The sequence below is a fragment of the Schistocerca nitens genome, chromosome 9 (genome assembly GCF_023898315.1).
Source record: "Schistocerca nitens isolate TAMUIC-IGC-003100 chromosome 9, iqSchNite1.1, whole genome shotgun sequence".
Taxonomy (NCBI): Eukaryota; Metazoa; Arthropoda; class Insecta; order Orthoptera; family Acrididae; genus Schistocerca; species Schistocerca nitens.
The window spans coordinates 232,425,857-232,570,035 of record NC_064622.1 but is presented as its reverse complement, the minus strand read 5'-3'; the positions used below and the strand labels follow the sequence as shown (position 1 = coordinate 232,570,035).

At 42.2% G+C, this 144,179-nt stretch overlaps 1 protein-coding gene and 1 long non-coding RNA gene across 2 annotated transcripts in view; both read left to right on the top strand.

The window, feature by feature from the left end:
* The first annotated feature begins 39,782 nt into the window (after window positions 1-39,782).
* Window positions 39,783-110,926, top strand: LOC126204150 (uncharacterized). Its single transcript, XM_049938559.1, has 8 exons — window positions 39,783-39,852; window positions 44,932-44,960; window positions 68,691-68,727; window positions 89,019-89,164; window positions 92,814-92,877; window positions 98,664-98,677; window positions 105,218-105,269; window positions 110,877-110,926. The coding sequence occupies exons 1-8, from the start codon at window positions 39,807-39,809 to the stop codon at window positions 110,924-110,926; spliced, it is 438 nt and encodes a 145-aa protein (XP_049794516.1). The 5' UTR covers window positions 39,783-39,806.
* A 27,322-nt stretch (window positions 110,927-138,248) lies between these two features.
* The window catches only part of LOC126203144 (uncharacterized), an 11,033-nt gene continuing 5,102 nt past the window's right edge, over window positions 138,249-144,179 (top strand). The window contains exons 1-2 of the long non-coding RNA XR_007540228.1: window positions 138,249-138,298; window positions 140,670-140,683. This is a non-coding gene — a long non-coding RNA (uncharacterized LOC126203144). The remainder of the gene's footprint in view (window positions 138,299-140,669; window positions 140,684-144,179) is intronic.

Below are 144,179 nucleotides of genomic sequence, written 5' to 3'. Positions count from 1 at the left end.
TCTCTGAGACTCAAAACATTCCATCGCCAATCCGCATGGTACTTGCTGAAGTATAGCCAGAGTTTAGAATGACAGAGGACTGGGGGTGCTTACGAGCCTCCACTTCAAGATTCCCAGGTTCGCCAAGCCCATATCTAACAAACGAATGGTGGACACCCTGAAGTGGTCACCATTTAGAACGACCCAGAAAGCATGTGTGGCTTCATCTGAAATAAAAATACCATAGATGTGGCGGGGATTAACCAAATACGCTGTTTATATCTTAATAGATTTCACTTCTGAATTTAGCTGCCTTCACTGTCATTTTTATACAGTGCCTGACAAAAGAAGTGAAGCACACAGAGAGGGAGAAGAAAATAAAATTAAAATGCACGATTTAAGAGAATATCTTATGTTATTTCAGTGATTACAAGACTGAGTCAAATTGACAGAGAACTGATCAACAAGAACCCACTTAGCACTGTGGAATTATGCTCGCTTTGCAATGGATCAAATCACTGATTCAGTTCGGAATTGTGTCATAAAGCCGTTGTAACCTCAGCTGAGGCAAGAAGGCACACAGCCATGTCATGTGTACTGGCGCCGGGACGGGGTTGAAGACCGAGTTCGTCGCAGAGATCTGCTGTTGGGGAGAGATGTGGCGATCTCACCTGCCACAGGAGTACCTCAGCATGACAAAGACACTTCATAGAGACGTGTGCCGTGTGTGGACGATGAGAGTCTTGTTGAAACATGGCACCACAATACTGCCACATGAGAGGATACGTATGGAGATGCAGGATATCCATGATGTATGACGTACCATTGTGCCATAAGACTTCACTCAATTACTACCAGACGTGAGCTGAATTAATATCCTATGGCCCTTTACAATGCCCCCTGTGGCAATGTTGCGAGAAGGAAGCGACTCTGCCTTACTTCTTTGGTTTCTGTATCACTAACCTGGTGTCTTGCTGCTTCGGCTGTCTCTCGTCGCACAGTAGTAGCGCTCAGGTGCCAGGTTCAATGTAGGTTTGTAATCCTGCTGAAGTGGGGTGGGTCGGAATGCCAGTTGTTAAATGCTAACAACGTTTTTTACTATATCCGTTTTTATAAAGAATACTTTGAAACACACTTCACAGAATTTCCAATATTGCGGCTCTTGGCTACGCCATTCTTCAACCCTTTACAACACATTAACACATTTCTCACTTTCCATACTCGTGATATACATTGCCCACGACACGTGGCGTTCACTAATAACTAAACTTCACTTTACATCTTGTTTAATAGCTAGAATATTTACTCGCGACCGTTCTTTTTGAGCCGCCCCCGGTTACTCGACCGTGCATTTTGAGTGATGCCTCGCTACTAACTCGCCCTGTCTTCCCGAAGGACAAGAGAGACCCCACCTTTCTCCCTCAGCCAATAAGGACACTTCAGTCGTCTCCTACATATATTTTTCTATCCAAACTTTCAGCCAATGGGCGTTAAGATTGTTGTTGCTAGGCGTATCTGACGTCATGTTTGTGAACATTGTGACGGAAGTTTGTCTCGGAACACTGTCTCAGATTGTAAGATCCTACTCCCGAGTAGTCGGACCTTGTCCCTTAGTAGGGACAACATTGCCTCGTATGATATTACCATTAATTCTCCTTGCTGACGTATAATTGTCAGATGTACGTGTAGCGTCGTTGCTACTGAGCATTCCTGATCGCATAAATGTGCGTAATACTTAGCGTAAACACGCGAAGGGAATACATGTACACATTACACAAATGAGGCCACAATACTGTCACGTGAGAGGTTACGTATGGAGACGCAGGATACCCATGATGTATGACGTACCACTGTGCCATAAGACTCCACTCAATTACTACCAGACATAGCCGGCCGGGGTGGCCGAGCTGTTCTAGGCGCTACAGTCTGGAACCGCGCGACCACTATGGTGCCGGCCGAAGTGGCCGTGCGGTTAAAGGCGCTGCAGTCTGGAACCGCAAGACCGCTACGGTCGCAGGTTCGAATCCTGCCTCGGGCATGGATGTTTGTGATGTCCTTAGGTTAGTTAGGTTTAACTAGTTCTAAGTTATATGGGACTAATGACCTCAGCAGTTGAGTCCCATAGTGCTCAGATCCATTTGAACCATTTGAACCACTATGGTCGGGGGTTCGAATCCTGCCTCGGGCATGGATGTGTGTGATGCCCTTAGGTTAGTTAGGTTTAATTAGTTCTAAGTTCTAGGGGACTGACGACCTCAGAAGTTAAGTCCCATAGTACTCAGAGCCATTTGAACCATTTGAACTACCAGACATGAGCTGGAGTCGTATCCTGTGGCCCCTCTCACCATGATGCCAGCAGTATCACCATAGTATATCTCCAAAATATTCAAAAAATGGGACCTCTCCAGACCGCAGCCGTACACGCCCACGAAAGTCATCCAGAGTAGGCCCTAATGCGGAACCACGATTCATCGCTTAATACATTTGACGTTATTGATCCATAGTTCATGCTTCCTGGTCATGAAACTACTCCGAACGAAGCTGTTGGTTTTAATGGAAGTGGACAGAATAAACAATCGAACACTTTTTCTCGTATGGTAGGTACGTACGTGACGGGGTTACAATGTGTTTAGTGCACAATACCGCGACCCCCCGTGCGGTGGTTAGAAACTTGGTATTACGTTTACATGCAGACCAGCATCAGGCCATTGTCACATCGGAATGCCCCAAAAATGGGTATTCCTCGATTCTACCAGCCGGCTAAATGTAAACCCACAATCTGGCTCCTTTCAAAGTCTGTCAGGAGGCAACAACGCTAGTCTGACACGAGTACATGAGGCCCTCGTGTCCTTCTCGGTGATCACTCAAAATTTTGTGCTGTTCACTCTTCTTATATTCCCTACGAGATCTTGTGACAACAATAAACGTAAACAACACTAATGCACACCGGTGCTCTTTCTACTTGTCACAGAGATTTGCAACTCCAATCATTTACATACCGACCGCTGGTGCACGTGTGTAGAAAGTTACTGCTGTGTCTAGGAATCATGCATACTCGGTCGCTAGACAAACAATGAAACAACTCGTATTAAAGAGTTTTATTACAACAAGGCAGGTACACATACTTTACTTTGATCTGAGAATTCTTGCAGTCCTTTATACATGGTCATCCAGAAGTGCAATCACACAGGTGTGTCGCAAGCAAAGGGCAACATACAAAATAATCTGTCTTCATCAGGACAGACAAACACAACTAATACTTCTGGTCCCAGCTATCGCTACTAACAAACGTTTGTCAACTGAACTGCAGCGACTCCTGATCTCTTAGTTGTGCTACGTAGAGATTGCTAATCAAGAGGCAACGAAGTGTCGGCTAACGAAGTGGCTAACGTTGAAGCTGCTATCGAAGTGGCTAAAACCAATCGGACGCAGTGCTTACGTTGTCTTCACCTAGGAACCGCTGATGTCGCACTGGAGGGAGCTCGGTCAGCGTGTGATTGGCTGGCCATTTCTCACTGCCTTTACTTCTTTGTCGTTCCCGACTGACGTCCCGGCGCTGACATTACGCCGTAACAGTTACAGTCGACCATGTCTTCTGGACGCCCAGCATATTTGGTCTGGTAATGTATTATTTACGTTAGGATTCTGAGAGATGATATTTCTCTTTCTCTCCACTTAGTATTGAGCTAACAGATGGCAAGAATCATCAAGGAAAAGATATATTCCATTGGAGATTGTTTTTAATTTTATTTATTTTTTTAAATTTTGTCAGAGCTTACCTTGCTCGAGTGATTCGTCCATTGGGACAGTGGATGCTACCGGGAACTAGGGTCTTCGATGTGATGGTTGGGGGACGTTCGTTCGCGAATGAACGGGTCCAAAGGAACAGTTCACTAAAGTGAACGGAAAGACTGACGAACGATTTCTGCAGAATGTTCATTCGCCATTCATTTCGGACGCTCCCGGAATGGTCGTTATGACTGCCGCCAGTCCTGGTTCATGGAACGGTAACTGCTTGTTCTCGTTCCAGCAACAGATAGTCCTCGTTCCAGGAACCGTCGCTCTCCCTTGTCCCCGCCTCCGTCTCGATTACTTTCGGCTAGTCACTCGTTCCACGTTCCATTCCCACTTTTTTAAAATTTTATAACTTATACAAAAATTAAGTTGTAAGTGAGATATACATTTTCTCACCCTTCAAACAAAGAGCTCTACTCGCCGCTTTTGATCAACTGTAGAATATATATGTCACTAAGCAAGTTGTCTTTTTTCTGTTATTTGTCTATTTTCTACGTTTCATCGGTTTGATTTAACGTCTAATTTATAAGATAACATTTAACAGTTTTTTACTGTAGTGTAAGAAAGTTTACGCGAAATGTACGATTTTCGCGTTTCTACCAAAAATAAAAAACGACGCTTAGGTAACATTTAGTTTTTTAGGTTTGGTTGTTTCCTTATGGTGCCACATAGTTTGACTTCTTTGCACAAATAAATGATTTTTTCGTAATTTCGGCGCCGCAGGAACAGCAACCTGTGTTTGAAGAACTTGATGTCTGTTTCAGTCCGATACCTTACAGCGCTTAGTGTGGTAACCAGGTGTAGTGCGTTGACATACTCATTTACATGTCGCTGTAATTAATCTGTATTGAGGAACATAACACTCAGATCAAACTGTTTAAATATAATCTTATTTCATTAGAAACGAGAGCTTCAGTCCCATTAGACATAATTTTTTTCATCAATAAACACTTCCGGGCTAAGTTGCCGTGGTCGATCTGTAAAAGTTCTTCTCCCTAACGTTTCGTTGTCAACTACGGAGAACATCTTCGGAGGTGAGTCACCTCCGAAGATGTTCTCCGTAGTTGAGAACGAAACGTTAGGGAGAAGAAATTTTACAGATCGACCACGGCAACTTAGCCCGGAAGTGTTTATTGATGAAGACGCCGGCCGTGAAAGCCTACATGGAATGATAATTTTTTTTAATTTTTTTATTTTGGGATTTGATCGATTTCTGCTTGACTCCTTATGTCTCTTCGTCTGTTGGTTCTGCTTCACCACTGAGTGTAGTGACTGTTGCAATTTTTGGTTCAGAGGATTAAGATGACAGACGAAGGGACAGGAACCATAGTTGAAATTCACATCTTTGTAAAGCCACAAGAAGGGTATGAATATCGACCACCCGATATACACATTTGAAGTTTTGAAAGAATTTTAAATCCAAATACGGAGTTCTGACTTCTGAAGCGGCACAAGATCATGCTTTCACATACATAGCGGTAAGGAAAATACAAACAGTAGAAGCCTATTGTAGTGGTCCCAAGTCAGTATATAAAAATTTTCCGCCATCTGCCTTGCATGATGGGTCCCTTTGAGGCACGCAGTGCTACTCCATGAGCTGGTTCATCGAGGAGAGTACTCACAATTAATTCAGAAACTATCAATGCAATCCTCTCACACATCTTATGCCTATAAGATAAATATTAGAGATCTCTTTCAAAAATGATTCGATCAAAACATGCACATCTTTAAAACGGGTCGTATATTATATTCCGTTGTGATAGAGGATAAAGATTTGACAGAAAAGCCATTCATCGTGAGTTTCATGAACAATTTATTCCTGTCCATTCCGAAATAAGTTAAACGAACGAAGTACACGTAAAATTAGCAGCACTGAACTGTTGTTGTTGTCTTCAGTCCTGAGACTGGTTTGATGCAGCTCTCCATGCTACTCTATCCTGTGCAAGCTTCTTCATCTCCCAGTACTTACTGCAACCTACATCCTTCTGAATCTGTTTAGTGTATTCATCTCTTGGTCTCCCTCTACGATTTTTACCCTCCACGCTACCCTTCAATGCTAAATTTGTGATCCCTTGATGCCTCAGAACATTTCGTACAAACCGGTCCCTTCTTCTTGTCAAGTTGTGCCACAAACTCCTCTTCTCCCCAGTCCTATTCAATACTTCCTCATTAGTTATATGACCTACCCATCTAATCTTCAGCATTCTTCTGTAGCACCACATTTCGAAAGCTTCTATTCTCTTCTTGTCCACACTATTTATCGTCCATGTTTCACTTCAATACATGGCTACACTCCATACAAATACTTTCAGAAACGACTTCCTGACACTTAAATCTAGTAGTGGATATTTCTTTTAATTTACTTTCAGTTACATTAACGAGGAAAATTGGTCTTTCAGTACATCAAAACGAAATTTACTGATGTGTTGCTTTTAATATTTGTTTCACTCTCGTCTGTTAATGGTTGCCTGTGCTCTCTCAAAAGTTCTCTTTTTTAAATAACTGATGATTAATTCCATGTATGGACCTTGGGCACTTTTCAACGGCGCACTGCTAAAATACGGGTACTTTGTTTCTTTATCGATTGTTAACACCTTCGAAGCTATGACGTGAGCTAATGCTCCAAGGTTTGAAAAAAAAAGTCTTGTTTCTTTTCACTTGTTAAGTTTGAGTGATCTTCCAGCATATCAATGAAGTTGCTGCCATTGGCCGATACAAACCTTTCAATTTTAGTATGCAGTTCCTCAGCTGCTGTGTCGGAAGTCATTAATTTTCCAAATAAATCTTCACTTCCCACATAGTATAGCACGTCGATGCATTGTTAATTTACACAGCCGCAAATTATAAAAGAAAACTATTAATGTAGCTTTGACAGAGGAACTCAAAACCAAGAAATTGTCCTTGCTATGGCTACAAGCTGCTCTAGAATGTGAATGACGATTGGGGTTGTCCGGGCTGGGTTGAAGACAGGTTTCATTATTCGTACTCCCTTTTAATCTGTCCTGGATCATCTCTAGCTGGCTTGCGGTCACTGGTTCGTCGTGTCAACTGGCTGATGTGATGCGTTCTGAGAGCACATTCAGCTATGATTAAGGAAATCGAATTGAACAATCTGTTTGCATTAGATAATCAATTAATTTATCATGCAGAAGTAATGTATTTGTGTACTTTTTTTGGGAAATTTAGGTAAAATTCATCTAGAACAGAATTAGATTAAAAAAGGAACGGCAGACGAGTAAAACTTAACAGTTCCAAAACGGGGAGCGATCTCTAGTGTACTAGTTCCCAAATATCACATAAATGTAGTTCCCTGTTCCCTTCTTCATCGCACATTGTAGACCTAAAAGATCTATTTGGTTTCAAAATAGCTGCTCCTTCCAGTGTAAGAGGTTGACCGACTTCGTCCGTCACTATCCTAAGAGGATGTTGCCACTTGAATCGAATGGGGCTGCTTTACCCAGGTCGATTTTCTGTCGCTGTTTGATTACACTTTTGCACATCCACAAAAATGTTTTCCCCTCGAACATGGGCAAATGACTTAAGAATATTTCATCACAGAACTGTAAGTCTATAACAGCACTAATGAAGTATCAGAAATTATACACAGATATTATACCTAGATATTTAAAATCTCTGAAAGTCTCAGTAACTTTTATCCTTTGATAGTGTAAGCTGGTAAATACATCGTTCCTTCTCTGCTGTACATATATTTTTCTGTACTCGTCCAAATTTAAGGAGCCATCATTCATTAACGGAAATATTATATTTTCTTGACATCAAATTAAAACGTTTCAAGAATGAGATACAATAGTTAGTATGGTATCAGGTTCATGACGTGCTAATGTATTTGAATTGAATTAAATCGACTGAAATGAAATGATGGATCGACAGGTATGAAAGCAGTGAAGATGCAGTTACTTGAAATGATACAAGTGGAAACTTTTCGCCGGCCGGTGTGGCCGAGCGGTTCTAGGCGCTTCTGTCTGGAACCGCGCGACCGCTACGGTCACAGGTTCGAATCCTGCCTCAGACATGGATGTGTGTAATGTCCTTAGGTTAGTTGGGTTTAAGTAGTTCTAAGTTCTAGAGGATTGATGACGTCAGATATTAAGTCCCATAGTGCTCAGAGCCATTTTTTGGCAACTTTTCATTTTAATAAATGTGTTGCGACAGTTGAAAATCTAGATCCGGCACAAATTTTCAGTTTCCAGAATGAAATTTGCACTCTGCAGCGCAGAGTACGCTGATATGGAACTTCCTGGCAAATTAAAACTGTGTGCCAGAGAGAGACTCGAACTTGCGACCTTTGTTTTTTGCAGGTGAGCTGATCAAGCACGACTCAGAACTGCTTCTCACAGCTTTACTTCCGCCAGTACCTCGTCTCCTACATTCCGCACTTAACAGAAACTCTCCTGCGAACTTTACAGAACTATCTCTCCTAGAAGAAAGGATATTGCTGAGACATGGCTTAGCCACAGGTTGGGGGATGTTTCCAGAGTGAAATTTTCACTCTGCGCCGGAGAGTGCGCTGATTTGAAGCTTCCTGGCAGGTTAAAACTGTGAGCCAGACCGAGACTCGAACTCGGGTCCTTGGTCTCTAGTAGGCAAGTGCTCTCCCGACTGAGCATATCAGAGCACACTCCGCCGCAGATTGAAAATTTCACCTGGAAACATCCCCTAGGCTGTAGCTAGGCCACATCTTGGCAATATCCTTTCTTCCAGGAGTGCTAGATCTGCAAGGTTCGCAGGAGAGTTCCAGCGAAGTTTGGAAGGTAGGAGACAAGTTACAGCTCTGAGGAGCGATAGTGAGTCGTGGTTGGGTAGCTCAGTGGATAGAGCACTTCTCCGCGAAAAGCAGAGGCCCCGAGTTCGAGTAGCGGTCTGGCATACTGTCTTAATCTGCCAAGAAGTTTCAAGCTTTCAGTTGTCAGGACACATTAATTTAACTTTACTAATTATAACTTGATTTCAATGATCTAAGGCAGCTTTTCTGAAATCTTTCCCATAAGTCCTTTTAAAAATAGAAAATTCCGTAGAAAACTAAACAATTAAAATGCAAAAAGTAAATTCAAGTTACTGTGACCCTAAATTCAATTGAAAATACTGTGAGACGACAAAACAAGCCAGCCTCTGCACATGTGGAGACGGATAACTCAGTCCGAACAGGCCTGGAAGGCCCAACGGCACCGTCCAGCCGCCGTTTCATCCTCAGACCACAGGCGTCCCTGGATGCTGATATAGAGAGGTATCTGGTCTCTCGACCGTTTGTCAGTTTACGAGACCGGAGCCGCTACTTCTCAATCAAGTAGCTCCTCAGTTTGCCTCACAGCTCGACAGCGCTTAACTTCGGTGATCTGGCGGGAACTGGTGTTACCACTGCGGCAAGGCCATTGGCCGTAGACTAATATGTGAGCCAATATTAATGACTAATGAAAAGTGCCACTATTATTGAGTTGAGTAACAGATGAAATGAAATGTCGTGTGACGATGGCCTCCCGTCGGGTAGACCGTTCGCCTGGTGCAAGTCTTTCTATTTGACGTCACTTCGGCGACTTGCGCGTCGATGGGGATGAAATGATGATTAGGACAACACAACACCCAGTCCCTGAGTGGAGAAAATCTCCGACCCAGCCGGGGATCGAACTCGAGCCCTTTGGAGTGACAGTCTGTCGCGCTGACCACTCAGCTACCGGGGGCGGACGAGTAACAGATGACACAGTTAGTATTGATGTGGTTGTGTAAAGGACTTCAGTAACTGTAAAATCTTGGAAAATGCGCCGTAGACTTACCGGATTAACTTATTCCCCCACCACCCACCCCACCCCCATCTGGGTTCACTGGATCCGGAAAACCGGGAACAAAACCGTGCAAGGGGCTTCAAGAGAAAACAGTTACCTACTCTTTTGGGTCAAGCTTGACATGATTATAACAGAAAATATTTAGAACACAAGTATTTATGTTGTTGTATCAGAGCTAAAAAAAAATTCTTTCAACAAGGTTGAACATGAAAATTAAAAGTTCATGTAGTCCAAATTAACAAAAGTTCATATGACGATTCCCCATCGACGTCGTGTAGCCGACCCCGCGCCGAGCAGCTGGGTCGCAGGCAGGCAGAGACCGCTGCTGGAACGAACACCGACCGACCGCGTGAATGGAGCGTCGGCTGCCGTCGGCCGCACTCCGGTCTGGATCTGTTGCTGTCTGCAAGTACTACTGCAACAGGTCTTGCCTCCTTCGTTCCTCGTCCTTCTCGTACATGGAGAGTGCATGAAATGTCTAGAAGGGATGTCAGTAACAAGGTAATCATTAAATTCATCCTATGGAAGAAATGTTAGTTTAAATTTCACTTTCATTCACATGGATTCATATTGCTTATTTTCGGATGATGTTCTGCATCTCAACGCTGTTCATTTGAATGTAGCTATTCACTGTCAACTTTAATCAGCTATGCACATATACGACGCTGAACCGTTTTTCAGTCTGGTGTCCATCGTGTGCTATGTTCATTCTCTGCGGTATGCAAACGTTTGCGTTAGGGGCTGCGGAGCCAGCCTTGCACTATATTGTTACCACGCGGCTGGCTTTACAGTCTGTTTCATAACATTTGACAGGCGAAGATGACTCAGCTTTATTTAAGGTCTGGAATTTCATATCAATTTTTACACTGTTAACAGTTTTTCAACTTCCATGTCGTTGCTGCTAACATTAACACTCCATGAGAGCTCATATATTCACTGATCACAGCTATAATCACTGTTCACCACTTTCCTTAAAAGAAACCACAGTTTTTCACGCGTCCTCTAGACTTTCATTATTCTTGTGAGACACTGACCTGATTACTGGTAGAGTTTCATAAACCGCACAACAAACAAACTTCTATACAATTGACAAAGTAATGACTTTTTTTCATGTTCACATTGTTTCATATTGTAATAACATGATAACAAAGATCATATACTGTCAAAAATACTATGAAAAGATTACTCTTGAAATCCTCTACATTGTTCTTACCATAGGATAATCGATGAACTGTGTAGACATCAGTACATTTTATTTAAGGTCCTCTACACTCATTCATTCATATTCTTGTTAGAATTATTACCGGATTATGTGACAGATGTCCATGGATAGTTCAGCTAATAAGAGAAAAGTTCACGAGAGCAAACGGAAAAGACAGCCGGGTATGTAAATGTACCCAAAATGGTACACAAGAAAGAAAATACTCCAAATATAACGAATGCGAATATAGACAAACACGCTAACTAACACGCAACTAACTGTGTGTGTTTACGTAGGTGAGGCCCATAGAAACATTCATGACTCATTTACCCTCTACATGGATAAGTACAGTATATATTGGCAATTTCTGTAACCTACATAGGAAAGACAGGCAAATTATGTTTTCTGAGATAGCATTTACACTAACTTCTGTCAAGTAAATGACTTTTTCAGAATAATCATAAATTTTATCATAAAAACATTATTCACCCAATATGGGATTTACACTTCATGAATTCTACAGTGTAACTAATGACATGTAAGCTTACAGACTAGTACATATAAATTCATGACATCACTTATGATAACATTTTCACTATAACTACTATTTACATATTTACATTTTTGCAGTTGTGCGTTTGCTCTGGATACATTATTCTTTTCCCAGAGACACAAAAGTGGTTTTCTGCTGCAGATATTTCAAAAATGGTTCAAATGGCTCTGAGCATTATGGGACTTAACATCTATTGTCATCAGTCCCCTAGAACTTAGAACTACTTAAACCTAACTAACCTAAGGACATCACACACATCCATGCCCGAGGCAGGATTCGAACCTGCGACCGTAGTGGTCACGCGCTTCCAGACTGAGATGCCTAGAACCGCACGGCCAGACCGGCCGGCTGCAAATATTTCATAATGCCTATGACAATACAGTTCCTTTATGTTCCTTGTACTGACATCTAGTACATAACATCCGTCATGTGGGATTGAGATTATTTTAAATGGTCCTTCGTACAATAATTGCCATTTTCTATTCTTCCTCTTGATTAGCGATGCCTTGGGATGCGTTCTTAGCAATACCAACTCATCGACACAGTATTCCTGTTTGTTAGTAAGTTTTGTTATCAAATTTCGCCTTGCGGAGTTCTGCTTGGTGACTTATATTCTCTAATGACATATCTAAATTCTCATGTTGTGTTATTTTTTCTTATTGGACCTTTGGTATGACATTAGCAAAATCATTTACTTCGTTCATCTGCTCGTTCATTAGTTCACACAGTGTAAAACCGGTTCGTATGTGCTGTAAATTATTGTAGATTTCTATAAAACTGTTTAGACAGTCAACCCGTTGAGTGTGCTTATTAAGGGCGTCAGTTCGGACGAACCGTTTTAGCTCTCTAAAAGTTATCTCAATCAGATTACTTCTGGGAGAAAACAGTGAAATCAAGACATGTATGGTGTTATGTTCTTTCATAAGATCTTTCCAGTTTTCTCCAGTCAAATACGTAGCATTATCAGTTAACACATTAGATGGGCATCCGACAAGCTTGATATAATCGTTTGTTAACCTTTTCCCAATACTGCTGGCAGTTGACGTTCGGAGTGGATACAGTTTTATATACTTAGCAAACAAATCATACACTGCTAGGATATATTTCAGCTCCCCTCTATCAGTTGGCAGGGGTCCTGCAACGTCGATAGCTGCGATCTGTCCCAGGAATCGTGCAATAATGGGATGTTATTCAGTGTCGCTGCATACATCGCTCGTTTTCACTTTCTGGCAAATCTTACAGGTTCTTATAAGTTCTTGTGTTTTGTTCTTCAAATTGAGATAGTAGCAATACTGATTAATCTTCATTGTGCATTTGATAATGCAGAAATGCCCCCACGCTCGATGTGTCAGCCAAATTAGGTATTCAAGCTGGTCTGATGAAATACACTCTCACCAGTTACTGTTAGGATTGTCTGATTTGTAAAACACAATATCGTTACTTAACCGATAATGTTGGTGAAAAGCACTGTCATTTTGCTGACGCAATATCTCTTATACGTTCTGCCACATCGGATCACTTTCTTGGTATTGATTCAGATTTTTGCACAACGTTACATACTTTTTCTATACGTTTTGTCCTTTACCAGAAAGATGTTATATTCTGTGGAGTTTTTAACGAAGGCTGCAAACTCTGTTAAACCTTGCGGTTGCGTGGATAATGATTCGGCAACTATATTATCAGGTCCATGGATGTACCTGATTTCAAAGTCATATTCTTGTAGAGCTAAGGTCCATCGAGCTAAACGTCCGTGAATTAACTTGAAAGTTAACATAAAACTCGACGCCTGATAATCACATGGGATGTTAACATGTTTCCCGTATACATAGTAACGGAATTCTTTAAAAGCAAATACCACAGGGAGTGCCTCAAGTTCTGTTACTGGTAGGAGTGTCCACATTTGGTTAATATCCTACTGGCAAACCCGGTCATTTTGACTTCCAGTGTATCATCTAGCCGGCCGGAGTGGCCGTGCGGTTCTAGGCGCTACAGTCTGGAGCCGAGCGACCACTACTCTCGCAAGGTCGAATCCTGCCTCGGGCATGGATGTGTGTGATGGCCTTAGGTTAGTTAGGTTTAAGTTTAAGTAGTTCTAACCTACATAGGTTATTGTAAAAGGGAAGGTTAACATTAACAAAAGAGGTATAGAGGAGACAGGAAGGTTTCACTTGGCGACATCCAATCGGTAAGACTCTTTAGTGAATCTACTGTGAAAATGAATATACTGACTCTGACAATTGTATGAATAAGCTAGTATTAATGTCAGAACATTTATGACTACAGATAGCCTGTGATGAATCTCTAAATGACGACACTATGGATAAGGACAGAGAAAAGATAACGATAGAGAATGCGATTACATTCGACGACGTGCGAGACACATTGTTACACGAAAAACCGATCATGCATAAAACTATATGCCACCCAATAATCCAGATAAATTTAAAGTCACAAAATATTTTAGCAATAATTGATTCAGGCTCACCAATGTGCGTAATTAACGAAGACACGTTTAACAGATGCAATAGCAATAATGATTACTCAGTATTCCCATTACACAAAACTAAAGTTAAGGGAGCATTATAGGAAAAAGCATTGAAGTCAAAAGGCAGACGCAATTAACGTTTGTTTTTGCAGGGCAAACTTTCCACAGCAATTGTTGGATAGTTCCACATTTAACAACTGATATAATATTAGGAATGGATTTTCTCGTACAGTACGACGGAAAGATTGACTTTAAATCGTCATACCAAACATTACAGAAGGAAGACAGTGAAATGGTAGTGAGATTTCAAAACACAGTATCCTCAGAAGAACAAAATTTGCACAGAATCGAGATTATTGCAGATTCTAAGGACAACGATTGTTATCTCACACTGTACACGAATACACATAATAACGACATGGCAGAGGAACAGGAGTATAATGTGTTAGAGACAATTACACGCAGGGTTGGAGACAGTATAGCAAAACACGACACAGAGCGCACAGAACTAGAAAATATTCTTGTGCAACATAAAACAGTTTTTAACAATGTTCCAGGAACGATGACAGGATTTATGTACGAATTTCAGGTGAAACCACACGAGACTTTCAAAGCAAAACACTATCCAATCCCACATAGATACACAAAAGCAGTTAAGAAAGAGTCACCAGCAATGACTGATCAGGGTATAATTGAACCAGCAGCAAGCCAATATATAAATCCATTACACATCCTTGAAAAGAAGGATGGATCACTCCGTTTAGTTTTAGATTCACGTGAGGTTAATAAAATAATCATTACAGAAACTAACCGACCACAGACGTTAGAAGAGTTACTGCAAAAGTTTCATGGCACCTCTATATATACCACCCTCGATCTCAAATCTGGATTTTGGCAAATCCAGTTGCATCCACATTTCCGAAAGTATGCGGCATTCCTTTGCTTTGGTGAATGTTACCAATTTTGTAAACTTCCGTTTAGACTAACGATTCCGTCTGCAGCCTTTATACGAGACATGAATACAATTCTCCCACAGGATCTTAAAAACAAAATTACTACATATGTACATGACATTCTAATCGCAGCAGAAAACTGGGAACAGCACAACCACACACTTCAACAATTACTGAATACATTCGAGGAGAACGGTGTAACTATAAACCTCCGTAAATCTGAATTTGGAAAAGTCTTAATAAAATTTCTAGGTCGTATCATTTCACAAACAGGTATTGCACCAGATATCGACAAATTGCAAGCATTGAAAGATAGTATCGTGCCAACAAATAAGAAGGAACTTCGGAGATTTTTAGGCCTTATTAATTATTTTAGAAAATTCATCCATTATAAAGCATTAGACACACCCTTGCTATACCAGCTCACAAGTAAAAACACAATTTGGTCAGGGAATGAAGACGCTGAAGCTGAATTCGAGAATTTGAAAGAAGCATTACTAAGGGCACCTTTGTTATCGCATCCTGACCCAACACAAAACTCTTCCATTGCAACAGATAGTTCAACTATAGCACTAGGAGTACGTATTTTCCAGGAAGTAGAGAAGGACGGTAAGACAATCGTCAAACATATTGCGTTTGCAAACCGGATACTTCCTCCAGCAGAGCGCAATTACTCTGTAACAGAATTAGAGACGCTATGCGTAGTATGGTAATTTAAGAGATTCCGTCATTATCTATATGGAAGACACACCACAGTATATAACGATCACCGAGCAATCCAGTTTTTATTATCAGCAAAACTTACGCATGATAGATTAAGCCAATGGAAATTATATCTACAAGAGTTCGACTTTACTGTTGTATACATTCGAGGCACGCAGAATATTGTTGCCGACGTACTAACGAGATCTATTCAGCATAAACGACTAGAGAAAGAAAATACCTTCTGCCACAACAACCATAGTATTATGTATATCAAACAAGTAGCTTACGAAAACTTTATATCATCAGCATTACAGGACATAGAGAGAAAACAGCAGAAAGATGAAACACTAAAAGAGATTGTAACGCTTTGGCGACACAAGATCAACGCAAAAATCAGACATAATTACACTATACATCAAAATATTCTGTTTATTCGCTCGTACCCAGACGGCAACGGGTTTTATGCATTCCAGAAGGGATCAGAAACAAATTGATATGGTATACGCACCTAAGCTATGCACATTACGGAGCTAGGAAATCCTTTCTAATTCTTCGACAAAACTGTCACTTCAACAATATGGAAAAACACGTTCGCAAAGATGTAGCATCCTACAAGATATGTCAGAAAGCTAAATCATCAACAGTATCACATATTCCACCACTGTATCCCATCATACCGGTTAAGTTAAGACACATGGCAGCAGTAGATCTTTTCGGTCAAATCCCCAGAACAAGTAAAGGTTATAGTTATATTCTAGTAGCCGTAGAACTGACATCCAAATTTGTAACATTTTCTCCACTAAGCAAAGCAACAGCTAGATCAGTATCAAGAGCATTTGTAAGAGATTTTCTATCAATAGTAGGACATGTACAGAAGGCTATTTCAGATAACGGACCGCAGTTTCGATAAGACATATGGAAACAAACGTTAGAGAGTAAGAACATAACACCAATTTACATATTAAGGTATCACAGTTCTTCTAACCCGTCAGAAAGAATAATGAAAGAGATCGGGAGACATTGTACAATTTATTGCCACAGAAAGCATACAACATGGGACGAATGCATTTCACAGTTTCAGGAAGTAGTAAATGCAATACCTAATGGGTCAACGACGCTCTCACCAACTGTAATACTGACGAATAAAGACCCACCGAATAAACTTACTGAAATGATCACTTTTCCAAAGAAGCGTAGACTTCGTCATTGTGAGATAATAGACACAGCACTAGCGAACATTAAACGAGGTGCAGATCGTCGGAAGAGACAGCAGAAGCAGGTAAGTAGATTACGCAAGTACGAGATTGGCGATAAGGTACTAGTCCGCACCCATTATCTGTCACATAAAGGGAAGAAACGATGCAAAAAATTTGAACTTCTATACGCAGGACCGTACAGAATTCGAAATATTCCGCACGCTAATGTAGTACACATTGAGACACTCAGAACAAAGAAAAAATGAGGGGAAACCATCATATGTCAAATATAAAGAAATTTTTAAAATAGAATAAACCTTCTTACTGGGATACACATTGGCAGAGTATAACAATGAGCTTTTTGACACATTCCAGCAAGCCCGAATACAGTGAGCTACTAATGGGTTATTTACGTGCACAACAGGTCACATCGATTCGACCGCAGATAAACACACTGAACATTAATTGCAGTTTTAGAAGCGTTCTCGCAGGACATTTATTTCACATTATGTAAGGTGAGTGAAGCAATTAACAGGACTACTTTAAATGTAAATGTATAACACGTACAAATAATTTTCCTACAGTAGTAGCAATTAGATGTATTCTTTAACCCGTGCATGCAGCATTGTTGTCATAGTTCACCAAAATAAACGTAGTTTTAACTATAATATAAATATTGAATATGGAGAAATGAGGATAAATGCTTTACAGGTCATGCCGAGAGCTAACGCGATTTTCCAGATGCAGAGACATTAACCATATATATTTTGTTATAGGTAATACAGAGAGATATTGAAGTCATGCCGTGCGCTGATGATTATTAACAATGAATATTTTATTATAGGCTATGCAGAGAGATGACACGAGAGAGGAGAATGAAGATTTTAGTATGTAAGGAATATAATTTAATAATGGTTTATTTTGATAACAGGTGACACAGCGCAGCGCAGCACTACGGATGGAGAAACCACATTAAATTGCTTACTATATGTACTTTGCTATACTCTCTTTCAAATTCTGAAGGTGGCAGGGGTAAAATACAGGGAGCGAAAGTCTATTTACAATTTGTACAGAAACCAGATGGCAGTTATAAGAGTCGAGGGGCATGAAAGGGAAGCAGTGGTTGGGAAAGGAGTGAGACAGGGTTGTAGCCTGTCCCAGATGTTATTCAATCTGTATATTGATCAAGCAGTAAAGGAAACAAAAGAAAACTTTGGAGTAGGTATTAAAATTCATGGAGAAGAAGTAAAATCTTTGAGGTTCGCCGATGACATTGTAATTCTGTCAGAGACAGCAAAGGACTTGGAAGAGCAGTTGAATGGAATGGACAGTGTCTTGAAAGGAGGATATAAGATGAACATCAACAAAAGCAAAACAAGGATAATGGAATGTAGTCAAATTAAATCGGGTGATGCAGAGGGAATTAGATTAGGAAATGAGACACTTAAAGTAGTAAAGGAATTTTGCTATTTAGGGAGTAAAATAACTGATGATGGTCGAAGTAGAGAGGATATAAAATGTAGACTGGCAATGGCAAGGAAATCGTTTCTGAAGAAGAGAAATTTGTTAACATCGAGTATAGATTTAAGTGTCAGGAAGTCGTTTCTGAAAATATTTGTATGGAGTGTAGCCATGTATGGAAGTGAAACATGGACGATAACTAGTTTGGACAAGAAGAGACACTCCGGCAAGCTAAGTTTATGCCAATGAAGAAATTATTTTCGGTGATGAGATGAATGAATTCTATGTACGAAACCGAAACATCTTGTCAGACGCTTACGTGAAATGTACACTTGGGCAGTATTCCAATTTGTGTCAGTGAGAAACCTTAGTTCGAAGCTGAGTACACGCGATCTATGGGCCCGCGCGACCTCGCGCTTGTGGACGTATTTTGTATTTGCGGTCGCACTCCGGTGCGTCTGCACCGTGCATCCTGCGTCATGTGTGGGAATTTGTATTCTTTCATCGCCGACAGTGCGATACTGTCGTGAGGATTTTGTATTTTGGTCGCCGACATGCAGTTGTTTTGATGGACACAATGTTGTATGAGGTTTTAAAGACGGATAAATGGTTCAAATGGCTCTGAGCACTATGGGACTTAACTTCTGACGCCATCAGTCCCCTAGAACTTAGAACTACTTAAAGTAACTAACCTAAGGACAATACACACATCCATGCCCGAGGCAGGATTCGAACCTGCTACCGTAGCGGAAAGAAGGATACTCGGTATATATGAGCACCGTTATATGTGGGAAGATATGGATTGCAAGCGAATTACTCGACATACACTATGTCATCCAAAGTATGTGGACACCTGGTTGAAAATGACTTACAAGTTCGTGGCACCCTCCATCGGTAATGCTGGGATTCAACATGGTATTGGCCTTGATGACAGTTTCCACTATCGCAGGCATACGTTCAATCACCCCCCCCCCCCACCACCACCACCAAGAACCATGGACCTTGCCGTTGGCGTGGAGGCTTGCGTGCCTCAGCAATACAGATAGCCGTACCGTAGATGCAACCACAACAGAGGGGTATGAGAGGCCAGACAAACGTGTGATTCCTGAAGAGCGGCAGCAGCCTTTTCAGTAGTTGCAAGGGCAACAGTCTGGATGATTGATCTGGCCTTGTAACACTAACCAAAACGGCCTTGCTGTGCTGGTACTGTGCTGGTACGGCTGAAAGCAAGGGGAAACTACAACCGTAATTTTTCCCGAGGGCATGATGCTTTACTGTATGGTTAAATGATGATGGCGTCCTCTTGGGTAAAATATTCCGGAGGTAAATTAGTCCCCCATTGGGTTCTCCGGGCTGGGACTAATATGGAGGACGTCGTTATCAGGAGAAAGAAAACTGGCATTCTACGGATCGGAGCGTGAAATGTCAGATCCCTTAGTCGAGCAGGTAGGTTAGAAAATTTGAAAAGGCAAGTGGGTAGGTTAAAGTTAGATATAGTAGGAATTAGTGAAGTTCGCTGGCAGGAGGACCAAGACTTTTGGTCAGGCAAATACAGGGTTATAAATACAAAATGAAATAGGGGTAATGCAGGAGTCGGTTTAATAATGAATAATATAATGGGAGTGCGGGTAAGCTACTGCAAACAGCATAGTGAACTCATTATTGTGGCCAAGATAGACACGAAGCCCACGCCTACTACAGTAGTACGAGTTTATATGCCAACTAGCTCTGCAGATGACGAAGAAATTGAAGAAACGTATGATGAAATAAAAGAAATTATTACGATAGTGAAGGGAGACGAAAATTTAATAGTCATGGGTGACTGGAATTCGGTAGTAGGAAAAGGGAGAGAAGGAAACGTAGCAGGTGAATATGGATTGGGGCTAAGAAATGAAAGAGGAAGCCGCCCGGTAGAATTTTGCACAGAGCATAACTTAATCACAGCTAACACCTGGTTCAAGAATGATAAAAGAAGGTTGTATACATGGAAGAAGCCTGGAGATACTGACAAGTTTCAGATAGATTATATAATGGTAAGACAGAGATTTAGGAACCAGGTTTTAAATTGTAAGACATTTCCAGGGGCAGATGTGGACTCTGACCACAATATATTGGTTACGAACTGTAGATTAAAACTGAAGAAACTGCAAAACGGTGGAAATTTAAGGAGATGGGACCTGGTTAAACTGACTAAAACAGAGGTTGTACAGAGTTTCAGGTAGAGCATAAGGGAACAATTGACAGGAATGGGGGGAAGAAATACAGCAGGAGAAGAATGGGTAGCTTTGAGAGATAAAGTAGTAAAGGCAGCAGAGGATCAAGTATTTAAAAAGACGAGGGCTAGTAGAAATCCTTGGGTAACAGAAGAAGTATTGAACTTAATTGATGAAAGGAGAAATTATAAAAATGCAGTAGATGAAGCAGGCAAAAAGGAATACAAACGTCTCAAAAATGAGATCGACAGGAAGTGAGAAATGGCTAAGCAGGGATAGCTAGAGGACAAATGTAAGGATGTAGAGGCTTATCTCATGAGGGGTATGATACATACTGCCTACAGGAAAATTAAAGAGACCTTTGGAGAAAAGAGAACCACTTGTATGAATATCAAGAGTTCAGATGGAAACCCAGTTCTAAGCAAAGAAGGGAAAGCAGAAAGGTGGAAGGAGTATATAGAGGGTCTATACAAGGGCGACGTACTTGAGGACAATATTATGGAAATGGAAGAGGATGTAGATGAAGATGAAATGGGAGATACGATACTGCGTGAAGAGTTTGACAGATCACTGAAAGACCTGAGTCGAAACACGGCCCCGGGAGTAGACAACAGTCCATCAGAACTACTGACAGCCTTGGGACAGCCAGTCCTGACAAAACTCTGCCATCTGGTGAGCAAGATGTATGAGACAGGCGAAAATCCCTCAGACTTCAACAAGAATAGAATACTTCCAATCCCAAAGAAAGCAGTTGCTGACAGATGTGAAAATTACCGAACTATCAGTTTAATAAGTCACGAATGCAAAATACTAACGCGAATTCTTTACAGACGAAAGGAAAAACTGGTAGAAGCCGACCTCAGGGAAGATCAGTTTGGATCCCGTAGAAATATTGGAACACGTGAGGCACTACTGACCCTACGACTTATCTTAGAAGCTAGATTGAGAAAAGGCAAACCTACGTTTCTAGCATTTGTAGACTTAGAGAAAGCTTTTGACAATGTTGACTGGAATACTCTCTTTCAAATTCTAAAGGTGGCAGGGGTAAAATACAGGGAGCGAAAGGCTATTTACAATTTGTACAGAAACCAGATGGCATTTATGAGTCGAGGGACATGAAAGGGAAGCATTGGTTGTGAATGGAGTGAGACAGGATTGTAGCCTCTCCCCAATGTTATTCAATCTGTTTATTGAGCAAGCAATGAAGAAACAAAAGAAAAGTTCGGAGTATGTATTAAAATCCATGGAGAAGAAATAAAACCTTTGAGGTTGCCGAAATTTTTACAAAGGTACAGACGGTGTTTAGAAAGGATAGATTGCATGCAACCGGTGGTGGAGTGTTCGTCGCTGTTAGTAGTAGTTTATCCTGTAGTGAAGTAGAAGTGGATAGTTCCTGTGAATTATTATGGGTGGAGGTTACACTCAACAACCGAGCTAGGTTAATAATTGGCTCCTTTTACCGACCTCCCGACTAAGCAGCATTAGTGGCAGAACAACTGAGAGAAAATTTGGAATACATTTCACATAAATTTTCTCAGCATGTTATAGTCTTAGGGGGAGATTTCAATTTACCAGATATAGACTGGGACACTCAGATGTTTAGGACAGGTGGTAGGGACAGAGCATCGAGTGACATTATACTGAGTGCACTATCCGAAAATTACCTCGAGCAATTAAACAGAGAACCGACTCGTGGAGATAACATCTTGGACCTACTGATAACAAACAGACCCGAACGTTTCGACTCTGTATGTGCAGAACAGGGAATCAGTGATCATAAGGCCGTTGCAGCATCCCTGAATATGGAGGTTAATAGGAATATAATAAAAGGTAGGAAGGTTTATCTGTTTAGCAAGAGTAATAGAAGGCAGATTTCAGACTACCTAACAGATCAAAACGAAAATTTCTGTTCCGACACTGACAACGTTGAGTGTTTATGGAAAAAGTTCAAGGCAATCGTAAAATGCGTTTTAGACAGGTACATGCCGAGTAAAACTGTGAGGGACAGGAAAAACCCACCGTGGTACAACAACAAAGTTAGGAAACTACTGCGAAAGCAAAGAGAGCTTCACTCCAAGTTTAAACGCAGCCAAAACCTCTCAGACAAACAGAAGCTAAACGATGTCAAAGTTAGCGTAAGGAGGGCTATGCGTGAAGCGTTCAGTGAATTCGAAAGTAAAATTCTATGTACCGACTTGACAGAAAATCCTAGGAAGTTCTGGTCTTACGTTAAATCAGTAAGTGGCTCAAAGCAGCATATCCAGACACTCCGGGATGATGATGGCATTGAAACAGAGGATGACACGCGTAAAGCTGAAATACCAAACACCTTTTTCCAAAGCTGTTTCACAGAGAAAGACCGAACTGCAGTTCCTTCTCTAAATCCTCGCACAGACGAAAAAATGGCTGACATATAAATAAGTGTCCAAGGAATAGAAAAGCAACTGGAATCACTCAACAGAGGAAAGTCCACTGGACCTGACCGGATACCAATTCGATTCTACACAGAGTACGCGAAAGAACTTGCCCCCCTTCTAACAACCGTGTACCGCAAGTCTCTAGAGGAACGGAAGGTTCCAAATTATTGGAAAACAACACAGGTAGTCCCAGTCTTCAAGGAGGGTTGTCGAGCAGATGCGCAAAACTATAGACCTATATCTCTGACGTCGATCTGTTGTAGAATTTTAGAAAATTTTTTTTGCTCGAGTATCATGTCGTTTTTGGAAACCCAGAACCTACTATGTAGGAATCAACATGGATTCCGGAAACAGCGATCGTGTGAGACCCAAATCGCTTTATTTGTTCATGAGACCCAGAAAATATTAGATACAGGCTCCCAGGTAGATGCTATTTTTCTTGACTTCTGGAAGGCGTTCGATACAGTTCCGCACTGTCGCCTGATAAACAAAGTAAGAGCCTACGGAATATCAGACCAGCTGTGTGGCTGGATTGAAGAGTTTTTAACAAACAGAACACAGCATGTTGTTATCAATGGAGAGGCGTCTACAGACGTTAAAGTAACCTCTGGCGTGCCACAGGGGAGTGTTATGGGACCATTGCTTTTCACAATATATATAAATGACCTAGTAGATAGTGTCGGAAGCTCCATGCGGCTTTTCGCGGATGATGCTGTAGTATACAGAGAAGTTGCAGCATTAGAAAATTGTAGCGAAATGCAGGAAGATCTGCAGCGGATAGGCACTTAGTGCAGGGAGTAGCAACTGACCCTTAACATAGACAAATGTAATGTATTGCGAATACATAGAAAGAAGGATCCTTTATTGTATGATTATACGATAGCGGAACAAACACTGGTAGCAGTTACTTCTGTAAAATATCTGGGAGTATGCGTGCGGAACGATTTGAAGTGGAATGATCATATAAAATTAATTGTTGGTAAGGCGGGTACCAGGTTGAGATTCATTGGGAGAGTGCTTAGAAAATGAAGTCCATCAACAAAGGAGGTGGCTTACAAAACACTCGTTCGACCTATACTTGAGTATTGCTCATCAGTGTGGGATCCGTACCAGATCGGGTTGACGGAGGAGATAGAGAAGATCCAAAGAAGAGCGGCGCGTTTCGTCACAGGGTTATTTGGTAACCGTGATAGCGTTACGGAGATGTTTAACAAACTCAAGTGGCAGACTCTGCAAGAGAAGCGCTCTGCATCGCGGTGTAGCTTGCTCGCCAGGTTTCGAGAGGGTGCCTTTCTGGATGAGGTATCGAATATATTGCTTCCCCCTACTTATACCTCCCGAGGAGATCACGAATGTAAAATTAGAGAGATTAGAGGGCGCACGGAGGCTTTCAGACAGTCGTTCTTCCCGCGAACCATACGCGACTGGAACAGGAAAGGGAGGTAATGACAGTGGTACGTAAAGTGCCCTCCGCCACACACCGTTGGTGGCTTGCGGAGTATAAATGTAGATGTAGATGTAGATGACATTGTAATTCTGTCAGAGATAGCAAAGGATTTGGAAGAGCAGTTGAACGGAGTGGATAGTGTCTTGAAAGGAGGATATAAGGTGAACATTAACAAAAGCAAAACGATGGTAATGGAATGTAGTTATTAAGTAGTAATTAAGTCGGGTGATGCTGAGGGAATTAAACTAGAAAATGAGACACTTAAAGTAGTAAAGGAGTTCTGCTATTTGGGAAGCAAAATAACTGATGATGGTCGAAGTAGAGAGGATATAAAATGTAGACTGGCAATGGTAAGGAAAGCGTTTCTGAAGAAGAGAAATTTGTTAACATCGAGTTTAGATGAAAGTGTCAGGAAGTCGTTTCTGAAAGTACTTGTATGGAGCGTAGCCATGTATGGAAGTGAAACATGGACAATAACTAGTTTGGACAAGAAGAGAATAGAAGCTTTCGAAATGTGTTGCTACAGAAGAATGCTGAAGATTAGATGGGTAGATCATATAACTAATGAGGAGGTATTGAATAGGATTGGGGATAAGGGAAGTTTGTGGCACAACTTGACTAGAAGAAGGGATCGGTTGGTAGTACATGTTCTGCGGCATCAAGGGATCACCAATTTAGTATTGGAGGGAAGCGTAGAGGGTAAAAATCGTAGAGGGAGACCAAGAGATGAATACACTAAACAGATTCAGAAGGATGTAGGTTGCAGTGGTTACTGGGAGATGAAGAAGCTTGCACAGAATAGAGTAGCATGGAGAGCTGCATCAAATCAGTCTCAGGACTGAAGACCACAACAACAACAACGTTCAATCTGGTGCTAGAAGGTTTCTTGTGGAATGGCAGCCCATTCTTCACGGATTGCTGCACTGAGGAGAGGTATTGATGTCGGTCGGTGAGAGCTGGCACGAAGTCGGTGTAACAAAACATCCCAAAGGTGTTCTGTAGAATTCAGGCCAGGACTCTGTGCAGTTCAGTCCATTACAGGGATGTTATTGTCGTGTAACCACTCCGCAACAGGCCGTGAATTATGAACAGGTGCTCGATCGTGTTGAAAGGTGCAGTCACCATCCCAGAATTGTTCTTTGACAGTGGGAAGAAAGAAGGTGCTTAAAGCATCAATGTAGGCCTGTGCTTTTATAGTGCGACGTAAAACAGCAAGGGGTGCAAACCTCCTTCATGAGAAACACGACCACACCATAATACCACCGCCACGGAATTTTACTGTTGGCACTGAACTCGCTGGCAGATGACTTTCACCGGGCATTCGCCATACCCACACCATGCCATTGGATTCCCACACTGCTTTGATTCGTCACTCCACACAATTTTTTTACACTGTTCAATGGTTCAGTGTCTCCGCTCCGCCGGCCGATGTGGCCGTGCGGTTCTAGGCGCGTCAGTCTGGAACCGCGTGACCGCTACGGTCGCACGTTCGAATCCTGCCTCGGGCGTGGATGTGTGTGATGTCCTTAGGTTAGTTAGGTTTAAGTAGTTCTAGGGGACTCATTACCTCAGAAGTTGACTCCCATAGTGCTCAGAGCCATTTGAACCATTTTCTATGCTCCTTACACAAAGCGAGGCGTCGTTTGTCATATACCGGGCTGATGTGTGGCTTATGAGCAGCCGCTCGACCATGAAATCCAAGGTCTCTCTCCTCCGGCCTAACTGTAATAGTACTTGCACTGTATCCTGAAGCAGTTTGGAATTCCAGTGTGATGGACTGGATAGCGGTCTGCCCATTACACATTACGACCCTCATCAACTGTCGACGGTTTCTGTCAGTCAACAGATGAGGTCGGCCTGTACACTTTTTTGCTGTACGTGTCCCTTCATGTTTCCACTACACTATCACATCGAAAAGAGTGGACCTAGGGATGTTCGAGAGTGTTGAACTCTCGCGTACAGACGTATGACACATGTTACACGCAATCACCTGACCTCTTTCGAAGTCCGTAAGTTCTGCGGAGCGTCCCATTGTGCTCTCTCATTGTGTCTAGTGATTAGTGAGATTGCTGATTTGGAGTGCCTGGCAGTAAGTCAGAGCACAATGCACTTAATGAGAAAAACTTATGATTTTGGTGGTGTCCGGATACTTTTGATCACTTAGTATAAAGGGAAACACATTTCGACGACCATCAGTCTATAATTCGAGGGTGTTTCAGGTAAGATATTAGGCAAAGCAGATATGGCAATTATAATTTATTTGTTTCTCTGTGAACTGTTACACAAATACAGAGGTATTTTTGTTCACGAAGGAAACACCTTTTTTGGAGAGAGATATCATATAATATGGGGTGATATAGAAAAGGAAACCTTTGGAAGAGTACACTACGAATGACTGCACACAAAACCGTATGGAACGAAGAGGAAAATGAAGCATAAATCACAGTCACACAAAACCGTATGGAACGAAGAGGAAAATGAAGCATAAATCACAAAGTTGTAAATATCTCCAGCTTATGTGTACGTCACAATGAATTTAAGATTTGTTTGGTCAATTGGTTTTCATATTAACTTCGAGAAATATACGTGTTTTGTATAGTCAAGGCCGGCCGCTGTGTCCGAGCGGTTCTAGGCGCTTCAATCCGGAACCACTCAGCTGCTACGGTCACAAGTTCGAATCCTGCGTCGTGAATGGATGTGTGTGATGTCCATAGGTTAGTAAGGTTTAAGTAGTTCTAAGACTAGGGGACTGATGAGCTCAGATGTAAAATCCCACAGTGCTTAGAGCCATATGAACCATTTGTACAGTCAACGATGTATTCCTTGCATGTGTTATACGTTTCAGAGGAGTGATTGTGGAAAACGTACGCAACAGAACAGGTGATATACAAGAACGAATTGTGCGTAAAACATGTTTTTGAGAGAAAAGAAGAGCAAAGGGTGAAAATCTAGAGGTATCTGCATCTGTGTGAATCAATACAGATGGTACAGTTTCAATTACCTACCGTAACACTAGTGGCAGTAGTAGATAGTTGCATGGAATTGTGCCGCATCATGTAGACAGTAGTACAATCTACCTATATCACGTGCCGGCCGGAGTGGCCGTGCGGTTCTAGGCGCTGCAGTCTGGAGCCGAGCGACCGCTACGGTCGCAGGTTCGGATCCTGCCTCGGGCATGGATGTGTGTGATGTCCTTAGGTTAGTTATATTTAATTAGTTCTAAGTTCTAGGCGACTGATGACCTCAGAAGTTAAGTCGCATAGTGCTCAGAGTCATTACCTATATCACAATCCCGAACCACTGCTTGCCCGTCTAATAAAAAACCAAATAAACATAAAATACGTGAGAACATAGATCTAAACGGCCAAACTTTCAGGAAAAATTCCTCACACACATATAAAGAAAAGATGTTATGTGGACATGTGTCCGGAAACGCTTACTTTCCATGCTAGAGCTCATTTTATTACTTCTCTTCAAATCACATTAATCATGAAATGGAAACACACAACAACAGAACGTACCAGCGGGACTTCAAACACTTCGTTACAGGAAATATTCAAAATGTCCTCCGTTTGCGAGGATACATGCATCCACCCTCCGTCGCATGGAATCCCTGATGCGCTGATGCAGCCCTGGAGAATGGCGTATTGTATCACAGCCGTCCACAATACGAGCACGAAGAGTCTCTACATTTGGTACCGGGGTTGCGTAGACAAGAGCTTTCAAATGCCCCCATAAATGAAAGTCAAGAGGGTTGAGGTCAGGAGAGCGTGGAGACCATGGAATTGGTCCGTCTCTACCAATCCATCGGTCACCGAATCTGTTGTTGAGAAGCGTACGAACACTTCGACTGAAATGTGCAGGAGCTCCATCGTGAATGAACCACATGATGTGTCGTTCTTGTAAAGGCATATCTTCTAGCAGCACAGGTAGAGTATCACGTATGAAATCATGATAACGTGCTCCATTGAGCGTAGGTGGAAGAACATGGGGCCCAATCAAGACAAGCTCTAACATGGAAATTAAGCGTTTCCGGACACATGTCCACATAACATCTTTTCTTTATTTGTGTGTGAGGAATGTTTCTTGAAAGTTTGGCCGTACCTTTTTGTAACACCCTGTATATATAATACATATTAAGTTAAATATACGATTACAAACAGAGGCTGTGCTCTGAAAATAAAGAAATTAATTAAACCTCTACTTTTATATCACTTCATATGTTTTTTCTGTATTTCTTTGAGTCATAATGATAAAAACTGGGGGGGGGGGGGGGTCTCAGACGTGTCGTGTATCTGTTTACGAAAATCTTGGACCGAGTGTTCCCAGATTTGTCAAACTTGGATATTTCATAACGTTTGTATTTTTTAGAAATAACACAGTGTATTTCTGTTTGTGTATTATGATTAATAACAGAATTCTTGTCGATCTGCACACAAACGAGAGAGCAGACAGAAGAGCGACGCAAACGAAGCTCCTTCTGTCCCGTCACTTGTGGATGGAAGATGGAACATCGTCCCGAGGTAGGCCGCAGTTGGCGAAACATTTGTTGTCAGCGGGGCCTCCACTTGAAGCGCTGCAGGTAGCGAAAGCCCCGTGGCAGACCTCAGGCCTAACTACCGCAGTATGTGGAGAGAGCCCTTCACCCGCTGGTCCCTACAGAGGGTATGTAAATTTGTTATGTTACTAGTATCAGTAGTCAATGAATGTGTACACATTTCATCCTTCTTACTCTCTTTATCCTTTAATTAAATAACTTTCGTTTTACTTTTTACGACATCTGTAGTTCAGCTTTTAGTCGCAGTGGGTTGGCTTGTAGCAGAGCAGACTGTGCCATGGCTGAGCGAGAAGGCAGGTTTCAGTCGGGACGGCCGCCAGCGGAAAGTCCTCGGCTTCCAAATATTGCTACACGCGTGAAAGATCTCTTGCGCGCGTCGTTTGGTGATGATCGTGTGCTCAGCCGCCACTTTCGTCATGCTTCACCTCCCAGGTCCCCAGACCTCAGTCCGTGCGATTATTGGCTTTGGGGTTACCTGAAGTCGCAAGTGTATCGTGATCGACTGACATCTCTAGGAATGCTGAAAGACAACATCCGACGCCAATGCCTCACCATAACTCCGGACATGCTTTACAGTGCTGTTCACAACATTATTCCTCGACTACAGCTGTTGTTGAGGAATGATGGTGGACATATTGAGCATTTCCTGTAAAGAACATCATCTTTGCTTTGTCTTACTTTGTTATGCTAATTATTGCTATTCTGATCAGATGAAGCGCCATGTGTCGGACATTTGTAAACTTTTCGATTTTTTTGGTTCTAATAAAACCCCATCTCATTCCAAGCATGTGTGTCAATTTGTACCTCTGTATCTACATTATTCTGTGATTTATTCAGTTTTCAAATTTATACTGATTTTTTGATCACCCGGTATGTGTCTTGAACGTCGGCGAGGCGAAGGTGGCATCGACCGCTGAGGCAGACACTATGGTACCACAAGGGGGTGCATCCCATGAGCAGTTTTTGTTTCAGGTTCGATGAAATCTCTGAACAAGCTTTCTAGTCGCGTTTCATTGCACTGCAGGGGCAAAGAGCGTTCCGCACTCCACTCTCGGGAAGCAGCTGTCACGAAAGTCAAAATCTTAAGAATTTCGGCGGAGATACGGTGGAATTCTTCCCCCTGAACACTGCTGTCTATGTTTGCTCTTCTTAGAGAAATTCCAGACCGACCGTGAGGACGCTGTGACTTTGGTAATGTGTAGAGGGAGAAATGACCATTGACTCACAAGCCATGACGACAGAGGGGCAGCAGGAGACGAATCTCTGGCAAACACTAAACGTAACAACACGCAGGGCTGCACAGAAATTTGTTTTCCTTTTGCAATACAGATTCTCTGAACTGTTCTCTACTGTGTGACTGGGAGAGGCTTGCAAGAAATGATAGAAAGTGGGGGAATACGCAGCTTTGTAATTTCGAATGCGAGAGTCTGGCGTCATTCCTTATTTCACTCTTCAGAATACTTCTGCTATTATCTGAGACTTAAGGACTGATTTACGAGATTCAGGTCATCTGTATGTTCAACTGCCCTGGCAATGGACAGGAGGTACTTCTGCTTGGTAACCAGCGAGTACAGAACGTCCATCTGGCTTAGCAGAAAGACAAGTATACAGTTTTTCCTTACCTTTCAGTTGTGACAGACTAAGCTCTGTTCATAAATGTAAGATTTCAAATTCTGTTGGTTATGATCACGGAAAGTGGAAAGTACTTAGAAAAATTTTTCATTGAAATCGATTCTTGTTTTCCTGATGGTGCTTATGGTTGATGTTCAATGTGATCAGTAGCTGAAGTCATGTTCCAGGTCAGTTTTCACGTGGTGAGAATAAATGGTATTCATTGAACGTTGTTTAAAGCAGTACCACCATTCATCCCTGAAGTTCAGCTGTTATGAATGCAGCTTGAAGAAAGTATCAATTTCACGTCATATAAATCAGATGCGTTGTGAAGTAGAGCTACATTTAGATTCATGCAAGTCAGATGCATTATTAAGACGTGCCACATTAAACTCGTGTTAACGAAATGCTTGATTACAAACATTTAGAGGTAGGAGTGATTTGTCCTAAATGCCGGACTTTAAACTGAATATCACGGAGTCAAATTCATTTCTTTAGATGCGGTTTTCACGTCCATATGGAGGTTTATCAGACATTCAGCTTGAGAAGACTTGTATGGTACTTCACCTATGCACACACGAGTCAGACGACTGTTAAGAAAGTAACCACTGAAACCGGTATTTTATAATTAGACCGGGAGCTTTTGCTGAGTCGATTTCCGGCTACTGAGAAGAACTTGAAGGAAGTGGCTGAACGATGGAGTGGGACAGAAAGGATTTCACTCTGATCGGATTGGGTATTTCTGCCATGTCGTTCAGATAAGAGCGTTTAGGTCGAAAAGAGGTATGAAAGAGTGTTAGGGTCGAAAATAAGTATGAAAGAGCTTTTAGGTCGAAAAGAGGTGTGAGGGACAGTGGTCGTTAATAAAACAGTAGAGTAGACAGGGAGTGTGGAAATATCTGCGCTTGTCTGCACGCAGCCAGAATGGCTGTGCGTGGTATGGCGAAATAGGTCAAAATGTCGAACATCACAGATACAACGAACAGAAATATTCATTCCGAGTTTCAAGCGCGGCGATCTTTCCGTGAAAAGCCTTCTAGGATAACATCGCTGTAATCAACACTTGGAAGTACACATATTTGTTTTGGTTTTCAGGTCAAGTGGAAGTAGCTTTTTATATTTATGTAGGGCATAGAGAGATACTGATGCCTTCTTACACACCGCAGTCACGTGCCGAGTGCAATTTAGGGTTTTAACTATTATTGATCTAAGTACCACTTGTGTTTTGAATGGGATTGGTTTCCACACGATACCCTCCATCAATTTTGATAGTGCAGACAGGTCGGTGTTCAGATTCCTGGTAGTGTGTTCAACTTTGTTGGTTTTGCACTTGGGTACAACTGGAGGTCATCAACGTACATGCGGAATTTGTAGTAGGCCACATCTGATGACACATCATTTACGTAGAATAAAAACAGCACGGGAGCTAATACCGAACCCTGGGGGCGCCTGAGACTACCTGCCTCCATGGTGCCAGACATGCATTACTGGCGGGACATCAGATATGGACGAAATCATTACATCTCAAATTGGCGAGAAATTTAGGCCGATAAGTTTGGCAAGCAAACTTTAGAAGTCGACAGTGGCATAGGCTTTTCTGAAGTCTAACAACCACATGACAGTTGCCTCTTTGGCACCCATGGGAAGTTTCTGGTCATCTGTTGCCTTCGTTAAGGCAGATGTTGCGCTGAAATGTTTACAGAAATCTGTTTGGTATTCACCTAATAGGTTGTTTTTTATTATGTAGTTCGTTAGCTGGTCGTGGGCAACTCATTCTAAGACCTTGGACAATGCAGGAACAACGCGAATAGGTCGCTTATCAAAGGATGCTGTGGCCACGTCAATTTTTGGAAGTAGCATAATTAGATATTGACTGTATCACGACCGGTTTCGTTGCTTTAGAACATCGTCAGGTAGCTGAGTGGCACCAGTATCATTATATAAGTGATTTAGCAACGTTTGAGACAAAATCTGGAAATTAAATTACATAAAAATTATTGCGACGGCCTGGTGGAATCATGTTGAGCAATAACGGTCAAACACAATATTATTACATCTGGGGTGGGGATGATTCGGTCCGCATATCGTGAGTCAGCGCTTAATCAGGGTAGATACTACGCTGAGGTGACAAAACCCATGCGATACCTCCTGATGTCGTGTCGAAGCTCATTTTTTCCGGTTTAGTGCAGTAACTCTGAGTGGTACGTACTCAACAAGTCGTTGGAAGTCCCCTGCAGAAATATTGGGCCATGCTGCCTCTGTAGCAGTCCATAACTGCGAAAGTTTTGCATGTGCAGGATTTTATGCGCGAACTAACCTCCCGATTCAGTCCCATAAACGTTCGTTGGGATTAATGTGGGGCTATCTGCGTGGCCTCATTCACTCGAGTTGTCCAAAACGTTTTGACATGGCGCATTGTCATCCATAACACTTCCATCGTTGTTCAAGAACATGATGTTCGTGAATGACATGGCTCATTGTCATCCATAACACTTCCATCGTTGTTCAGGAACATGATGTTCGTGAATGGATGAAAATTATGTCCAAGTAGTCCAACATAGCCATATGCAGTCAATGATCGGTTCAGCTGGACCAGAGGACCCAGCCGGTTCCATGTAAACACAGTCATGGTAGAGTCACCACCAGCTTGCACAGTGCCTCGTTGACTTCTTCGGTCCGTGACTTCTTGGAGTCTGCGCCACACTCTAACCTTACCATCAGTTCTTACCAACTGAAATCGGGCCAGGCCTCGGTTCTCAAGTCGTCTGGGCTCCAACCGATATCGTGACGAGCCCAGGAGTGGTGCTGCAGGTGATGTCGCGCTGTTAACAGCGACACTCGCGCCGGTCATCTGCTGCCGTAGCCCATTAACGGCACATTTCGCAGCTCTGTGCTAACTGATACGTTCACCGTACGTCCCATACTGATTTCTGCGGTTATATCAAGCAGTGCTGCTTGTCTGTCAGTACTGACAACTCTACGTAAACGCCGCTCTCGGTCGTTAAGTGAAGGACATCGGTCACTGCGTTGCCCGTTATGAGTGGTAATGCTTCAAGTTTGGTGTTCTCGTCACACTCGTAACACGGTGGATCTCAGAATATTAAAGTCCCTAACGAATTCCGGAATTGACTTTTCCATGCGTCTAGTTTCAACTATCATTCCGCATACACAGTCTGTTAGTTCCCACGGTGCTGCCATAATCACGTCGGAAATCTTTTCACATAAATCACCTGAGTACAAATGACAGCTGCGCTAGCGTACGCGAAACTATCGCCATCCGAATATACGGTGAATCACCTAAAAGTTTCACCGAAAGTATTTTGGTAGTGAAAAGCGCTGTTGGTATGCGGTTGTCACAGAATGGATTGGTATACAGTGGATCGTATTGTTAGCCAATAAATAGATTGTAATAATATTTAGAAAGTGTATTTTTTGTTCAAACATACACTTTCTTAAATGGAACAATGCCCATCGACATTAACACACTAAGTGTAGGGTAAATTAAAATGTAATCGGTGTTTGTGACATGATTTAAGTGCAAGTCGTTTACGAAGTACCGTATTTTGAGAAGTTGCCGCATAAACACATTTCTGCGCCATTTGCGCAAGTCAGCCTGCACATTTTCTAGTAGGTACGATGTTGTTAGAGTTGCTTGCACTGTGCTTGTGTGTTCCTTGCGTGAATGGCGACTTGCTAATCAGTTAGTGTGTGACAGTCCAAGCAGTGAGTGGACGATGGGATTAACTAATACAGAAAAAGCCGACATACTCGTGGTGTATGAAGAGTGTAGGAATAGCGCAGCTCTTCCTTTTATGGCGTATGGGGCAAAATATCCCTACAGACGTAAACCATTTCGGCAGTTATGTATTAGTCTATTCAACCAGTTACGTGAAAGTGATTGTGTAAGATCTAGACAAAGTAACAGACGACAGAAGAGGAGGAAATTAATGTTCTTGCCGTTGCAGTTGATCCACACATTAGCTCCCGCTCAATCGCATGAGGAAGTGGCAACAATCAGGCAAGTGTCCTACATATTTCCCATCGACATGGATTACATCCCTGTCACATCTCTCTCTATCAGCAGCTGCATGCAAACAACTACGATAATCGTGTTAACTTCTGTACATGGGCATCAAGACAGGATACTCCAGATGTATCATGTATCTTGATTAGTGATGAAGCCACATTTATCGATCATGGCCAGTAAACCGCCGAAATGTGCCTTATTGGTCCTTTGACAATCCCCGTTTGCTGCTTCTGGTGAAGCGTCAGTGTCTATAGAATATAAACGTCTGGTGTGGGATAGTGAACCATCACCTCATAGGCCCGTTTTTCTTAGATGTAACATTGAACGGGCACAAGTATTGCAGCCTCCTTACAGACCATCTTCCACGGGTACTAGAAGACGTTTCTCTGCAAGCTAGGAGGTAGTGGTGATTTCAACGTGATTGCTGTCCAGCCCATAGGGCACAAAGTACTACTGTATGTCTTTACAAATTGTTTCCAAGTCTTTGGACTGGACGCAGATGACTTCTACCTTGGCTGGCCTGTTCCCCGGCTTTGACTCCTGCAGACTTTTTTCTATTTGGTTAGCCGAAAGACGCTGTCTACAAGGACTTAACAACTACACCCGATGATATTCATCGGCGTACTACTGCAGCCTGCTTGGACATCTCCGCAGAAATGCAATCACGTGTGCAGTAGTAGCTCCATACCAAAGTGTAAGGGAATATTGCCACTGGTGGTGATTTTGAAAACAAGGCGTGATGGTGAATTGACTCGTTACTGGTAAGAATTCACATAACTAGAATATGCACTTGTGTTGTGCTTAAGTGTGTGGTACCACATGCATTGCACAAGTGTCGGTATGGGAATTGACTGGCACTAGAATCCTGCAACAAATAGCAATGTCATTCTAATTTACCCTACTTCTAATTTTTAATATCAACAGCCATTATTCCATTTAAAAGTCTTTGTTTGCAAAAAAATACACTTTGTGAGTATTATTATAATCTGTGTGTTGGCTAACAAAACGAGCCACTGACTACCAGTCGATTCTGTGAAAACCACACAGCAATATCACTTTCCATTTCCGCAGTATTTGCGGTGCAAGTTTTAGGCGATTCACCCTGTATGTGCGTATCACTATTCTGTGACTTCTCTCACTTTCGAGTGTATGAACAAGTGCCATGAAAGCATTCACAGTGTGGTGCGTTTTTTCTTAGTCACCACTGTACTTGTTTACTGCGACGCCGCCGTCTCTTTCCGATAAAGGCCAAGTGCAGTAATAGGTGATAGAATAGCAAGTATATGCGACTCAGCTTGTCTGTACACTAGACTCAACATGATCAAAATTATTGAACACAGCATGCCGTGTCGTCTGCATATATTGCTCGCAGCCTCTCGCCAGGTGGTTGGCAGTTTATTTATGTGATCGTTGTCTTCTGAATGGGCTCTAAGCCTCGTACGTCATGGTACTGGCACGACTCGACAACTTGATGGTGTTCTTAAAGAACAAGATCGGTAGTTACACAGTAAGCGTGTATTAATACAGCTGTAGTGGTTTTCATTAATGGTTAATATTAATGTTAGTCAGCTGTGGAGCTCACAATTAGCAAGCATACATGAGCGGTCACACGACATCAAATATAACGAAAGTGACCAACATTAATTACAATCCGATTCATATTCCTGCAGAATATTGATTCCCTGATTACAATTAAAAGCATTTCGGCATTAAATTTTTTTCAGTGTCTGAAAAAAAAGCTTTTTATGCGGATTTTCCCTAAGGGAAAGTTAGTAGTTTCCTCTGAATTGCAACAACCGTTAGGACCCGCACATAATTTTAGCAGTTCTTTCTCATATAGGAGGCGCCTTGCTAGAGAAAATCTCCTCCTTCACTTCGTTTGGAGCTCTGACATGATGGTAAATCTCTGAGGTTCGAAGGTGTAATCTGCTTTCTGTTCCCTTTCTCAGCAGTTGACTGGAGACTCTAAATTGGTTGCTAAGGTGTAACAGAATGGGTTCAGTTCAGAACCGCAATTCTGTAGAGCTCTTCACTTAGCCAATAGTCCTGAATCTATTAAATAGAAGCCTAAATACCTAAATTTAGTTCTGTAAATGTACCCCACGCTATTTTTACTAATTCCTTTACCCGTACCCTCATATTCAGTCTGTTTCAGCAATTTGATAACTGCTTATCACAGAGAAGAAAGTCATTTTCATCAACAGATTAAAGCTGACACAGTCGAAGAGACATCAATGTCATGTTCATGTTCAGCTAAAGTTGTGCTGGAATAAATGTTAAACCTCTCCGCAAGATTTCATCAAGTAAAACCATGTGAAAATGTTGGTGGTCTGTCTGTTCCACGTGGACGGTAAATTCAATGGTCCCTTTGGTGTTGTTCTAGAAGCGTCGACTATGTTCTGGAACCAAGTTTCACCCTTATCTTTCTCAATTATCGCCATAACAAACACAAACACTTCAGTACAATTTGCATATTTTATTCTGCAACGTAAAGATACCAACAGAACCGTTACATAAAGAGGTATCGAGTAAATTAGCTGAAACTACCTGTTAGTTTTTCCAGTGAACAATAGGGACTTAAATTTTTTTCTTACACCTTAGCATCAAGTCTTCGTGTTTTGTTTCGTGATTCTGCTAACACATTAGGCAGGCCTCTTTGAAGCTATCCTCGTTGGTATTACTCCACAAATCTTACTACCCATATCTGTTCTTACATATGGCAAGGCAGATCTTTTTTCTCTGCTAATCCTGGTTCTACCATAAACCCTACAATAATTTCATTCCTATAAGTGGGAAGAAAAATCGCAAGACTTACCGTTTTCGTTCTATTGTCACCCCTGAGTCAATAAGATCCTGTCAGCTCTTTGAGATGCAATGTTTGAACTAATAGTTACAAGACAGACACGTAGGTGTTAGATGAAGGTGTTTAATGATGGTTAATGAACATACATGGTGGTTCAAAAGCCCGTTAACATTTCAAAATGCAGTAGTATACGGAATTATGTAGGTGGAGAGGTATAGACTGATACACATGCCTTAAATGACATGGTGCTAAACCCAAAAAACCACAAAATCTGGTCAACAGATGGTGATGAACAGCAACACATCAGTGGCACCACAAGATAATTGTGTATAAAATGAGCTATAGTGAGAGGGAGAGTCAGATCATCCCTATCCACACTGGAGGCTACGACTTTCATGCAGCATGGCGCTCCACTCGATACTGCTAACTGAGTGAAAGATCTCTTGCGCACATCGTTTAGCGATGATCGCGTGCTGAGCTGCCAAGTATGTCTTTCTTGGCCCCCAGGTCCCCAGACCTCAATCCGTTTGGTTTTAGGGTTACATGAAGGCGCAAGTCTACCGCGACTGTCCGACCTCATTAGGGATGCTAAAAGGGAGCATCTGGCGGCAGTTTCTCACAATTCTTACAGATGTTCTGTACGTTACTGTTCACAACATTGTCCCTCGGCTAGGCGAGACGGGGCCGGAACGGCCCGTCGAACATTTGGAGAAAATTTTGGAGGTCTGGGAATGGACTCCCTTTTTTTCCTCCTTACTTTCTTCGATGACACATCTTTCAAGTAAGCTGGGCTACATCGTCCTCAGTATCTACATAAGCACGCGCGTTATAAGCGCACTGCTTGTACTGCTTCCTGAAACTCGAAGCAGGGAGGGCCGAGCAAAAGATCCAAGGACACAGTTTCTTCAGCCAGTTTCGTTCCGTTATGGAATGGGTGCTGGCATACGTTTCTTTCTGCTAGTTGATACGTTGATCTACGCATTTCTGTCATAGTCATACCAAAACATCTCTTTTCCAGATTCTTCATATATATGACATGTCATAACTCTTGTTCCTTATTGAAAACACAATGATATTTCCGTAGGTTTTGTCAGTTGTTGGAAGGCGATTGCCATTTCTCATCTTTACGTATAGTTTTAAAGCAAGCAAAGACACGACAAGTTGTTTCGATGTTTTTCGTGCCCCATCGCTTTATTAATTTTCGATTCGACGTCTCGTTCCATGCTTTTCATGAACCACTTTTGTCTCTCCGTTTTCCGTACATAATTACCTACAATCTGCAAGTGAGAAAAGCATACTATGCGTTAGAATTCGTCAAATTAAGAATAAAAGGCGACCGGGAAGGAACGGACCATTCCGCCCTAAACGCTTAACTGTTGATTCAAATGGCTCTGAGCACTATAGGACTTAACATCTGAGGTCATCAGTCCCCTAGAATTTAGAACTACTTCAACCTAACTAACCTAAGGACATCACACACACCCATGTCCGAGGCAGGATTCGAACCTGCGACCGTAGCGGTCGCGCTGTTCCAGACTGAAGCACCTAGAACCGCTCGGCCACACGGGCCGGCGCTTATCTGTTGAGAAAATATTCAGTGACCCCGTAAACAATTTTTTTCAACTGCGTTGTATAAAAAGATAGCTACTAAGTACATGGTAATGTAGGTGGACCAAACGTTGATCGTGAAGAAAAAAACTGACAGATTTACCTTAGTTGGAAATGGTCCGGAAAGTTATGAAAGAGACGACAATTCGCTCACTTTCATAGGTAGGACACGCAACTCGCGCGACCACAGCCGCAACCTTACTAAACCAGAACAGACATTGGCTTTTTAAACACTTGTCAGTCTGAAGACACCTTTCGCCTCTAGACGAAATTAGACTACCGACATCGTTCTGTCCCGGTAATCCATTCCGCCTCCGTCTCCCCTATAGGCATTGTTGATGAGCGACTGTCGACATACTGAGCATGTGTTACAAAGGTCATCGTCTTCGCTAAAAATCAATTCTTATGTTAATTATGAAGCGCTATCTGTTAGTCATTTGTGCACCTTTTCTTTGTTTCAGTTAACCCAATGTCATGTCAAAAATGTATTCAAATTTTTACCTCTCCACCTATTTTATTTCGTGAACTATTGAATTTTTCATTGTTTACTGCACTCTGTGTCACCCTGTACATACCGGCAGAGGAACGCAGAACTGTATGTTATATAGGAATGCTCAGAGCTGCCTTCACCTCAGGTGGCATGCAGCTGACGAGAGCCATGTTATCTGTTTCGTGTCGTTCCCTCGATAACACGCCCCCGACGAGGTAAATTCCTCGAACTCAATGTTGCACGCGCATAAACATCGCATGCATGCAAACGGATAGGCAGCAAACCACAATTATTTGTTCATAGTACGTCACTTATTGCCTTGGGAGAAAAACAATGAGCCTTTTGACCTTACGATAGTCCGTACAACTTGACAGCTAGCAAAATGTTAACACTACTTACGACCAAGTTACGTAACGTGGAATTTTCCAGTGCACTAAAGCCCCACGCAAGGTCTTTTTCTGACTATATAAGTTTTTGCTCGCAAAAGAACTGCTTGTTTGTACACCATGGAGTTGAAACTACTGACTGTGTTGGCACTCTTCGCCGTATGTGGTAAGTCTGCTCTCCAGAAAATGCTATGGAGAAGCCAAAAATGCATGTGTCCTACTTCACACTTTAGTTATTGTTATTAGTATTCAGTAGTTTCATTCGTTGATAATTATTTTGTTACATGTCGGAATGTTACTCACGTAACTTTCTCGGGTGACAAATGATATTATCGTATGCAAGCGTCGTAGTCAGTATGGTACTTTACACAGTAACCACATCTTGTGGATCACAAAATGGATGAAATCGGAAACGCGACTGAAAATGAGTTCTGATCGCGATAAACGCGTTGTTAACTTTACATGGCTGGGATGTCTTGCTCCGTCAACACGGTTATAAATTTTTGCGCGAGACATGCGGATATTTCTTTATGGTGCAGTTGCTCCCAGTGCTCAGTGAGACACCATATCCTGCGTATTCTGCAATCTACCAACTTACGTTACTGGAATATTGTTCATGAATCCAACTCATGACTCTCGTCCTCTGTATTAACATTGCTAAAAACCAGAAATTTTGAACTGTCACATAAAAGAACTGTGAGAAATGATGCGATATAATTTTTGTAGCACAAAATGTGTCAGATTTAGAAAAAGACTTTAAGAACATTGTTACTGCAGTTTGAAAATTTAGATCAGAGTGCTTTTCGACCATATATCACGCATTTTGGAAGAAAACGACATTTTGTCGATGGTGTGAGTGATTGATTATTTTGTAAAATAAAAAAATAAATGAACAAAAAAATTTTACAATATATTACGCATTACTCAGAATAAACGTTTTTCTGCTAAGTAGATTCCTTATCTGAAGCATGATTTGTCACAGAAAAGCGTGATACAAAGTGAACACAAATAAAGAAGATAGTCTGAGTTACTGATCTTTTATAGGGGAGAGTGTTGTATCGTGGGACGTGCCTCAGACTTTCGGTATTAACTAGCTTATTCCATGTTTAAATGATGAAATTAACCTTTTTTTTGCTGCAGTATTTTTCAGAAGTTACAAAAATTACTTCGGAAAATTAAGATTTTTGCAAATCTAAAATTATGTTCCAAGGTAAAAAATGGTCATGTACCTAGAAGCAAATATTCTGCTCACAAGTTAGAGGAGTCGGTGGAGCAGTTTATTACTCTGAGATTTATTTCATCTGACTACCATTATGACTAAACAGAATGCTGGAATGTGATATAACGTGAGTTGTATTAATGTATCGGTGCCAGTAGTTAGTCACTTGAGAGCCTTGGTGCCGCATAGATTGTATTAAATCGGGCGCACAGCGGCCCAACGTCCACCTAACGTTTGTTACGTGCCGTAAGCACCACAGACCACGGACTTTATATTTCACGAAAATGTTTGGCTCTCAGAGATAGTTCTGCACTCCTGCTCTCGATGCTACTCAATGTAAGCAATTTTGGGAAGCAACAAATCGACCAAGTATTATTGTAATGAAAAAGGGTGTTGCAACGAATAACAACACGGACCTGCCATGATAAACAGAATATAATTAAGATGAGCTCTGTCCTCCAATAAAGCACATGTTACAACTGCAAGAAAACCCGAAAAATACAGTTTTTGATTATCATAAACGAGCTCCGGATTCAGAGACGGCTATGTACAGCAAGTGGATTAAATGTGTGGGATATTTTTCTAACATCCAGATCCTGGAGATCCCTGAAAATATTCTTGATATCTTTAAACTTTTTCGAGATGCAGCAGTTCAAAGTAATTCAATTTGTACACGTAAATTATGCACGTAAAATCCAGTGCGAGACGAAATCTAAATAATAAATATCCGCAGAAAATTACTCAATTTTTAACGGTTCATTCTCTAAGTACTTGTCTATAACTACCATGTTTCCGTTTTCAGAAATCTTTATGTGTTTTCGAGAAACACCTCCAAAACATGGTTTTCGAGTACTGAAACCTAGCCATGGATTCCTAGAGGGCTATAAACTGAAAATGGCTCTAATTTTTACGGTATATTCCTAAGATCCCTCTCTCAAAAGAACTTGAAAATAACTTTGGTATCTTTACCCGTTTCCGAAATATAGAGATTCAAAATTTCCCTACCGGTACACATAAAATCCAGCGGCTGTAAAATGCCTCCATTATCATCAGAAGCATTCTGGGAACACATGTTTTTTTCGTGCAAATAAAATCCGGTGTGATGTGTAAAATTACGTAACTGTGCACTATTGCTATTTCACGTAAGTAAATTTTTCTGAGTCATAAATTTCTTTTCAGATGAGTGGCATGCCCTGCCGTAGCAGGAGAAATAGGGGAACCAACGAAAAATACTCATATCGGAGCACAAAAATGAGAATATGCTCCTCTTTATTAAAAGACTAGGACTGAAAAGTGGGGTACTTGCTACCTCATTCCACCTTCCTCAGTGCCTTTACAAAGTTTTCCTACAATTTTGACATGCGAACATATTCATGCTTTTTTTGCTAAGAGACGAGGAAGCAGTGGCAGTGCCAAAGAGAAGAAGAGTAATAAATACTGGAAAATAGTAGTGGTTGTGAAAAGAGAAAGCGAAGGAGACAGGGGAAGTGTCATAGAAGGAGACGGACATAGTCGCAAAGCAACATAATTGGCAGTGACAGAAGATTGCTAGGAAAGGAATGAAGGAGGCAGTACTATTGGGAGAGGAATAAAGAGAAGGACAAAGTGGAAGCAAGTGAGAGTCAGTGATAATGAGAGCCCGAGTCTATGACAACCACAACGAAGAAGAGAGAGAGAGAGAGCTACAGTGAGAAGAGAAGCGTAAGTGGGAAGGAATTAATGAGCTAGCAGCAGTAAGAGGGAGCAAGAGGGAGACAGTTAACAGCGAGAGGAGACAGTAGCAGCATTAGGATAGAACGAAGGGGACTGTGGCTGTGAGGCAGGATACAATGGCAGTTAGAGAGACACAAAGAGATAATGATAATGAATTGGGCTGAATGAGTAAATGAGAATGAGCAAGTACGAGTGAAAGGGTATGAGCGACTTACAGCACTAGACTAGTGGCTGTGAGCCGGATAAAGTTATGGGAGCTTGTGTGGGTGTCAGTTGCATGATAAGAAGACGCAAAATGTGTTGGCATGCCCAAGAGTTTTGGGAAAATCTTAAAGGTGTTGACAAGGGTATAATGAGGCAGCTGGTACCCCTTTCCCTGTCAGTCTTATATTAAACCGGAGCATATTCGCCTTGTTCGTGTTCTTATTGGAGAATTTTTCCGCTGGTTAACAATATGTTCCTAATACCTGCAATATATTATACTGCACTTCAATATGTAGAACTCGAAATAAATTAAAATGTTGCATAAAACAGAATCTCATGTCTAACAACAACAAAAAAACTGTAGAAAATGGTGGAAACTTTCTGCGACGGTCTCCAGTGGGCATTCCTACATGTAATTCTGAAATCAGTCGCTAGAGTGAAGTATCGACCAAAAAACTTCGTGTATGCCCTCCATGTACAACCCTCTTCCCTAGAGAGAAATTGGTTTGCAACGAAACGAATTTCAGAATCAGTTCCAAGAATAGTTGTGTGTCTCTGGATTCACGATTTTTTCGCTTGGTTTTCTACTTCATCTTTTTTGTTGCTTCGTTGTATGTCTCGGAATTTATGGTCCCTGTTTGTGGAAATCGGTGCTATGATCATTTCTTATCAATTTCATCGGCATTTGTTCTGTTTAGCCCTAGTTCACTATACAGTGTGAGATAAGTACGCAAAGTAACCGATTACAATAAACACACGAATAGAGAAAAAGTTTTCCTGAACAGGGGCATAGCTATTTAGAAGTCTTTAAAGTTACCCAGAACATGAACAGAGCGATTTAGAAGACATCTAATAATTTGGAGTCTAAGATGCCTGAATTAATTTCTGATATTTATTTTATCGACGAATGTAACCTACATCGTTCTCCCTGCTTCGCACATAGTTAAGTGCTCAAACTGACCGGTTGTCATAGGTTCAGCATTCTTTACTATAATGGCAAACTTATTGTAGTTTTTATCGTGCCTTGTGTCCAATGTAGCTATCGTGATAATTTTAACCGTACTTCAGATTTCTTAGTTATGTTAACAAACTGAGGGACCACACTGGAAAACCTGAGAGAAGTAGTCAAAACTGAAAGCAGATGTGTACCTATTATTATATTTTCTTCAACGTGGAAAACAGACTGCTGAATCTCTTGACTGCGCTACGCAGCGAACGGAAAAATGAACGACATTTACGCAGTGTTAAATGTGTCAGATACAGGTTGGGTATGGAATTACCTCTTCATTACAATTAAGTTTCTACTTTGGAAATACTAACTGATATATTTCGTAACACATAAGAACACACTAGGAAGTAATGTTTCAAATATGTGAATGGATTAGAAAGGTTGTTTACATTTTAGAAGTTAGTAAAATTTTACAGCATCATCATTATCTTCTCCAGTGTGCTGCCTTAGGGCAGGAATTCACATGTGGCTCTACATGCAAGCTCGTCATTTTTTACCTGCTTAGTTTTCTCGTATTTGTTTTCTATCCTTACACTATCAACTGGTATTTTCTGCGTCCCCTTCTTCTTCCATCCACACCATCCATCGATAAACTACCTTTTTTCATGCAGTGTCCAAGAAAATCGTATTTTCTTTTACTGGTAACCATTAAAACTTCTCTCCCTTCGCCCACTCTTCTCAGCAACTCCTCATTTTTCACTTTGTCTAACCATTTTATCACTTCAGTCCTCCTCCAAATCCACATCTCAACTGCTCCTGTTCTTGCACCTTCCTCTTTCATCAGTGTACATCTCAGCTCTGTAAAATGCCACCCCCCATACAAAGCTCTTTGCCAGTTTCTTCCTCTGTCCATGCACTCACATCAAAGCCTCGTCTTGTTATTAAATGCCTCCTTGGCAATTGCTACACCCGTTTTTACCTCCTTATTGCATGTCATGTCTTCTGTAATTATGTTCCCCAGATATATGGAAGTACTAACCTTTTTTACAGTTATTTTCAATGGCGTTAAAAGTTATTATTGTTGTTAAATGTTAAGTCCTTTCTGTGACCACCGTAAAGTATTAATATGTTAGTAACCAACATGGGTTTCCTTGTTTCAGGTATCGTACAGGCCAGGCAGGTCGCTCCGGTAAGTTATCCGGTTTTAGCTTTGACAAGTTTCCTAATTTTGAACCTCGAACGCACCTATATCATGTTCCATTTTAGAGACTTTCGCTTAATAACTGTATAGTTAATGGGCTTTCCTAATCCCACCTGTGTTTCCTAGAAATTATATAAACTGCTAAATATCAGTTTCCCTTACAAATGAATGCCTTCTTTGCAAATAGATACCAAGATGAGATCCGTTGACAATAGGTAAATACATGAAGCTGCTATCTGTACAGATATCATTGATGATCTTGCAGCTCTCTAACAATGAAGTTATATAAAATCTAGACCTTTCGCTGCTTATAGGCATTGATAAATATCAAAGGGGACAGTTGAAAAATGTGTGCCTCAACTGGGACTCGAACCTGGGACCTCTTGCTTGCGCGGCAGACGCTCTATCCGACTTTTTTTTAATAAACATTTATTAAAAAAACAATGTTACACTCCAAATACATACTAAGTTATGCATACATGAAGTTATTTAAACATTTCAGTTACGCTGACGTTAAGGAAAGACAACAGAGGATTGTGTTACTGACTAATTACCAGAAAGAATTAATTTAAACATCAAGAACAAAATTTTTAAAGACATTCAAACTTCAACCTGAAGAAGTAAAATCTGCACTTTGAATTACATGAGGTGCAATCTTTACAGAAGCATAATTTCTTTATGATGGATATCAGCAAGTTGATGGGATAATTTTAATTAAAACAATTTAATAATCATATTAGACAATTTCTGAAATACTTGAGATAGGCGGAAAGGAGATATATAATAAATTTGACTAGCCTTCCAACTACATTTTCTGGACATTAATTGAATCTGAAGTGATCAGATCTATATAATCAGTCTTTCACTGGATCAGATCTATAATCATTCACTGAGAAACTGACTTACACATCACAGTGCAAAAATGAACAGGGCAATGTGCCAGCCATTGAATATTACATTTAACAGATAGAATCTTATGGTTTTAAACAATCGATAAGGACATTTCTATAAAAACTGTCTATTTCCAAATTTCTAGTATAAGCCAATAATGCATCTTTAATGTTTTGTGTTTTGACACTATTTCGACACACAATCTCAATGTCACATAAGTTCTGTACATTAGCTTATACGTTGCAAAAACTACTCTCTGAAGTAGAAAAAGTAAACATCATTAATATATTGTAAAATCTTAAATAGTATCCTTAAGGTAACTACAATACATCACTGTCAACACAGTCTTCTTTTTTATCTTAACCAATGCCTATTCTTTCAAATAAAATTTTTAACATATTACCGAACTTTTTCTTGTGATTCGAATAGCTGCTAATTTTGTGAAACTCACACAGCATGTGTACCTTGAACTCTATGATGCTATTGGATCCTAATTTGTTAAGGACGTAGTTAACAAAATTTCCCAGCAACCAGTGCACAGCGTTATTTTTTGCTTCTGGGTAATAGCGTGCGTCAGGCCTGTGCATCAATGACAGCGATATATACTCAGGGGATGTTCTTGTAATCAGAGATATTTGCTCTCGGACCCACTTCCAACTATTCATGTGACCACTGCAAGTATATCTGTGAATTACTGTGTCAACTAGATGGCATTGTTGACATAAATTTGTTTCACAGAGTCCGATTGCGTGCAGTCTTTCATTGGTGCTAACTATGTTGTTAACTGTCTTGTACCATGCCGTTTTTATGTTAGACGTGATCACATTAGAACTAATGTTTTTCCAAATCTCAGTCCACTCAATGTTTGGTAACTGTCGTTCTATTTTGTTTCTTCCTTCGCTTTTCTTTCGTTCCCGCATTATGGCTCTCGATGTTAAGTGTCGTGACTGCCTGAGTTCGACACTGACATAACTAAACTCAACATAGAAAATCCTCACGTGCTGTAAGCGACTGTTGATATTCTGCACGTCAATTGGGGGAAGCAGGCTTGGAGGTTTAATGATCTCGAAAAGTTGGCTGGTTATGCTTTCTCGCGAGTCTCTTATTAAATTAACTTGCCTTTTGATAAAAAGAGCAGAGGCTTTATCCGTTATATCAGTTAATCCTAGTCCACCATTTTTAGGATCTAAAGTGGCTACTTTAGCAGGTACTCTGAACACTTCACCTCTCCACAAAAAGTTGGTGATTTTGGACATTATTCTCCTCGCTATCATTCTCGGTATTGGAAACAGCTGGGCAGTATAATAAGCCTTAGCAAGGATGCATGAGTTGATATACTGTGTTCTTTGAACTTGGTTCATATATCGAGTTAAATTCTCTACAATGGCTCCTTGCACTTTATCTGCTGCAACTTTCCAATTTAAAGCCGTCATTTTCATAGGGCATGCTGTCAGGGTGGTCCCAAGTGTTTTATGTTGTCGGACTATTTTTGCCCACTCGACGTTGATATTATCAAAACCTCTGATATTTAACATCTTACTTTTTTTTTCGTTTGCATTGGCTCCAGATGCTCTACAGTACGAATCAATCACCGTTGCTAGCGTGGTTACCTCGTCATTATTCCTTATAATGACCCCTATATCGTCAGCATAGGCTCTTATAACTGTTTTATTTCCTGATAATGTTAAGCCTTTTAATGTAGCATGGACATGTCGGAGGAAAGGTTCCAGCGAAATGGCGAAGAGCGACATGGACAGACGACTTCCTTGAGGAACACCTCGTTGTATTTGCATCGGCCTGGATTGTTGACAATTCACCGCTATTTTAGCATTTATTCCAGTTGCTATGTTCTTAATCAACTGCATGACCCTATCGTTGAAACCTATTTTCTTCAATGTCTGTAGAAGATATTCATGATTTACTACATCGAACGCTTTATAAAAGTCTAAAAACAATAAAGCACACTTTATGTTTGTTACAGAAGTTATTGCAATGATATCCCTGAATTCCGCTAGATTTTGAAAAATGGTTCTGCCTTGTGCACAGTTCTGATGCTGACTAATAATTTTATCTGTAAGGCATGAAATTCTCTTGTTTATTATTCTAGCTATTAATTTATAATCAGAATTCAGCAGTGAAATTGGACGAAAATTATTTAAATCTTTGTTTCCATTATTTTTTGGCACCAAAACAATTTTACTCTCCTTAAACTCAGCCGGAATCATTTTCCCCTGAATAACCTCATTTACAATTTCCGTGATTTTTGCACCTACTATTGGCCAGCAACGGATGTAAAACTCTGCTGGCAGACCATCCGGTCCTGGGGATTTTTTTGGTGGTAAGGCGCACAAAGTCTTCTTCAGTGACAACCTCGAGAAAATTTTCGTTGTCATCATCTGTCAGCTGTGGGGCTAGGATGTCAAGGAATTCTTCCAAGGAAGCATCTCTACTTTGATGTACAGAATATAGCTCGCAATAATAGCGATAAATCTCGTCCATGATATCCTGCTGGGTTCTGAGAATCGTACCGTGTTTTGTTCGAATTTCATCAATAAAAGTCCTTCTCCCGTTTTTCGTATGCTTCACTAAATGATATAGGGAAGTAGTTTCATCTTCTGACACCGAATTTGCCTTCGATTTTATTTTCAACCCTTCCATTTGACTTCTCTTGATATTAAGTAACTTGGCTTTGACTTTTTTGATGTCTGCTATCCGAAGTGAGGAACCTGCTGAGACTTGATCATATAGATTTCTCAAAACGGAATAGTAATACTCTATAGTGCATTTCATTTCCCTTGCGCTCTGGGCACTGTATTGAATAAGAACTTTCCTCAACTTTGGCTTTGCCATTTTAACCCACCAGTCAATAGCAGTGGCATATCTACTACGGGCTCGCAGGCATATTGCCCATGTTTCTTTAATCAGATCTTCTACATCATGATTTACTAACAAGGAAGTGTTCAAATTCCACTGATTCTTGAATCGGCGAACCGGCTGTCTTGTTAGATTTATGCAAGCTAAGACACTTGAATGGTCTGAAAAGTACGTAGGAATGGTTTCTACTTTTGTCACGGAAGTTTCAAGATTTTTAGAAATATATAGTCTATCAATCCTGCTGCGTGATATTGCCGTGACATAAGTGAACTCAACACTGGAGGGGTATTTGATTTCCCATACATCCTTTAATTCTAAACCAGTAACTAGTTGTTTTAGTTCACTTGAGAAATTAAAATTAGGTAACTGATCGTTTCGATTTAAAACACAATTAAAATCACCTCCAAGTAATAACTGTCTTGGCGATTTCCTTAACAAGTATATCAGGTCATCTTTGAAGAAACGTGCCCTGTCAGCTCGATGAGAACTTCCTGAAGGGGCATACAAGTTGACGATAGTCACATCATAGATATTTAGTCCTATTCCTCTTCCGGATTCCAGTCGTTCCACCTCGCTTACTGCAATCCCTTCCCTCACCAAAATAGCTGTTCCAACACTTGTTTCGGTAGACACATTTATGTAACTGACAAAACCGGGAATTACCAAATCCGAAATTAGAACTTCTTGTAACAGGGCAATATCAGTCGCGGATTCGTGCAAAAATTCCTTAAGGGCCAATAATTTCAAACCGGTCGTGATTTTATTTATGTTTATAGTGGTGACAGAATAAGATTGCGTCATTGTGCTGTCACTATGTAGTTGTTTTGATGAACTGATATAGTTTCATGTGGTTCAGGGTTCAGTTAAGCTGTAACAGCTTTCTCGGAAGGCTGAACATGGAATAACACTTCAGTCAGTTTATTAGTTACTGTCCCGTTTTTTTCTGCTTCTAATGTTTTCTCTTGTAACGCAAGCAGACTGATTTCCTGGTAGTTTTTCTGATTTTTCCTCCAGTGATACGTGTACGACCGTTTCGGACTGAACATTCTTTGGGCTTGGGTCGCCCCTACCGGATTTTCCCTTCCCTTGGTTACGAACTACATTCTCATTTGGTTGTGTCGGTATTTTAATTCGCGGCTTATCTGGAGCAGCAGCAGACGCTTTCGCAATTTCGGTTGCCGGCGCCTGCCCTGAGGTGTTGACCGTGATTTCAGTTTGGCCACCACTTCCTCTTTCTTTATTAATTTCACTCACTTTCTGATCGTGGGAAAAAAGTGGAGACTGCAGTTTTGCAACCTCTCCCTGAATCTATTTATTAACAGATAGATTCTGATCTTTGCAATCGGCTACTGCACCTGATGTTTCTTGCAAATTAATGCTGCTTACACCCCCTTCATTTTCTGGTACCGTATGTGTATTATCTTTCTGTTCATTAGTTTCCATTCGCATTTTGCCTTCAGGTTCCTCTGTTCGCACTGTTTTTGCTTGCGAAGTGAGGGAGTGGGACAAGACAGCTCGTCCTCTGAACAACTATCAGTTATCTCCAGAGGTCGTTTTTTCGGTTGCGTTTCAGTTTCACGAGTAGTGGCAACAGGGTTTCCTTTTGTTGTTAACGGGGGAAATTGACTGTTATCGTGAAAGGAGACATCAGCTTGGCCCGCTGCGTTAACATCCTCAATCAGTTGTTCCGGGCTATTCTTTGGTAACAGATCATTTAAGGTAAGCTTATGACGCTGTATCAAATTACTTTTAAGAACAACAGTTCGCCGCGGACATTCCTGTCTGAAGTGGCCGGTTTCGTTACATATATGACATGTAGCTTCCTGACCTGTGTAAACAATTTGTGCCTTATACCCACAAACAGTTATGTGAGACGGAATATTCGTCTTAACGTCCATCTCTACACAGCGGACCTCGTTAAAACACTCTTTCATTTGCAATTGATTTAACGTCTCCGTAATTTGAAAGAGCTTCCTTAATCTTATCATTTTCAATTCCAATTGGAAGATTCAAGACACGAACGGTTTTGTAATGAATGTCCGCTCTATAGATGGATACCTTACTTTTATAACCATTTCTATGCACAAAATCTATTTCATAGCCCCACTTTCGTATCACTTTATCAACAGTCGAAGCACTGATTAACTTGACAAAAACACAGTATTTTTCCTGATCCAGTTGCCAGGTATGAACGGTTTCAGAATTTAGACCAATTACCTGTGTAATCCAGTCATCTATTTCCAGGGATGTCGGCTGAACAGGACGGGATTCCTTGTCAAAAGCAAATACCAGAGTATTCTTCCTGAGGTTTGTAGCCATGGTTAATCCAGCGAAGCAATTTCGGTTAAACAACCGAAATTCCAAGTAGCAGCAGCAAGACCAGAAAGAGCGATCAGATCACAAGGAACAGGAACGAACTCGGAGATTAACGGACGGACGGCACTCGGCGGAGCACAAGTACAGCGATGTAAGCACTGAAGTGCAGCGCAACAGTTAACAGCGGCCACTCGCGAGCGCGGCTGAAACGGAACTTCTGAGCCACCGAGGACACAGACAATATTGAAACTGCTTATCTCTGCCACGCTCTGTCCACACACTACATTTCTGGTGCCCCTGCCCACCATACTCATTACTCGCGGCAGTCAATCTACCGATTCCCGTAAGAGTTTGAGCAATGTGAGTACATCCGCACTCGGACATGTCCGAAAGGATAGATATCATCTTCATATAGATAAGGATACCGGCCCATGGTCTTCATCATTGCGGATGCACTAAAATTGCCCGAACTCTTACGGGAATCGGTAGATTGACTGCCGCGAGTAATCAGTATGGTGGGCAGGTTCACCAAAATGTAGTGTGCGTCTCACGGGGAGCGTGGAGGAGAGAAGTCCCTGCACTCGCAATATCGTCTGTGTCATCGGTGGCTCAGTCGGAAAGAGCGTCTGCCATGTAAGCAGGAGGTCCTGGATTTTAGTCGCAGTCGGGGCACAAATTTTTTAACTGTCCCCATTGATATTTATCAACGCCTGTAAGCAGCGAAATGTCTAGATTCCATTTAACTTGCTACGTAAATACAGTCACAAAGTACTTTGGAAACTGATTTTGTTGACTAATAACTACGAACAGAACACAGTAAAACGTGCAGTATAATTTTTCGTTTGGAAATTGAATGAAAATATAGTTGTTAATTTAAAAATCTTAAAAGAAGTAGTTCTTGATGTACTGCAGTTAAAAATAGCTCTAATAACGTTGTTCGTTTTTTAATCGTAGTGAAATACGCTGTTTCTATTCGGCAGTAAGGTCCAATCTGTCGCGAAATGGAAACCACTGTGAAAATCAAATATGTTTTATTTGCAACAGCTATCTACACCTTCCAGCTAGTTCTCTACAAAGCCGCATCTCCAACTAAGACATCTGTCGTAGCGTTGTACCAACTTTCCAATACCCTCGTCATAGAAAGCAGCCGGCTGTGCTTTCCGCCAATTCTCTATACTGGTCCACAGCTCCTTGTCTGTGCCAGAATGTGGTCTTCGAAGCCAGCGGTTAATGTGAGGAGATATGAAACGCAGGGGGAGACGATTACTGGCTATATTGTGCGTGTTCAAACACTTTACATCGAAAACGTTGCAGGAGCATCTTCATTTCCTCTGCACAGTGCGGCCGAGAATTGTCATGAAGACATCAGGCAAAATCTCCCACCAGACCCTCACACGTCACGGGAGACTCTATTTTTTAGACATATTTATGTGCACTCTGTGCGCTCAGAACTGAAAAGAGTGAAGGAACGCGATCGATGGGAATACTAGAACACAGCCCATCAGGTCTGTGCAAAGTTTCATTGGATTTTCAGCGAGATTGGACCTCACATTTTGCGGCGTGCACTGCAGCTGTAACGGTTATAAGCTAAGTACTGACAAACTTATTTGTGCTCTGTAATTCAGTTATTAAATTTAATAGATTTCAGCGGTGTTGCGTGCCGTTTGTGGCGAAATAATGACTTAATAAACTTTTGTAATCGTTCGCTCGCTGTGTTTTATAGAGTTTCCAGTGTGTTGAAGTCGTTTAGTAAATTTCGTGCTTTAGTTTTCAACTGACGTTTATTATTCTTTCTACTGAAATATTTCAGTAAAATTTTCATTTAGTGTTTTAACTTCGCTTGGTGTTACAGTGGTCGTTTTAATTTTTTGGTTTTAGCTAATAATTTTGTGAAGTTTTGCTGGTATTGGTATCGGCTGTGTTGTAGTAGTATTAATACAAGTAGGTGCTTTCTTAGTAGGCAGAGAATTTCGTGACCATTATTGTTAGTTCTTAAATAGTTCTACTGGTGTAACTGAACTTTGGTAACGTAGACGTATAGTTTTTTTTTTCAGTAACTGTAAAATTTTACCATGAGTGAAAAGTGTGGGCTCTGTCGTAGGTTTGTGAGTAGTGGATTACGGTGTGGGATTTGTTCAAAGTATTTTCATTGGGGGGAATGCAGTGGGTAAGCCAGTGGTCATTTTAGGGACATCCTCTCCTGGGAATGTAGAATCTGTAGTAGAAACAAGTTAATAGAGGAGCAGGAGCGTAAGATCTGTGCCCTTCAGGTGCAGTTACATTGCGCAAAGGAGGAACTAGATAGGTTGAGGTGGGTGAAGGGTGGTGGGGAATGGGAACTGGCAGTTGGCAAGAAGGTAGCTAGGAAGAGGAGGTATTCAGTTTTACTTTACATAAATGCAATAGATACGACCAACTGTCAGAGTTGAGTGGAGAGAAACCCCGTGTAGCCGTAGATGTAGGTAACTTGCAGCAGTCCTCTGCAATTAGGAGGCCTAGGTTAGTTGCAAAGTCTAGCAGAAAGAGGGTTCTGCTGTTAGGTACTGACACGTTCCATGACCTTGGAGATTTGCTCTTCAATTTGGTCCTACGTAACTTGACATGTAAATAAAATAAAATAAAATAAGCCTCGTAGTAGGTGACCTATACCAGTGGACTTTCAAGTACGGGCTCCTAATGTCAGTTACCTTGGAGTTTCTGGAATTCTGGAATATCACCGTATTCGAGGGAATGGTATCCGAATCTTCACAGGATTCCTGTTAGTTACCCTATACATTCATTATTGTGGGAAGTAGACTAGCTCTAAAAGAATTATTCTCTGATTAATAAAATGTTGGACACACAGTAATATGAGGAGCAGCCAGATGACAACTGAACACACGCCACAACGGGACCTTGTAAGTAATAACCAGACACATTAAGATATTTGTCCCACTGGGAGATGAGACAACTAGTTCCTGTTTCGTTGAGCGCTCTCGGCCGCTGACGTATCCCCAAGCACACCTACTGTTCCACTTCCTCGTCTTCAGGTCGCTAAATACATGAAAATCATGCGGTGAATGATCTTGGCCGTACGGAGGGCGTTGTAGTGTTTCCCAAGCAAATTGCTGCAGACTATCATTCGTCCCACTGGGAGTGTGGAGCTGGACGTCATCGTCCGAGACATTCCCGAGCGTTGTGACTTTATGGTGCATCGCAGTTTCCGCTAAGTGTTTTCATAGCACTGCACACTGATTATGGTTCCACGCTCGAGGAACTCGACTAGTAGCGGGGCCCTGCAGTCAAACACGAAGGTCATCATGACTTCAAGTGATGCCACCATTTCGAGGCCGAGGACAAACGCGAAAGCCAAAGTCGCCTTTCGGATGCGACTTTGTAATCCAGGCACCTTGTCGTGTACTGCCATAAAAGCCGAGACGTCAGCGGCTCAGTCTACGGTATTACATCTACATCTACATCCATACTCCGCAAGCCACCTGACGGTGTGTGGCGGTGGGTACCTTGAGTACCTCTATCGCTTCTCCCTTCTATTCCAGTCTCGTATTGTTCGTGGAAAGAAGGATTATCGGTATGCCTCTGTGTGGGCTCTAATCTCTCTGAGTTTATCCTCATGGTCTCTTCGCGAGATATACGTAGGAGGGAGCAATATACTGCTTTACTCTCGGTGAAGGTATGTTCTCGAAACTTCAACAAAAGCCCGTACTGAGCTACTGAGCGTCTCTCCTGCAGAGTCTTCCACTGGAGTTTATCTATCATCTCCGAAACGCTTTCGCGATTACTAAATGATCCTGTAACGAAGCGAGCTGCTCTCCGTTGGATCTTCTCTACCTCTTCTATCAACCCTATCTGGTACGGATCCCACACTGCTGAGCAGTATTCAAGCAGTGGGCGAACAAGTGTACTGTAACCTACTTCCTTCGTTTTCGGATTTCATTTCCTTAGGATTCTTCCAATGAATCTCAGTCAGGCATCTGCTTTACCGACGATCAATTTTATATGATCATTCCATTTTAAATCACTCCTAATGCGTACTCCCAGATAATTTATGGAATTAACTGCTTCCAGTTGCTGACCTGCTATTTTGTAGCTAAATGATAAGGGAACTATCTTTCTATGTATTCGCAGCACATTACACTTGTCGACATTGAGATACAATTGCCATTCCCTGCACCATGAGTTAATTCGCTGCAGATCCTCCTGCATATCAGTACAATTTTCCATTGTTACAACCTCTCGATACACCACAGCATCATCCGCAAAAAGCCTCAGTGAACTTACGATGTCGTCCACAAGGTCATTTATGTATATTGTGAATAGTATATTGTGAATGTATATTGTGAAAACGACACTCCCCTCTGGCACACCTGAAATCACTCTTACTTCGGAAGACTTCTCCCCATTGACAATGACATGCTGCGTTCTGTTATCTACGAACTCTTCAATCCAATCACACAGTTCGTCTGATAGTCCATATGCTCTTGCCGGCCGCGGTGGTCTCGCGGTTCTAGGCGCGCAGTCCGGAACCGCGCGACTGCTACGGTCGCAGGTTCGAATCCTACCTCGGGCATGGATGTGTGTGATGTCCTTAGGTTAGTTAGGTTTAAGTAGTTCTAAGTTCTAGGGGACTTATGACCACAGCTGTTGAGTCCCATAGTGCTCAGAGCCATTTGAACCATCCATATGCTCTTACTTTGATCATTAAACGACTGTGGGGAACTTTATCGAACACCTTGCGGAAGTCAAGAAACACGGCATCTACCTGGGAACCCGTGTCTATGGCCCTCTGAGTCTCGTGGACGAATAGCACGAACGGGGTTTCACACGATCGTCTTTTTCGAAACCCATGCTGATTCCTACAACCGAGCCAGATCGACATGGACTGCCAGAGACTGTTAAAATTTGGTGTGTAGTTATGAAGCGGGACTCTAGTTGGAAACGGATGATAACCACATACGAGTGTAGAGGCAGCCTCGTGAAAGTTAGGGTTACGCCCTCGCTGCCGTGCACCACATCGCCTACACAGCTAGCGTAATGGCCTCAGGGCTATAGCCCACGATAGGCGGTCCCCTTTAATTATGGTACATAGAACCTTAACGGTCCAGCGTTGTGTTGGCGATATTCTTGAGCCTGATTGTTCACCAGGGGTAGTTTTCCAATAAGATAATGCTCGTCCGTGTAAAACTCGAATTGCTCAAGACTTCCTACGTCATGTTTCGACTCGCTCATGGCCGGCCTGCATCCCGGACTTGAACGCTACAGAGAGTGTGTGGGAGCAGCTGAAACGCAGATGCCATCACTCCGTACATGATTTGGGGGTGTCTGTTGAAGATTTGCGGGCCACTCTGCTGTAGGACATCAGACATCTAATCAACTCGAAGGCAGACGGTGTTGCGACATGTATTGTAGCAAAAGGTGGTCCAACGGGGTACTGGTGTTGCACTATACTAGTCTGCTTGTATTCACTGTATTTGTTTACTTGTCTTGGTTTTAAGATCAGCTGAATCAGTCAACCGTATCATTATGTCTAATAAATGTCATTTCGATCCGGTGCTCGTCTCTTGGTGCGCTATTTTCGGTATTGCTGCGTGTATGTAAAATATTTTACAGGACACTCGTGCGGAAAACTGACTTCTCGCATAAGCAAGTCAGACGTCCAACGGTGCTTTTGTTCTGGACACATTGGCTATCTGTAGGGGTCATTTTGAACAAATTAATGTTCCAGATCGTAAAGTATGTTTTGAATGTCTGACACACAGGAAGGCTGCGATCCCAATCATTCAGAGTCGTCAACCTTCTCATGTAAAAGTCCAACTGCCAATGTTCCGTTTGTCTTGAAGTCTTACGCCCGCTTATGGCGTCACTCATATAAATACGAGGACGTGCCGAGGAGTAACGTCTGTGAACATTTTGTGTTATTCGCAGTATCGGTTGAGGAGTTAAATGCCATGCATATTACTCGACCGACTTTTCCACTTCGCCGATGTAAATTGCAAATGTCTGACGCTGGAGGGATCCAAATTGTAGTGTGTAACTTGGCGATGTGTACCGTAATTATGTGAGTTCGTGAGAAATAGTGTGTTGTAAACGTGCAGAAAACGTGCCTCCAGCTGAGTGCCCTGTCCTTCAGTAGGACAATGGCAGACTGCACACGAGCGCTGTGCCATGTGCAGCACACCGACGCCTTGGGTTCACCGACACGGATCATCCTACGTACAGTCACGGCTCGGCCCCTATCGATTTTATTCCGTTTCGAAAATTTAAAGCAGCTTCGAGGACTTGACTTTGATAATGGTGAAGCGGTGGAAGCAGAGATGAGGTTGTCGCTCCGTGAACGAAGTCCAACATTGTACAGTGATCGTATCAAGAAACCAGTCTCTCTTTGGATGACATGTGTTCGTGTATTTTAAGTTAATCTTGATGTGTTACGGAAATATGTTGCTCGTATAAGTAAAGGGTAAATGAAATTAATTTGGTAGAAGACAGATAAATATTTGGGGTAATGAAGTGATAATAACGTACTTGAAACACCCGCTAAACCCGCAGGGCAGAACAGGTGATAAGGATTGTGGAAAGGGCCAAATAAGGTGGCGGTCAGTTTCACTTCAAAATTGTAATTCATTGTAATTTAATAACACGTTTAAAACAAAACGGCGCTTAGCCGAACCTTTACTACTACGAGTTACAAAATCCAATTCTTTCACGGCTGAAGGCCTCCAAACAAGAAATCCTGAAGACACCCAGCTAAAATTCCAAATAAAATAATTAAAATATATATGTATATCACAGCTAGGCTGAAAGCCTCAAGGCAAAGAAGGCTAGAACAAACATAAACAAGGTGCAATACAAACGGCTAAATTCCACAATTAAATTTCAACATTTTAAAATATATTACCATAATCTTTTAAGGTAGAAGGCCGGAACGTTTTCGCTTAAGGGGAAATTTTAAGAATAAGGCTTTAAGCGGCTGAAGTGCCCCAGTTGATTTGCCAAAAATTCAAAAATACCTTAAAACTTTAGGTTTTAAGTGGCCGAAAGCACACTAAATGAAAAAGTAACGCAACGACAATAACTAATTTAATAATAAGGTTTTAAGTGGCTGAAGGCCTACAATTGATTTTCCAAAAATTCAAAATAGCTTAAACCTTTAAGTTTTAAGTGGCTGACAGACAACTAAACGAAAAGATAGCACAACAGCAGTAACTTTCAGCAAAATATCCGCTTGCCAGAATTCAAACTTACTTATACGGGCTGAAGGCCCTTGATTTACATAAACCACAATAATAACTTTTTTTAAAAGCATTGACTATAATACATTACCAACGTTCACTTAGATGAGACAGGTGGTGGGCCCAACTACACTTGATCCGTCAGTAACCCAACCAAGATACAGTCACGGACCGACTGACCAAACGACTTTGTAGCCACCAATCGGTACGTGAACTCAAGTACCAAACTCATGAAAAGGACAGTACAGACAACGGCACTCAGACGCCTCCAGGGGGAGGGGGGAGGGGGAGGGGGGAGGGGGGAAGGAGGCCTGCCCTCGAAACATTAACGTTCACTTAGATGAGACAGGTGGTGGGCCCAACTACACTTGATCCGTCAGTAACCCAACCAAGATACAGTCACGGACCGACTGACCAAACGACATTCTAGCCACCAATCGGTACGTGAACTCAAGTACCAAACTGTTACAGACGTGATTATCCGCAATGAAATATGTATTAAGCTGTCAAAACTACACACCGTGTTGGACAGTGACAACAGGTGAGGAAAGGACACTGCCTGAAATTACGTTAGTGGCCAGGGCAGGTAACCGGAACACTAACGACCACAAGGCAGAAAATTCCGCGGGTGCACTTGAATTGTAGTGAACCAATACAGTTAATTCCACAGCACGGCGGCTCGATTTCTCCACTGCAAACACTCGGTGTTGCTCACAGGAAAAGCTCCCCAACAGCAAACCACCGAAACGAACAACACAACATGAACGGACGTAGCTTGCGTACTTTGGACACCACTCAACTTTGACGTCCTGGGTCGGTGAGCCACGAAGCTCTTAGCGATCGGACGGCTACACACACGCTCCGACACTGCGCAGGGACTGTCAGCGGGCCCAGCAGACCGGCCGCATTTAGATATCCTACCTGGTCCGCACCAACCGTCCGACTGTCCGCACACACACAACTATATGCACATGACCAAAGATGGTACACGGTGGAAATATCGATACACATCGCTGCTGCCACATGTAGAAGGAGGAAGAACCATGGCATAAACGCAACAACGGCGGGAACCGGAAGCAGATAGACAGCGAAGTTCAAGGAAAGTCATAGTTCGGAGTGAGCACGGCTCAACCTCCCCCTCCTCAAACTTAACCCAGAAAGGGGTTAATTCAAACTCCGAGCTACTTGAACTTAACTTCACTAAGCTGAACCCGATGTTGCTCGCCTGAGCTCTTCTCCTTAACCAAGAGATTTACTGGCCTTAATAGTCGCATAATAGCGCATGGCCCCAGGAAACGCGGATTGAATTTACTAAGGTTGCCACTGCACACCTGCCTCCCTTAGAAATTGCGGACATAAACTTGGTCCCCTGGCCTACCCTTACAGGTTTCCCAATTACGATCATAAAGCTCGGCTTGCTTATTATGAGCTCTGAGTACATTACGCCTGGACCTTTTCCAGTTTTCCTTGATGACCCGAGGATTAACGTCATGTGGAATAAGGTCCTGAATTCCCCGCAAATTGGAAAGAAGGGAATTGACTGGATAGGAAAAGATCAAGGATGCAGGCGTAGCTCACGAGGCTTCATGAATGGCGGTATTAAAGGCAAAATTGAGCCAGGGAAGACTTCAGTCCCATTTGCTGGGTGTTTTCTGATGGTAAATAATCAAAGGGGCTTAAGATTTCGATTAACCCTTTCTGTAAAGGACACCTGGGGATAATACGGGGTGGTGATGACATGCTTAACACCATTCTGAAAGCAGAAGGCCTTAAAGGGGTCCGAAAGAAAGGCAGGAGCGTTATCACTAACCAGCTGCTTATGTGCCAGAAAACACTAAAGGCACTAGTCAAGTGATTAATCGTGGTGGTAGAGGTAGCGTTGCGACTCGGAAGGAGCCAAGTAAACCTAGAAAATGCATCAATCATAACGAGTACATATCGATGACCCCTTTTAGTCCGAGGTAAAGGCCTCAGGTAATCAATATAGGTCTTGTGCACGGGAGAGGATTCTCGTTCAGAACTCAACCAGCCTTGTTGAATGGCATTGCTGGATTTGGCTACTTTACACAAGAGACATTTGTCTAGCATCCTGGCACATTGAGGGTCAAGTTAAATGCTGCTTGATCTTTTGGTGCGTCTTGTAAGTCCCTAAATGGCCATCCACCAATGAATCATGAAAATAACCGAAGAACGGAGCACAAAGTTAGCAGTCAAATAGATCTTAGACTGCTTAGCATTGCCCACCTTCTTGCGAAGAATATCCCTCTTAATCTCATATTCTTCCGAGAGCTCTACTGCCAACACATGTTGCTTAATACCAGCCCACACAGAGTCCTGATCCTGATGGTGTGCAATGTCCTCAAACAAAAGGGGAATTACACGTAACACCATACAATTAAGATTGTCACTGTCTACCTGCTCCCTTCCCTGACTACACACGTCTTTGGTAAACATCCGGCTGAGAACATCCGCCAAGACATTTTCAGAACTTTTAATATTTTTATCTTCGAACTGAAATGCTGAAATACGTACTGGCTACCTGGCAGTACGGCCAATTTTATGCGGCCTCGCCGGTACCCAGCTCAACGCTTGATTGTCGGTTTCCAATTGGAAAACCCGATGCTCAAGGTAGAACCGATAATTTTCTAATGCAAACAAAACGGCCAAGGCCTCCCACTCATAGACAGTACTTGAGGTCGGCATCTGTTAACCGCCGAAACGCGTATGTAAATGGTTGTCTCTGCCCCTCAGATTCCTGGAGGAGAACAGCTGAAATACCGGCATTACAAGCATCAGTCTGCACGATAAACCTTTTGCTAAAATCGGGTACCCCAAGAAGCGACGGGTTGGCCATCGCTGTCTTAATATGCTCAAAGGCAGCCTCCTGGGCAGGTCACCATTCAAAACGCACTCTTTTAAGGCGTAATTGATTTAAGGGTGTCGCCAACTGGGCAAAAGTGGGCACGAAACGCCCAAAGTAATTTGCCATGCCTATAAATCTAGCTATTCCCCTCTTATCAACAGGAGGAGGCAATGCCCACAGGGCTTTCGTCCGCTCTTGGTCAATGTGAATACTCTGACCCGAGCCTATATGGTCTAAGAAAGATACCTTCCACCTAGATAGCGTAGTTTTACTAGGTTTAACAGTTAGACGAGCTCGCTGTAACCTCAAAAGAACCTGCCGGACATGCTCCAAATGTTCCTCAAACGAACGACTATAGATAACCAAGTCGTCCAAATGATTATAGACATGGACTAACTTCAAGTCCCCAAGAATATTATCCAATAAAGGAGTAAGCACCGCCGCTCCACTAGCTAACCCAAAGGAGACTGTTAAACACGAACAAGTTCCAATCAGTACAAAAGGCAGTGACATGTTTACATTCCTCAGCCAACGGAGATTGATAATAGGCCTGATTCAAATCAAGAACAGTAAACCAATTAGCACCGGCAAACCAAGTAAAAGAATTATGCAAATCTGGCATAGGTACTGATTCGAGTACAACCTTGGCGTTCAAACGCTGGTAGTCAACGACAGGTCTGAAATTCCGCCCCTGATCCTTAGGTACACGAAAAATTGGAGAAACATAAGCAGAAGTAGAGGGTCTGATGACTTCTTGTTGCAGCATCTGAGATATCTTAGCCCTGAGTATCTCAAACTTCAGGGTTGAGAGGCGTTATGGAGATATCCTAGCGGGGGTGTCATCAGACAAACGGATATGATATTCAAGAACGCAGATGACACCCAGGTTATTGTTAAGCAGTTGAGAAAAACTATGCAACAAATCGCGTAGCTGAGACGCATGATTGGGTAAGAGATGGGCCAGATCAAATTCATTAGCTGCAACCTCTACCCCGAAGGTCCTGGCAGTTCGCCATACACCAGGTTTAGCACACTTGCGAAAGCCAAACTTCTCACCGGGTGATAACCTAAAGGAAAAGGTATGAGCGGAATAATCCAAGATGAGTCAGGTATTATAAATGAAATCACACCCCAATATTAGATTAACAGGCAGTCCCTTAACCAAAGATACAGGCCAGGAATAATCGGCAACCGATGCATTCCCCGTACCCAACCCTGCAAAGGTATCACCTAGCATTTGGCCACCCAACATCTCTGCACCGAGGACGGGACCAAACGGAGTCTAGTAAGATGCCCAAATTCCAAAAGCCACTCAAAACTCAATAATGACAAGGAACTACCGGAATCCAAGACAGCGCAAACTGGCACGCCACCTACCCGAGAACAAACTTAAGGCAAAGGGAATGATGCGGGGGTGACCACGCCAGTGCACCAAGGCCTAAAGACTCAAACCCTGGTTCGCGTGCCAACCCGGCGTCATCCATTGGCTCTAGGAGCACGGGGCTGATCACAAAAGCGTACCAAATGAGCTGTAATGCCGCATCTGAAAGAACGCCTGCATTCCATTTAGTTAACTTCAACAGATGTGGATAATATGGAATCCGCCCCTATGTCGCGCCCTGCAAACTTCCGACGCCCGTGGCTCTCAAAAGATAATGCAGATTCAGCAAGGACAAGGAAGCTGTGTGGACTATATCGTCATACTAATATAATTGCTCATGACCCCGCTGCACTTCCTAAATGCGGCAGCAGTCAAGTTGTTTCCGAATCCCAGTGGTTAATCTTTGACTAGTAACGAGCCCCCTTAATTGTTGCAAGGTAAACACTTCGGCAATGGCTCGTGAAAGGATGTTCTGCAACTCGCCTCTAGCTAGCGGGTATACCAATGATAGCATCACGTGGTGTGAGAACGCGAAAAGTGGCCGTCTGTTGTTCGAGACGAACCGGCAACCACAATACATTTTCTACTTAAACAGTTCGCTCTACAATCAATTCGGTCAGACCCTGAAAGAAATAAGCCACAGGGTTAGGCAACTTAGCAAACACAGCATCTAACTTAACAGCCACTGGAACAACGCGACCCCTGGCCTGGCCCCCATGTTCTGTTCTCCGTGATAGCCCGAGTCACTATCTTCAAACTTCCTCCCATCCAACTCCAAGCATGAAGGCTTTAACTGCAACACGCTCACCCGAGTTCCCAACTCAGCCGCCGATTTTTGAGATGCTCTCCCAAATCTAACATACTCAATCAGCCACCAGATTAGTTAAATGCGCCAACTGTGCCCGCACCTGACCCAACTGACTGTCACTATGTTGGGTTCCTTCTAGGAGACCAATAGTATCCTCAATGCCTTTAAGGGCCTCACCAAGAAATTGGATAGCTGCACCTGTCTCACCGCTCACAGCCAAGGTGACGCCAACCGGCTGCAGCACAGCAGCAAGCAATTTGGCTAGCAATTCTGTCTGGAACACTGCCCTCCGTCGGTTGATGCCTTGCTGCCATCTCGTAAACGAGATGGTCTCTTCTCAGCAGGCCGATCCGTGGGCACTGTCTGACTGCCATTGTCTTAACATCTGAAACAATAACAAGTCAAACAATACGATGCCAAAGACACAATCGAAACCAGAGTAAACTGTCCGCTTAATTTCCATGTCAGAGCTCATTTTAGTTTCGTCCACCTACGCTCAATGGAGCACGTTATCATGATTTCATACGGGATACTCTACCTGTGCTGCTAGAACATGTGCCTTTCCAAGTACGACACAACATGTGATTCATGCACGATGGAGCTCCTGCACATTTCAGTCGAAGTGTTCGTACGCTTCTCAACAACAGATTCGGTGACCGATGGATTGGTAGAGGCGGACCAATTCCATGGCCTCCACGTAATCCTGACCTCAACCCTCTTGACTTTCATTTATGGAGGCATTTGAAAGCTCTTGTCTACGCAACCCCGGTACCAAATGTAGAGACGTTTCGTGCTCGTATTGTGGACGGCTGTGATACAATACACCATTCTCCAGGGCTGCATCAGCGCATCAGGGATTCCATGCGACGGAGGGTGGATGCATGTATCCTCGCTAACGGACGACATTTTGAACATTTCCTGTAACAAAGTGTTTGAAGTCACGCTGGTACATTCTGTTGCTGTGTGTTTCCATTCCATGATTAATGTGATTTGAAGGGAAGTGATAAAATGAGCTCTAACATGGAAAGTAAGCGTTTCCGGACACATGTCCCAAAACATATTTTCTTTCTTTGTGTGTGAGGAATGTTTCCTGAAAGTTTGGCCGTACCTTTTTGTAACACCCTGTATATATATATATATATATATATATATATATATATATATATATATATATATATATATATATATATATATCACAGCTAGGCTGCAGGCCTCAAGGCAAATATGGCTATAACAAACATAAACAAGGTGCAATACAAACGGCTAAAGGCCACAATTAAATTTCAACATTTTAAAATATATTACCATAATCTTTTTTGCTTAAATTAAAATTTTAGGAATTAGGCTTTAAGCTGCCGAAGGGCCCCAGTTGATTTTTCAAAAGTTCAAAAATATCTTAAACGTTTAAGTTTCAAGTGACCGATTGCACACTAAATGAAAAAGCAGCGCAACGACAATAACTAAATTTAATAATAATGTTTTAAATGACTGAAGGCCCACAGTTGATTTCCAAAAATCAAAATACCTCAAACCTTTAAGATTTAAGTGGCTGACAGCCCACTAGACGAAAAGATAGCACAACAGCAGTAACTTTCAGCAAAATATCCGTTTGACAGAATCCAAACTTACTTATACGGGCTGAAGGCCCTTGATTTACATAAAACACAATAATAATTTCTTTTAACAGCATTGGCTATATTACATTACCACCAGACCATTAAACACCCATGAAAAGGACAGTATAGACAACGGAACTCAGACGCCTCCAGGCGGGGGGGGGGGGGGGGGGAGGCGGGGAGGCCTGCCCTCGAAACATTAACGTTCACTTAGATGATACAGGTGGTGGACCCAACTACAATTGATCCGTCGATAACCCAAGCAAGATACAGTCACGGACCGACTAACCAAACGACTTGCTAGCCACCAATTGGTACATGAACTCAAGGACCAAACTGTTACGGACGTCATTATCCACAATGAAATATGTATTGTTGTTGTTGTGGTCTTCAGTCCTGAGACTGGTTTGATGCAGCTCTCCATGCTGCTCTATCCTGTGCAAGCTTCTTCATCTCCCAGTACCTACTGCAACCTACATCCTTCTGAATCTGCTTAGTGTATTCATCTCTTGGTCTCCCTCTACGATTTTTACCCTCCATGCTGCCCTCCAATGCTATATTTGTGATCCCTTGATGCCTCATAACATGTCCTACCAACCGGTCCCTTCTTCTCGTCAAGTTGTGCCACAAACTCCTCCCCAATTCTATTCAATACCTGCTCATTAGTTATGTGGTCTACCAATCTAATCTTCAGCATTCTTCTGTAGCACCACATTTCAAAAGCTTGTATTCTGTTCTTGTCCAAACTACGTAGTTTCACTTCCATATATGGCAACACTCCATACAAATACTTTCAGACACGACTTCCTGACACTTAAATCTATACTCGATGTTAATAAATTTCTCTTTTTCAGAAACGCTTTCCTTGCCATTGCCAGTCTACATTTTATATCCTCTCTACTTCGACCATCATCAGTTATTTTGATCCCCAAATAGCAAACCTGCTTTACTACTTTAAGTGTCTCATTTCCTAATCTAATTCCTTCAGCATCACCCGACTTAATTCGACTACATTCCATTATCCTCGTTTTGCTTTTCTTGATCTTCATCTTATATCCCCTTATCAAGACACTATCCATTCCGTTCAACTGCTCTTCTAAGTCCTTTGCTGTCTCTGGCAATGTCATCGGCGAACCTCAAAGTTTTTATTTCTTCTCCGTGGATTTTAATACCTACTCCGAATTTAATATTAAGCTGTCAAAACTACACACCACGATGAACAGTGACAACAGTTGAGGAAAGGACACTGCCTGAAATTACGTTAGTGGCCAGGGCAGGTATCCGGAACACTAACGGCCACAAGGCAGAAAATTCCGGTGGTAGACTTGAATCTGAAAAAAGGTAATAAGGTAATATGGTTGACTCCACCAAAAAGGAACACGGCCTGAGTGTACGTCAGTGGCCAGGGCAAATAGCCAGAACACTAACGGGCACAAGACAGAAAATTCCGCGGGTGCACTTCAATTTTAGCTGACCATAATAGTTAATTCCACTGCATGGCGGCTCGAATTCACCACTACAAACACTCAGTGTTGCTCACAGGAAAAGCTCCCCAACAGCAAACCACCGAAACGAACGACACAACATGAACGGACGTGGCTTGCGTACTTTGGAAACCACTCAACTTTGACGTCCTGGGTCGGTGAGCCACGAGGCTCGTAGCGATCGGACGGCTACACACACGCTCCGACACTGCGCAGGGACTGTCAGCGGACCCAGCCGACAGGCCGCATTTAGATATCCTACCTGGTCCGCACCAACCGACCGACTGCCCGCACACACACTAGCCGGAAACTATATGCACAAGACCAAAGATGGTACACGGCGCAACTATCGATGCACATCGCTGCTGCCACTCGTAGAAGAAGGAAGAACCACGGCATAACTGCAACAACGGCGGGAACCGAAAGTAGATAGACAGCCAAGTTCAAGGACAGGCATAGTTGGGAGTCAGCATGGCTGAGTAGTCTATTTACATTTCAGCAACTGCCGTTCCTAATACTCTCGTTTACTTTATTAACTGCAAATTCTACACTGTCGTGTTTTAATATACGAGGGTATGTCGGAAAGTAAAGATACACCGTACGCCAGAGGAACAGAAGAGTTTTGGCGAGCAAGTAGGCAACACTGGTGTTAACCTTGAACCGTTAGCTTTCTCCTCGCGGTCGTTCGGCAGTTGAACGTTGCTTCTGGTTGGTGTATGTCGTGTTTAAAATGGCTGCGCCGATATAAAATCCCACCAAATACGAAGTGCGCTCCATTATACGTTTTCTTCATGCAAAAGGTCATCGACCAGCAGATATTCAAAAAGAAATAGTTTCTGACTATGGGAACACAAAATGTAACGAATTCTCTGAAGGTAGGACCGATGTTCATGACGAACAAAGAACAGGTCGGCCATCTGTGATTTCTGATGCCCTTCTTCGGAGAACGGAGGAAGCAATTCATGCGAACAGACGTCTCACATTGAAAGAATTGCTTCAGATAATACCGGACGTGTCAATGACAACTCTGTATGACGTTGTGACTGTCAAGTTAGGGTACAGGAAATTGTGTGCGCACTGGGTTCCAAAACTGTTAACGGAAGAACACAAAAAGAAAAGGATGGGGTTTGCACTCGACTTCCTCTCACGCAATGCTGAAGCAGGTGATGAGTTCCTTGATCACATTGTGACAGGTGACGAGACGTGGGTTTATCACGATACACCTGAACCCAAGCAACAATCAATGCAATGGCGCCATTCGAATTCACCAAAAGCCAAGAATTCCAAAACGTCGATTTCAGCGAAGAACATCATGGATTCTGTTTTTTTGGGACAGACAAGGCATTCTTCTATTGGAATTTATGCCTCCTGGAACGACAATTAATGCTGCTGCATATTGTCTGACTTTTAAACGTCTTTGAAGGGCAATTCAAAACAAACGTAGGGGAATGCTGACAAGTGGAGTCCGCTTGCTTCATGAGAACGCTGGGCCTCACACAGCGCTCGTAACCAAAGCACTACTCAAACAAATCAAATGGGACGTATTGGACCATCCGCCATACAGCCTGGACCTTGCGCCAACCGACCTCCATGTCTTCCGTTACCTGAAGTTACATCTTGGTGGAAAATCATTCCACGACGATGAAGAGATCAAGGATGAAGTTGAAATGTGGTTCCGACAACAGGTGGCAACCTTCTGTGACTGTGGGATACAAAAGCTTGTGCACCGACTTAACAAATGTTTCGATAACGGGGGTGATTATGTCGAAAAATAACAAATAATCAAGTTAATAAGATGTAATTGACGATTTCTAAATAAATGTTCTGTTTAATGACTGCGATCCACTGTATCTTTACTTTTCGAAACGCCCTCATATATATGTCAGTAATGTACAAAAAAAACCTCTTAATTAAATCTCTGAATCTGGATGACGAATTGAAATTGATTGCAGTATCAAGTTTATCTCTTTGAGGCCGTTTTACTCCTCTATTTTGAGACACTAGTTCTCACATCTCTTCCAGTGTTTTCTACTCCCTTCTTAAGTTCCTTATATACACATGTGACACCCAGTTCCTAAACCACTATGCAGCGTTTCCCTCTGATTCAAATCATTTACATGTCACATATCACTCTTAATATCATTTATGATCCCGATCAAGACTGCTTCCTGTTTATATATAATTATTACAGGTCGCTGTTTTCCTATATAAGAACTATGTTTTTTAAAAGTTAAAAATATGATAATTTCTTTTTTACAGGATTATTGTGACTCAATCTGCCTCAACCAACGTGAAGGTATGTACAAGTTTAATTCATACGTAACATATACACTAAACTAAGCTAGAGTCCGTCCGAACTGGCCTTGGAAGGCCCAACAGTACCGACCGGCCGCAGTGTCATCCTCAGGCCGCAGGCGTCACTGGATGTGGATATGGGGGTACATGTGGTCAGCACACCGCTCTTTCGGCCGTATGTCAGTTTACGAGGCCGCAGCCTCTGCTTCTCAATCAAGTACCTTTTAAGTTTGCTGCACCCCGCTTCCCAACAGCTCTCAGCAGACCGGATGGTCACCCATCCAAGAAACAGAAGAACAGTTTATGGGAAAACATACGATCGGTACCAAGAACGAGAGAGGAGAAAGAATAATTGAGTTCTGTAACAAATTTCAGGTGGTAATAGCGAATACTCTATTGAAGAATCACAAGCGGAGGCGGTATATTTAGTAAAGGTCGAGAGATATAGGGATATTTCAGTTAGAGTACACATTAGTCAGGCAGAGATTCCGAAATCAGATACTAGATTGTAAGGCGTACCCACGAGCACATATAGACTCGGGTCACTGTTGAGCATTGATGAAGAGCAGGCTGAATCGTAAGAGAATAGACTAATCAACGACCATAGAAGAAGGACTACGAGAGTGCTAAGGAATGTAGAGATAGGGTGCGACAGTGATAGCTCGGTAGACAGTTCAGTTGAAGAGGAGTGGACAACTCTAAAAGGGGCAACCGCAGAAGTTGGAAAGTAAACGTAGGTACAAAGGAGGTAGCTGCGAAGAAACCAAGCGTAACAGAATAAATTCTTCAGTTGATCGCTGAAAGAGGATAGTACAAAAATGTTCAGGGAAATTTAGGAATACAGAAATGCAGTTCACTTAGGAATGAAACAAATAGGAAGTGCAGGGAGGCTAAGGCGAATTGACTGCACGAAAAAATGTGAAGAAATCGAAAAAGTTATTATTTTCAGAAGGACTGACTGAAAGTGTAGAAAAGCCGAAACAGCGTTCAGTAAAATTAAAAGCAAGAGGGCAATGGGTATTTTCATGTTAAATGCATAGAAGAGAGCAGATAGATTGAAAGACTACATTGAAGGCCTCTATGATGGGGAAGACCTGATGATGATGTGACAGACGAAGAAACATGAGATTACAGGGAAGAAACATCGGAATTTAAGAGAACTTTGGACGAAGTAAGAACAAATGGCGCAGAAGGGATAGATAACGTTCCTTCATAATTTTTAAAATCGTCGGGTAACGGGTAAAAAAAACTACTATTCACGTTTCCATTTCGAACAAATGAGTCTGACCGTATACCATCTGACTTTGGGGAAAACGTCATCCACACAATTCCGAGGACTGCAAGAGTCGACAAATCCGAGAATTATCGCGCAATCAGCTTAACAGCTCATTTATCCAAGCTACTTCCAAGAGTAATACACGTAAGACTGGTCAAGGAAATTGAGAATGTGCAGATGACTATCAATTTAGCTTTAGAAATGGAAAAGGTACCAGCGAGGCAATTCTGGAGTTGCTTTTGATGATGCTAGAGAGACTAAAGAGAAATCAGGACACGTTCATAGTATTTGTCGACCTGGAAAAAGAGTTTCACAACGTAAAATTGTGGAAGGTGTTCGTAATTATGAGGAAAATTGGGGGTAAGCTGTAGGGAAAGGCGGATAATATACAATATGTACAAGAGCCAAGTGGGAAAAGTATGAAAAGAAGACCAAGAACGAAGTGTTTGGATTAAAAACGGTGTAAGGCAGGGATGTAGTCTCTCACCCATTCTGTTCAATTTATACACCGATGAAGTAATGATCAAAATAAAAGAAACGTTGAAGAGTAGAATTAAGGTTCGAAGTGAAAGGATACGAACGATAAGATTCGCTGATGACATTAGAGTCCTCAGCGAAACTGAAGAAGAATTACAGGCTATGCTGAATGGAATGAACAGTCTAATTATTTCAGAATATGGGTTGAAGGTAGACCAAAGAAAGACGCAAGTAATTAGAAGTAGCAGGAATAAGAACAAGTAGAAACATAACAACAGGATTGCTGATCACAAAGTAGATGAAAAAATGGCTCTGAGCACTGTGGGACTTAACATCTGAGGTCATCAGTCCCCTAGAACTTAGAACTACTTAAACCTAACTAACCTAAGGACATCACACACATCCATGCCCGAGGCAGGATTCGAACCTGAGACCGTAGCAGTCGCGCGGTTCCAGACTGAAGCGCCTAGAACCGCTCGGCCGCACCGGCCTGCAAAGTAGATGAACTTAAGGAATTTTGCTACCTAGGCAGCAAAATAATCCATGACGGACAGAGCAACGAGGAAACAAAAATAACTCTAGAACCGGCAAAAAGAGCACTCCTGACCAAGAGAGGTCTACTAGTATGGGACATAGGGCTTAATTTGAGGAAGAAATTTCTGAGAATGTAAATCTGGAAACGAAAAGAATCGAAGAATATCAGATTTTGAAAATTAGACCGACGGATAAGGTAAGGAATGATAAGGTTTTGCAAAGAATAGCTGAGTAAAGGAATATATGGAAAACACTGAGAAGAAGGAGGGACAGTAGGACGGAAAACTTCCATGGTACTAGACAAGGCTGTATATGGTAAAAACTGTCGAGGAAGACAGATATTGAAAAGAAAAGAGAAAAAAGGAGGCGTTAAAAAGAATTGAATTGGGGGGTGGGGGTACAAAGTTCAAGCAGCTCCACATAAACCATATGTCTTTAGTCACTCGAGGTGGTGTAAAGAGCGACGCACTGAACGGTAGATGATGGAAACGAATGATATGGAGTGATGAATAACGCTGTACCCTGTGGCAATCCGATGGAAGGGTTGGTGTTTGGAGAATGTCTGGAGAGCACTGCCTTGCATCAAGTGTGATAAAACAGTGAAATAGACGCGAGGTGGTGTTATGCTATTGTGGTTCTTTTCGTGGTTAGAGTGTTGTTCCCTTATTGCGCTTAAGGACTCTCTAAATATGTAAGGATATGAAGGCATTTTACGGTATTTTGTACTGCTTACAGTAGGGAAACAGTTCGGAGATGAGGACTGGTTGTACCAGCACAACTTTGCACCCTGTCGTAAAGAGGCATCTGTGAAACAACGTTTCGTATACAATATACCTGAAATAGAATGGCCTACTCAGACGCGCTCTCTGAATCCAATGTAACCTTTGGGATAAGTCAGAGTGCCGGCTTAGCTCCTGATCTCAGTGTCTAAAATCGTTACCTTCTCTAGTTTCGAATCTTGATGAAGATTTGGCTGCTGTTCCTTCACGGACATTTACACCCATTATTGAAAGTGTTCACAGCAGAGTTCAAGCCTTCATAAAGACGAAAGACGGAAAAAAACTCGTTATTATTTCCGCTAATAGGTATCCGGATACTTTGTATTAGATAGCGCTGCACATAATGTTGTGAACTAAGTACTCTAATTCCGCACATACAGCTTGCTGTTATTACATTGTCTATGTGGCCTCAATAGACAGAGTGTATATATCTTGCGCACGATTAGCACTCCAAAATCTCCTACGACTACCTTCTACACCAATAACGAGCGGAGCGATGATTGGACCCTCAACACTGCTACGACTACCGTGGAAGAATGGAGCACTGCTTTTCTCGCCCAGTGGTGGCAAACTGAAGTGTCCCCTTTGGCCATCAACTGAGGGCACAGGGAAAGGTCAGGTAGGTTTGTAGGTAAGCAAAGGTCGCTACTTCTACCATTACTCATACCTGTAATTCTCTTAATTGCAACATGTACTACGTTAACTGGCACGAGATATCCGCAGACAGACGTCTCACTGACACCTCACCAATGTTAGTGTCTGCATTGACCATTACACCACTAAATACTTCTCAAGCTAGAGCTATTGTGGGTCGCACAGTTTTGCTACAAGATTTATATCATGTTTTTTGTATTCCATTTATACCCGATCAAATTAGTAATTATGATCTTACTCAGAACTCTGACTACTCATTTTCTTTCTTCCTAAAGATCTCCCATTTTTAAATAATAATTTAATCGATACTAACACTCCTGTCACTGAGCTTATCTTTGTTTGACAGTGTAATTATCATGTTAGCATAGATTTGAATTATAGTCATCCCGTGTCGTCTCCAAAAGATTTGGGTTTTGAAGATCATAATCCCTTTAATTACTGCTCAATGGGTTTCCTCCATTGCATAGATACTCGTCCTGTCAAAACGTGATTTGATGCACTTTAAAATAAAACATCGTCTCACCACTGGGTCATAGACCATCACCCACAACTTCGCATCAGTACAAAAAAAAAAAAAAAAAGATAAAATAAAATAAAATCGCTATGCCACAGACTCCGTGGATTCCTCGCAATTGGCGACGTTAATTCCTCTCTTACACGACTCAATTCATGTTTCCTCAAAAACATCATCAAAAAAAATCATTGCACCACGCCTGCGTCATCATTAATAGGGTGCATTCACACTGAACATATCATGAAATGCTGTCAAGCCGTATGTTTCACCAACATATGTGTGGTTTCTGTTCTTTCGGAAGTATATGAAAAATCAGGCACCACACATAAAAAAGTAAGAGTACAGGCGTGGCTCTAGCAAACATGAGACACTGGTGTTACATCTCACAAAAGATAATTAACAGGGTAATCATCTATCATCTAGCTGTGAAATGAAACAATCACACAACTCCTTCTTTATTATAAAATTCTATGGTGACGTATGCACGCATACGAATTTATTACAGGCTCTATTCGATCTCAGGAAATGAATAAATCAGGAAAATTGACAACATTTTAAATTGGACAGTCCTAATCTATTACTTTAATTTCCCGGCAAAGACTTCTCAGTTAGGTAAATGGGATATAACCATAATCTACGATTTACTTACAGGAAGACAAATATGCAGTGGAAACACAGTGATTGCCCGGATCTGCCAGAGGAATGAAAAATTACCACATGGAAATAACAACATTGGCCGAGTCGTAAATGAACCTTCAGTCACTCGAGAAAAGCAAAAGATTCGCGCAACTTCTTCTACCCTAAAAACGTCCCTACAAATGCTGGGAAATTCTTATACCTGCCTAGTCCCACCAGCAACTTCTCACAATCTTCTGCACCCCAGTGGAAAAATTGCAAGCGTCGTGAACTGCTGCTACTGACTGTCAGAACTGCCGTTCTCTTTATCTGCAGACGCCTCTTTCCCATTTCCCCGGATCATGTTATTGTTCCGTGTCTGCAGCTGAAGTATTCTCTAGCAGCTCAGAGGTCTCTGTTACTGACTACCTTCTGCAAAGCTTTTTCAGATGGCGACCCGTCGATACGGCCCGAAGTTCTTTTGCAATGCGCTTTCGTCGAAAGCATTGGGTCTAAAAACTAAGATTGTGCGCGAGTACAGGTGTTCAGCACGCTACGTTGTTCGACTTCACGTTGCACAGGGAGCATTATGCGAGAAGCTGCGTAAAGCGGCACCCATTCTGGTCCGAGCAATGCGGTGGTTGCTACGTATGGCGGCCGGAGTGGCCGAGGGGTTCTAGGCGCTTCAGGCGCTGGTTCGAATCCTGCCTCGGGCATGGATGTGTGTGATGTCCTTAGGTTAGTTAGGTTTAAGTAGTTCTAAGTTCTAGGGGACTGTTGACCTCAGAAGTTAAGTCCCATAGTGCTCAGAGCCATTTGAACCATTTGGTTGCCACCTATACTTATCACCAGCTGGTGCTTCGTCTCATTCCGCTGTTTTTCTCCTCCGAAAGACAAGCTGAAACTCCCACGAGCGCCCGACTGGACACAAGTCTCTACCCTTGGTCCGTCTCCGTGCGACCGTTGCTAGTCATGGATCAAGCTAAAAACCAGTGAATACCCATGCAAAATTGCCTCTAGTAAAGGGTCTTTTTGAAGTGCAATATGGTAAATGTAGGAAAGCAATTGATCCGACGTCTGTCACAGATGTGGCCACAGCTCCGCAAGGAGGGGTCGAGCGGTGGGGTGCAAACTTGCAGTGCGCGGGGAATTGCCCGAACCTTCGTCATGCCTGCGAGCACGGGGGGTAAAATGCTACGAAACATCCTACATTGCTATCCATAGTACATCACCCATGTTCAGGACTTGCTTCCTGCTGATCTGCCAGCAAGACAAACATCCGCGCTGGAATTTCTTGCTCTCATGGAAGCGGACAATGAATGGTCATGGAACATTGTGTTGCGAGAAGAAGCCCATTTCCATATCTAAGGATATGTCAATGCGCAGAATTGCAGAATATGAGGAAGGAAAATTCAGCGCACACGTCAACCGGTACCACTTCATTCTGAAAACGGGACTATGTGGATGGTTGATGACATATTTTATCGCAGACCTCCATTATTTCAAGGAGGAGTTCTATGGTTCAAATGGTTCAAATGGCTCTGAGCACTATGGGACTCAACTGCTGTGGTCATTAGTCCCCTAGAACTTAGAACTACTTAAACCCAACTAACCTAAGGACATCAAACACATCCAAGCCCGAGGCAGGATTCGAACCTGCGACCGTAGCAGTCGCTCGGTTCCGGACTGCGCGCCTAGAACCGCGAGACCACCGCGGCCGGCGGAGTTCTATGGATCCTGTTACCTATACTGTCACTGGTAAACGCTTCGAGACACTTTTCCGCACGATCTTCACGACAAAGCTTCAACAGCGTGGAAATGAGAGTAGTATTATTTTTAAGCAAGATGGCGCTGCTGCGTACGCTGCACAGCCAGTGAAGCAGTTGCTGCAAAAGCGTTTCGGAGACGCTGTAACTATCAGCCGTCATTTCTTTATAGCCTGGTCGTCCAGATCACCCGGTCTACATCCGTGTGACTTTTGGCTGTGTGGTACTTTCAAGATGTTGCCATCAGTGCTCCAGTTAGGAACATACCTGAACTAAAGACTTGTTTTACGCAATGCATTCTGACGTGACCCCTGAGACACTACGATTTACTGTGAAATATGCTGTTTCTCTATTTCAACTTGAGGCAGGGAACGGTGAACAGCATACTGAACATATCTTGCGCCAGCCTCAATACAATTATAATCCAATATCATTTTGCTTTTTATGCAGTGCCTGGCCCCAGGTCAATAAGAAACCGAAGTGTAGTGGCGTAGCAAGACAGCCAAGCCACTCGTAGGTAGCCGAAAGGCACGCGTTAAGCTCACGCAGATTGGCGTGAGGTCTGGAACAAGGTAAAGTAATTATCCTATAAAGAAAAGAACGTAGTTCTTGGAATACTTAACTTTAATCCACAATTGTAGAACATCGCCCTTTTTTAGACATTATTACACTGAATATAAACTGGTAATGGCGCCTTGCTAGGTCGTAGCAAATGACGTAGCTGAAGGCTAAGCTAACTATCGTCTCGGCAAATGAGAGCGTATTGGTCAGTGTAGCTTCGCTAGCAAAGTCGGCTGTACAACTGGGGCGAGTGCTAGTAAGTCTCTCTAGACATGCCGTGTGGTGGCGCTCGGTCTGCAATCACTGACAGTGGCGATACGCGGGTCCCACGTATACTAATGGACCGCGGCCGATTTAAAGGCTACCACCTAGCAAGTGTGGTGTCTGGCGGTGACACCACACGAAGTCTCTCTGCCTTTTATGCAGTTTTTAGTCTCAGGACAATTAAAACCCGATTCATCCATCTGGTGTGGTACGATCTTGCTGTGGTAGAATGGGCTTACCAAACTAACAGTGCCACAACTGTTGATTTCCGAACTTGTGCAGTTATGTACATTGAACAATACAAATAGTGTAATGTGCAATTCAAAATATTGCTGTCATATTGCGATTCGTCTGTCATTTGTAGCCGACCCCATTTACGTTAAGAACCTTACAGCGTCATCTAGTGGTAAAATTTTGGTAAGTTTTGTTCATGACGTCTCTCTTGCGTCCATAACATTCTCTTCAAAGTTACACCGAGCAGAGGTTCTCTTTCCACAGCGTTTTGAAACTGGAATTTTAACCACGGACACCGTGTTTATTAATTGTTGGGAATAGAACGCAGATTATAATGACTTTAAATAAATTATGAACGACACTTGAGACGCGTCAGTGCAGCAATGGACTGACGTTTGTCACTTGACGTTTGAGCACCTTCTTGCAGCGAGTCCTTTTTTGCTGCTTCTGTTCGACTCTGACGTCTAGGTGAATATATGTCTGACCTGCAGTACAAAATTCGATTGTTATTTGGCACAGCACTCAACAATTACGGCATGCATCTTTCAAAAAGCATTTTCATACCTAATTCTCCTCGAATAATGTACTTCAATTTACTTTCGAAATTCGTAGGTCGACAGGTATTTTACAGTATATATCTGAAGTCGTAGTTAGGCTGGAAATATTTCGGATTTATCTGTTATTCTAAAATAACAACTTGTGCTTTTGACGCCTGGTGCACATTTACTACCAATATTGTCTATTCAAATTTTTGGCAAACTCTTTTCTAACGTTACAAAAAAATGTTCAAATGTGTGTGAAATCTTATGGGACTTAATTGCTAAGGTCATTAGTCCCTAAGCTTACACACTACTTAACCTAAATTATCCTAAGGACAAACACACACACCCATGCCCGAGACAGGACTCGAACCTCCGCCGATACCAGCCGCACAGTCCATGACTGCAGCGCCTAAGACCGCTCAGCTAATCCCGCGCGGCTAACGTAACGATAGAGAGTTGCTTTTCTATCTGGAAGAGCTAAATTCTCAGAGGAACGTTTTGTTACAGACAATAATTTCTTAACAAAAACCCCAACAGGATAGTCGCGCTGGTCTACCATGTTATGAGTTGCTCGTGGGTCAGTTCCCGGAGCAGTCTTTCAGAAGATTCACTAACACGTTATTTTAAACTAAAGTATCCTTCTTCGAGGCGTTTCCACAAGTTTGGTAGGTGTCCCACCGGTCAGATATTACTTCTCAAGGAAATAAGCATTTAACAAGCAGCTATTAAACAAGGAGCCTGGTGACCTAACGATGTATTCTTTGGTCCTCGGTTGGTGAATGTATGGGCACTCTAAACGATTAATGACTGACCGTCTTGGGCTCCTTTGGATCTCTTAGAAGCAACTAATGGTCTTCTCCAGCTTCAAAACCTTTCACGTTTTCCCGAATTGTGGAAGTTTCCCGTTCCACGTCTTAGTGTTTGCTAATGGATGAATATTATGTGCCTTCAGTACATTGGTTTGAGACTCTCCGAATTACTAAACCATCATAAACTAAATTTTGTTCTCTCTCTTATTTTTGTGGGGTTATTTTAACTTGTGTGTTCCTGTAAAAGCTGCTAGTTCTCTTGTGATATCAGATAATGTTGCACATATTGCCGGTACACCTTTATAAGAACCTGAGATCATCTAATTTTTCCATCATAGTCATTACCCAGGATTTTTTTTCTTCGAAGAACTGTTACGTTTCTCCATGTTCCTCCATTTATATTCGAATCTTTTGGCTTTTAATTTTAAGAGAATAGTTCCACATCCATGACTCTTTTGTTGTCTTCCAGTTCAGTCTGTCGATCATTTCACTGGAGCTCTAGCTTTTACGCCACCGTAGAAATACTTCTGTCGAATCCTATTCACTTAGTGTCAAAAGAGGAAAGGCCGCTGGACCTGATGGTATACGAGTTCGATTTTACACAGAGTACGCGAAGCAACTAGACCCCCTTCTTGCAGCGGTGTTCTGTAGGTCTCTAGAAGAGTGTAGCGGTCCAAAGGATTGGAAAAGGGCACAGGTCATCCCCGTTTTCAAGAAGGGACGTCGAATAGATGTGCAGAACTATAGACCAATATCTCTAACGTCGATCACTTGTAGAATTTTGAAACACGTATTATGTTCGAGTATAACGACTTCTCTGGAAACTAGAAATCTACTCTGTGGGAATCACCATGGGTTTCCAAAAAGAAGATCGTGTGAAACCCAGTTCGCGCTATTCGTCCACGAGACTCAGAGGGCAATAGACACGGGTTCCCAGGTAGATGCCGTGTTTCTTGACTTCCGCAAGGCGTCCGATACAGTTCTCCACAGTCGTTTAATGAACAAAGTAAGAGCATATGGACTATCAGACCAATTGTGTGATTGGATTGGAGAGTTCCTAGATAACAGAACGCAGCATGTCATTCGCAATGGAGAGAAGTCTTCCGAAGTAAGAGTGATTTCGCGTGTGCCACTGGGGAGTGTCGTAGGACCGTTGCTATTCACAATATACATAAATGACCTTGTGGATAACTTCGGTAGTTCACTGAAGCTTTTTGCAGATTATGCTGTAGTATATCGAGAGGTTGTAAGAATGAAAAATTGTACTGAAATGCAGGAGGATCTGCAACGAATTGACGCATGGTGCGGGGAATGGAAATTGAATCTCAATGTAGACAAGTGTAATAGAAAGAAATATAGGTCAGCAACTGGAAGCAGTTAATTCCATAAATTACCTGGGAGTAGGCATTACGAGTGATTTAAAATGGAAAGATCATATAAAGTTGATCTTCGGTAAAGCAGATGCCAGACTGAGAATCTTTGGAAGAATCCTAAGGAAATGCAATCCGAAAACAAAGGAAGTAAGTTACAGTACACTTGTTCGCCCACTGCTTGAATACTGCTCACCACTGTGGGATCCGTACCAGATAGGGTTGATAGAAGAGATAGAGAAGATCCAATGGAGAGCAGCGCGCTTCGTTACAGGATCATTTAGTAATGGCGAAAGCGTTACGGAGATGACAGATAAACTCCAGTGGAAGACTCTGCAGGAGAGACGCTCAGTAGCTCGGTATGGGCTTTTGTTGAAGTGTCGAGAACATACCTTCACCGAGGAGTCAAGCAGTATATTTCTGCCTCCGACGTATATCTCGCGAAGAGACCATGAGGATAAAATCAGAGAGATTAGAGCCCACACTAGGGCATACCGACAATCCTTCTTTCCACGAACGATACGAGACTGGAATAGAAGGGAGAACCGATAGAGGTACTGAAAGTACCCTCCGCCACACACCGTCAGGTGGTTTGCGGAGTATGGATGTAGATGTAGATGTAGATGTGTGTTCAGTGTTTGTAGCGACGTCATCCAACTTCCAATTTTTCTACCACTGGATCGTGAATTCCAGTCTTCATTGCTTACCGAATTTTGTCTGTCCCCAACATGTCATATGATAGATTATGAGATCTGGCAATGAGGGCTGATCAGTAGGGTCACAACTCTGGAAAACCTATTTTTAACCATTAGTGGTGGTACTTCCTTCGTTTGCGTTCAGACCCCCACAAGTAAATACTTTGTAACCTCCATTATTTCGCCTTAGTGGTAGAGGAATGGATGTTTCAACGCTGACATTGCTGTGATATCTGTTGATTCCCGCAACTGCATATTAGTGACGTTTTTACTCCACGTTAAAAGTTTCATTTGAGACGTTCTGAGGTACCTTCGTTGCATTTTACCCTTCCAGTACTTCTATATCGAACTATATCAGTTTTCTGCTTCTTATGTTCCAGCGTGAAAAAACTTACGTTTGAGACACCAGAAAGATGTCAAGGTTGTTTTCAGTTATGATGTCATGCTAGTTTCATTTAACGTAATTCGTTACCACTCAAATACTCCACCTCTGCTGTTCGGTCATGTTATGAGTTACCACAGCGTACAAATTATGCATGCTAGAATGCACGCTAGAACCAGTTGCTAGTTGGCATCGTAACAATAACTCTAGATCCTGTAACGACCAAGTACATCTACGTACGCCGTTCAGCGTAGCCTATTACACACACTCAAGTTATGACAACGGATATTCATAGTTTAAAGTGTATTATATTTTTACATTTTCACACACACGTTCCAGGTTAAGGTCTTCACAGCAGTTACGTTTTTTCCACATTTATTATATATTTTTCATTTTTCACGCACGCACGCACACACACACACACACACAGACACACACACACACACACACACACACACACACACACACACAATAAAATCACTTACAAAATGTTCTTAATGCTTTTCCTCTGTTAAGGCAGTAGAGACATCAACTTACGGTGTTTACATTAGGTACAGTTCTCATCAACTATATTTTTCATACGTATACTAAAATCGAAATTAATATTTTGACATTTTCCTACATGTTAGAAATGGAGGTTGTGATGCGCTTGGATACCTAGTTTAGGCTGATTCAGGGTCATGCAACCACCCACCTCGAACTACCTCTCAACATCACCATCTAAAAGATGTATGTAGTTCATAATAACTAGGAGAGGTTTTAAAGGTTTTTTGTACGGTAACAAGTAATAAAACAAATTTATGTTCACAAAATCTTTGTTAATTTTTGATCATCAATATACCCAAGAAACAATTTTATATTTTTTAGTGTGGTTTTAGGAACATCCATCTTAACTTATAATGTAAATCTATATTTAAGTCACCTGATTGTTTGTCCAACCACTAACTTCATAAATACAAAGAAAATACGTTACTGAATTCTAATACATATCTAATTTTTCTCCTACGTACTACCCCTTTTATCCCCTTAACAATCATCACCGTTGTTTCTAGTAATTCTTCTAGTTGAGAACTTTAAAGGATTTTAATGTTGCCTTTCACTTCCTGCTTTGAACGGTTGGTAAAACATTCCACACCTTCCTGGACGAAAATAGTGCACTCTTCACTGCCACGTTCTTGCAGAACTCCCATCTAAAATTTCCAGTTTAGTATGATTGTAAGTGATTGCTTGTTAAATTTAGTTTTTCTGATGGTTTTAAGCTCTACAAACAGATTTTCTGTTGCTGGATGCATAATGCTCAGGCCATCATATTTATGTACAATGCAGTTATAGTTTCTGAGCAGATCCGATTGGGAATGGATGTTTATAAACAGATTTTTCATATGTCTTTTAATACAGTAAACATCATCGGATCAATCCTTTTCTGTGTCTACCGGCGCCTCAAGATGCTGGAACATTCCTTTGATTTCGCAGCATATGTTGTTGCCTTGTATTAGTCGTATGCTGATTTCTGCAATTGACTGTGTTTAAAGTAGTATGTACACATTGCTTCCACATCTGCGATGCTTTTTTTCCAGCAGTAGTTTATGTTCTTCCATCACAACAATTTTTTCCGCCAAATAATCCAGTTTTTGTTTTTTTAATACAATCCCTTCTGTTTCCAGCGTTCTTTTGGGTACATGTAATACATTAACCGTACTTAAAGGCATAATTACTTTAAATGAGCATGATTCAGTTCTATTTGATACTTTGGCTCTTTTTATTAAACAAGAGTGGAATAATGTTATTTGTGGGAATCAGTCCCAATTTGGAAATGTCTTTATTTCACAGTATTGTGGACACCTCTGTCCTTGATTTAGAAAAATTAATTTCCTAAACTTCCATTTAACACTTATGTATAGTACGTACATTCTCCTTGTTGGAGTCTGAGTTGACAGTTTCAAATAGTTTTCAGGTGTATAATTAAAAGTTATGTCCTTTTTCTGTACTGTCTAGAATGTTAATTTTTACACCAGTCGACTTTTGCATATTCTTACTGCTACAGCAGAACACTGTTAAACATAACACAGTAACTGATCTGTTAGCTATCCAGTAATGTATACCACAGAGAAGCATTTGGTGCAGAGTGTATTGGAGCACATTTTAAGTACTATTCGTTGGTTTTTAATATATTTAAACAGCCTTCCACTGGTTCGAACGCAGCAACATCCTTCCTATAGCTCTACATCGTAGCTTCCAGTCTGAGAATACTATGTTCTTTTGCCAAGGATAATGTAAATTTATTTTGTAGACAGATACGAGGACACTTTATAAAATCGATAAGATGTTGGTCAATATCCTGTGCTTGTAATTTGACACACATATCATTACAATTGGAGTTCAGTCATTTTAAACAGCCTAATCCAACTGTCCTATTGTTGCTCTCCATGACATTGCTTATTCGTCAGAAGTGTCCTTGCACTCAAAGGAGGTGGTTTAATGTTAAGTGACCCCACATCTCTATTTTGCGAAAAATTACAGAAAAATCTTGTGCTATATCTAGTCGTCTACACAAAGCTGCTGGAATATCCGAGGCAGCTGATGCATTAGGACAGTCATTTTGATGTCATCCAATTCTACTTTATATGGTATAGCCATAGAATTTTTATATTTCCTGAAAATGGTTCCAGCACTTTGTAGCTGACATATTACCATCCAAGTGTAAGAGATATGACAGTTTTGCCTTCACGCCATCTCTTGCAGAGTTGACCATGGATAATTTACCACATAGATAATTGTTAATGTAGCACACAGTTCCGTCTTTAATATTACAGACCGTCCCTTCTCCAAATTAATGTTCTTGGCAGTCCACTTGATCACCGATTTTAACCACCATAATATTGTTCTGTTATAGGTTTAAGCACCTTAAAATTCTTCTTGTGAAAGAGTATGCAATTTTCGGAGGATTTATGTTCCCAATGTCAGTAACAAGACTGTCCAGGTTCTCTCATAATAACGACAAATCAAAGCCTTCTTCAGTTAGCCTCGTGTTCTTCCCTAATAGCTGAGTGGTGCTTAGCACCTTGGAGCAAGGCATGTTGACTGACTCTTCTACCACACAATACTGATGAGTTTTGCTTATCAAAGCTTGTTGTAGATGATAAAGCCCCAATATGGAGACACTATCATGAAATCATGCCTCCACTTTTAGTTGAGACGTTGATTATGTCTAGATCTAGGTGCCGTATACCATCGAGGCCATTATTTATTATCTACATAAAAAGCAGTATTTAACATTTGTAGAGGTAGCAAACAGGGGTTTCTATGCTTTAAACAGTCGTCTTTCAAAGTCAGCCGAATGTAACAGTGACCCTATGCCTGCCATACGAAACATTTGTTACCTTATACTCATATCAGTAGCTTACGTTATCGCACAGTAGAAATTACATAATACGTCACCCTCCACACATCATCAACTACAGATCAATTGTAAATAATTGCCCCATACATCGCTGTGTTATAGTAAAATCGTAACAAATTATGACAGTTAATTTACAGGGTGACTCCCATTACTCATACTGTGGGTCAATGAAGGTCAGTTCATTGGGTGGAGCAAACACAGTCAATTTATCGTTGTACAGTCATGGTCAGCTGACAGGGAGACGGCTACTCCTCACAGATTCTACTGCTTGGGACAAAGAAATTTAGTCGACAGGGTTGCGCCCATTACCCCAATCTCGGTGACTAGCATTAGGCCTCGAATTTATGGTGACAGTATACGAGTATGTTGCAGAACTCTGCGGTAGGTGCAGGCTACTCTGCCTCAATAAAATAAGATTGTAACCAGTTACTCAACGTATCCACCTGAGACCTTGCTGACTGACTAAGTGCACGTAAAAATCTCAGTACACAGTGTAACATTATGTGATTGCCTCATCCTTTTAAATCATTCACTAATCGAGCAGTCGCTCGGCAACAGCTACAGTTAGCAAATAATGTTGCGAGAATGTAAAAGGTGAACGACCTGTGACGTAACTTGTTTATTGTCGAAGCGCCGTCAGAGATGCAGTGAGTTATTGACTTTGAAAACCGCGCCGCGAAAAACGGACAAAAGAAGAACACTTTTACACATTTTGTTTGATGTACGAGATATTGTCGATGAACAGTTACTCATTCTTCTCTTGTCTCTTGGAACTTGTGTCGGACGCGCATGTCTTGCCGCCGTATTCTTCTTCTTCTTCTTCTTCGCGGATGGATCACTTAGGACCACGCGTAATCAACATTTGTTGGCCTTCCTTTTCACCCAGTATTCCTTCATAAACAACGAATGGGCTAGCTTTCGTTGCGTAGACCATGTATGTCGGTTAGTTTTTCTCTCTTCTTCCTCAAAAGCCAGTGTGTTTGTGATTTTTCTGATTTCATTTCTATCATGTAGATTTGGAGACCCTAATTCTCTCAGGTCTTTTTCCGTCTGTTTGTACCAGTTCGGTCTTGTAGTTTTGTTCTTAAAAATGTATGGATTTTGTGCGTTAACCTGTTTGAGTCCATTATTTCTAAGTGCCCCATGAATTGGATTCTTCTCATGCGCATTGTGTCTGTTATTTTGGAGATATTTTTATATATTTCTGCATTGGGTTTTGGATAATGTACCCCATCTTTAGTTTTTGGTCCTAGAATTTTCCTCATTATCTTACGTTCTTTCACTTCTAATTCCTCTTTTAGTGTTCTGTGTTGAAGGTTTAGTGTGTCAGATGCGTAGGGAGCTTCGGGTCTAATTACTGTTGTATAGTGTCGTATTTTGCAGTTCCACGAGACTCTTTTTGTTGTAAATGTTTTTTGTTAACTGAAACGCCGTTAAAAATAATATTATTTTAGTGTAAAGTAAAAGTGCAATACGAAAAGTACAATACTGCATAGCAGTAAATTTATTGTGCAACGTGTATGTGAAAACGTCAAAGGAATAGTTTTTATTACGAGAAGAGAAGTGCCAGTCAAAACGGCATCCATGTTAAATCTTTCATTGCAGTGTAAGTTCATCTATTAATTGCCATAAATTCAGATTTAAATGGAATTGGTGTATGGACTATTTATTTAATATAGAATCTATGTCTCACTCCTTCATGAAGTTATTTAATTTTCTTTATGTTTCTGCCAAATAGAGAGTTCACAGTCACGAATTCTTTCGTCGAAATCGGACGGAAGTTGTATGCGGCGAAATATTTTCTCCGCGCCATATTCTACTGGTAAATGCATGATAAACTACGGTCCCTTAGGAAATTCATATTGAGCTATCCAAAAATAATTATATTTTGAATAGGCATTTACTCTCCTCTGCAATGCAACTTCCGACTGATCAGACGATCCAACAAGAAACAGCCGCAAACGGTCGGCGTTCGCAAATATATTTCCACCGCTGATTATTGCTATATGTTACAGCACAAAAGTAAACATATTGTTATAATTAGCGACTACGAACGGGGACATTTATAACTGTATGTTTATGTATACACATTACGTAAACATATCGTTATAACAGTCCCCTTTTACGTGACTAACCCATAGTTGGCGAGTTGAGATATATATGTACGCGTGTCAACCCAGCCTCCCTCGCATTACACACATGAGGCAAGGAAGGAGTGGACCACATACATCCAAACATGATATCTCTGTCATGCAATTCGCAACGTCTCCACAGTGACCAAATTACACGCCGACTCGATAAAACCGGCTGACACATACACACCAGTTCCCTGCCATGAATTACGTCAGCAAAGAAGGGGCACATGACTGCGAGGCAGCCGCTGTATACCACCTACAGCGCTCCAGAGTGGCTAGCGTCTTCTTTTCAAGCTTTGACCAATATTTGGTCCGGTGAGCTTATACTCATATACAGCGTGACAACCACTCTACCAATAATCGAGGACGATCAGGAATACGAACAAGATAGTAGAGAGTGTGTAGATGTAATGGAGACACACATTTCTATTACGGCACATCAGATTTACTGGCTGTGACTGTGCAATATTTCAGTAACAAGGAAAGACACACTGAGTGTATGTGTTCCTTCCAATTTAAGTTGTTCATAACTGTAATTCCCAGGAATTTAGTTCATTTTTCGGCCTTTAGATTAGTCTGATTTGTCGTGTAACAGAAGTTTAACGGATTCCTTTTAGCACTCATGCGGACTACCTCTCACTTTTCATTACTTAGAGTCAATTGCCAATTTTCGCACCCTACACATGTCTTTTTTAGATCGTTTTTCAATTTGTTTTCATCTTCCGATGACTTTACTAGACGCTAAATGACAGCGTCATCTGCAAGCAGCCTAAAGGCCTGGCCAGACAGAATCCGGCCTGCCGCTGAGACGGACGGCGCAGCGGGAGGCCGAGCCAGTCAGCGGCCAGGGACGCCACACAGGCGGCCGCAGCGACTCTTGATGCGTCAGCTGTTAACACTATGGAAAGGGCCGAACCCCATTATTAAGCTTGCGTGCGTAGCGCAATTGTCTTGGCGTTAGACGATTTGGAAGCTTCACGCGGGACACGTTATCTTTGTGCGAGTTATTATTATTATTTTTTTTTTAAGTGCAGAAATGAGTAGCTCGCACTAGCCATACGAAATTGCACCAAGAAGAGATGTTGGGTGCACGACATTAATAGCAAGAGAGAAAGCTTAGGAGAAAACTATCATCTGTGTATTGATCTAGAGTCTGACGAAGATAGGTTCTTCAAATATTTTCGTATGCCGCGAGAATGTTTCGAGGAACTGCATCGCCTGATAAAAAAGGTAGCACCGAGGAGTGCACAACGAACTGGAGAAAGCCAGTTGATACAGGGCACAGACTAGCCATTTGTTTGCGGTAAGTTTTACCATTTTTTGCCTTTTTGTGCTTCAAACAGAAGTCTTATAATTTATTCCATTTCAGTTTTGCTGTATCATATGAAAGATTCGGCGGAAGAAAATGCTATCCCACAACGTAGTTACGAGTGGAGTGATAAATTTATCTGCAGTGTTTACGAATACAGCAAACGATAGTTACATCTAGTTCCGTATGTCCCGCTATAGATTGTTTTGTTTCATTGTATTCATAACATTGTCATTGAATTTAAACAAACATATCTTTGATCGTTAACTCATCTATTCGTTCTATCGGCATAAGATACTTCACTACAGGCAACAGTCACCAGACCATAGCTTTTTCTTTTCGGTTAGGACGTTCAACAGTCTCAGAAGTTGTGAAACAAGTGTGCCAGGCAATATGGACTGTTCTACAACCTAAGTATGTACCCACTCCTACAACAGAGATGTGGAAGAAATCTGAAAAGGATTTCTAGACCTTTGGGGGTTTCTGAACTGCCTTGGAAGCATAGACGGAAGGCATATTAGGTTAAAATGCCCGAAGAATAGTGGATCCCAGTTCTTCTGTTACAAACAATTCTTTTCGCTGGTTCTCCTGGCGATCGTTGATCCATACTACGAGTTTAGAGTAGTTGATATTGGAAATTATGGACGTCACAGTGACAACACTATTTCTGAGAATTCAGCTTTCTATCAAGAGTATATCGAGGGCAAAATTATTCTACCTCCAAATCAGGATCGCGTGTATCGTTCAAAAAGTTGTATTGCCTCACCTCCGCTATAAGTCTTTCTGTGTCCATGATGCATGCCCAACGAGCCGCAAGACAAAAACCGCCTCACGCCGCTGCTTCCAGTGTGACCACAGAGCGGATGAGTGCGCCAACGGAGGCAAGCAGCCGCTCCGGCTTGCGGCGAATCTGTAATCTGTGACAACCCGGCGGCGGCCGGTGCGGCAGGCCGCGTGCCGGTGCGTTAGAGCCGCACTCTGTGTGACCGCCGCGGTTCAAGGCCACAGGCCGGACGGCCAGGTCGCATTCTGTCTGGCCAGGCCTTAAGGCGGCTGCTCAGATTGTCTCCCAATTCGTTTATATGATAAGGAACAGCACATGGCCTATAAAACTACCTTGCTCAGTAACAAGGAAAGACACACTGACGTTGACTTTCGTTGTCATTTCTTTGTTTTCGGATTTTGGCAGGGTATAACGTTCACAGGGTGCCTGCAGTTTCCTTAGGTCCTATTCTGTGGAACCCATTTAGCTACAGTCTGAGAACATCACACCAGAAAAAAGTAATGAACCAATAATCACTCGAAAAATGGAAGAGGTACAGAACCGAGATGTAGCATTAAGACAGTAAGATTGCTGAGCGTTCAGTGGTGCCATACCTTGTATAACAAGAAACATTAATATTAGACAAAGCGCGGTAAGATTAATGCCATTAAGTGAAGTGGAAAATCGACAGCTAGCGCATTAGCCGTCTCTCCTTTGCATGTGGCCGGCCGAAGTGGCCGTGCGGTTAAAGGCGCTGCAGTCTGGAACCGCAAGACCGCTACGGTCGCAGGTTCGAATCCTGCCTCGGGCATGGATGTTTGTGATGTCCTTAGGTTAGTTAGGTTTAACTAGTTCTAAGTTCTAGGGGACTAATGACCTCAGCAGTTGAGTCCCATAGTGCTCAGAGCCATTTTTGAACTTTGCATGTGGCTCATCACTCGTCCGAAATTCAAACACGTCACAACTTTCAGTCTCTCCAACTACCTGTTCTGGCTTTGTTTACTGTATTCTCTTGCTACCCCTCCACCTCTTCCTCTCTCTATAACGTCTCTCTCTGTCTCTCTCTCTCTCTCTCTCTCTCTCTCTCTCACACACACACACACACACACACACACACACACATTCACACACACAAATTTTTCATTATTTCGTTGGATCAGTGGAAAGGTGGCCCCACCTAGACTGCTTCGACATGTATTTTAATCTGTTCCAGGCTCCAGTGCCAGAAACGTCGTCCGTGGGAAGAAGCACCGCGCCTCCCGATCAAAGGGACATCTGGCGCCGGCCAGCCGACAAAACGATTATGACCTCAGCACATTCTGCGCGTCTTGTTACGGTTCGAAGACAACTGGAACATTAGTAAGCAGTTTCCCATCCGATACAAGACAGTTTACAGTAAATAATTTGAATAACACTACCAAGGTGTCTTTCTATGAAGTATCTTCTAAGAAATAATCGTTTGGTTATGCGTAAATCGGACCTTACCACGATAGGTTACCACTGGAAATTAATTATTTACGACATTAGTACTGAGACACGTTTACGAAAAATACTTTCTGTCTTAACATCTTCTTATAGTATTAACATCGCTTTCATTAACAAGTGTAGTGCGAGGTAGGTAACTTCTGAGCGTACAATATGAACAGTAGTCAGACGGACAGAAAGGTGGAAAACAAGGCGAACCTATAGCAATTCCCCTTTTACAGACTGAGCCACGGAATAATAACAACCACTGACCTATAGGACTGGCACAGTTTTCCGCTTACATAGACACGATTTGAGCAACTGAAACCAATCAGAGACGGTTGAAATAACGTGTGCGCGGAAGGCGAGCTGTGCAGCTGACAGCGTCACGGGGCACTAGGGGCCTACGCCTCGCGTGAGACTGCCGGTCCCGCATCCATACAAGCGCCTAGCATTCGTCTTTGCTCTCTTTTGTTACTCAGAGCCCGTCCGCACGGCCTACTAAATGTGTACCCTTGATCTCTGTTAAAATTATCGTTATTTATTCTACTCGCGGCTACCTCTTTTATAACAGAGTTCGAGCACGTTGACGCACGAGTCAAGACTCTCGGCTTTTCAGATTGTATTACGTGTCTATTTTCCAGTCTATGCTCTGCTATGGCCGACTTGTCAAAGTCCCTTTGTTTAATATGTCGCTTGTGCTCAGTACAAAACCTCTACAGCTCTGCGAACTGTTTGACCAACACAGATGCTGCCGCATCCACAAGGGACATTATACACACCGGGCACACTAAAATCTATGTCGTTTTCAACACGGCGCAGCATATCTCATATCTCAGCGGTGGGTCATTCCAAGTCTCTGCAGCACACGTCCTAACTCGCTACTCGTCACCATACAGTATGGTAGGACAGCAGGCGGTTGGCCTCTTCGGCCGATCTACAAGGCATCCTTCGTCGATGGCACCTATAAGCGTTGGCAGTGTCACCCTTGCTGTTACCATTCTCTCCGAACACACGTCACAAAGGCTGCAATTAAGACTGTAGGTGGTCGTCATTAGAAATAATATTTGCTATGTGTAATAACGTGTCCAGGGCCGCTTTCTTGTGTACATCGTGGTGAAAACGACTGGCAGCATGTATACAGGTCAAACGGTTCCCACAATTGTACTGAGCACTAGTGACGTATTAAACAAAGGCATCGTAACAAGATGGCCAGAGTTGAGCACTGCCTGGAAAGTGGACACAACATACAATTTGGAAGGACGGGAGTCTAGGCTCGTGCGTCAACATATTGATATTCCGCTAAAAAGGAGGCCCCCGAGATCAGAATAAATAGCAAAAATTTTAACAGAGCCCAGGGGTACGCACTTATCTGGGGGTGGTGACGGGCTTTGGATGTCGATAGGGAGCAAAGATGGACGCTTGACGTTTGTGAGGAGGCGGGTGCGGTTGTCTTAAACGTGGCGCCGACAACAAGCGCCAGAAGACATCACTGATCCTACAGCGGACTGCGAACTGCCGAAAGCGGCTTCCCCAAACGCATCACATCGGCCCTGTCTGATAGGCACAAGATGCTACAACCGTTTCTACATAAGCGGGAAACAATGCCAGCCTGCACCTTCCGTATCCTTGACTTTTATCTTACCATTTACGCCTGTTCTCTCCAATTAACTAATCAGTTAAAATATCTTGGACTAACCCTCGACCGGCAACCTTAGCTCGTAACCATCCAACAGAAAGCCCGAAATAGACTAAAACTACTAACAGGCCGAACTTGGGTAACTCCCCTCCTCTATTCTCCACACATGGAAAACTCTGATTCGACCCATCCTCTACTACGCAGTTACTGCATGGATTTCCACCCCACCAAATTTCTATACGTTTCTCCATATCCTCGGACGATAGGCACTCTCTCTCGATTTCCACATCCTTTTATCTGCCCCACAGGTATCCTCTACTATATCATCATATTACCGCCCTTCCTCACCTATTTCGAATACCTTTGGATCACCTATACCATCCCCAAACCACATTCCAATATCCCATTGTCGACCCTCTGGTAACCAACCCCTGTACGTTGTTGCGCCTTTACAAGCACGTCCCACCATCCCTACACCAATATCCGATCCCAGCAAGACGTTAACCAACTCCCTCTCCCAGACAATGAGACTCACCCCGATATTTATCCCTCCAAGCAACCTTAACTCTTCCCCATCCATCCCACTCGCATCAGGGCTACTCTGTCCTTTTCCCTCTCCATCCTTACTCATCCATTTCCCCTCGTTAGCGCTAGCCTACCCACACACCAGAATCCTCCATGCCCTTTTGTTTTTCCAACCTGCTGTCTTTCCACTATCCACTCCAACACCAACCTTCATCTCATAGTTTTCCTACTAAACAGACCCCTGAACCCTATGGAACGTATTCTTTCAACCTGCAAACTTCTCTACCAGTTCACGTCCTTTAGATTTCAAGTGTAAGTGCAATACTGCAGTGCTTTTAAATTTGTCTGTCTTTGGTTTTTAATTTAAAAAGGATAAGCAGTCCTAATGTTTTTCTCATATTTGTTACATTTTTAAAAATGTTCTTGGCTGAGGAGCAGACATTGTACCGCTGGCTGCCAACCCCCAACCACAGGGGGTAGGAGGATGAAATAACAATAAACAAAACAGTTCTGGCAGTCAGCGGTTTTTTGCTCCTCACGATGATGGCAGAGACTGCCATCGAGAGCTCGAGTGTTTTATTTCGCAAACCTGAAAAATTTTATTCAACCAAACTATGTGCAACCGCTTTTTTCCGTATAGGTGATCCAGAAGAGTTGGGTATTATTGGTAAAATATTGTATCACCGATTGTTTGGTAATCTATGAGAAGAGTCTTATTTGTATCTCATACTATTTACTGAGCATGACATACCTGCCAGATGGACCAATGAGACGTTCTTGTTTCAGGGCCATTCGACAGTAAGCCGTGTGTTTATAATGTTAGCTTCTTTTAAGAAAGGGTAACAGATATATATTAATAGTAAAAAACTGCCACACAGACTAGGGATGATTCTATATGAAACGATCCAAATATTGTCGACAAATTCGTTTCTACGTTTCCTCTTAGACAGCTTTCCGTTCAGCTGGCATCGCCATTGTACAATGTGTTTTAATGGTTAATTCTTCATCTAAAATATACCGTACGCCTCTTGCTGACGATTCTCTGGTGGTAGCTTTTGCATACAAAATTAACTGCCAATCTTCCGATAATTTCTTAATGTTTTCATATGTGGGCAAAGTTTTGGGTCCTTGTATGGATCGATATTCCTGTTTCATCACTTCAACGTTAAGCAAACAACACAATTCTTCTGGAAAGCCGTATAAACTAATCCATTCACTAAATAAACACTACACTTGAGTATGTTTGGACATCATGCACCAAAATGACGAAACTAAAATGTTATTCAAACATCTCTGACAGACCTTTTCATCTGGCCTTCATAAATATTGTAACTCGCATATTCTTAGTGTACAATGTACTAATGTCCGAAATTTTTACAGGATCGAGCGATCTCTTCAAGACAATCACAATCATTCCCTGCATCGATTGTGTCGACAGCGATGCGTAAGTTTCCTAGATGCACATACGAGTTAAGAGTTTAGAGTAAGCACAGTGCTCTTGTTAGACTAACAACTGTAATGAGCGTTAGTTTTATTTAGTTCCACTGCTTGTGACCAAACGCCACACACACAAGAGCAATGGGAAAAGGATTTTGGGTGAACAATCGCCATCAGTGATGTTCAATATTTTTCTACAATTCCTCAGATGTGCTATTTCTATATTAATTGAATTTATTCCACTTCATAGACAACAAAAACATTAGGTATATTGTGTTCATTCTTTCTTTGTGAGGTGTTTAGTGTGTTAACTGTGTAACTCTTCAAAGACGATTTTGATTTCCGATTTGCAGAGAAGAATCTTCCTGTACTTGAATCAGCTCAGGCGTAAATAGTGATGACATTAATCTTAAATGTACTACCATCATTTTGAGGCTTTCAGTTTTTGTCCAGTACAGGGCTAACAAAGAGTCCCTACTCAACATACCTATGTCTTTCCTGAGCTGTACGACGGAAACTAATGTTGTTAACAAGACAAATGTCTTCTCAGCTTACAAGTAATTCAGGAATTTTATTTTCGCTGCAAACCGTGTAGCGGATAATCAGTACATTTGGCCTTTGTGCGCCAAAGGCCAGCATGTCCGAGTTCTGACTACAGCAGTGCATATGTGTTTATATTTATTTTGAATTCAGAGTGCTGAGACTGTAGCAAGGGCGAATACTGTATTAATTGCTAATGCAAATGGAAATGAAGTCCCATACTTCTTGACAGAGCGTAAGGGAACGATACGGAAGAGCGGAAGAGAGGATATAAGGTGGGGATTTAAGAAGATGGGACCTGGATAAACTGACTAAACCAGAGGTTGTACAGAGTTTCAGGAAGAGCATAAGGGAGCAATTGACAGGAATGGGGGAAAGAAATACAGTAGAAGAAGAATGGGTAACTCTGAGGAATGAAGTAGTGAAGGCAGCAGAGGATCAAGTAGGTAAAAAGACCAGGGCTAGTAGAAATCCTTGGGTAACGGAAGGTATATTGAATTTAACTGATGAAAGGAGAAAATATAAAAATGCAGTAAATGAAGCAGGCAAAAAGGAATACAAACGCCTCAAAAATGAGATCGACAGGAAGTGCAAAATTGCTAAGCAGGGATGGCTAGAGGACAAATGTAAGGATGTAGAAGCGAGTATCACTAGGGGTAAGATAGATACTGCCTACAGGAAAATTAAAGAGACCTTTGGAGATAAGAGAACCACTTGCATGAACATCAAGAGCTCAGATGGAAACCCAGTTCTAAGCAAAGAAGGGAAGGCAGAAAGGTGGAAGGAGTATATACAGGGTCTATACAAGGGCGATGTAGTTGAGGACAATATTATGGAAATGGAAGAGGATGCAGATGAAGATGAAATGGGAGATACGATACTGCTTTAAGAGATTAACAGAGCACTGAAAGACCTGAGTCAAAACAAGGCCCCCGGAGTAGACAACATTCCATTAGAACTACTGACGGCCTTGGGAGAGCCAGTCCTGACAAAACTCTACCATCTGGTGAGCAAGATGTATAAGACAGGCGAAATACCCACAGACTTCAAGAAGAATATAATAATTCCAATCCCAAAGAAAGCAGGTGTTGACAGATGTGAAAATTACCGAACTGTCAGTTTAGTAAGTCACAGCTGCAAAATACTAACGCGAATTCTTTACAGACGAATGGAAAAACTAGTAGAAGCCGACCTCGGGGAAGATCAGTTTGGATTCCGTAGAAATGTTGGAACACGTGAGGCAATATTGACCCTACGACTTATCTTAGAAGCTAGATTAAGGAAGGGCAAACCTACGTTTCTAGCATTTGTAGACTTAGAGAAAGCTTTTGACAATGTTGACTGGAATACTCTCTTTCAAATTCTGAAGGTGGCAGGGGGAAAATACAGGGAGCGAAATGCTATTTACAATTTGTACAGAAACCAGATGGCAGTTATAAGAGTCGAGGGACATGAAAGGGAAGCAGTGGTTGGGAAGGGAGTGAGACAGGGTTGTAGTCTCTCCCCGATGTTATTCAATCTGTATATTGAGCAAGCAGTGAAGGAAACAAAAAAAATTCGGAGTAGGTAATAAAACCATGGAGAAGAAATAAAAACTTTGAGGTTCGCCGATGACATGGTAATTCTGTCAGAGACAGCAAAAGACTTGGAAGAGCAGTTGAACGGAATGGACAGTGTCTTGAAAGGAAGATATGAACATCAACAAAAACAAAACGAGGATAATGGAATGTTGTCGAATTAAGTCGGGTGATGCTGAGGCAATTAGATTAGGAAATGAGACACTTTAAGTAGTAAAGGAGTTCTGCTATTTGGGGGGCAAAATAACTGATGATGGTCGAAGTAGAGAGGATATAAAATGTAGACTGGCAATGGCAAGGAAAGCGTTTCTGAAGAAGAGAAATTTGTTAACATCGAGTATAGATTTAAGTGTCAGAAAGTCGTTTCTGAAAGTATTTGTATGGAGTGTAGCCATGTATGGAAGTGAAACATGGACAATAAATAGTTTGGACAAGAAGAGAATAGAAGCTTTCGAAATGTGGTGCTACAGAAGAATGCTGAAGATTAGATGGGTAGATCACATAACGAATGAGGAAGTATTGAATAGGATTGGGAAGAAGAGAAGTTTGTGGCACAACTTGACCAGAAGAAGGGATCGGTTGGTAGGACAAGTTCTGAGGCATCAAGGGATCACCAATTTAGTATTGGAGGGCAGCGTGGAGGGTAGAAATCACAGAGGGAGACCAAGAGATGAATACAGTAAGCAGATTCAGAAGGATGTAGGTTGCGGTAGGTTCTGGGAGAAGAAGAAGCTTGCACGGGATAGAGTAGCATGGAGAGCTGCATCAAACCAGTCTCAGGACTGAAGACCACAACAACAACAACAACGGAAGGTTGCACCGCCGTACTAAGCAAGGTCCTGATAAAGGTGGTTTGCCGTCGCCTTCCTGCACCCGTAATGGGGATGGATGATGATGAAGAAGAAGGCGACGCAACAGCACCCAATCTTCTCGGGGCAGGTGAAAATCCCCGACCCCACCGGGAATGGAACCAGGGGCCCAATCTCGGGAATCGAGAACGCTACCGCGAGACCACGAGCAACGATTTCGATTCTATTAAATCATAGGTTTAAAATTTTCGAGCTCGCCGGGAAATACTATAATTTCAGTGATCTGTACGTAACTTGATTTTTTCGGTCAGTACGCAGTTAACCGGGAACTATGCCTATCTTTGGCAGGTCACCTGCACTGGCACCGTCTGGCAGTCATCGTGGGTGCAAACCTTTACGGAACAGAGCCGACAAAGCCGCCAATCTTTTCTATCTTTCTTCCTCGTGCTGCCAGTACCGATCTACAGAAAAGGGTCATTTGAACACCCTTGCGGGTTGATACTGGCTGCAATTTTCAATAACATCGTGAAGATGACTGCTATATACAACACTTCCCCTTGCTGAACAACGCAATTAGAGTAGAAGTTTACTATTATATGTTGACGGGGAAGACATGTGACGGTATCAGTCTGCAGTCAGGTTGATTTTGTTTCTTTTTATTTTCTGACTTATTCACCCCGGCAAGAATGACAGACCTTGCACAGTAGACTCCGAAGTACATTGCTATACTATAGGTGTGAGCATCCGTGTGAAAATATGTTCTCTATATGAACTGAGAGCTTTAAAAATTCGGGGGGGGGGGGGGGGGGGGGGGGAGCGGGGAATGGCGCCGGGCAGCACAGCACAACATACAACCATCGAGTTAGTTTTCAATCCTACAGTCGAGATCACCTTCGCTTAGTACTAAGCAGTTATAAAAATATAGCTTCCAGAACATGTATGGTTGCCCTTTAATTATGCTAGTCGATATTAAATAGTGCAATGCTCGAACATAATAAAAACAACATTAACACTGTGGGACGAAAGAAAGGCGTAAGCGAGAAAAGTTTTGTATATGGCGTCACAGTTGACTAAATCACTTTTGAACCACTTTCTCCACTTTGAGGAGGCATACTTTTATTGTTAATTTGGTTCCTAACCAACGGAATTTTCGTAATCATCCTTATTTTTCTATTTCATATTTTTAACTTTCGCTGATAACATAACATTACTCAAAAAGTAAGTTACGTTTATTGTGTTTGAAAACAATAACGAGGATTTCATAACAAAAATGTGCGTCTGTTGGTATTAATAACGTAAAAAGACGTATTGTGCCGATGCCGATGAAATACGCCTATCACTTAATATCAAAGAAATATATTTTGTGTACTTTGTCAGTTTTAGTATTTTGGGCACGTTACCTTTTCATTCTCACTGGAACAGTTGCACATAAAATGTAAATTTTGGAATATTGGCTCCTCTTGGATATATACCAACCGTCCAAAATGTTCCCGGACTGAGTTTATTCCTGGCGTATAATCGACATCGGTGTAGTAACTACAATGGATATTTGAACTAGCAACACTTAGCAATAGATGTGCATTCGACTTGCCAACTGTGAACTGGGTGTGTGGAGTACTGGACGTGCAATCGTAATACGACAGTGCTGTTGCGTCCCAGAGCACATTGAACGATATGGACATCCAGGGCAGGGGCATACAAGTTATCTTTTGTCAACAATATGTGATAGGGTAATAGGTTTCTTTCTGAACGAATAAAAAGAATTATCATGAGTGAAATAAAAAAGGTCAAATATTTCTCTATAATATTAGATTCTACTGAAGACATCTGTAGCTCAAGTGACAAACACATTGGCCAGCCGGAGTGGCAGAGTGGTTCTAGGCGCTACAGTCTGGAACCGCGCGACCGCTACGGTCGCAGGTTCGAATCCTGCCTCGGGGATGGATGTGTGTGATGTCCTTAGGTTAGTTAGGTTAAAGTAGTTCTAAGTTCTAGGGGACTGATGACCTCAGAAGTGAAGTCCCATAGTGCTCAGAGCCATTTCAACCATTTGACAAAGAAATTCCCCAGAATGTTTTGATAAATAAAACGTCTTTGCTTTAATGACTTCCATCCCATCTCGCGTATCATATCTGCCACACTCTCTCCCCTATTACGTCATAATACAAAACGAGCTGCCCTTTTTTGCACCCTTTCGATGTCCTCCGTCAATCCCACCTGTTAAGGATCCCACTCCGTGCAGCAATATTCTAACAGAGGACGAACGAGTGTAGTGTAAGCTGTCTCTTTAGTGGACTTGTTGCATCTAAGTGTCCTGCCAATGAAACGCAACCTTTCACTCGCCTTCCCCACAATAATATCTATGTGGTCTTTCCAACTGAAGTAGTTCGTAATTTTAACACCCAGGTACTTAGTTGAATTGACAGCCTTGAGAATTGTACTATTTGTCGAGTAATCGAATTCCAGCGGATTTCTTTTGGAACTCATGTTGATCACCTCACACCTTTCGTTATTTAGCGTCAACTGCCACCTGCCACACCATACAGCAATCTTTTCGAAATCGCTTTGCCACTGATACTGGTCTTCGGATGACCTTACTAGACGGTATCCTTAGCGCGGTGCACTGCGGTTATTTATTGCACACTGAAGTATATTGTTACTTACAGTAATTACAAACTAAATAATGTTTAGTGCCATGCAGAGTCGCTAACTCTGCCACATAACGACAGATAGAACCAGTTCGCTAGTGAACAACTGTAAATTAACATAAAAAATAGCATGTCATGTCACACACTATCATTTAATGAAATTAGTCTTAGAAGGTACCAGCAGCTCGTAAAGCAACTTGTTTTTGTTTTATGTTACAGAGATTCCAGAAGAGGTAAGTCATCCAGTACATTTATTGAACGAACCATTTCCACAGAGATGCAGGTAAGTAGTTTGAATTAAAAGGGACACTTTCAATTATCTCTGACCCTCGCCTCACGAGTAATCACGTAGTGTTGGTGGTTAGCACATTCTATCCTGGTCAGCGGCAGAATGCATTCCTGCTGACAGTGTTCTGTTGCTTGTATCAGGAAATCCCCCTTAAAGTTGGGCCGACTTTACGGATGAACTTTCTCATCATTTTAATTCACATGTTGCCCACGTGCTACCAAAGTTTCTTAAGGTAAATTTTATTTCTTTCGTAATGTTGAAGTGCGACTCTAAGGTAACGCATATAAATGTGCACAATGAATGCAAAGAAAATTAATGAACTGGGTGATATATAATGAAAAATTTTGCACTATTTCTATGGTTTAATAAGTTGTACTCTGCCTGTGGCGGCTGTAGAGTTACTGTTTTATATAATTTTGATATTGTAGAGTTGGTAATGTAGACCTATTAAACCCTATTAGTTCTTAAATCCACTAGTGATAGTGATTTTTTTTTATATAGAAATTGAATTTTGGTAAAAATTACTTGATGTAAGGATTCGATCATGTGAATGTCATGTTGAAATGACACTGTAAATGAATTCTGATAGACGTCATATTCTATCTGGATTTGGTGCGTCTAGCTCTGTTGCATTTCAGTTAAATCATCTTCTGGGCTACGACACTTTCTGTTAGTTATCTCTTACCCTCTATCGAAATATCAACCAGAGTTTCACTCTCTAACTGAACATCAAAAGTATAGCTAATGATGCCTCATCAAGTACTACGATTTTGAAGTCTAAAAACATCGTAGTATAGTTCGAGGAAATTCTTTCCTTGTAAAAGTGAGCCGTTAGTACTGTTACATTATAAGGGATTTGTGAGCCTCAGGTGAACATTCGACGAGGTGAAAACAGTCTCCAAAGATCTTTAATTCATTAAACAAAGCTTGAAATGAAGCATTTCCTTGTAACTGTGTGCCTTAGGAAAGTAAATCTCTTTTGGCTTTCATAAATGAACCACCACAATATTAATTACAACTCAGTCAAGATGATCGGACAAATATTTAAAAATTGTTGACTACGAACATATGAATTTAGGATTGATGTGCCTTAATTTCTATTTACCACTAAGAAGATGAGTATCCTCTAAGTAATGTGTAAAGACAGAAGTGACTAATTTCACTGAGATTGTCTGTAATACCTCAAATTCATATTGGTATGATTTATAGAACCTCCGAACAGGAGAACAGACTAACAGCAGTGTAATCTCACATTATTTCTACATGACTTCGTGGTATGTCATTTGTTATGCTTAGACGTGATATTCACTCTTTGTGGTTAATTCCCGTTTGTTACCAGTCTTTCTTTAAGTACACAATTGTCCCACACTGAGGTGAAAAACGTCATCGGACACCTCCTGATACCGTGATGGGCCTCCTTCTTCCCAGCCTAGTTCAGTAACTCCACGTGGCGTGGACTCAACAAGTCGTTGGAAGACCCTTGCAGAAATAATTGCCTGTTTAGCAGCCCAAAATTGTGAAATTGTTGGTGGTGTAGGATTTTCCTCACTAACAAGCCTCTCGATTGTGGCCCATACTTGATGTCGGACAATCTGTGTGGCGAAATCATTCGCTCGGATTGCTCAAAATGTACCTCAAACATGTTGCGGCCAATTGTGACCAGTGGACATGGAGCTCTCTTTTCTATAAAAATTCCACCGTTTTCATTTGGAACTTCCGGGCTGAGAGGCCGTGGTCGATGTATAAAATTTCCACCTGACGTTTCGTCTCCATCTGCGAGAGACATCTTCTGAGGTCGTCCGGCTACTGCCACTGAGGCTCCAGGTACTCTCGCATTTATAGAGTGCATAGAGGGCACCACCATTCGTCACGTAATGCCGACGGTATGCCTATCTTCTCGATTAAGGGTAGTCGATTGTCATTCTGCAGCCGCAACGTCGACATCCATATTTTGCCTAACTTTAAAACTTCCTCTTTTCTATTAAAATTGTTATGGTGTTTGTGAATCTCTATTGCTTCTCTAAACATGCGCGCATGATAATGGGATGTTCGTGCTAGAACGCTTGTCTCATTAAATTTAACTTCGTGGTTCCCATCTCGAAAAACATGCTCAGCTACGGCCGATTTTTCGATGTGTCCTAAGTGACAGTTTCTTTTATGTTCGGCTAAACGGGTGTTTACACTTCTTTTCGTTGTTCCAGTATATACTTGTCCACGACTGCAAGGAATTTTATATCTAGGGTAATGATCTATCGGAGAACCCGAAAAAATTCTGGTCATATGTAGAAACGCGAAGCCGGTCTAATGCTTTCATCTAGTCACTGGTTGACCAGTCTGGTTTGGCAGTAGAAGATGGCAAAAGGCAGGCAGAAGTTTTAGAGTCCACGTTCAAGAAACCGTTCACGCAGGACAGTCGCACAAACTTACTGTCGTTTGACCATACGACAGGGTCCCGTATGGATGACATAGTAACAAGCATTAGAGAAGCAACTGAAAGAGGGAAAGAAATAAGTCGCCAGGTCCGGATGGAATCCCAAAAGGGTCTAACGAAGCGTTCTCTACGTCAGTAGCCACTTACTTAGTTTGGATTTATCGCCATTCTGTCGACCAGTGAAAAGTGCCAAGCGATTGGAAAAAAACGCAGGTGACTACTGTATATAAACAGGTAAACGAACGTACCTGTACAATTGCAGTACTATATCCTTAACTTCGGTTTGCTGCAGAATTCTAGAACGTATCGTGAATCGAAAATCTCATGTCTACGAATCAGCACGGTTTTAGAAAGCATCGCTGGTGCGAAACCCAGCTTCCTGTTTCTCACATTATATACTACGAACTATGGATGGAGGACAACAGGCAGATTCCATATCTCTGAATTTACTAAAACCGTTTGACACGGTACCCCTCTGCAGACTGTTAACGAAGGTACCGGCATACGGAATAGGTTCCCAGGTATGTGACTGGCTTGAAGACTTCTTAAGTAATAGTACCGAGTACGCTGTCCTCTTCGGCAAGTATTCATCGTAGACAGGGGTAACATCACGAGTTCCAGGAAAGTGTCATGGGACTGTTGCTATTTTATGAATACATAATGATCTGGTAGAAAGGATGGGCAGCAGTCTGCGGTTGTTCGCTGATAACGTCTTGGGGCGCAGGAAGGTGTCGAAGATAAGTGGCTGTAGGTTTAGTTCATGTGCTGAATGTCAGCTGGCTCTCAATGTGGAAAAATTTAAGTTAAAAAAAATGGTTCAAATGGCTCTGAGCACTATGGGACTCAACTGCTGAGGTTATTAGTCCCCTAGAACTTAGAACTAGTTAAACCTAACTAACCTAAGGACATCACAAACATCCATGCCCGAGGCAGGATTCGAACCTGCGACCGTAGCGGTCTTGCGGTTCCAGACTGCAGCGCCTTTAACCGCACGGCCACGTCGGCCGGCAAAATTTAAGTTAATGCGGATAAGTAGGAAAAACAAACCCGTAATGTTCGGATACAGCATTAGTAGTGTCCTGCTTGACACAGTTACGTGGCTTAAATATGTGGGCGTATTGTTGCGAAGCGATATGAAACGGAACGAACATGTGAGGATCGTAGTAGGAAAGTCGAATGATTGACTTCGGTTATTGGGATAATTTTAGGAAAGTGTAGTTCATCTGTAAATGAGTACTTCTCGAGCGTTTGGGATTCGCACCAAGTCGGATTGAAGGAAGAAAGCGAAGCAATTCAGAGGCCAGCTGCTAGATTTGTTACCGGTGGCTTCGATCAGCATTTAAGTGTTACGGATGTGCTTCGCGTGAGCGAATAGGAATCCCTGGAGGGAAGGAGACATTCATTTCGAAAAACACTACTGAAAAAGTTTAGAGAAGCGTCATTTGAAGGTGACTGAAGGACGATCCTACTGCTGGCAATATATATGTTTCGCGTAGGGACGACGAAGATAAGATACGATAAATTTGGGTTAATGGGGAGGCATATAGACAGTCGTTTTTCCCTCGCTCTATCTGCGAGTGGAACAGGAAAGGAAAGGACTAGTTGCTGTCCACCACGCATCGTTCGGTGACTTGCGGAGTATGTCCGTAGATGTAGATGTGAACGCCATTCTGTTCAGAGTTATAAAAGGTTTATGGCTTCTCTGTCACTCAAAGTAATACTGAAACGAGGTCCCCCAACTGTGATTATGTAGTTTGTAGGATTTTGGCAAAACAGTGCGATGGACGCGTGTTTCCGTTTAATTAACGTAACGAATTATTGAGCGTGACAAATTTAGCACTCTGGTTTTTGGATTATGGTTGGAGAACCTCGACCCAAGAAAACACAGCACGTTCCTTTGTACCTTTGGGCTTAGGTGCAGCTTTTAATAAGTAATTGCGCCTCGTAAGCTATGCAGCGAGCTCTATCTGTGACATATTCTCGCCTTCGCCAAATCAGATTACTTTATTCACTTTAGATTCAATTGAAAGGTCAATGAAGATATTATTTTCCCTTTTTGTCTTTAGCGATAAAAAGCACTCCGTCTTCAGGCCACAAGTGGCCCATCGGGACCATCCGACCGCCGTGTCATCCTCAGTTGAGGATACGGATAGGGGGGGGGGGGGCGTGTGGTCAGCACACCACTCTCCCAGTCTTTATGATGGTTTTCTTTGACCGGAGTCGCTACTATTCGGTCGAGCAGCTCCGCAGTTGGCATCACGAGGCTGAGTGCACCCCGAAATATGGCAACAGCGCATGGTGGCTGGATGGTCAGCCATCCAAGTGCCGGCCATGCCCGACAGCGCTTAACTTCGGTGATCTCACGGGAACCGGTGTATCCACTGCGGCAAGGCCGTTGCGTGTCGTTAGCGATAGTTACGTTGAAATTCCTAAAGGAAATATTAATTATTTTCCCCAGCTATCAAACAGTTACGTGAAGCTAGAAATTTTTAACTATACATTGGATTCAGTTCCCTCAAACAAGTGACTATCATGTAGCGTGGCGCTCATTGTTTGAAAATTCCGGTAACTAAAACTGAAAGTAATAACCTTAACTTCAAGCTATTTGATTTTCTTTTAACTGTTACTGATTCTATGTTTATCTGTCCAGCATAGAAAAGGCTGCTTGATGTTCTTTAATTAATTACAGTTTTTAGGGAAACACTTTGACTTTCGGGAAATGCAATTTCCATTTTAGTGCTGCATTTCACTTTTCATAAATGATGAGATACGCTATTTAAATGAATCTGGTATATATTGCTAAACACTTCTTTTTATCCAAAAATTTGTATTAGGAATCATATACAGAACTTATTCCGAAAAAAAATGTGCGTACACGGACGAGATAACAACGAAATCTAAAGCATACATATATTGTCCCTGGCAATCTAAGGTAGGGAGCTATAGCTTCCTAAACTTTTGCGTTCTTTGCCTCTTTCTTCCACCCTTTTATTACGTTTATATTGAAATTCTCCAAACATTTTCTCAAAGACTCTTACTGAAGGAAAGGAACAAATAATCTAGGCTATGTTTCACTTACCAAAAATGAGCGAATGCTTACAATAACAAAGGGTGCGAGAGGCTGAAAATACCGCTTCAGTTGTAAAGTTCTTTTATTACCACACGACCGATTTCGGGCTCTTATAAGGCCATTTTCAGGTGTCGTGACTTGGTGCTCTGACGTGTACTAGGCGCGGTGTGCTGCGTACCCGTTCTGCGCTCGTAGGTAGCACACCGCGCCTAGTACACGTCCACCGCAGCGCTCAGGGGTCACAGTATCAAGTTACGATACCTGAAGATGGGTAGAGCCCGAAACCGGTCGTGTGATAAAAGACCTTTGCAACTGAAGCTGTATTTTCAACCTCTGGTGTAATGCTCAGTTGCGGATGTTCCATCAACAGGATTGTTTGTACCCCAGATATGATTTATCTTTTCTTGCATATTTGATCCCATTTATGCAATTTTTTTCAAAGAACATATGTAAAGTATACTACATACAGGTCTTTCAACTTATTTTCCCACGTCCTGCAGTAGCCTATGAGGTTTTTGTTGTTTAAAGTTAGTGTTCAAAATTCACCCGTTCATTTCGAAAATAAAACAACACTAGTTTGTGTTCGAGGAGACGACGTTAGTCTGATCGCTTGGCAACGCAGTCGTCAAGTCACTGGAGGCGATTACTAGCACTTTGCGAACGAGTTAGTTATGAGTCACTCTACAGCCTGAGGCATCCCATTCAAGTACGCAGAAAACGATTCCCCAGCGACCAGACACCAACTCTAGCCGTCAACGAGTTTCATTTGAATTTCTCCATGTGGATAGATCATTACTGGTAATGTGTATGTAGTCTACCGTATGAAACTACTCATCTTCATTGTCTATGCCTATGTACTGACAAATACTCTCGCCAGAGCAACACCAGCTGGTGTTTCATACGCTACTAACAAATTCTGAATTATAATGAAAGACACATTTTTATGTTATGAACTAACGATAAATTTCTTTACATTGTTGCAGGCAATGAGTGGCGCCTTTGGTGGATCTGGTGGATCTGGGTCATCATCGTTTCGTAAGTTCATTTACTGTTTAGGTTACCAAAATGGTAGTCTAAGCAGCTCCATTGGGAAATGTGTCCGACGGGAATAATAAGACACATTTTGAGCTAGAGATTGCAGAGATTCTATTGGTTAGCGTAGTTAATTCAATAGAAAGAAGGGTACAGTCATGTGGCCAACTATATCCTTAGAGACGGAGCGTAAGTACTTTCAAAAAAGATAGTTTCTGTACTTTGGTCGTAACTTTATTAAAGAATTTATCTCCGTGCCATGAGTCCCTTAGATTCTCATGTGACATGATAGTGCAAGGAGTCAGGAGAGCTAGAGTGTTTATTTATACCATTGGTGGTAGAAATGGGAAGGCAGGCTGGTTGCTGCAGCAGCAAGTATGTAATGCCAGGTGGACGATTTTTGTGAGTTGATAGAAAGATTGAGAAAATAACAGCCTGTTTATTATTCACAGGCAGTACAGCAGTTGAAGTAACGTCACGCTGCAATCAGCGCCAGGTAGCACAGTGACTCCGCATGGTGATATATGCTTCGTCAGCACGTGGCCTCAGCAGATGGCTGGCTCACAAGTTGTCAGATAGCCGCCAGCGGTGACAGAGTTGTTTCGTCAGCCTCTTGGGGAGCGTAGCGCTGCGTCAGGCCAAGGCAGGAGGCCAACGCACAGAGACGATAGATTCAGTAGTAAGACGATCAAGCCGAACGGCTCTGGTGTACTTCTTTGTGCAAGAGGTACTCAATCGGATGCATTCCAAGGACCAGCAGTGCAGGATGCAGAGGCAGCGATGCATTGCATCAAGCCTACGGTGGTGGAGTGCTAGCACACAGGGGAGACATTGGCTCCGCAGTGAGTCAGGCCCAAGTGCGGATCGTGGACCCCCTGGGTGGGCAGCCCGATATTGGACAGTCAGCCAGACTGGTGATCTACAGCAGATCGACAACTGTTGTGGGGTACGTCTCGAAGCTGGCTTCCGATAACAGGTACGGCATATATGGAACAGATGGTATTCAGGGTCACTCGAGCCAATTTCCTTTGACAGAACATCGTCCCTAATCCCAAAGGCTTGGAATTGGGGCAGTCCCAGGCTTGGTATAATCCAGGTCATCATTACGACAGTATGGCTCCCCCATTTTGCTCTGTTAACTATGTTCCAGACCTGCCAGCAGTGTCAAGGCTGGATATGTGGCAAGCAGCACCTCTCTAGTGCCAGGTCGGAGGCTCCCGTCACGTCAGCTCTGTATCTCAATAGCTTGACACATCAGACTACAGTGACAAGTTTCTATTCATTCAGACACAGTTACAGGCGCCAAGTTAAAAGGCAGCGTGGAACAATAGCAACTGCAGAAAAAGTAGACGAAGCGAGATAATTTGTTAAAGGATTAAGAGGGAATGGCATGATGCTATGCCACACCTACAACTTGTTAGCTGAGAAACGTTCCTTTCTCTCATCCTGAGTCCTAATACACGGTACAAAACATTACAGATACTTGGCTCACCTCGAAACGCGTGCCGGCCGCTGTGGCCGAGCGGTTATAGGTGCTTCAGTCCTGAATCACGCTGGTGCTGTCGCAGGTTCGAATCCTACCTCGGGCATGGATGTGTGTGATGTCCTTAAGTTAGGTTTCATTAGTTCTAAGTCTAGGGGACTGATGACCTCAGATGTTAAGTCCCATACTGCTTAGAGCCATTTTCTTCGAAACGCGCGACTCAGAAAAATCTAGTAATACCTGTGGCGGAACAGAACCCGAAAGTCGGAGCGTATGGCACTTCAGATTCTACAGTGGAAGGGGCTTTTGAATCGTGTGTTTCGTCACTGGCTTCCAACATCATGTAACAGAACGTGGCTTAATTCTCCTTTGTGAGATGTATTATAGACTCCATCTTTGCGACGAATTTTCAAACGGCCTTGGGTCATCTGCCACGCTGCACAGCACCAGCAGTTATTGCAGTAACTGAAGATACAGGGAGATTACAAGTAAAGTTGCAGTTTCAAATTTCTGTAAGAAGATAACCACTGCTCAGAATGGCTTCAAATTCGAAAAAAAAAATTACCGAAGAAGGAGGAAATGTCGTGGGAAAAAAATCTTCCCACTAGATGGGGCTGTAAGTCTCATAATGTAAATAGATATGGCTATAAACGACAGATGACGCGCAGTAAGATGGTTATGGTCTGAGCTGCAGTTTAAACCAACCATACTGTGCAGTTTAAAACCAAACAAGTTTTGTATTCAGCAGTTGTGGCACTGTTCGTTAGGTGAGCACATTCAGTACAGCAGGGTTGTAGCACGTTCAGGGTAAAATCGCAGGAAAAGCATCAATGAATCTGTTTTTAAATGCCGTGAGGCCAAAATCCGCATAAAAAGAATCAATGAAATTGGTTGTTAACCATGCTGTTAAAGGGTTGGAGTGAAGTTGGTATACAAAAGACTCTCATAGCTTATACTAGCAGAAGTATAAGTAACAGAACCCGCAGGATCCATCAGAAAAATATGGTCCGATGATAAATGATGCCGTCAAATCGCACCACACAGCTACCTTTGCAGAATGAACCGGTGCCGGCTGACTTGCGAGCCGATTTTCATAGCCCATATTTTGCAGTTTCGTGTATTGACAAGCCATTAAAGATGGAAATTGGCTTCGTCTGTCTACAGAATGTTTCATGGTCATCCATTGCCCACTTCAGTTGGAGGAAGAAATTCTGGAGCAGAAAACTGTTTGTAAATTCTATGATCGCACTCGACACCTCCTGAAATGCTGTGGCCATATCTTATACTGGCGTCGGATCAACTGTTTTCCTGCCTCTCTCACGCTGCACTTGAAAAGAGCCTTTTTCTCCGAAGTTAACAATCATTCTCTCCTGACCCGTGGCAGATTTCGGACAAACGACTTTTTCATGCCCTTCACTGCCCGGAACTTTTGTGCCGAGCTACCGGCGCTCGTTCACCGTTTTTGTGTAAGACCTTTGACAGCAGCACGTGGTCTTGTGTTTAAACCGTGAAGACAAGCGCCTCAAATGCAGGTTGAGACAGCCATGTATCCTACATAGTTTATCTTGCATATTCTGTCGCTTACAGCACCATCTACTGGTAAATCTTTTTTCTTTCGTTTCCATAACGTTTCCCCTTTATTCGATAATATTCCGTTCAAATTTGACGTCATTCTGAGCAGTGGCTCATCTTCGTACAGCGTTTTGGAAGTGCAACTTTAACTATAATTACCGTGTATACTTGCAGAAGTGTGGGACAAATTTGTGTGACTTCTGTACGATTGACACGCGTTGTGGGCGACATGTTAAATACTTGTGTAAAGAAACTAAAGGTTTTACCCGTAAACACAACTGTAAACAGTACTCCAGCGTTGTATATACATGCTAGTAAGAGTTACAGCATTATAAAATGGAATAGTCCCTTCGGAATGAAAAACTTTCTAGCCCTATGCGTACCGCATGTTCAAATCTATTCCAGGTTTCTATCATCACTCATGTAGAAAAGACTGCACTGTGAAACTGGATAAATCGTTCTGAAACGGTCTCCATTTTTCTGTGTCTTGACCGTCTCACTGTCTAGAAGGGAACATAAGACAAAATACATACTTTCGTGTGTACAAAGTTCAATGAACGACTCGAACTAAATGAAACTGTGTGCAGTAGATTTGGGCAATTCTGTAAACGATAGTCACAATAAATACATTTATTCATCGCCGTTGCAAAATATCATTTGATTAGCAAATATTAAATTACTGTAATGGTGTGCAATCATTTATTTTAAAAAATCGAAACTTCCCTATCTGAAAAGTTATTTATATTGCAATTTTTGAAACCTTAATTAAAGTCAGTTTACAACAGCAATTAGGTGAAAACGAGGGCTTTGTTGGATTAGTACCAATTATTTTATTAACGTTACAAAAAGAAGAATTGTTAAACAGGACCTTAAAGAAGTTACAGCCAAAAGTCATTTAACATTTGGTACTAACGACTGTAAAAATTGCACGACCATAAGACTATAGGTGACAGAAATAAGCTCTACAGAAGGCGGAATCTGGATTGAGCTCTGAAAGGTTTCCAATATCTGAGACTAGACAGGAGAACGTTCGATGGAACCCGACTGTTAATGTCAGACAGTCGCAGATCTATTTGTGACAATATCTGACAATCTTTACGTACTAACCCAGTGTTCTGTGAATTCATACCACTTTCGTCGGGTCTAATGAATAAATTTTCACAATACGTATAAGCAAGGACTGAAAGTCTCCAACTTCAAAAGAGGCTATGTAACTTCTTTACCAGCTACAGTTAGTGATCCGGCACTCTTCATACTAACTTCTCGAAGTACAGTTGCTTGTAAACGTTCATTGAAGTCCGCAAGCAAGGGGAGATGGAAGGAAAGGAAGGGCTTTAACGCCTGATAGTGGAAGGGGTCATTAAATGTTCGAAATGGACAAGAATGTGAAAGGATTACTATGTTGATCGTGTCACAGGAACCATCCCGATATTTGCCCAAAGTAATATGTGGAAATCACAGAAAACATACGTCTCGAAGTCCGGACGGAAACTGAAATGCCACCCTCCTGTATGGGAGTCCAGCATGGTAACTACTGGGCCACAATTCCCAGTAACCACTCCTCCGAATGTGAGTACAGAGTGTAAACCATGTATCCGTGTTACACAATTTAAAATCTGTAAATCAAACCTCACTGACTAACCCCAATATGAAATGAATTACGTACAGTCCATCTCTTGGAGATTCTGCTATGAAATTGACGGCTATTGCATGAGACGTGAAACGGTTGGAGTAGTCAGGTCTTAAAATTAATTATCTGCATAAATTAGATAGAAAACCATCGATTCACGCCTGATATTACATGAAACTGTACAAAGCTAAGAGAAAGTAACGCACTATTATTTGTGAAAATTGTTTCATTGAGATGAAAGTGAACGGATTAAAATCGATCTGATACGCCAGCCTTGATGTGCATTGGAATATCATGATGGGTTTCAGGTGAATTTATTGCGCTGTATTTGTCTGTAGAAAAAGTTCTATGAGAGAAGAATTCTCCTCTTCGGCTTGATAGTGTACAGTATCGCTAAATTATGTAGTCTGAATGGAGGAACAAGACTATGCATTGTGGTATACATTTTTCACGTTCTGTGTTTACAGCACAGATGAAAAACAACAAAGACAATTAAAATAAAACATTTACTTCAACGTGTAAAGTGATGACAGGTATTGCAAGTGCAGGGTCTAAACTCGTTTCGTAATCATCTGATATGCCAAGAATTCGAATACTACTGCTACAGCCTTACCACTTCCTCTCCTCGCCGCTTTAAGCACACATATTGAATTGTGAACTACGTTTAGAAATCAAAGAAGAAGAGACTTGTGCCACACCACATTTGCTAGGGATTTCATTCAATGCTGGAATATTTACAAAAAAGTTATTTGTTTCGTTTTCTAAAATTTTGAATGACACTAGGGCAAGAGAGTAATTTAGTAGAACATTTTGAGAATATTAGTAAACTGTCATTAATTCTTATGCCAAATCTTGCACATACATAGAATGTACTACCAAATGTACTGTGTATTAACAATTAACACCGTTTTTCTCTTTTTTTCAGTTTCTGGCTTCCCGGTAAGAATTCCATTCATTTCTAACGAGATACGTTGATACTGACTTCAGTAATTTTCATCGCAAATTGAAGTACTTTCTGACCGTTATTCGACCCATGTGTCAATGTAAAGCACCCACCCAGGGAAGTATCTACTTGTATAATAAGTATCTTATATGTACATCACTATGGTTAGTTTAACTCAGATTTATAAATTTTTATCTTTGAGCGCCACTATAAAGTATCGCTGTTGATATGAATGTTAGGCTCATATAACTTAAGAAGAATCTTCTAAGATAATAATGTTTCCAGTTTTATCATTTAATCTTTATAACTGATGAAAGAGGAGTCTAATATGAATTAGCACCAACTTAGAAGCAAAACTAATGATACATCCCCCACAACAAGAAGACCCGTGTGCTTATACCTAGTCGCTGTTGAAGAGAAAAGTTTTCAGTGTCCACTAAATTTGTTACTTATTTGATAGGCACTACACACTATCCCAATATGTTTTAATATGCTTACGCATTTTTTTCAACGTAGTCACGCTATAGAGAAGCGTGACACGTGACCCAGATTTTCTTAACGCGAATGACTATTGCCTCATTATATCAGATGAATGAAGCATTACAACGCAGTAGAAAGTTAATTTTTCAACACAGAGACGATAACAGCGACGTAAATTAAAAAGGACGTCGTCAGCTCCTAACATGTAACAGCCTTTGCTTATGTAAGACTAGCGACCCGCCTCGGGTTAGCACTAAGAAATCAATGGCCGTACGACTTACATGGCGCTGCACCAATTTCGTTTACAGCGCAGACTTATGATAAAAAATCCGAGAACGTGGGCAGGCAACTGCATATCATCACTTTCATATAAATTAAACAATTTAACCAGCATAAGCCGCTTGCTGTACTGCCACACCACAACCCGCTAACAATGCGAGCCGCGCATCAAAGACGCCGCGGGAGGTAGATCCAGTCTGCCGCGATAGTAGCCTGCACATACGGACATAAGAAATGTGGCGGGGGACTGTAATTCATCATTGTTCAGCAAGTCTGCATCAAAAGTTAATAAATTATATGAACCTTCCTCGCAAAGCAGTGTACCCTCTAGTGGAAATCTTATCAAAATTCCTGCTGTAGTCCATGAAATTAGCGTTCATATACTGCCAGTAAAATGCGGTGGGGTACTTTAATTTACAGCCTCTAGACAAGGGATGTGCACCACTTGAAAAATGCCACTGACGGGCAAAAATTGCAAATATGCCCGTTTTAAAAGATTCTGACAGAAAAGTCTGAAACCAACTGCCTCAATCATCATTCGCACTCTTTGAATATGGAACTTTGTAGATCCTTTTACTCGTTATCCGTTTGTAGCGAAGCCTCAATACTCAGCGTCTCGCGCACAGTGGTACTGCCTCCTGTTTCCCCCATTGGAACTATCCCCTCACTGTCTCTCCCACTGTCACTGTCTTCATCTTTTTCTCTCTCTCTGCCTCATTATTACCTCCCCCTCTGCCACTTTCACCGTCTCTCTGTCCCACTGCCGTTGTCTTTGCCCCATTCCTTTTCCCTCCGCTCAATTTCTTTCCCGCTTACAGTCTGCTGTCTTTCCCTTCAATCACCATTATCTGCTCTCCACATACGAGTTTTGGGATGGTTTGTTCGACATTTTTACTCCTAGCCCTGGAAACTTTAATATATGTTTGTAAGGGATGGGTTAATGTGGGCAATTTTTTTCATCAATAAGTTCGTCACTCATGGGGGGGGGGGGGGAGGTTGGAGGGTCTCCACGCATACGTTTTGCATTTCAGTATCTCCCCTTTCTTTAACTACCACTGCTACTATCTCACTCATATCTCTTTCTCTTTTACTGCTACTGCTCCTCAATCACCATCACTATCTCTTCTGTCTTTGGCTCACATTCCTGCTGTCTCCATCCACCCATCTATCTTTTTCACTTCCTCTCTCTTTCTCTACAACTGGCAGTGTCTCGCAGTGGAATTGCATCATGACGTTTTGTTACTGAAAACATTGGTACTAAAACCGTAGTTTGATGATGTCAGAATCCTTATCATAACCCCATAAACCTTATCATTTGTTTACTACGTATATTTGAACAACATTTACGCCTCGCACCGGATATTAGGTGCATACGCTATGAGTACGGTAACTCTCAACTCTGGCTCTCGGTAACAGGTAATGACAACGAAAAAATTTCGTGTTTTCGCGAGAACGTTACCTTAAGAACACATGGTTAAAATTTAGACGATTTGACATGAATAGAAATTATAGACGTAGCCATCCCCACAACTTGTTCCTTTATTACCCAAAACTGGTGTTTTTTTTGGGGTTTTCTCAGGTACTGCTCATGAACTGACAGTGCTTTTATAAGTCATTTGAGGTCCATCCTAGACCACACATAACTCAAAAGCAGCAACCGATTTGCTCAATTTGCCTGGACTGGAGGAAGCGTTTAACGTTTAAATTTTTGACACTTAACTGTGGCATAGCTACAGTATGACTGTTCTTCCGATAGGTATACAATTGTTCGCTAGAATAATGGATATCTAGAACTCGTCACCTCTCACCGCTGTCATCAACAGAACCGGAGATATGAGATAAATAAAAATCGTAATTTGCGCATGCGGCTTTTCGGAACATGTTAGTGCCCTGCAAGGACCGATAGATTATATTAATACCAACTGCGCCAGGTTCAGTGTCCTGGTGCAAACCTTTCACTTGCGTCTTGCCAGCCAGTTATACAACTGGCGAAAGGCGACCCACAGATGAAGATGGAATCCGACAAACGTTTCATTTATGACTTATTTCCGCATCATTGATAAGCAATTGCGAAAGGCAAAGGTCCCGAGTTCGAGTCTCGGTCTGGCACACAGTTTTAATCTGCCAGGAAGTTTCAAGCTTCAAGCAATTGATAAGTTTGAAATGCTTGTGTTGTTTTTATTGACACCTATCCTAATACTGGATTGATGCAGTTCTCCCAGCTACTCTGTCCTGTGCAAACCTCTTTACCTCCAAATAACTACTGCCACTTAGACCCACTTGAAACTGCTTACTGTATTCGTCTCTTTGCTTTCCTCTGTAGTTTTTATCTCTGATACTTCCCTCTAATGCTAAGATGACAATCCCTTGATGTCCCAGAATGTGTACCATCTACCGATTCTTTTAGTGAAACGGTGCCATATAATTCTTTTCTGCCCACTTCTGTTCAGTACTTCCTTATTAGTTACATCATCTAACCCTCAGCATTCTTCTGTAGAACCGTATTTCAAAAACTCCTATTCTCTTCTCGTCTGAACTATTTATCATCCTCGTTTCACTTCTATACAAAGCTACTCGCCAGAGAAATAACTTCAGGAAAGACGTCCTAACACTTAAATCTCTATTCGATGTTAATTAGGCTACCATCAATTATTTTACTGCCCAAATAGTGAAACTCATCTACTACTCAGCCTCGTTTCCTAATACAGCTCCCTCAGTATCTAATGATTTAATTCGATTACATTCCATTGCCCTTTCTGTGTTCATATTACATCATCCTTTCAAGACATTCTCCATTCCATTCAACTGCTCTTTCAAGTCATTTGCTGACTTTGACAGAATAACAATTCTTTATACCTTCTCCATAACTACAAACTGTAATTACAATTTCAGTACATTATACTAACTCACATGTTGGTTACATTTTCAGTTAAGTTATTTTCTGCGTTTCCAACATATACAGTAGGTTACAATTTTAGTACATTAGATTCACATTCAATAGGCTGCAATTCCACTTTCATCCACAACCAGTATTTTACTATGTTTGATTCCATCGAAACACTTGTTGTGGTATTTTTCAAAACAGGAAATGGAATTCAGCAATCAGTCGCAAATGCAATCTTTATTTTTTTGCGCACCTGGATTGTAGCTATTCAACAGCAATAACATCGTCAAGCATATGACAACTCATTTTACTATACGAGTTGAATACCTTCGTAGCCAAATTCTAACTCAGTTAACTGAATTCCTTTTCGCGGTATTTTACTGCTAAATCATCTGTAAATCACGTCTCCGCTTATCATAGAGTATGAATGATAATTTCTTTTGCCGATAATGAAAATTTATATTCATTGTAATGGAAACTGTGTAACGTGGTTTGAATTATAATATGGAGTGTTGGTTTATTAACATCAGTTAATACACGTTCTTCGTAATCATCAGTTTGATTTCTCAGGTAATTAGCGTCTGGCGACTTTCGCTTTTCACATTACTCTTTATGTTTTCTTCTACAGTGTATATCTTTGTCCTCTGTCCTATGAATTATATAATAATGCCTTCTCTACAATAATAAATCTTTCATTAAACTCAATTTAGTTATAAGCAGTCAGGAGCCTACTTTTTGCAGCGGTATATCTATGCGAACAGACCTCTGAAGTCACACTGAATAAGTTTTAATTGTTGTTTGTCCGTTATAAGCTGAATGGAAATATATAATGTTATCATCAGGCTATTTCTAAGTGTAAAATCACCTATACATAACAGTTTTCATAACATCATAGGTATGTGAGGTAGTCACGTGATATATCAAGGTATCTATGTTTGTGTAACACATTATAACACTTCTTGCGTCAAATGTCCTTAACATATGCCGGTAATTGAAATAAATAGGAAGAGTCTTAGCACTATCTAAATTAGCTATGAAATATTCCTTAAATACGACACTGAGGCTTGAATTTTGAATTAGCGTACAGTTCGGCAGCTTCGTAGCTACCTTCCCAACACGTTCCCTGCTTCACATCACTCATATTTGGGATATTCTACACAATTATGTCAAAAGTAGTGTTACACAAAAATTTGCATGGATTATTTATAATTGTATCGATTGTAAGCTACATGCGCTGTTACTATAACGTAATGAAATTGTAATGTATAGGTTATAAATGTAGAAGAGATGTAAGGGTTGATTGACCTGAATTGCGTGTTACAGAAATATTGTCAAAATGAAGATGTTACATACTGGTTATAGATGTATTATGAAAATTTAACTATAACACACTGCCTGTATGTGTAGAAAAGGTGTACTCGATGTTTTACGAAAAACTCACGTACTATGTTGACGTACGTACCTTAGTGTTTTCCTTGTGATAGAACGTTTCACAAATGGAGTAATAATGACAGATTTAAAAGAGGGTGGTCATGCCAAGGTAACATACTCGAATTGCCACTAGAAGTTTCTGTTATAGATGTAGTAGGGACGTGCATCAGCAATTCCCATCCTAAAACTCAGCTGAAGATGGCTGCCTGGTTGTCAGCCGAAACATTGCAACTAGATCGTTACATCATTCAGCTGTAGTCCTGAAATCTCGTGGAATAATCATTATGGTTGGAAGAATTCCATAATCTCATAAGCAGCCTTCGCTTACTTCCTTTCGTAGTCAATTTTCTCACCACCGTCTCCATTGTGACCATATGCTATCTTGAGCCTTGCAACGTTTTGAGTGTAATGGCTGTTACTGAACTCAGTTGTTTATTGTGAATATAATTACACAGCAGTGGAGCCTTATGTACATTTTTCTCATTAACTAATAATTAAAAATAATATATATGAGTTCACAGCCAACCATATGACATGAAGCTTCATTCCTTAATACTAATATAGCTAATGCATACCCACTTAAACTTTGAACATAAAGGCATTTTGACTTTATATGGAAGTTAAAGGTATCACAAAAGGGTTTGCAGCATTTATCCATATTTGAACAGTGAATGGACTTATATTCTCACGACAGACTTGAGACTGTTAATAATGTGCCAGTTGCCAATGAATAAAGATCTGTGTAGGTCTTCCTAACTTCTTACTTCATTACATCTCATTAACGGAACACTAACTAGTGCACTTATTAGTATCAGATCCACGCTCCAAATATACTGTTCCACATAATTTGTATTTCAAATAAATGTCCTTAAGCTGTCTATATTGCCGATATATAACTCTTCGTCAGTCTGTTAGAACATTATACTACTGATAATGAACAAACTGAACCGATTGCCAAAGTGCGAAACGATATGTACTGTATTATTTCTGTTATCAGTGTCTGTATTACACGTTACATTATTTTTAATGGTCTTCTAGTGGACTCCATTATTATAAAATACTATTATAATTTATTTTACAGGTAGCATTCATTTAGTTTATGTGTTATAAGATACATGACTATGTCGATATATAAGTCTCGTAAACGTCACACTCTGTAGACACATGGTGAGAATTATTGAACTATATGAAAAAATGAACTTAAATCAGTTACAAACTACGACATGCACACACTGTATTCAGCACGTAAACGTCACTACAGATATTTGGATTTAGGTTATGACATGTTCTGTATGGGTGCCATCGTTGGCGATGATGTGGCGCAGACGAATAGCAAAATTCTGCATGACCCGCTGAAGTGTCAGAACGTTAATGCTGTCTGTGAACTCCTGAATGTCTATTTCAGCTCAGCAATGGTTTTGAAATTGTTGCTGTATACCTTGTCTTTAATATAGCATCACAAAAATGAGTTTCATGTGTTCGGATCCGGAGAATATGGCGGCCAATCGAGGCCCATTCCAGTGGCCCCTTGGGTACCCCAGAGCCAGAATGCCGTCCCTAAAATGTTCCTCCATAACATCAAACACTCTCCTGTTTCGATGGGGTCGAGCTTCATCTTGCATGAACCACTTATTGTCGAAATGAGGGTCACTTTGGATAATGGAAATGAAATAATCTTCCAAAACCTTCACTTACTGTTCCGTATTCTCCGTGCCATCAAGGAACGTCGCACCGACTATTCCGTGACTGGACGTTGCGCACAACACAGGCACCCGTTGAGGATGAAGAAAGAGACTTCTCGATAGCGAAATGTTGATTCTCAGTAACCTAAACGAGCCAAGTTTGCCTATTGACGAATCCATTCAAATGAAAGAAGGCTACGTCGCTAAACCAACCTAAACAATGCCCATCATGCTCCTGCGGCCAACCATGTAGTGTGAGCGTTCTAACGCAAACCGATCAGAACTTATGACGATTTTATTTCATATAGTTCAATAATTGTCAACCTGTATAAAGGCAGGTGCAGCCATTTCCTGGCTGTCTCGTTCTACGTAAAAATATGCTGTTGTACGTGTGCGTAGTGTGTCAGTTATCAAAAGAACCCACCTCCACCTGAATTATTTATTGGGCTGGAAACGTTTTTCTTCTAATCATAACTTCAGATGTTGGACTGTGTATCGATCTGAGAAGGCAAATCTGTTCAGTGGGATGTATGTGTCTATTCCTTCTTCATTTCCTTTGTCTCACCGTCGTGGCAACCCGGTAGTCGGGTGCAATACCCAAATGAAAGATTATAATCGTTTTTGCGCTGCAACTCTATTATTCATATAACCGTTTAGAAAATATCCTTAGCCTTTCCCACCTATTGATTTGTACTTTACAAGGTGATAAACACAGAAACACTTTAGCAGATCAAATAACACCCTCCACAAAATTTGTCGTAGACTTCAGTTTCTTTTGCAGCTCTAGTACAGACGTTTTTTACCGGATTTTCGTTTCTGCAAAGGAATCGTCGAGTAACGTCTTATCCGCAGCACCAAATCAACGTACAATATTTTCATGGAAAGAATCCTTTCAGTAATAACGTTATCAAGAAATCCGTTTCCACATCAATCTTCAATATAGATCTCTTCCAGTTCGTTATTAAAGTAACTATATTGTAACCTTTCTTGTAACATGTCTGTGATCCCAACTGTTCGATGCACGTTCCGTGATAAACGATCAAAAATTAAAAATGAAAGCATAATTTTATTTACATCTACGAAATATCAGTGACTGATCCAGATATTTTCACATTATTTTGCATGATAGATTGTGATACGCATACTCCACAGAGTACATGCTACCAATGTCTGGTTATTTTCCAGAATCCGTTCAGCATCTTCTCATCTGGTTCAGGATCATCTGAAAGCGGATCTGGATCATCCGGTAGTGGATCTGGATCATCCGGTGGTGGATCGGGATCATCTGGTGGCGGAATCTTCAGTAAGTTTTCTAGCAAACAGTATGTTTTAAAATAGGTTCAAGTACGTTCATCAGTCTCGACAGCCTGTGTTTAGTATCAATTATTAACCGTAGAAATACCGAATCATTTTCAATAAAGTGTGTTATCAAGTGGATTGGGGTGGTACTTTACGCCCACTCTTTAAAAAAATTAAAGGAAAATAATTTGTTAAGTGAAGATGATTTATGTTAGCAACATATTGCCTGAAGAGGATGTGTAGCCATAAAATATCTTGTAGCACACTTAACAACAAACATTCAACAACGTGTACTGTATAACCAACACAAAAAATTAAAAATACCTGTTTTGTTAATTGTTGTTGGCTATTTCTCATAACATCCTTTTTAAACGGATACTGGTTCGTATGTAGGATCTTGAGCACGAAAATGTGGAATATGTAGTTCATTGTAAAAGGTCATTGCTACCACTTAGAATTATATTTTCGGTTGTGTAACTGAAAGATTAGAAACATTGATGGAAACTTAACATAAGACTCCATGATAATTTTTTTGCAGAATTTTAAAATAAAGTGTACCGCACTATATTGCAATACTTTCAAAGGGTGGCCATAAGGTACCCTCACCCCCACCCCCACTCTTGGCATTGCGAGTGATAATAATAATGAGGATTAAAATAAAATGAATCACACATGTGAAACGGTAGCAATATAAAGATCCTGTTGATGTACAGACTAGCGTAGAGGTACAAGTACAGTCTGCAAAAAGGATCATATGAAGGGAAATGAAAAGCAGTGACTGTAAATAACCGTCGAAATTTCCCAACATCCTTCTTTTCTCCATCTACATACTACTCGAGCCACTCCTACTTCGAGTGCGCACATAACCCAAAACAACGAAACTGATTATACTGAATCCTTAGTCAAATGAATTTATGTGGTTCCAGAGAGGTTTTGAACTCTCAAACATTTATGATACATAGATGCAGACTAAAGTGACGAATTAAAATTTATACCAAGGTCGGGATTCGAACCTAGGGCCACTGATCACTAGGCAGAAACGTTATCCGTTATGCCTCCCTGGCACAGTGGCTTTGCACAACTGCACAGATTATCCTAGCACGTCTCAGCCCACTTGGTATTCTCTGTAAGACCGAACACAGTTGCTGAGTTTCTCCGTCTGCATTGGGATATCATCTCGGCAGCGAATGAAAGCTAGCATTTCGCTTGAAACCCAGGCAACGGTACTTTAATCAAAGGGACCTCTATGGTCCCAGAGATCTCTTCAATTATCAAATATTTGTGATGTATATGGATACTGAAGGGACGAATGAAAATTTGTATCAAGGCTGGGATTCGAACATGGGTCTCGTGCTTATCACCGAGAGGGCCGGTCGGTGTGGCCAAGCGGTTAAAGGCGCTACAGTCTGGAACCACGTGACCGCTACGGTCGCAGGTTCGAGTCCTGCCTCGGGCATGGCTGTGTGTGATGTCCTTAGGTTAGTTAGGTTTAAGTAGTTCTAAGTTCTAGGGGACTGATGACCTTAGAAGTTAAGTCCCATAGTGCTCAGAGCCATTTTATCACCGAGAGCGGTGAGGCATCAATGGGAATTAGGATTGAGGAGGGAGACGTGCTAGGCCGCTGTGTTAGGGGGCCTTTGTGGTTAGCGCATTTGCCTGGTGAACAGGAGACCAGGTTCGAATTCTGACCTTGGTACAAATTTCAGCCTGCAAATATACACTCCTGGAAATTGAAATAAGAACACCGTGAATTCATTGTCCCAGGAAGGGGAAACTTTATTGACACATTCCTGGGGTCAGATACATCATATGATCACACTGACAGAACCACAGGCACATAGACACAGGCAACAGAGCATGCACAATGTCGGCACTAGTACAGTGTATATCCACCTTTCGCAGCAATGCAGGCTGCTATTCTCCCATGGAGACGATCGTAGAGATGCTGGATGTAGTCCTGTGGAACGGCTTGCCATGCCATTTCCACCTGGCGCCTCAGTTGGACCAGCGTTCGTGCTGGACGTGCAGACCGCGTGAGACGACGCTTCATCCAGTCCCAAACATGCTCAATGGGGGACAGATCCGGAGATCTTGCTGGCCAGGGTAGTTGACTTACACCTTCTAGAGCACGTTGGGTGGCACGGGATACATGCGGACGTGCACTGTCCTGTTGGAACAGCAAGTTCCCTTGCCGGTCTAGGAATGGTAGAACGATGGGTTCGATGACGGTTTGGATGTACCGTGCACTATTCAGTGTCCCCTCGACGATCACCAGTGGTGTACGGCCAGTGTAGGAGATCGCTCCCCACACCATGATGCCGGGTGTTGGCCCTGTGTGCCTCGGTCGTATGCAGTCCTGATTGTGGCGCTCACCTGCACGGCGCCAAACACGCATACGACCATCATTGGCACCAAGGCAGAAGCGACTCTCATCGCTGAAGACGACACGTCTCCATTCGTCCCTCCATTCACGCCTGTCGCGACACCACTGGAGGCGGGCTGCACGATGTTGGGGCGTGAGCGGAAGACGGCCTAACGGTGTGCGGGACCGTAGCCCAGCTTCATGGAGACGGTTGCGAATGGTCCTCGCCGAAACCCCAGGAGCAACAGTGTCCCTAATTTGCTGGGAAGTGGCGGTGCGGTCCCCTACGGCACTGCGTAGGATCCTACGGTCTTGGCGTGCATCCGTGCGTCGCTGCGGTCCGGTCCCAGGTCGACGGGCACGTGCACCTTCCGCCGACCACTGGCGACAACATCGATGTACTGTGGAGACCTCACGCCCCACGTGTTGAGCAATTCGGCGGTACGTCCACCCGGCCTCCCGCATGCCCACTATACGCCCTCGCTCAAAGTCCGTCAACTGCACATACGGTTCACGTCCACGCTGTCGCGGCATGCTACCAGTGTTAAAGACTGCGATGGAGCTCCGTATGCCACGGCAAACTGGCTGACACTGACGGCGGCGGTGCACAAATGCTGCGCAGCTAGCGCCATTCGACGGCCAACACCGCGGTTCCTGGTGTGTCCGCTGTGCCGTGCGTGTGATCATTGCTTGTACAGCCCTCTCGCAGTGTCCGGAGCAAGTATGGTGGGTCTGACACACCGGTGTCAATGTGTTCTTTTTTCCATTTCCAGGAGTGTATATAAATCCTCTGTGTTGTGTTTCCTATTTCTTTGCGTCTTAGTGACACTAAGAAAAGGACATTCCACAAACTGATATTTGGCTTCTGTTTTTGAACGGTAAAATCTTCCAATGTCTAGAGAAAGGGAGGGCTTATAATATACTCTCATCAATATAAAAAAGACAATATATTTAAATAAGGCTTTATCGAATGTTCCTTATGTACAGGAAATGACTCCTGCGTTTTCTTATAGGGCTTACAGACAGCAAACACTGCACAACGCGACCAACTACATAATACATCGGTATCTGCATATAATTAATCAGATGGTTTAAAGGTGCAACAGGACCAATAATTTCTTGACTAATTGCGTATTGTAAGCTGAGACGAGTTGCTGTAAGTTTGAAAAGCCCAGTTGCACATGTGCCACACAGAGACGAGACGGATCACTGTGTAGACGACAAAGCTGAAGCTGAACAATAAACTAAGTGAAACGGTGAGATTTTTGGACTCGGCCATTACTTCCGTTAGCAGAGTGAGTCTCTTCGGCCGTTTGTCTCGAGGATCTGTAGTAGACGAGGCAATCACGGGAATATCAAGGAAAGAGACCAGTGTGATGACGGTGCAGCCCTGGTATGGGAGAGGGGTGGGTTTGATATGAGATCTGATCGACGTATGATGCTAAACATCTTCGTTAATGACACAGAAGTAGAGGAACACATAACGAACAGAGGTAAAATACTGGAACCAGAGATGCCGTCTGGTGGTTGAAGGCCTCATGCTTCCTATTTAAAGTCAAGGCGTGTACGCCACTGGTGTGTCTTCAGTATTCATGCCCTAAAAATAATACTTTTCTTGAACAAAATTTTCACCCATGAACGAACCACAATGCGATCTGCCCTTTTCTGATGGAAATATTCGTTAGTTTGTAGGATTCTCATGGTGCATCGAGAAAACATAGTGTGATCTTGCACACACAGTTAAGAGATGATAAATGGGATCAAGAGGGTCGGGCATTCTAACACAAACTAAAAGTGTGAATGTGAGCTCCCGCACAAAGACAACGCGGACTCTGGAGATATACAGGGTGTTACAAAAAGGTACGGCCAATCTTTCAGGATACATTCGTCACACACAAATAAAGAAAAGATGTTATGTGGACATGTGTGCGGAAACGCTTAATTTCCATGTTAGAGCTCATTTTAGTTTCGTCAGTATGTACTGTACTTCCTCGTTTCACCGCCAGTTGGCCCTATTGGAGGAAGGTAATCTTGACTTCGGTGCTTGTGTTGACATGCGACTCATTGCTCTACAGTACTAGCATCAAGCACATCAGTACGTAGCATCAACAGGTTAGTGTTCGTCACGAACGTGGTTTTGCAGTCAGTGCAATGTTTACAAATGCGGAGTTGGCAGATGCCCATTTGATGTATGTATTAGCACGGGGCAATAGCTGCGGTGCGGTACGTTTGTATCGAGACAGATTTCAAGAACGAAGGTGTCCCGACAGGAAGACGTTCAAAGCAACTGATCGGCGTCTTAGAGATCACGGAACATTCCAGCCCATGACTCGCTACTGGGGAAGACCTAGAACGACTAGGACACCTGCAATGGACGAGGCAATTCTTCGTGCAGTTGACGATAACCCTAATGTCTGCGTCAGAGAAGTTGCCGCTGTACAAGGTAACGTTAACCACGTCACTGTATGGAGAGTGCTACGGGAGAACCAGTTGTTTACGTACCATGTACAGCGTGTGCAAGCACTATCAGCAGCTGATTGGCCTCCACGGGTACACTTCTGCGAATGGTTCATCCAACAATGAATCAATCCTCATTTCAATGCAAATGTTCTCTTTACGGATGAGGCTTCATTCCAACGTGATCAAATTGAAAATTTTCACAGTCAACATGTGTGGGCTGACGAGAATCCGCACGCAATTGTGCAATCACGTTATCAACACAGATTTGCTGTGAACGTTTGGGCAGGCATCGTTGGTGATGTCTTGATTGGGCCCCTACGCTCAATGGAGCACGTTATCATGATTTCATACGGGATTCTCTACCTGTGCTGCTAGAACATGTGCCTTTACAAGTACGACACAACATTTGGTTCATGCACGATGGAGCTCCTGCACATTTCAGTCGAAGTGTTCGTACGCTTCTCAACAACAGATTCGGTGACCGATGGATTGGTAGACGCGGACCAATTCCATGGCCTCCACGCTCTCCTGACCTCAACCCTCTTGACTTTCGTTTATGGAGGCACTTGAAAGCTCTTGTCTAAGCAACCCCGGTACCAAATGTAGAGACTCTTCGTGCTCGTATTGTGGACGGTTGTGATACAATACGCCATTCTCCAGGGCTGCAGCAGCGTATCAGGCATTCCATGCGACGGAGGGTTGATGCATGTATCCTCGCTAATGAAGGACATTTTGAACATTTCCTGTAACAAAGTGTTTGAAGTCACGCTGGTACGTTCTGTTGCTGTGTGTTTCCATTCCATGATTAATGTGATTTGAAGAGAAGTAATAAAATGAGCTCTAACATGGAAAGTAAGCGTTTCCGGACACATGTCCACATAACATACTTTCTTTGTGTGTGATGAATGTTTCCTGAACGTTTGGCCGTACCTTTTTGTAACACCCTACATAGTGCGCTTTTCATGAGCGACCATCTATCCACAAGAAGTGTGGAGCACAAAAGCCATTCTCAACATATTCAGGATGGAAACATGTGTCTCGAATTTCTAAGCAGCTCACGTCTATCCCAAATTTAATTTTATATGCATGCAAAGATATGAATATTTCATTTTCCGACGGCAGTTTATCTCTATAGTGATTCGATTGAAGAGAGAACAGACGCAGTGAGTTGTGCTCGGATAAACTTCTGAGACAAAATATAAGTGACTACATTGTAACTGACCGTGAGAAAACATAATAATTTGTAACTTCTGGATGCAAAACTGTTAAAGAGAATTTGAAGTAACTTTCGGTTATTATTCAACTAGCAAACGCGAAAGTCAGTAACAAGGTTACTTATGTCCTCCAAGGGACATTGTGGCAATGTGATGGCTCACATTATCAAAAACATAAATCATTATCAAAAATAGAACACAGAGAAACAACATGTAATATCAACTCGCCGAGGTAATATAAGGAGAACATAACATAAACTACAAAGGATAACTCAATTAATCCTTGTACATGGGTAAAAGACTCGATCGGCACAACAGCTTTAACCTTGATCGCACAGAAAACACGTCTGTAGAGCTGAAAATCATGTAATAAAGTGAAACACCAAAAGCACGTTCGCGGGCAACGGTCTCACCGTAAATTCCCGAATCTTGCTGCATATAAATGACCACCTTGGCAGTACACAAGATAAGGGCCTCTGAACTCTACAAAATGATCCATGTTGGTTGCACTCGGTGTCCAGAGAAAGACATCTACACGACTAGAAGCATTGCCTGACCCAAATCTGAAGCGCCAAGTCACGTGGTAGTTTCTTCAAACGGGGACTTGACGTTGGATGTCACCTGAATAAAACGTTTTCCAGGCCATTTGTAACCTTCTACAGTTGTTAACTTCGGCTGTTGTGACTATGATGTCGAACGCGAAGGAACACCCACAGCTTAACCAAGACTAGTCCGACCTACATCTACATCTACATACATACTCCGCAATCCACAATACGGTTCGTGGAGGAGGGTACCTCGTACCACAACTAGCACCTTTCTCCCTGTTCCACTGCCAAACAGAACGAGGGAAAAATGACTGCCTATATGACTCTGTATGAGCCCTAATCTCTCTTATCTTATCGTTGTGGCCTTTCCGCGAAATATAATTTGGCGGCAGTAAAATTGTACTGCAGTCAGCCTCAAATGCTGGTTCTCTAAATTTTCTCAGTAGCGATTTACGAAAAGAACGCCTCCTTTCCTCCAGAGACTCCCACCCGATTTCCTGAAGCATTTCCGTAACACTCGCGTGATGATCAAACCTCCCAGTAACAAATCTAGCAGCCCGCCTCTGAATTGCTTCTATGTCCTCCCTCAATCCGACCTGATAGGGATCTCAAACGCTCGAGCAGTACTCAAGAATAGGTCGTATTAGTGTTTTATAAGCGGACTCCTTTACAGATGAACCACATCTTCCCAAAATTCTACCAATGAACCGAAGACGACTATCCGCCTTCCCCACAACTGCCATTACATGCTTGTCCCACTTCATATCGCTCTGCAATGTTACTCCAAAATATTTAATCGACGTGGCAGTGTCAAGCACTACACTACTAATGGAGTATCAAACATTACGGGATTCTTTTTCCTAATCATCTGCATTAATTTACATTTATCTATATTTAGAGTTAGCTGCCATTCTTTACACCAATGACAAATCCTGTCCAAGTCATCTTGTATCCTCCTAGTCACTCAACGACGAACCTTCCCGTACACCACAGCATCATCAGCAAACAGCCGCACATTGCTATCCACCCTATCCAAAAGGTCATTTATGTAGATAGAAAACAACATCGGACCTACCACACTTCTCTGGGGCACTCCAGATTATACCCTCATCTCCGATGAACACTCACCATCGAGGACAACCTACTGGGTTCTATTACTTAAGAAGTCTTCGAGCCACTCACATATTTGGGAACCAATCCCATATGCTCGTACCTTAGTTAGGAGCCTGCAGTGGGGCACCGAGTCAAACGCTTTCCGGAAGTCAAGTAATATCTGATACCCTTCATCCAGGGTTCGCAAGATATCACGTGAAAAAAGGGCGAGTTGCGTTTCGCAGGAGCGATGCTTTCTACAGCTGTGCTGATGCATGGACAGCAACTGGACCTCATATATTGACGTACAGGGATCGTCGAGTATGGCAGAAGACTGTTGTAAAAAATCCCATTAATTCACCTGAAGGAATCATTCCTGAATTCTAAACTACTACCAGCTGTCCTGGCCGGCACAATGACTATCCATCAGGGATTAAAAATAACATGGTGCGATGTTCGAGCAGCTACTTATGAGCCATACTTATCTGTAATATATGGAAAGAGAGGCGATACTGGACAGTTGACTCGGGACAAGTGATTTGTGGCGATGAATCACCCAATACCCTGTCACAGTGTGATGGAACGGTTTGGTTTTGTGAATCCCTGGAGAATATTTACTGGAGAATATTTCCTGCCATCATTTGTAGTGCTATCGGTGAAGTATGGAGGAGGTCGTGGTACGGTATGGGGCTGTTCTCCGTGATTGGGGCTTAGTCCACTTACTGTGCTTAAGAAAACACTAACTGCGGAACAATACAAGCACATTTTACAGCATAGTGTGCTGGGTGGAGTCGACGAATAGTTCTATGACGCTGATTATATGAACTTGACTATACATCACGTCATAGGGCCGCATCTGTGAGGCAGTGGTTTGTAGACAGCAACGTTCCTGAAATGGATTGGTTTGCCTAGATTCGGAATTTAAACGCAGTGGCTCTTTGGGACATGTTAAAACAAACAATTCCATCCAGAATCCAGCGCTCAACGTCAATAACTTAAGCCCTGTCAAACAAGAGCGAAAAAAGTCGAACAGAGGAAAAATCGTGCAATGCCAAATTTTTGTGCAGTGGAGGAAGTTGACGAAGAACACATTAAACATTCCCATCGTTGAGTTGTGAGCATTGGCCTTGGAGGGAGGTATGTGGCATCGCTTACAAGTAGCTTCTTCATGTTTCTTTGGAAACTCTACAGCCGCAGTTTCTAGCAAAACGGTTTCTCTGCATAAAATTAAACTACATCAAATTTTCTAATATAAGGTCCTATTTTTTTCTCTAATTGCTTCCGCCTTGCAGGTGATGGAAAACTCGCGAATTATTAAAGTAGTGTTTTAATGCTAAAGAATTATTGCTTGCTATTAAATGAGCAAATAATAACTGGTGTGTAAAATGTTTATACGCAGTAGAGCTGTACTGGGGGTGAAATTGTGTTCTTTGTATGTAACTGGATGGAGAGGGCAGGGGTCGATGGTAGAAGAGCGAGGGGGGCAGGTCGCCAGATTATGGTCACGCACGTCGTTTGTTTATAGGCCTCCAAACTAAAGAGCGAGCAAAAGAAGCACTACAGGGTGTTTCAAAAAGTTAGTCTGTAATTCGCTTTATATACCGTGGGCGATGGAATGTGATGTAATGTGGCCTGATTTTGTACAGGGAAATATATTCGCTAGAAATCGCTGTTTTCGAGTTTTAAAAGAAAAAAAAATTTTAAAAAGTGACATTTAAGCTTCACCCACACGCCTACGCCCCACGAGTAGGGAATTTCAGTATGTTGTTCATGACACTCCTTCCTACCTCTGTATAGGAATTTGCAAGTACACGAGTTCTTCCCCTAATTTTGTTTCGTTCATCGGAGTACTTATTCGGGTTCGGCCCTTGTGGAAGAACAAACTGTCATTTCTTCCCAGACATTACACACCAGCTGAGTTCAGGACATCGCAACAGCAAAGGGTAGACACATCCAGTGTTAACATTAGCTAATAGTTCTCTGGATATTTTTGATCTCGAAGTGTGTCGAACGTGTTTAACCTAACACCCAGTTAACTGTTTTCTGTTACAAAAGAGATTTTTAAGAATAATAGAGTACTGTTAAAAACATTCGTATATTTGGTTAAAAAACATATTTAACTATACGTTACAAACACTACTGAATGCCGAAAGCCTTTTGATACACCATAGCCTTTCAGCACGAATCTTCCTTCAACTTGCCTACGAAAAGTATTAGCATTATTTAAATGTTCGCTAATATTACTAGAGGAGAGAGGAGTAACGTGCCAATTATATGCCTGAGTTAGGTTATTGTTGTGATCAATGATGACTTAATCGACCATTCAGCGTCAATGAAGGATTACAGAGAGATGAAGTTTCAATGACCCAGAACAAGAACAATACCATAAAGAGTAATGGATGCCGAAACATTTACTTATTCAACGTTCTGATACGATCACTGATATACCTGGAGAGCCAAATAAACTGGTACACCTGCCTAATATTGTGTAGGGCCCACCGAGAGCACGCAGAAGTGCCGCAACACCACGTGGCAAGGACTCGGCTAATGTCTGAAGTAGTGCTGGAGGAAACTGACACCATGTATCTTACACGGCTGCCATTAAATCCGTAAGAGTATGAAGCGGTGGAGATCTCTTCTGAACAGCGCGTTGCAAGGCATCCCAGATATGCTCAATAACATTTATGTCTGGGGAGTCTGGTGCCCAGAAGAGTGTTCCTGGCTCCACTCTGTAGCATTTGTGGACGTGTGGGGTGTCGCATTGTCCTACTGGTATTTTCCAAGTCCGTCGGACATGAATGGATGCAGGTGATCAGGCGGTATGCTGGCGCACGTGTCACCTGTCAGAGTCGTGTCTGGACGTATCATGGGCCCCATATAACTCCAACTGCACACGCCCCACACCAGTACAGAGCCTCCACTTGAACAGTCCCCTGCTGACATGCAGGGTCGATGGATTCATGAGGTTATCTCCATACACGTACACATCGATACAATTTGAAACGGGATTCGTCCAACGTGGCAACATGATTCCAGTAATCGACAGCCCAATGTCGGTGTTGAGGGGAACAGGCGAGGAGCAAACCTTGTGTGTCGTGCAGTCATCAAGGGTATACGAGTGGGCCTTCGGCTCGTAAAGTCCATATTGATGATGTTTCATTGAATGGTTCACATGCTGACACTTGTTGATGGCCCAGCATTGTGATCTGCAGCGAATTGCGGAAGGGTTGCACTTCTGTCACGTCGAACGATTCTTTTATGTCGTCGTTGCTCTCTTTCTTGCAGGATCTCTTTCCGGCGGCAGCGATATCGGAGATTTGACGTTTTAAGGGATTCCTGATATTCGCGGTCATACTGTAAAATCCTCACTTCATCACTACCTCGGAGATGCTGTGTCTCATCGCTCGTGCGCCGTCTATAGCCCCACGTTGAAACGCTTAAATCTTGATAATATGCCATTGCAGTAGCAGTAACCGATCCAGCAGTTATGCCAGTGCTACGGTCGCAGGTTCGAATCCTGCCTCGGGCATGGGTGTGTGTGATGTCCTTAGGTTAGTTAGGTTTAAGTAGTTCTAAGTTCTAGGGGACTTATGACCTAAGATGTTGAGTCCCATAGTGCTCAGAGCCATTTGAACCAGTTATGCCAGACGCGTGTTGTCTGGCGCCGTATGCTGCCTGTTTACATACTTCTGTATTTGAATACGAATGCCTATACCAGTTTATTTGGCGCTGCAGTGTATTTGTGAATGAGTATTAGCATCAAGTATAACTCTGCTCAGTTGATGCTCAATTATATCTATAAATATTTTTGATAATAGCTTAAAATCGATGTTGGGCTTAATGGGGATTTGCATTGTACTACTGAACTCATGGTTAAGCTCAAGTTTTAATTCACCAACGTAGGTTCACATGAATTCCATTGGCAAATAAGGAGTTAATATGCATACACAAGGGACGAGTGAAAATTTGTACCAAGGCTGGGAAGAAAACACGGATAGGAGCTCATTAGGCAAATGCGCTAACCACTGCGCCACCCTGTCACAGTTGCTTGACACACCTGCACGGACCACCCTGTCGCGCCACTCTCCTTAGTCCAAATTCCCATCAACGTCTCAGTCCACTTGGTATTCTTCCTGAACTCGGCCAGAAATGCAGAGGCTATGTAAATGTACTGCAACAGCATTTCAGGATCGAACGAAAGGGAGGATCCTGCCTGAAACCCAGGTATTAGTTCTTTAATCAAACGAAATTATATGTTTCCAGAGTTATTTTCAAGTCTCAGACAACTCTACCTGTTGAGCAGGAGACCAGGAACAAATTTTCATGTGTCGTTTCCGCCTACATACACTACCGGCCGTTAAAATTGCTACACCACGATGATGTCGTGCTACAGACGAAATTTAACCGACAGGAAGAAGATGCTGTGATATGCAAACGATTAGCTTTTCAGAGCATTCACACAAGGCTGGCGCTGGAGGCGACACCTACAACGTGCTGCCATGAGGAAAGTTTCCAACCGATTTCACATACACAAACAGCAGTTGACCGGCGTTGCCTGGTGAAGCGTTGCTGTGATGCCTCGTGTAAGGAGGAGAAATGCGTACCATCAGGTTTCCAACTTTGATAAAGGTCGGATTGTAGCCTATCGAGATTGCGGTTTATCGTATTGCGACATTACTGCTCACGTTGGTCGAGATCCAATGACTGTTAGCAGAATATGGAATCGGTGGGTTCAGGAGGGTAATAAGGATCGCCGTGCTGGATCCCAACGGCCTCGTATCACTAGCAGTGGAGATGACATGCATCTTATCTGCATGGTTGTAACGGATCGTGCAGCCACGTCTCGATCCATGAGTCAGCAGATGGGGCCGTTTGCAAGACAACAACCATCTGCACGAACAGTTCGACGACGTTTGCAGCAGCATGGACTATCAGATCGGAGACCATGGCTGCGGTTAACCTTGACGCTGCATCATAGACAGGAACGCCTGCGATGGTGTACTCAACGACGAACCTGGGTGCACGAATGACAAAACGTCAGTTTTTCGGATGAATCAAGGTTCTGTTTACAGCATCATGATGGTCGCATCCGTTTTTGGCGACATCGCGGTGTACCCACATTGGAAGCGTGTATTCGTCATCGCCATACTGTCGTATCACCCGGCGTGATGGTATGGGGTGCCATTGGTCACATGTACCGGTCACCTCTTGTTCGCACTGACTGCAATTTGAACAGCGGACGTTACATTTCAGATGCGCTACGACCCGTGGCTCTACCCTTCATTCGATGCCTGCAAAACCCTACATTTCAGCAGGATAATGCACGACTGCATGTTGCAGGTCCAGTACGGGCCTTTCTGGATACAGAAAATGTTCGACTGATGCCCTGGCCAGCACATTCTCCAGATCTCTCACCAATTGAAAACGTCTGATCAATGGTGGTCGAGCAACTGGCTCGTCACAATACGCCAGTCACTACTCTTGATGAACTGTGGTATCGTGTTGAAGCTGCATGGTCAGCTGTACCTGTACACGCCATCCAAGCTCTGTTTGACTCAATGCTCAGGCGTATCAGGTCCGTTATTACCGCCAGAGTTGGTTGTCGTGGGTACTGATTTCTCAGTATCTATGCACCGAAATTGCGTGAAATGTAATCACATATCAGTTCTAGTATCTATTTGTCCAATGAATATCCGTTTATCATCTGCATTTCTTCTTGGTGTAGCAATTTTAATGGCTAGTAGTGTATATATGTCATACACGTTCGGGACTTGTTAACGTTTCTGGGACCATTCTGTTTCATTTGAAAAACCATGGGATTGATGTCTTGAGATGTGATAGTGTGCAGATAAAGTTACAGAAAGGAATAACTAGCGGTCAGGTTAGTAATAGTGTCACAGTCCTCAGCACACTGTCTTTACAAAAATATGCAACCACATGCGTCTAATTATGATCAAATGGCTACTCAAAGAAATTAAACAAATGTTTCCTACTTTCTTTGATCGTGCGGTGTAGTACAGCGGTGTCACGCTGGACTTGGTTTCAGGAGTGATTTTGCATGTAATCGACGAGACGCGAAGCAGGATTACATAACATAATTGCTAGTTTTAGGAGGCATGAGCAGCTGCTAATGTGATGTTTAAAATTCTATGTTTCAGGCCTTCCAGCAGAGGTAAGCCATCCAACATCATGACTGGACACACCGTTTCCAGAATGATGTCACTAAGAGCTTGGCATACGGTATAAATTGTTATTGAACTGTAATTCTCACTTACTGAGTCAAATTTTCGTATAGGTAGGTGATGCATTGTCTTACGATTTGCGTGGGAGTGAATACTTTTTAATCTTATGCTGTTATATGTGTCTGAAATCCACTTTTAACTTTCTGTTGAAGACAAGTGTACGCGTAAACGTAAGTACCCAAATGGTTCAAATGGCTCTGAGCACTATGGGACTCAACTGCTGAGGTCATTAGTCCCCTAGAACTTAGAACTAGTTAAACCTAACTAACCTAAGGACATCACAAACATCCATGCCCGAGGCAGGATTCGAACCTGCGACCGTAGCGGTCTTGCGGTTCCAGACTGCAGCGCCTTTAACCGCACGGCCACTTCGGCCGGCGTAAGTACCCGTGTAGTAACAATACATATTACCAATTTCCTTCATTTCATTTCTTAGTGGAATTAATCGAACATTTACACCTCGACTTCCTGACCGTAGATACGCTGAAATTAAATATGAAAGTCAAAGGAATAGTAACTGACAACTTTTTCCATGGTTTATCTCATAAAACAATTGGTAATGTGATTGAATTACCCGTAGAGGTTTCTTTTCTAGTGATGTATAAATATTGATGCAGTAGTTGTCTAACCATTCTTAGAACTCTCTTCTTTTATGAAACATTCCTTGCGCCTGCATGTTATTTATATATCAGAATAACTGGTTTAAGTTTAGTGCATATCAAATAGACCTTCTTTTCATGAAAAGTGGTATGTAAAGGAGTGTGGTATACGTTTCAGAAACTGCTAATATTGAAGAAATGGTATCAGTACTCGTACATTAAATGGTCTGAGTGCAACTGGCAGTTATTTAGTGCTTCTTAACATGGCAGCATATCTTTCCATTACGAGTGGCGTCAGTTTCTGACTGTATCGCTCAGTCCATCGCAAAAGAAATATTGCTCATGAGTAGTTCTACGCAAAAAACACTACCTTTTTCACATTCGCGATATGAATAGCTCATGACATTACACTCAACAGTGACATATCACATGTTTGCTTGATGCTACACTCCTGGAAATTGAAATAAGAACACCGTGAATTCATTGTGCCAGGAAGGGGAAACTTTATTGACACATTCCTGGGGTCAGATACATCACATGATCACACTGACAGAACCACAGGCACATAGACACAGGCAACAGAGCATGCACAATGTCGGCACTAGTACGGTGTATATCCACCTTTCGCAGCAATGCAGGCTGCTATTCTCCCATGGAGACGATCGTAGAGATGCTGGATGTAGTCCTGTGGAACGGCTTGCCATGCCATTTCCACCTGGCGCCTCAGTTGGACCAGCGTTCGTGCTGGACGTGCAGACCGCGTGAGACGACGCTTCATCCAGTCCCAAACATGCTCAATGGGGGACAGATCCGGAGATCTTGCTGGCCAGGGTAGCTGACTTACACCTTCTAGAGCACGTTGGGTGGCACGGGATACATGCGGACGTGCATTGTCCTGTTGGAACAGCAAGTTCCCTTGCCGGTCTAGGAATGGTAGAACGATGGGTTCGATGACGGTTTGGATGTACCGTGCACTATTCAGTGTCCCCTCGACGATCACCAGTGGTGTACGGCCAGTGTAGGAGATCGCTCCCCACACCATGATGCCGGGTGTTGGCCCTGTGTGCCTCGGTCGTATGCAGTCCTGATTGTGGCGCTCACCTGCACGGCGCCAAACACGCATACGACCATCATTGGCACCAAGGCAGAAGCGACTCTCATCGCTGAAGACGACACGTCTCTATTCGTCCCTCCATTCACGCCTGTCGCGACACCCTGGAGGCGGGCTGCACGATGTTGGGGCGTGAGCGGAAGACGGCCTAACGGTGTGCGGGACCGTAGCCCAGCTTCATGGAGACGGTTGCGAATGGTCCTCGCCGATACCCCAGGAGCAACAGTGTCCCTAATTTGCTGGGAAGTGGCGGTGCGGTCCCCTACGGCACTGCGTAGGATCCTACGGTCTTGGCGTGCATCCGTGCGTCGCTGCGGTACGGTCCCAGGTCGACGGGCACGTGCACCTTCCGCCAACCACTGGCGACAACATCGATGTACTGTGGAGACCTCACGCCCCACGTGTTGAGCAATTCGGCGGTACGTCCACCCGGCCTCCCGCATGCCCACTATACGCCCTCGCTCAAAGTCCGTCAACTGCACATACGGTTCACGTCCACGCTGTCGCGGCATGCTACCAGTGTTAAAGACTGCGATGGAGCTCCGTATGCCACGGCAAACTGGCTGACACTGACGGCGGCGGTGCACAAATGCTGCGCAGCTAGCGCCATTCGACGGCCAACACCGCGGTTCCTGGTGTGTCCGCTGTGCCGTGCGTGTGATCATTGCTTGTACAGCCCTCTCGCAGTGTCCGGAGCAAGTATGGTGGGTCTGACACACCGGTGTCAATGTGTTCTTTTTTCCATTTCCAGGAGTGTATATTGGTTAAGGTTATGTTCTTCTTGTGAAACCTTCCTTATGGTTGATCTGTATTTTTCCTTAGCGTGATATCTGAATATTGCTACAATTCATACACATTAGTACACGAACAAAAAGATAACTGTGTGTAACTTACTGTTCATGCGTTAGAGAGATTTTTTAGACCTACGAGGAAATACAATTTCTTGACGATGCTGCAATGGCACCCTCATCCCCTCCCCCATGAACTATTGCCGTCGGTGGTATGTCTTGCGTGCCTCAGCGACGCTGATAGCCGTACCGTTACTGCAACCACAACAGAAGGGTATCTTTTCAGAGGCCAGACAAATGCGTGTTTCCTGGAGTGGGCACAAACCTTTTCAGCAGTTGCAGGAGCAACACTGTGGATGACTGACCGATCTAGCCTTGTAACATCAACCGAAACGGCCTTGTTGTGCTGGTACCGCGAGTGGCTGAAGTGTACAGTGTATTTTTTTCCCAGGGTATGCACCTCGAATGTATGGTTAACTAATGATGGCGTCCTTTTGGAAAAATACGCTGGAGGTAAAATAGTCCCCCATTCGGATCTGACTAGTTTTATAGGGGCCACCACGAATTTCTCTCTTACGCCAACTTAGTCATCTCAGATTAGAACTTGCACCCTACATCCTCAATTATTTGCAGAACGTATTCCAATATCTGTCTTTCCCTACGGTTATTACCCTCTAGTTTTGTCAAGTGTCATGGAGGTTATTCTTTGATGCCTAAACACATGTCCCATCCTTCTAACCTTTCTTCTTTCACTATTTTCCACGTGTTGCTTTCTTCGCCGTTGACTTATTAAACTCATATTTTTCAGACCTATCAGCAACTGCTTTCTTTGGAATTACAATCACTAGATTTTTCTCTAAGCTGAGGATACTTCGCCCGTCTCACACATCTTGCTCAACTGATGGAAGAGTTTTATCATAGCTCTTCTAGTCTATCAGTAGTTGTGACGGGAATGTCGTCTACTTCAGGGGCCTTGTTTCGACGTGGGTCTTTCAGTCCTCTGTAAAGTTCTTCTTGCAGTGTCACATCTCCAATCTCATTGTCACGTCCTCTACCATTTCTGTCATATTTGCTTCGAAAATTCATCTCCTTTGTGTATCCCCTCTATATACTCCTTCCACCCGCCAGCTTTCCCTTCTTTGCTGAGTACTGGTTTTTCATCTGAGCTTTTGATATTCATACAACTGCTTCTTATTTTTCCAAAAGTCTCTAATATTCCTGTAGGCGGTATCTATTTTTTCACTTGAGAAATATGCTTGTAAATCCTCAAATTTTTCCTCTAGCCATTCCTGCTTAGTCATGTTGCTCTTCCTGTCAATCACATTTCTTAGACATTTGCATTCCCTTTCCCCTCTTTCATTTGTTGCTTTCCTATATTTTCTCCTTTCGTCAGTTAAATTCTGTGTTTCCTGTGTTATCGAAGGATTTCTGTTACCTATTCTGTTACCTATTTGGTCCTCTACTGCCTTTACTATTCCATCTCTTGAAGTTACCCATTTGTCTTCTACTGTATTCCTTTCCCCTGTTCTAGTCAACCGTTGCCTAATGCTCTGTCTGAAACTCTTAACAACCTGTGATTCTTTCAACTTATCGAAGTTCCATCTCCTTAATTTCTTACCTTTTTCCAAATTCTTCAGTTTAATCTACAGTTTATAAAAAATAAACTGTGGTCAGAGTCTACATCTGCCTCTCGAAACGTCTTAAAAATTAAGATCTTGTTTCGAAGTCTCTGTTTTACCATTATGCAAACCTTCCGGAGTTTAAAGGTCTCTTCCATACATTAAACATTCTTTCATGATTCTTAAACTAGTGTTAGCGATGACTGAATTATGCTTTGTACAAAATTCTACTAGGCAGCTTCCTCTTTCATTCCTTACCCAAAATCCATTTTCACCGACTATGTATCGCTCTTTCAGTTCGTCATCAGAAATTTTCGTCTTCCATAACTATCTCAATAATTTCTTTCATCTCATCATTCGTTTCTTCCATCTCTTCGTCATCTAAGAAGCTACTACGTATATACATTTCTACTACCATGATAGGTGTGGATTCTTGTATGTTTTGGTTGGAGTAATTGATGGATCGATGGATGTGCTGTTTATATTAGCTTACCCGAATTCCTATTTTCTGATTCGCTATTAAAACCACTCGTGCATTACCTCTGTGTGATTGTGTTTAAAACCCCGCATTCACCTGATCAGATATCCTGTTTCTCCTGCCGCCGAACCTCACTAATACCTACTACAGCTAAATTCAACCTATCCATTTTCCGTTTTAAATTATCTAGTCTTCCTGCCAGATTAATGGATGCACCATTCCACGCTCCGATCCGTGGAACGTCTGTTTAGTTTCTCCTGATGGCGACATCCTACGAATGATTGCAAAATGTACTGCTTACTTTCTCACACCACACCACGTTTTCTGTGTGAAATCCCTCTTCAGAAGACTGAAAGCTTATATTTGTGTAGAGCTAATGAACTCAACCCACTTGATCATTTTCTAAATAAAACAGCTATGTTCTAGGAGATCACATGGCGAAGTGGACGCCGAGTTGCCGCTTCTGACTGTTAAACTTTGCTGACGGTTTACTGATGTGCCACTCTGAAGTATGCGAAATTCTATTCAGCTACGTTCACAAATGGCTAGCGACGAGTCAAAAACTCGTGACGCCAACGAGTTCCATTTGGGCTGTTCTGTGTGCACCAGGCGTTATTCATTCCACATACGTTGTCTCCTGATGAATTTACATATCTTTATAATGATATAAAGGCAAATATTCTTGCTAGAACAAAACCGGACGTTGTTTCATACACCAGTAACAAATTATTAGTACCCACTAACAAGTTTTTAAAGTTATGATCTAATGAAAAATTTCTCTTCACTCTTGCAGATGATAAACAGCATCACCGGAGGATCCGGGTCATCGTCACTTCGTAAGTTCATTTGCTGTTTAGATTAACAAAATAGTAGTTGTGTAGTTGAGTAGTAGAGCTTGAATGAATGTAATTTACATAATTTTAACTACAGATTGTACGTAGAGATTCGAATGGTAATATAGTTACTGATTAGAAAGAAATGTACCGTCCTGTAGCCAAACATATTCTTGGAGATGGAGCACGAAATCGTTAATAAAACATAGAGTTAGTACTTTGGTCGTGACTATTCAAGACTTTCCTCGGCATCATAGTTTCGCTACATCACATATACACTGAATAGCCAAAGAAACTGGTATACCTGCCTACTATAGTGTAGGGTCCCCGCGGACACAGAAGCACCGCTACCCGACGTGGCATCGACTCGAATAATGTCTGAAGTCCCGCCCGGTTAGTCGAGAAGTCTGATTCACTGCTTTCCGGGCGGAAAGGCGTGCCGGCTCCCGTCACGAATCTGCCGGTCGGATTAGAGTCGAGGTCCGGTATGGCATTCAGTCTGTAGATGGTTTTTAAGGCGGTTTTCCATCTGCCTCGGCGAATGTGGGCTGGTCTCCCTCTTTCAGCGTCAGTTACAATACGTCGGCGATTGCTGCGCAAACACTTTCTCCACGTACGCGCACACCACAATTACTCTACCACGCAACCATTGGGGCTACACTGGTCTGGTGTGAGACGTTCCCAAGTAGGTCCACTGGGGACCGAACCGCACAATAACCCTGGGTTCGGTGTGGGGCGGCGGTGGGGGGAGTTAACTGCTGTAGACTGTTGTGGGGTTGTGGACCACTGCGGCTGCGACGGATCCTCTCCGTCGTTTCTAGGTCCCCGGTTAACATACAATACAATACAAGTGACCAGGCACTCTTCATTCAAAATAACTCAAGTACAATTGCTTGGAAACAGCCAAAACATTCGTCCAGTTTCGCAAGCCTTAGGAAGATGGGCAGGTATTTGGTGTTTTAACGTCTTGTACATATAGTGGTTATTACATGCTCGAAACGGACAACGATGAGAAAGGATATCGAACTTCTCTCTACCACAGGAACCAAACTGATATTTGATTTAAGTTATATGTGGAAGCTAAAGGGCACAGAAAGCATAAACGTGAATAACTGGAAGAGGAATTGAGCCCCGCAAACCAGAAAAGGAAGGAAGACTAGGGTTTAGCGTCTCGTCAACGACAACGTCATTAGAGAAGTAGCACAAACTCAGGTTATGGAAGGTTAAAGAATCAGTCGACGGACGGTGTTCTTTTCAAAGGGACCACTCGAGCATTTACCTTAAACGAGTTAGGGAAACCACAGAAAACCTACTTGTCGACGGACGGGCGGTATTTGAAACGCTGTCCTCCTCCATGGGAGTCCAATGCGCTAACCACTGAACAACCTCTCTCGTTGGCGGCTGTCCCAAAGAGCAGTCCAGTGTGTGAACCATAAATCCGTATTACACGATTTCAAGGCTGTACATGAAACGTTATTGACCTCCCTAATATAAAACGAATCACATGCTGTGTAGTTGTCTGAAGATTTCGCTATAAAATTGATCTTTGTCGACGGGTATAGCATGCAGTGGTAAATAGTTAGAGGGTTCATGTTTTCCGTTCCATTATCTGTATAAATTAGTTAGACGACAATCGTTTCAAACCTTATACTGCATAAAGCAGTAATGTTTTTGCAAATTGTTTCACTGAGATGAAAGAAAGCGGATTAAAGCCGATGTGATGTATCACCCTTGATGCATTCTTTGGAATGAAATGATTAGGTGAGAATTTTTTGCGGCGTTTGGTTATCTGTTTGTAGAAACAGTTCCATGACAGAACAACTGCTCTCTTTGATGTGAAAGTGTATGGTATCGCGAGATTATGTAGTCTGATAGGAGCAAGAAGAATGTGTAATGTTACAAAGATTCTTCATATTGTGAAAGCATGTTTACAACACTACTCAGATGACGGGGAACTAAAGAGAGTTTTAAAACCTGTGGTTCAACGTGTATTGCAATTGTATGACAAAGGCGTTTCCAAACCATCTAGTATGTTAGAAATGCAAACAATACTTGCACAGCCTAACCATTTCCTCTCCTCACCTAATTAAGCAGATGTATTGAATTCTGCACCACACTGTGATTACAAAGAAACAGAGACTTGCGTCACAGTTCCAAAATCTTTTTGGGTTTTGATAACATCCAGCAACCTTCACAGCAACTAGTGTGTTTCATTTTCTAAACTTTTGAGTGACATTAGAGGAAGGGAAATGTTCAGTAGAAGATTGTGAGAACATTAGCAACAGTTCGTTAAATCTGAAGCCAATTCTTGAGATTATATAGAATGTACTGCCAAATGTGTTGTCAATTAACCCAGTTTCTCTCTCTTTTTCAGCTTTCGGCGTCCCGGTAAGAATTCCTGCCACTTCTAACGACATAATGTGATACTGATTTTCCTAACTACCATAGCAAATGGAAGTATTATCTGACCGTCATCTGACCCATGTGTCTATGTAATGCATGCGCCAGGGAAGTATCTAATTGTGTAGCAAGTAACTCATAAGTACATCACCAGGGTTATTTTAACTATACATTTATTAAAATTTTCATTGAATTGGATTAAAAATCATTGAAATGGGAATAAATTTTAGGTACATATAATATTTCAACAAACTTCTTAGACAATATTTTTTTCCATTTTCTAATTTAATTTTTATAATTAAAGAAAGAGGAGTCGAATGTGCTGAAGCAAAACTCACATCAACAAAACGCACAAGTTTATATCTAGCTGCTGTTAATGAACAAAAACTTGTCACAGTCCAAAAAATTCGTAAGTTAAATGACAGATACCATAGGGCATATCAGTATTTTTTAATATGTTTGTATATGTGTCCAGCATAGCCACGCTATTGAGATGAGTGACACATGAGCCAGCCGTTTTTACTGATAATGACTATTGGCTCATTAAATCAACTGAATTAAGCTTTTTAACTCAGTATAAAATTAATTTTTCAGCTGAGTGAGGATGCTAATGATGTAAATTAAAAAGTGACATCGTCAGTTCCTAACATGTAACAGCCTATTCTCACGTAAAAATAGCGATCCGCACCAGCTGCATGGTTAGCTCTACACATCTACGGCCGTACGATTTCCTTAGTTTAGCGGAAATATTGTTTCTGTCACCCTGAACAGAAAAATGATAAAATAATTCCTAGAACGACGTTCTGTAACTGAATATCATCACTCTAATATAAATTAAACAATTTAAGCAGTGAACGCCACTTGCCGGCGTAACGCCCGACCAGAGCCTGCTAACAGTGCGAGACGTGCATCAAAGGCGCCGCGCCTCCGCAGCCGTTCGCACGACGGCGGTGCGGTATATACACGAACCATCCTTGTAAATCAAAGCATTTTTATTGAAAACCTTATCACAGTCCTGCACTAGTTCCTCAGATTACCGTGTATGTATAGGTAGCTGACGATGGCTGAAATTTTTAATCATCATCTTACATAGGAGAATGTATGTATATATCTACCAGATGAAAAATGCTCCTGTCAGAGCACGAGAGTGGCGAATATGCACCTCTTTAAAAGACACAGAGTTCAGGTGCCTCAATACTTCTTACGCCTCTCTGGAATAAAAATTGGCCTGTGAAAATAATCACGCTCTTCGAACACAGTGTTCTAAATCCTTTTACTCAGTCTCTCTCTGCAGCGAAGCCTTAATACTCAGCATCTCCCGCTCAATGATGCTATCTATATATGTCTCTTTCCCACTGACTCCATTTCCTCCCATTGGCACTTTCTCCTGTTTGCCTCTCCCTTGGTCACTGCCTTCATCCCTGTCTTTCGATCTTCCTTACCAGTGCCTCCTTCTTTGCTGTTTTCACTGCCTCTCTGGTCTATTGCCATGATCTTTGCCCGATTCTTTTTCCCACCCATTGCCACTATTTCTTTCTTTCTCGCTTACAGTCTGCTTCCTCTTCAACCACCACGTCGGCTGCTCTCCACACAGACCGAGCGAGATGGTGCTGCGTTTAGCACAGTGGGATCGCATTCGGGAGGACGACGGTTCAAACCCGCGTCCGGACATCCTGATTTAGGTTTTCCGCAATTTCCCTGAATCGCTTCTGGCAAATACCGGGCGTAGTTCCTTTGAAAGGACACGGCCGTTTTCCTTCCTCATCCTTCTCAAATCCGAGCTTCTGCTCCGCTTCTAATCATCCCGTTGTCGACGGGACATTAAACCCTACTCATTTCCTCCTTCTATCCTCTACGTAAATGTCCTTTTTGGGGTGGTTTACCCGGAGGCTTTAACCCTATCCTGGATTATAGAGGCTGATAGGTTCGCCATTCGTGGGGGGAGGGGTGTTCATATCCTCTCTCTTTTGCTCCCACTGCTACAATCTCGATCCACTATCTTGCTCTTTCACTTCCACTTTCTCTCTCCCACCACCACAGTCTCCATTCTCTTTTTCCACTACTAGCAATGTCTGCTCTCTCCCTATTCCACTGCCACTGTCTCTCTGCTACTCTCTTTCAGAAAGGAGACTGTATGGGAGTGAAGAGCCCATTATACAGAAAAAAGCGTCATGAAGTTTTATTGGCAAAAAATAGCGACCAAAAACATAGACTGGTGATCTCAAAACCCTTATGATGTCAACAGATACCCTGCCATATGTTCACTAAGTCAGTCAGAACTACGTTTACGACTCATATGGGATATTATTCACATAATTTGCGTGCATAAGTACGGTAACCTAGAACCTCCGGATCTCTGTAACGGGTGATGTTATCGCTTAATGTTTCGAGGTTTCCCGAAATAATTATTTTAAGAATTGTGGCAAAAATTTCTACAATATACCATGAACTGAAATTATAAAAGTGTCAATTTCTAGAATTGGTCCTTCTGGTACCCAAACATGTACCTTGATATCGGACCAAGATTTTCGAAATCGGGAAAACTGTGTTTCTAGATCAATGTGTAAAAGGTGTACAATTAAATTTTGAGCAATTTATGTGAATAGTTATCTAGATATTTGCGGTCAACAGTGAAAAACCGGCTAAAACCAGTTTTTGTGGTTTTTTTCATAATTTCGATAACTTTGAACCTCTGAATCTCGGTAACAGATAATAAAATCGAAAAAATTTTACGATTTCCCCGAGAAAATCATCATAAAAACATGTTCTAAAAATTTTGAAATTATAGAAGCAGTCCTCCACACCATCGATATTTTTGGTAGCTAGAAGTCACGGTTTTTCCAGGTGCACGCAACGTTAGATTCCGGTATTAAAAATGTCGGGTGACTGAATGTCCTCAAGCAAGTCTTTGAACTTGCATCTCCCTTGACCGTTATCCAACTCGTAAAAGGCAACCTACAGTTCAACACGGAACATGAAAAACGTTTGTTCTTGACAAAACTCCACATTATTGACAGGTGATTGCTAGGTTTGAAATGACGTTGGTTTTTGTTGCTGTTGTTGTGGCCTTCTGTCAGATGAGTGGTTTGAAGCAACTCTCCAAGCTTCCCTGGTTTGGCAAGCCTCTTCATCTCTGTATAAGTACTACAACCAACATCCATCTCTACGCACTCTCTGTATTCATCTCTAATCCTCTTTGTGCAGTTTTTTCCTCCCACACTTCTCTACAATACTAAAATGACGATATGTGATGTCTCAGAATGTGTACCGTCATTCGATCCCTTGTATCAGTGAAGCAATACAACAAATTTTTATCTCCTCAGCTTTCTTCAGTACCTCCATATTCTTCTTTAGACACATATTTCAGAAGCTTCCGTTCTCTTCTTATCTGAACTGTTATCCTCGTCCACTTTTCACTTCCACACAAGCCTACCCGTCAAGCAAATATCTCTAGAGAAGACTTGCTAACACTTGACCCTGTATT

Bases quoted from the DNA above. Each gene is read 5' to 3' on its own strand.
- LOC126204150 (XM_049938559.1), top strand. From the start codon at position 39,807: ATGGAGTTGAAACTACTGACTGTGTTGGCACTCTTCGCCGTATGTG. The intron at 39,853-44,931 runs GTAAGTCTGCTC...TCCTTGTTTCAG, and splicing joins GGCACTCTTCGCCGTATGTG to GTATCGTACAGGCCAGGCAG. The intron at 44,961-68,690 runs GTAAGTTATCCG...TCTTTTTTACAG, and splicing joins AGGCCAGGCAGGTCGCTCCG to GATTATTGTGACTCAATCTG.